Below are 144,179 nucleotides of genomic sequence, written 5' to 3'. Positions count from 1 at the left end.
AAATGTTGCGGTGCGTCAGTGAGAAAGCAGGATGAGCTGACGAGGTGAAGGTGCGACTCTCAGCTTCAATGTCACTGTGAAACTGGAAAATTACCACAAAGTCTGTGGCCTCCTGACGGCAGTGCTGTAATTTTTACACATGTTGAAATTCATAATATGACGCTTAGGACATGCATCACACATTATATTGACTACAAATCGGCTACAAATCGGATGTGTTAAAGATTCATTATTATATGTATTTATATATTAAAGTATTATATACATCTTTCAGCTCATTTAAAATTCACTATCACAAAAAGATATTTCCCATCTGCTGTGGGGCCTATACTGACACAATGGCTGCTGGAATTAATAATTCCTTTATTGTGTATGAAGTATAGTTTCTGCCAGACATGCATTTTTAGATTTGTAACACATCAGACGATTCAGCGAGCAATGAATAAACGCTGGCAATCAAGCAATTACTTTCCCGTCGTGTTTCATCTCCATTGCATTGATTTCATCCATACAGCAGACATAGCAGCACCATGACATGTTGAAGCAGCTTTCACCTTCAAAGCAGGTGTTTACGGGGTGTTTTCTTTCTTCTAATTATAATCATGCAGATATGAAGTGAAATGGATTGAATTAACAAAGCCTGGAGTCAAAGAGTGGATTCTATTTACAGTGGATAATTGGTATGGGTATGTCTAGACTCCAGCCTATTAGACACAGCTTAGCCGGCCCCTCCGCCGCTGATACCACTGCTCGTATTAATCTGAGCAAATAATGAAAAGGAGAATGAAAAATGCACCTGAGGCAAATCTGAGGATTCTCTGAGAATAATAAGTGAAAAACAAAGATGACAAGCACGCCGCAGCCATGCATCAAAAGGCGGCGCTTGGGTCAGGCACTGATATTCATCACATCTATTAAAGGATAGATGGATTTCTCATCTCTGTCTCTCAACTTCATCACTGCGGTTGTGTGGCGGGCATGCAGTGTGCGACATACATACGCAAGTGTTTGTGCAGCATTATGTAAGTCAGGCTTTGTGGTTCTGCGTCTATCCTGTTTATGCCCACATGATAATCTTCTCCATACGTTCCCCATAGTTGTATTTTTTAAAATATTTTTTTAGATAGACCTGAGCTGCTGTCAACTCAGATCATCATGGCTCCAGAATTAGTGATTGAATGACTTCTTTTTAATGACAATTATTTTCAGAAATGCATTTTCATAAACTCGCAAACACACGCTGATCATCCTGTCAGGTTATGGTTTCAAACTTTTGAAAAGCTTGCTTGGAGCTTTGCCTTGAGATGCATTTTATTAAAGCTGATAACTACAGAATCGTTTGGTGGATGTTTGGAGGGTGAAAAAAACATTGACGAGTTTATTTAAAATAAAAAGCGAAAATAGCCCCAGCACTTCTACCTATCTGCCATGAGTGTATACCACCCGTTTTACTGGGTGGAATAAATTAATTGAGGAGGGCAGAATTTGGTCACATGACCTACTACATCACATACTTCCATCTAAACAGAGAGCACAGGATGCTTTTCATTTTCTTTTTTTCTGCGTTGCTTCCAAGAGTCCACCAACACAGGCATTCAGTTGGAGGGAATGAAGAAGCTGATTTTAATGATCCCCAGTATATTTACCATAATCCCAAGCCTGAGGGAGCATCAACTTTTAATCACCTCAATCTCCCCTCCCAAACGCAGATAGAGATCAGTGCCCATTATAAACCTCATAAAGCAGCAGCTTTAAGATCTCTCTCTGCCTCCCTCCCTCTCCTGAATGGATTGCTCACCCTGTAACACTGCTTTATGGCACGGTGCATTTGATCAGTGTTTTCCACGCCATTTGTCAGAATGTGATGATAGTGATGTCGGAAAAAACGACTTCTACATGTTGCAACATCTGGCATTTAGCAAATATCACTGTCAAATTAAATGTAATTATCATAATAATCAGATGAAGCAATGCTTGAGAATGTCCGTTTGCCTTGGTGCTTCATGTTGAGGGCTGCTGCTTACTGCTGCTGCTTTATTTTCACGGTCCCGTCCTGTTGCGTTTCATTGATGAGTTGTGTTTCCACTGACATCACTTACAACTGCGATCAAGGCCAACGTCTAAATGCCTGGTTTAAACTGTTCCAGTGACAAATGCACAGAGATGGCCAACGCTGACTAGACCTATATGCTACATATGTGTGTTGTTGAAGTGTGCGCTTACTTTTCCACATATTTTTCCAAGGATTTTCTAAATGTGTTTCATTTGCAGAGAATGAGGAGTGAGGTTAGCTAACATCACCAAACATTAACACATCTATGGACAGTTCTGCCTGTTGTGTCAGGGACATTGAATGAAGGCCATGATCCAAGGAGGGTTGTTCAAATCATAAAATACAAACACTGCAGTATAGACAATAACCCAAATCTCAGACTTTAGATAGTCCATTAGAGGCATGTGGGGAACATCCTGGGTTCTCTTTGGAATTGTTCCCCTCAGAGCCAACAGCTGCTAAAGATGTAGCACTCCGCTGTGGTGTCATCTAATGCCTTCTCCACTCATCACTTTTAAATCAGGCATATAAGGAGGACTTACCTTTGGGTGCAGAAAATGGTAAATACTGATTCAAAAAAAAATACTTTTGATAAAACCACACTGCCTTGAACATTGGAGTAAGAAGTGAAAAGTGGGGTTTGCAAAGTTCACATTTTTGTATTGATCCTCTTTCTTTCTTTTCATTTGCATTTCTACATTTCAAAGTCTTCGTGTTTGGAGCTTCTCTTGTGGGATGACTCAATTCATCACTAGCATCTTTAGGCCATTTCCATCAGCAGGGAATGAATGCCAGCCATTTCCCTGATGGACTTGCTTGGAGATACTCATCTTTAGTTTTTGGCTCAATCATTGTGACCCCCCCTACATTCATGATTACACATCTGGGTATTTAACGTATGACACTGTTCATCGGCTGTTAGTTCATCGAGATAATCTTTTGTGACTTCCTGTACTTTTCATTCTTTGTGACTTACATATGTTTTGTGTACCATTTCACTCGAGCATTTTAGCATGTGGCAGCTAGTGTGAGGATGGGGTGGGATATACGGATCAGGGCCAGTTATCAATAAAGTATGACGCCAAATTATGCTTCTACAAACAGCAGTAATTGGGTTATAATTTTTACGCAGGCGGACATACGCAACGTAGCACTTCCTGGGGGTGTGGGGGGTTGTTGGTCCACCATATTGGCAGATCAAGTGAATTAATCCCTTCTTTATTCTTAATCCCTTCCCTTATCATAAGATTATGAAAATCCAGATCCCTCCTCCTCTCAGATATTAAATGGCAGCAATAATATAACACCTGGCTTAAAGAGAAAAAGAGGACACACAGAGAAAAGAAAGTCCTTGCAGATCATGGCTCAAGTGTTTGTTTTGAATTTCTTCCAGTCATTTCTAATGCTTCCACTCTCCGAGCCCAGCCCACCGCTCCATGAATAATGTCAGGGGCCAGCCAGGCGCTCTTAGCCAGGAGTTGACAATCTGCTTTTAAAAATGGGAGCAAATTGAGGAAAAAAAAATAGCTTTCACATGCACCGTCCTTCCTGTGGGGTAGAGGCTGAGACAGGATTATTTTCTCAGCCAAGTCTTTTTCTCTGACTCGCTTCTCTCATTCTAGCCAGTATGTGTGTTTAAGAACGAGTCATTGTAAATAATAGTTTGATTTCTGTGCTTGGCACTGTACAGTCCAAAGGCGATTGGACATATTAAAGGCTCCTTGCCCTTAATGAATAATACGTCGATGCCATATTTCATTGTACGAAAGAACACAACACTGATCGAGACAACACCATCATGTCATCACCAGCAGTCAGCCTGTTGGTTCCAGCAATGACAAGACAGACGGGCTTTCTGTCATATCATATAAGCACATCCCCCGCCAGCTAATGGTCTCAGGTTAAACTGAACATTAATTACGTTGACTCTTAACAAGGGGCAAACAGAAGGATACTGCAGGAGCTGCCACTGGTGGCAAGGGTCAGCTCTGTGGAAAAGACAGCATCATTAACAGATTACTAGAGTGTCAAAATGCCAGGTAGCTACAAAGTGGCCTTTGACCTCTCAAAAGGTCACACCGGAGATCACTATTAACCCTGCAGTGGGCAGCAGGAAGTTGAAGCTGCATGCTTCTGTGCAGGTGTGGTTTTGCCTGTTTTTCTATAATTTGTGCTACTCCAATTTGAGCAATGAGAAAGGTAGATGGGAGAGATGGGAACAGCCAGGTAGCGAAAGAGAAAGGGGTGTGGATGTATAAAGACATGGAGCACTCTCGTGAATCAAGTCAAGGTCCAGCCATTAGCCACTAGCCACTGCAATTTGCTTTTCTCCCTGTGTGTCCCAATATTTGACGGTTGCATCTCATCCCCTTTTAGTCTTGTCACCCTCAGAAACTAGAGAGAGCAGCCGTGCACCAATGAGGTCTATCAATAACGTTCCTCAAACAGAAGCTGATCAAAGGTCTGCCTGTGTCCATGCAGGCAGAAGGATGAAGCCACATCCTGCACATGGCTCCTTGAGAAAAAGCCGAACAGAGAGATTAGAATCAAGAATGAAAGAGGAATTGTTCTGCATCATGCACACTTGAAAAGATTGGTCTGAGCTCGATGCATTTGCAAGCCGTGCAGCATGTTGATTACAGTCTGGTACTTTTCTCATTGAAACTGCAATGAAATTACTTTGCTTGGTTTTCATCTCATTAGACCTGAGCGCCAAACTCGTTGAGCTTGTTTGCTGCTTGCTAAACAAAGTTTTCAAGGCTCACTGTGCCGTCTTCACATCCACTTTTTCAGAATAAAGGTACCCAATGCATATTAAAGTAAAACGTCTGTGTATAATCTGTGCCAACAGATTATATTAATAGAACCCACAAACACATTATTATTTCTAAAATCTAATATTTCTATTCTAAAATTGGTATTCATTCTTGAATCTCTTCCTTTACTGGCTGAAAGCGGCAGTTTCAAGTTAATGTAATCAAAGGTTATTGATCTTTGAAAAATTTAATGTAAATGATTGTGTTGTGACAACCGGCGGATCCCATCATCTATTTAATAATGTGCCCCCGCCAGAATGACGGGGAAAAAAAAAACCAGGATCAGAACTTTGTGCGCAGACGGAGCTCATTAGTCTGGAGGTGACTTTGAAGCAGGATCTCTTTGATACGGCTAAAATCAATAAAAAGCTAAAGGATGTTTGTTAAATTATGTAACAGTGAGAAGATCATTTTAATTCACCCGTTTTGGATGACACGATGGACACTGCCAGCTCCATTCAACTGATGAAATAAAAAATAACTGAATGCTACAGCTCTCAGACGTGTTTCACATTGATTTAGAAGATCTGCATTTATTCTGCATGATGTTCAGTATTAGGTCAAATTGGAAAACTGAGCACAACACGTCAAAAAATGACAACACATCTCCTGGAGCTCATTACAAACATGCAGGTACTGGGAAAAACATTATAAAATTCACATTTTTAAAAAGGACATTAAAAATAGTAGAGACATTATTACGTAACTTGTATTTAACCAGTGCCAATGAGATTTAAACTATTTTTTTACAGTCATTTTTAAATCCACCTGACAAGACTTTCTCATATGGAGTTCTCTTCCAGTCTAAACAGATTCCCTCCAAGCTCTTGACTTCTTTCCACCAACAAAAACATACATTAGAGGTAAAGTGGTTTTAATTGCTTATAGTTGTGAATTTAATTTGAATGGGTTGTATGGGCTTGTAGTGAATCTCCAACGTCTCTGACTTTGTTTCTCACCTGTTGCCCAGCGTCAGCAGGGATAGGCTCCAGGTCTGTATTGTATAAATACATTACAGGTCTCAACAAGGATTTAATCCAATCCAAACTAATCCAAATATGGCAATCCAAATATTTTACTCATGACACTCAAAGTAAGAATTTAGTTAAATAAAATCTCACATGGATCATAGAAAAGAATCAGTCCATGCTTTTAATTTTTCTGAGAAACTGGCTACAATCTGTAAAATCGGGACACTGAAATGTATTCAGATACTCTCACAGCAGCATTTGACAGTTTAATTTTTTTTTGTCTGATTTCATATTTTATCATTCATCTTTCTATTTTAGCCTTACCATGCAATTACACCACCCATTAATGTCTCCATTCTCTCCCCTGCCCCAAAAGGCCCCAGATCAGTGTCGAATGGGGACGAGGTTTAAAATAGTCTGTGACAAGCATGTAATATATAAGCCTTGGACGATTCAATATTTATTCTCGACTGTTGGAGAGCAGAGGACGTGAGGACCGGCAATGTTTCACATGTCCTCTTCAGTTACACACAGGCCAGGGTTAGCAGCGATGTAACCACTTTAGAAGATACAACACAGCAATCAACAGAAATCTGCAGCAGAATATCAGACAGACAGATACATTGTTTTGTCAATGCAGGCTCAAATAAATGTCTTGCATTCGTCCATTAGCAGCTACAAAGAGGACAGAACATATCAGGCGTAATCACTTTAGAATTCTAAAGTCCGCCTTGTATCTATGCTCTTTTCTCCCTGCATAATCATCAGATTTTGCTAATACGGTCATACAAAGGTGTGATAGCAATATTTAATGCTATAAATAATGGAAAAATTAAATCATTATGAACTTTGTAGGTTTATTATTCATCTTTGATAATCCAGAGTCAATAAATCAGCTCACCCAGAGGAGCTCCTGTTCATTATGACTGCCGGCCTGAACACCAGTCAAGCCTGTGTGATCAGTGACTGCTGGGATAAAAACACCAGGGAGAGAACGCATCAGCCTACAAGCTGCAGTAACTTCTGAAGCCACAGGACTAGAGATTATTAAACATAAAGATGACTGAGACATGCACAGCCATGGTTTACATGCTTGTCTCAGCGTGCGACTTCTATAGGCAATGTTTAAGCGCTGCCCCAGCTTGCTATCATCAACCTCGATTTAATTCGATTGAGCATTCCAGTGTTTCGTTTAATAAGGAGAAGCATGTTTTAGCCATTTGTGGCTGCTGCAGCGCTCTCAACTAAAAGCCCTAAATGTAACATTCATCAGGCTGTCAGATGACTTTTTTCTATTTTTATTTTTTTTCTGAATTAAAAGGGCTCATCATGTCCAATCTCTCTGAGGGAGGCTGACACTAATGAGTGATCATTCATCACCTCAACAAAACCAGCAGGAGGAATATTCCTGCAAGTTGATGCACCACGAGTGACTGATCGGCCGTCAGCGCCAGGTAGGAACGGGGCTCAGGTGGTGTCATGGGCTGCATGCACTCTTATAACTGGCATTTTAGGGTGAAATGTAGTAGCCACAGGTTTAACAAAAAATAGCTGTATTTGCAACCTTTCCACGTTTTACCAGTATGTTGTGGTGCTACATGGTTTCACCCCTGATTGTAACCTTGTGTTTTATGAATGTGCAATGTTAAATCCTGTTGTTTTCACGAAAGAAGAGATCACTCAAAAATTTTAATTATCTCCCCACACAATTAATTAAAAGCTAAAGGTTTAAGGGTATACACCCCAGACGGATTGCCAGGGTTTCATTCGTGGTTGGGCCAAAAATAATAATTTGGGGGTGCCTTCACATGGCAAAGATAACAGACATGACAATTATTGAAAGTGGTTGTAAGAGTTTCACGTTTTCATCTGGTTGAATTATTATGCTCTGAGGTGGATGGAGCGAGATCGACTGCTGGATGAACTACAACTTCCCTTAAAAAGAATGAAGAGCTTAGAATAAGATGATATGGAGCGGAGAGGTGGAGATTTTTTAGCTCTATCTCGCATCTTATTCTATGTTGTTATTTGGGTTTTTTTTGACGCATTATGAAATACTGACATGCACATTCCACACTGCTGATACGGACTTGATAGGTAATGTCCCGTTATAGTTAATTCATATTGCTTCACCACCATCACCAACAGATCCAGCGGCAGAAAGAGCAACGGTACAATCTAACCTAGAAATCCCGACTGTTTAAAGGTTGATTTAAACATTAATGCTTTTCAAAAGTGTAAATGTTATATTTTAATGTCAATTAATTTAAGGCTTCTGCAGAGTGGAGTTATGCCATTTCCTTTCTTGACCATCATTTTTGTTCAAGTTGTCTTAATTTCCCTGAGAAATAAATGCATGTATTTGCAATGAAACATTTTTGAATCAGATATGAAATCTACTTAATTGTTAAATATATTTCTTGATGTCTCTACACATAATTTTACCAAAAATATAACGTAACGATTAAAAAAATTCACTGGGGTTCCAGTGGTCTCTGAACCTTTGCACAGAGGAGGGAACGTTTCCTCATCAAACCTACTCCTCTCTCCACTTCTGTCAAGGAAGCCCAGTGGGATCCTGGGAAATAGCAATGGCAGTGCCGTGAAGGCCCACACTGCTGCATTGAAAAGTGTTAAGAATAAATTCTGGTCTGTGCTTTTTGGGCTCTTATATGGAAATGCTGTTTTGTTTCAACCTCTTTGTTTTGGATAAACATAAATACTAGAGGAAAATGATAGTTTAGGGTAAGTAATGGAACCTAGTCGTGATGCCTCAGGGAAGTTTTTCAAATGTAAACCCATTGAAATAAACTATGTCATTTTACTGCTTTTATGAGGCCATTAAAGTATGTATTTTCTCATGTGAAGTTAAACTTTTTTTTTTATCCTTTTCCCCATGCTGGCATTGATGAATATAATCCCTTATTTTTATAAGCATCTTTTTGTTCTTTTGTCTCTGCTCTCATTGTTCTTTTGAAGTTCAAAAACTCTGTTGTGAAGTGGGAACGATTTCTTAAATGATTTATTCCCCCCCCCCTGTAATAAATCCCATGGCTGCAGGGGTGCGGGTGGGCTTTTTCTTATTTCAATCTGCCTGCTGATCTTTTCTTTGTGTTGTTGTTGTCGTTGTTGCCTGGGCCGGTGAATGCAATCAGAATGCAACCCTTAAGCTCTTTGATTCTGCCAACAAGAGTTGATCATCTCCCAGCTTGTAAGGTGCCTATCAGATAATAAGGAGCTTGAACGCCAGCCAGTGCGCTGCAGTGAAGGTGGACCTGGTGTTTTCACCTTACGTCCAACGTGTCTTTCCTGGCCCTGTCTAGCTATTTACCCTGGGGAAATCTCCCGAGAGCAGCTGTCCTTATCAATGTGCTGTTTCCCTGCTCACTGCCTGCCTGGGCTGCATTCTCCATGACAGCAGCACCGAGGTAGCCGTATTCTGCCAACACTTCAAGAAAATTAAACCACCAAGCAAGGCCACCAGGGAGGCAATGGGAAAATAATTCCTGCTCACCGTGATATGGCAACAGAGGCCAAAGACATTCATGTGACTTTGCATCTGCAAGAAATGAGCACAGCGACAAATCTGGAGCCTTTAATGCTCCTACTGACAGATTCCTTAAAGGGTTAATTGACCCAAAATCAAATTAAACACCTTGTCATTTTTCTTTACTACGCTGTGTGCATCCAAATATCATTAATTCACTGGATCTGTCTTATGTGACCTTAGTAGCGCGGCCTGTATTGAAATTATCTGTGCTCAAAGTGAAAGGGTAATGTCGAAATAAGAACAGCTGTTAGCAGCTTGACTGAGGACTTTAGAGAGAGAGAGACCCTGTGCCATGTGTAGTAGTAGTAGTAGTAGTAGTAACTTCACCACATTAGTTAGTTGTATTTGTTTGTTTTGTTGGTTGTTTCTGTTGTGATACAAAAATCTACTGGATAATCTGAACAGTATTCAGGTCACGTTTTTTGTCAGTGTTTTGAGTGTATAGTTCCTATTTCTAAACTAAACTAGCATATTTTGGATTTAAATTTATCTGGCAACGTGACAGTTCATGTCCTTAAATTTAGGCCATTTTTCTTCTGCTCAAACTATTTATTTTTCATATTTTATTTTTCTTATTATTCTTTTTTTTGCACTTGATATTTTGCAGCACTGTTGGAACATATAATATTTTGTCTCACACAAACTGCAGATAATTGATTATTCTGGTATCGAAGCCTATGATTAAAGAAATTTCATTAATCAGTCTATATATATTTTTAAATTATCTAATTGAAAATAATGATATGAATTCCTTAGCGGGGCGGGTGGTGCGATGAGGGGGACAAATAGTGTCCAATGGGACATTAATAAAATACACAATATTTCCAAATACTAATGCTATCAATGACAGAGAAATAAGAATCATAAATTAGAATTAGTGATCGATGACATGTTAGGACATGCTGCACGGTTTGTCGTCACTGAAGCCCTGATGCCATTTTTGAAGCTTTTTACTAATGCATTTGTTTTTGTTATCGCGCTCCGATGATGTCGTTAAACCTCCCCACCACGCTGCCAACATCATGAAGTGGTTCAGTGTGGAAAAACAGTCAGTTGGTTGCTTATGAAACCAAATTCTCCTCCTCATTTGAAGTATCTTGGGAAAGCAGCACGGCTCATCGGGAGCTAAAACAAGGAGACAGAAGAGAAGCATGGGGATTAGATAAAGTCTGGCACGTATACCGAGATGATAATAAGCAAGGTGGCAAAGTGAGGTGGAAGAAGAGGAATGGAGAAAGGGAGGGATGCAGGGAGAAACACAAAACAAAAGAAAAGACAGAGGGGGTGGTTATAAAATGATTATGGTGCAGGCTCTATAGAATTTAATGATTTTCAAAACACCAAAAAGCCTGTCAGATGGCTGCGTCTCACCATCTGCTCTCTGCTGTCGAAATGTACGCAGGATTTAAAAACCAAACATAAATACTGAGCATTTATGAAATAATAACCCGACTTTACAAAGTCAAGTCCTGATCGCACATGCAGGAAATACAGTATACATCATGCAGGGGACACGGCTGTGAATAGTGCTGAACGCTTCAGTTTCAGCCCCCTTTGAATGAAGGGTTAACAGCGTGCATGCTGTAAATACCCTGCTGGTATTTTTGCTTCATGGAGAACCTGGCCCCTTCTTGTCCGGAGCCTCAGAGTCTGGACACACAGACCCGTGGGGGACAAAGTGCTTCTGACTCACTAATGCTGCGTGGACATACTCAAACACATACACACTAAAAGGGGAGGGACATTTCTTTAGCAAACCCCACCCCCCCCACCCCACCCCTGGCATGTAAAGGGCACTTGGTTTGATCACATGTACTGTATTTAGTACAAGAGGAGAACTCGATATCACCTCTGAGTATCATTCAAAACTATCGATTTTTGAACTTTTCATAAGAGGAAGGTGCATTATAGAAATATGATGCGTGCTCATCTCTGCACCATGATGAATGGCTGCGGGTAACTCCTCCATCATTTGAGCCTCTGCTGACTCTTAATGGGCACAGCTTCAAGGCTAATTATCTGAAAATCTCCTTATTTAAAAGCTTTAAATGCAGTATTTGAACGCGGATGAATAATTATCACAAGTAGCGCGATCCATCACGTTCATACAAGGGGACTGTGAATTGGACTCATTCTTCATTGTTTGGATTTAGAGGCAAATCTGCTCGGCAGCTTTGCAACCGAGCAAACAGGACAGGTCAGGATTCAGGTTTGCTGGCTCTGGAAATAAAGAGGTGAAATGCTGAAACATGCAAACATGCAATTCAAATATCGTACACCTAAATATTACTTTTTGGTGAACATAATTACACACGTACCCCGCGGAGCAATGTTTATTTGCATTGTTCTCTGTTTTGTTTCTGTTGTGCAGACACTTCATGAAGATTCGCATGAACAGATGTTAATGAATGCAAATACATAATTCAGACAGATAACGTTCTCTGAACAATCAACGTCTGATAATTGCTGCAATAAAGGATAAAGCTTAACATAAGCTAACACTTAACTTCCTATGATCCCCCCCCCTCAACAAAAGCAGACACACGTGAACGGATGAGTTGAAGTTAAAAGGCTGTTTCAAAGTGGTCAAGAGAGCTATTCTGACATTAGCCATTTTTTGTCACTTTAAATTTTGAGCCAAATGTTTTAGTTTTTTTCCCCCTCAGACACACAATAAATTAAAACTGCTCGAGTACAAAAAAAGTATAAACCTATAATCATTGATAAAAAGAAATACAGACAAATAGTGATATGAATCTGAAATAAAATAATTTGACACAAAAATCAGCATCGACATTATCGCACTATGAACGCCGAAGCGAAAGGCTCTGCTTCAGCAGTGTTAGTTTATAAGAAGTTCTAATGGCTGACATAAAACGAGAAGTCATATTACAAAGGCTATTCCGACGCCGTTTCGCCATCATAGTCCTCCTGGATGATTACAAAAGCATCACAGTGGGAGGTGAAATAAAGCTGTATGGCTGACTCTATAGCGAGAATCAGATGACTTAATCAGGCCATAAAGAAGGCCTTACTTACAGATGCCGCGTTGCCCCTGTGCGGCGCATTTCATCAGCCCCAGGGACGGATTGAAATATGCTCGCTCTGAAGGTAATGTGCCCTATCTCTGTCCAAGCAGTGACAAATTTATTGTGCCCTGGACTATTTACAATCCATCCGAGCCATGACAATCTGACTTGTGTTATTTAAGCTGCAGAGGCCACAGCCATGTTGATGATACAAAGAGAGGGGACCCTGCAAAAATGGGAGTGGGAGTGATGCAGGATAAGGCATGCCGGCAGTTTAAAGTGATTCAAGTTAACTGAAAATTCAAAGTTCTGGGTTCAAAGACATTTTGCAGCATTAATTAAATAATGAAGAAAAAACACAAGGTGGCTTAATGTTTGTAAATCCTAGTTGTGATCTTCTAGAAACAAAACTTCTGATTGAATTGAGAGGTGCCTTCTTTTGAAAACAATTTTCATTCATTCATTCATTATTTGCTGTAAAAATCTGCAACCTTAGCTTGATTTTATGCATCTCCTGATTGACGCTTTAAGGCTTCATTGCCTCTCAAACATCCTACATAGCCTATAGAGAATAGAGTCCTTTTAATGAATCATTGACGGCTCTTTTTTTCTGTTGTGCTGTCATTTGATCAATATTTATTTATTTACTTTACTTAGTTTGCAGTTTAAACTGTTCCCATTCATCTTAAAACCTCATTCTTTTAATGTAACAGAATGCCAGCTGGATGGCTGCCACAGGGTTATGCTGTTGACACACTTGAATGTGAGAACATTGCTTTGTTATTACAACCAGAAACAATAATTCTCTAAAAAGGACAACATAACCACTCGAGAACTTGCACCTTTATGATGTAAAACGCTCATGTCATCAGAAGGAAATGGGCATATGTCACTCCTGAGGCTGGTAACCAGGCAAACAACTGCAGCAAATGATGACGATCACTGGAACAACTGCATCAACACAGTGCTAATGCGAAAGCGTCACTAAATATTGGTATCTGATGAAAGTAAACTTGAAGCAGTTAGCCAATGCCCACAATCATCTCTCCGCACCTTTGCTGCGTAGACCTGATGCCTCGTCACTGTTTTTATTTGTGGATTGTAAAGCACAGGTGTGAATTTCACTGTAATCATCACAGAGTCCCAATTACCACTGATTAAAATAGATAAATGTGCTTTTATTTGAGACGATCTGCACAGCCATCCTCTGGATATTCAAGTGTGCAAACATTCCAAGTCTTGAGGGACTGAGCCCATTCCATGTTGTGATATTATTAAAGAACATTATTAAAATTGCTCAACTCTCTGTGTTGCTTTAAAAAAAAGAAATCAGAATAACTTAAGTCACTTAAGATTATCATTGCATTCAAATTCCCATCCAGGGCATATTTCATGAGCCATATTACAAGATCTAAGATTTAGTCAATACATGGAAAATGTATGTTTAAATATTGTACAGAAATCCATATTAAAGTTGTATTAATGCGTATTTTCCCTTGATTGCAACAATCTTCCACCTGAGAGGTATAGCATATTGAGAATCGGACTGAAAAGCATCATGCTGATCCAGAGCATCTCAAAGATTCTCCGTGGGTGACTGCGAGTGATTTTCTGGTGAGGATGCAGACTATGCAAGAACAGCACAGCCGACTACGCCACCGCACCTGTTATCAGTATACAGTCTGGCGCTGTTGCAATCAAGTGGTTTTTGATTACAGCACTTCCTGTAATACATTTGTTTAAGGTACATTCTACACCTTTTCCGAAGATGATGTTCGGAGGAAATTACTTCTCAAAGATTGACACAGATTTTTAATACCCAGCCTGTTGGAAAGGTAATAAGATATTTATTTAAGTTATTTACCACAACCTCCGCTAATTTATACAAACACAAATATGTAAGGAACTGTGAAGGAGATGTCCAAAATCAAAGAAATACATTTAACCAACACAGATTTTTAGAAAAGAGCAGCAGCACGCAAAAACGAAATAGAAATGTTATACTAATGCTGCTAAACTGGTAGAGATAACGGTGCTGATATCTGATTTCTAACACTAGTTTAACTTGTGGTTAGATGGATCTCAGTGGTATGTAATAAGTAATGATTTAGCATTGTGCTACCTCCAGTTCCAGTGCAAAGCGTTTGCACCTGTTGTTAATGGGATGCTGCAGTGTGAGGTCTTGTCCATGCCTGCAGCTTGGCCGAGGCAACTGCACATTAGGTGTGAAGAACTATGTGTCGCTCTAACAACAATGGCAAATGAAGAGGAGCAGCTTGAAATGCGTGTGATGGAGGAGGCCAATTGCTGTCTACACCCTCAGCTGTCGAGTTCGATGGGACAAGGACTTTGCAGAGCATTTCTAAATTGGTGACAAAGAGGAGAAATAAGCATGGCTATTGAAGTCACTGCAGGAAATCTGTTAGGTTCCACTACGGAACTTGCAGGAATGAGGACCACAGACAAAAACAAAATCACTCAGCAAAAGTACTGAGGAGGGACAGGCTGGACGTCCAATAATCAAAGAAAAAATCACAGCCGACAGAAAACCAAGGTACGATGGACTGGAAATACAAAATGCAGAATCAAAATCCAAAATTTTATTTTATTTAAAATACAATTTTAATAAAACAATTTTATTAAAAATACAATATGTCAAAGACATTTGACGCAACAATTTAATGTTGTAAAGCATACTTGGGTTTGGGAAAGTTGCTATAGAAACTTATTCTAATTGCTATTATTATCATTTTTTTTTATTTTGTATTATTTTATTTTTGCAAGTGAATGAATAAATAAATAAAAGCGGAAACGTTTTTGGTCTCTTTTCATCATATCCACTTGATCAAAATGGATCAGGGACGTTATGCACGTTACGCGCAAGAGAAGAAACCCTATTTCATTATCATTTATTCCTATCCATCCCACATGCCCAATGCGTTGATCAATGGATTTAATTTGTCCAGTAGCTTTTGCATAATCCTGCAAACACAAAGAGACAGACAAGTGAACAAACAATCACTCCTTGGAGGAGGTAATCAATGGCTGGATCAACCAGTGTTTGGCTTCCAGCATTCCTCTCCTCTTCCCTGGGACAATACAATTCCCTTCCACTTGTCCAGCTCGCCAGTTTCTTTCTGCGGTGACTTCTAAATTATGATTGCTTGTTGTACTGTGACTTTCCCATGCCACTGCCTCAGCCACCTGCTAACACTTTTTACTTCCTCTGCTGTAACCTTTGGTCCCTTGCCTTCACAGTCTTCATCTACCCCCCCCGGTTCTCTTCTTCTTCCTGCTCTTCCACTCCATCCTCCACTTTTTGTGATTGGAGTGACAGGCTTTACAATGTGTCGCATCAGATTTACCTCACCTTTAATATTTCAATAAAATGCCGGTGAAGGGTGCTTTAGGAATAACTGCCCTTTTTTTTTTCTTCTGCTCTAATCCACCAAGTTTAAGATTAAATAGCAGCAAAAGTCATTTGTAGGCTAATAAAACCTACTAAACTAACAGTGAGTAAATTGTAAACGCCTCCTACTAATTTGCTTGAGTGATGTCAGTGATGAATCATTAGCGAGAGTAGACTAACAACCTTTAATAACTTAATATAGATTGATCAACATGGTGTTGTTGGTGTTTCATTTACTGCAGTTTATATACTGTATATTATATTTAGATAGCAACAGGGAGTACTTCATCGCTTGTTCAAAAAATACAAAAAAATGCTGACGCAAAAGAGGAAGAAGTACTCATTGTGAAACACTCAGGCAAACCCTTAAAATAATACAATACTCGTCATTTTGGAAGTATCATACTTTAAAAGAGAACAATGCTCATTGTTAATATTGCAAAATACAGTTCAATAAAATATCAATGCACCACCTCAGAGATCAATACCAAGCAGGAGCAGCACACGCAGAAAGAAAGACACCATCTTACACAGTGTAAAAGAAAAGAAAAGAAAAACTCAGCTGCTAATAAAAACATTTCCACATTGCCTCTCTGAAAATGTTCACATTTAGATAAAGCCACTGCTGCACCATCAAACCTTTGGAGTTAGGCTAATGAGGCAGAATAAATATGCATTATATCAAACAAAATGCACAATAAAAAGAATCCAAATGGCACCATTTGCAAAGTTCATCATTTGTCATATATGCCCTCAAAAGACAACTTTCAGCAGCAGAGACTCTGCTTCCAACAAATAAAACCAAACCACCTCTCCAATTTGCACATCATGCCATTTATGCATATATTGGACAAATCTGTATATACTATTTATTTATTCTGTCTTTTTTAAGGCATCCCTTTGCTAAATGTGGTGACATAAAGATAAAGATGTTAACAGTAGATAACTAAAGACCAAAGGGCATAGATACTTCTCCCATCATTATTATCCATCACAATGTCTTATTGGATTACAGAAAAAATCCCTATTTATTTGCTTGACATCTAATTTTTAATTCAATTTAACATTGAAACATTCTTTTTTTGGGGGGGGGGGGGGCGCCAGAATTACAGAAGGATGATGCCTGATGCCTGACAGACATTCCAATAATCTGAATGGAAAGATTTATCTCCGTAACAACAGTGAACTATCTCTGGAGCAGTGTGAGCGGGGCAAAAGAAGAGAGACGGGATATCTCAGCGAGACGATACTCTGGTCTCCAATACGGGAACATGGCCTGGGGATAATGGTCAGCACCAGGGCCTCTGAATTCTTAATCCAGCAGACAAGGGCCAAGGATTAATCATGGAGCAGATTGGTTTTAGCCACAGGTCAAGTACAGCATGTTTGATGGGCTTCAGTGGGATACGCAAGTGTTAATACGCATGGTTGATGGACTGATGGACTGGTTTTCATCATGTATTTATTTCTTATTATGTTTTTCTAATTAAATATTTTAATGAATAAGGTCTTATTGTTTTCATCTTTTTTCCCTCATAATTCCTCTTTAAAACATATTTAATTGTTTTGTGCAGACTACATGCTTGTTCAATCTGTACAATTCAGCTGTTCCAAACCATTACGCCTCAATAAAAGTTTATACGCCTTAAAGATAGCGACATACGCTCCGGCTTGGCTGCCTTGCTACCTTCTACACTGTTCAAGGACACCCAAGGGACTTCCTCCCAGTGCATGGTGTCTTTTCCAAGAGACAGGCGGCAGCACATTTACATGACGACGGATATAAAACAAACAATAACAATTAGAGGGAACATGATGAACAAATTGCTGAGCGATAAAATAGACTCATCCATCAGCATTCAGACATCTACAGCCAGATGTCCTTTCTTCCAAACCATTTAGAATCATTCTGAATGCATCCGATGAGGCTGACTCCTAAATGTGTGTGTGTGCAATTTTGACAGCCATTCCAAGCGGGGGGAGTAGAATTTTTAAATCTCCCTTTTCCAAGTCCAGTGTGTGGCACTGGGACGCTAACTTCCTTCACTTCTATGAAGGATCTAAATGTGGCGGTAAGATGTGGGAAGACCTTCAGATTGTTCCCACTCTTGAATTACAAGGGACCCTCTTATCAACATTTATAGGATGCAAACAAGCCCATGAGCAGAATTAATAGTCAGCACAGGGTCTTCTGATCTGCAGTGGTAAATATGTAAATGAGATAAACCTTAACTTTTATGGATGCAAACTTTATCACCATGAAGGATAAACACTCAAGTACTTAATCTCTCATTTATGTACCTCAGTGTCATGTTACATTTTATTGTTGTAATAGTACAAGTACTGAAGTGTTTACTTTAATTAAATGTGTGCTTTCATGAATTTCTAGCCATGTGTTGCTATTAATCATGCCTGCATACTGTATTCTATTCAAAGTAAGTTTATTAAAGTCATCTTTAGCTCATCTTGCCTTTTGTATATCTCCATGGGGTTTCAAACCCTGACCTGAGAGAGTAATAGAACTACAAGGAGCAGCCACTGTGACCTGCTATATGAAGTGTTTCAGGGCAAAAGTCTCCAAACCTCTTCACGGTTTGTGCTTTGTGAAAAAAATATTTGTGCATCTGAGGATGAATTTAGACTGTTTGCTCATAGAATGATGGGAAAAGGCAGATTTCCATAATAAAACAGTGGGAGCTTGCTTATCTATATACCAATTGCTCTTTTGTTGAATTTTCTGACAGCTGAAGGTGTCGACTGCTTTGATATATTTGTTTCTGTGATCACCGCTATCCACAGGTATATCAAAATCCATCAGGACTGGTCTCCTATGCCGCTATGTTAACATTAATTGCCAAATGCATTGATTCAGGTTTGAGTTTGTTTCCTTAGATGTCATGTTTTTTTTGTGTGCATAAGAACAGAGTGATACCGAAATGGTCTGCACCTACACAAAAGTATACTGTTGGTTTATATTGGGTATACATACAGATAAAAAAAAAGCACTTATTCCAGTAAGTGCTTTTACATCAGGAAGAAGTTTCTGAGCGGTTTCTGAGCAGTTTCAATGACAGACAATACAATAAGCAGAACACTCACTAAACTTGAGGCAGCAAAAGGTTTGTTGAGTTCTTTTTATCATTTTTATTCCATATGTCTTGTTTCTTGAAAGATATTTTTATTTGAAGCTTTCTCAGTCATTGCTTTCACCAACAGGCTGCTAAGTCTAGTGTCTGCAGGAGAAAGGCGACACCTCTTGTCGTCTTTCCTTCAGTTCATTCAGATGCGAGCTTGATCAATGCCTTGGCTCTGTATGGACTGGGACCGGTGTTCCTAGGCGTCACTGCACTCATTTGTGTAGACTCCCCTGCTGTTCCTCTTACCCCACACCAACCAAATTGCACTTCAGAGACTTTCAAAAGGTGAAGAGAAAGTAGTTAAAAGACTCCCTGTTTCCCGAGAATGATATCCTACCCCATCTTAGTCTAATTTAGCTGCTTTCTGTATCCATTGTTCTTTCTTCTACACTCTTTCCCGGCTATATTGTATTCACATTACTCTGCGTGACTTCTACAAAAAGCAACAGAGAGTCTATGGTTTAATAATCAAGCGCCGAGATGGCATCACTGTGTGCTAAAAATAAATATCCAAACCATGACGCTATTTGCCCAGTATCCCATTCGTGTCACTTCTCGTAGGAAGTGCATATTCATTGATTGTGAGATCTCCGTGGCGTGCATGCAGTGGAATAAGTGGGATAACCTGGTGTGTTAATCAGAACCAGTGATGATCTGGGCCATATCATGGTCTTAGGGTGCAGAGCTGGGGGAACCATGGCTCAACTGGATGTGTGCATGCATGATTTATGTGGCTTATAGAAAGATGGGAGGGAGGAGGAGAGAGAGAGAGAGAGTGAGAGAGATGGCCTTCCTTCCCTATATGTTAGAATGCACTAGATTTCTATAGACATGATGAATCAGAGCGAGAAATGTCAGATTACTACATATAAGATGTGAGATGTTTGGATTCAGAGATGCAATCACAGTTTCCCCTTAAAGCTATACAATCCAGGATTTTATGTCTGTGCCTGAAAGTGGTTTTACGATAACAAAAGTTCTACAACTTTCTTTATTTGCAGAAATGTTCTTTTTGTTGCTGCTTGTCACTGATTGATACAACAGTAGTTTGGCTCTTTGCCAGTCAAAGAAAGGTTTGACTTTCATTCTTTCAAACTGCTGCAGCCAACAATGTCAGAGATATTGCAATTTTGGGAAAACTGAAACGAAATACCATGAATTAAAAGCTGCTGTTTCTTCATTAATTCATTATTTTTAACCATATATTCAAAAGCATAGCACCAGACCTTGAATAATTAGTGTTAACTTGGTTGAAAAGTTTTATTTAAGTCTCTGGAGGAGGCAATAGTCACATGCTTCGTAATTGCAATAGCAACAAATAGTTAGTAATAATACTGCATAAGATTTTTTTTTTCTTAATGGTAGATGTTGAAAGAAATAAAACGAATCAAATAACGCCACTCATTAGAACTGCATGATACTTTTTAATTTTGGCCCCGACTAGCTCTATAGTTGCTACATATATAACTAACATGTTGAAAATGTTGCATTCATTGGTTGTGGTCGGAAAAAAAAAAAAAAAGTTCAAGGTTGACAGCTGATTTCAAATACGACCTTGCATTGATTTGTGTTTCCAGTTGTATTTGATACACACATCAAATTTCTTGACTTGGATGTTCTTGATCATATGCAGTTTTTATGGGACAATCCTACCAGGGCTGTCACCCATAGGCCATGAAAAGCTCTGACAAAATGAAACTGCATACATGATTCTTTCAATGTAATTGCTTTGCAGAGGTGGTTGATCACATATCATCTGTCTGTAATATATTCATGAATTAGATGTCACACTTTAACTTGTGATGAAAACCACTGGGTGTATGTAGCGTAACACTGTTGTACTACATATGAAGAGTATAACACGAGTACTAGTATATGAAGTGTATATGGTTCACCTGGCTGTTGTAATTTTATTCACTAATATAACAAGAAGAAAATAGTGAAGAACGACAAAAGACAACTTTAGGACTATCCATGCAAGTTAATTAAAGAATAAACTAATGTGGGAGTAGTGTTGCACTGTTGAATGTTCATAAAAATCTACATCATTCATTGGCACATTTTAACATCAGAATTTGATATGATTCTAAGTCATGCCCACATACCATGTCATAATATAAGGACAGACAAACAGCCTGCTGTTATTCAGCAGGATGAGACTGACTTCATTTAGTGGGTTCAGGATTTATATTCCGTTGCACTCGAGTCCAATCGGCTTCTCGATCAGTTCTTCTGATTGATTGGTTTGGGAGGCTGTCGAGTAACTGAAGGGGGTGTGAACTATTGACTATTGGCTGTAGATGATTTTGCAATGAGTGTTTCTTCATGATTTTTCACGTTCAAAGAATAAATTGTCTAAAGTCCTCTTCATTAATATTTGTAGTGATCAATGACAAACAGGTAGTTTAGCTTTATTTTTTGGAGATTCATTGAGAAAAGAGGCGAGTTCATGCGAGTTTCTAAAGCGAAAGATGTGTTTTCTTACATGTACCTCTTCATTCTTTGCACCTGCAAGTTCATGCATGTGGGAAATAGGGAGCCTGCAAATGTGACTACAGCCTGCAGTGTCTGTTGAGTGTTTATTGTGATAGACAGATCTCTGTACATTATTTTCTCAGTGACTCATATACATCCGCAATGTGAGGCATTATTACACACCGATGACAGACGAAGCCCCATTCACAGACGATTGCTCACAGTTGTCTTTTTGTCTCAATTAAATGTATTAGATTTCAGACAAAGTCTGAACAAGAACTGTGTGATGTCAGACAAAAAAAGACAATTTGATATAAAAATATTACTTTACTAGAAAAGCACGCAGAGAGCGTAGACCTCCGCCAAGCAGCTCATTCCCCTCAGAACGTCTTCCTCTGACCTGACCATGGGAAGACCTTTGATCAATAGGGCTAAACAGCCTATGCAATATAATTGCTGAGACCAGCATGATCAAATGTGTAAATGTAGTGAGCGAGTGAATGTCGGTGGTGGTGGTCAGGAGGGCTGATGGCGCAAATTGGCAGCCGCGCTCCTGTCAGTCTGCCCCAGGGCAGCTGTGGCTAGTAGTAGCTTCACCACCACCAAGTATGGAGTGAATGAATAATTCACTCCATACTTGGAGTGAATTTAGCTCCAGGCCAGCTAAATTAGACTAAGATGGGGTAGGATATCATTCTCAAGGACAATGTAAAGCGTCTATGAGTTTCCAGAAAAGCGCTATATAAGACCAATGCATTATTATTATTAAATAATAACGGATCATGGTGCATCAGACAACTCATAAAGGTAACATCAACCAGTGATCACAGCTCTACCTGAGGGAGCGCAGACGTCCAATGCGCTAATAAGACAAACCAGAAACTCATCTTCATTATATTTCCTGACTTCATCTGGAGATCAACAACAAAATAAGAGCGTTTTCTCTCTGACTTTGGTCACAGCATGCTTCTGTCTCATGGGTGTTTTATTGTACATGTTTGTCAAGCACCACCAATGAATGACGCATTATTTAAAAATACATATTCACTATAACCCCAGCTATTTCTGTTTCCGATAGCCATGAATGTGCACACATGCCCTAGCAGCTCTGGATACAGGAATAAGAATGCTGTGAGGCCATGGATGCGTCCGAGTCGGAGCGGATTATTCACATGGACAAACTTTCTTCAGGCTATATTAAATCGCCTGTAGCCAGTGGTTGAAGCCGCCTATGATGCCATGGGCAACTCATAATGGCATATGCTCTCTCGCTGAAACTGCCAAAACTTTAATAAGCGGCAGACTGACACTTGGCTGAGACAGAAGGAGTCAGGAGCTGTCTTTGGGAGAACGGTTTCACTCTCCTTGATGAGGGAGGTGTTTGGCACAGATATGAAAATGGCTGCAGAAACATCCGAGCTCAGGTTGTTTGAAATCATACGATTTCATAAGAGATTTTAGAGATGAGATGCCAAGGTTCATGCCTGGGAATGACTGGGAAGTCTGTGGGATGGTAGTAATAGCAGTGCAATATGGGCATGTGATAAATCTTAATCTGCTTTACTTGGGTGAAGTAGCGCTTCAACTTTTCATGCAGCGATAGCCTGAAGCAAAAACAAATTCCACAATAAGAGAAAGATAAAACCATAAATCCACACTCAAGTCACCTGAAAGCATCAGAATGCCTTTTATTACTTAAATTGGAGTAATAAGAATCTGGATGAACAATAAAGGTGCCACGGCCAGCTCCAAAATTGAACAAATCAAAGTTGTCTTAGTTGCTTGTGGAGAAGCTGTCTGCCTCTTTAGGACAAATGAATACAAATCACGCAAGGCAATTGTGTGAATTTCTAATTCCTACTTGTTGAATTTATGAACATCTCCTGCTTAAAGAGGGAGTATTTAAATGATGTGAGGTGTATCAACAATGTGTCCATTCTATGTTGTTATGTTGGGGCTGAATCTCCTGCACAGGAAAAAGGTGATACAGAATAAAAGCAAGTCAAATATGCAAGTAAGCACTCTGACACAGAGTCTCCAGGTGAGCGGTGTCCCGAGACTTCCCGTACTGCTGTGGACTCTGACCTTTGCAATGCACATATATTATTTCCAGTTTGCCTTTCCTCACCGTTGTTTGAAAAAAAAAAAGAAGTTCCTCCCAAACAATCCCCTAAAATTGATTCACTTCCTCCGGTCGCTGCCTCTTTATCCTCTTCCAGATGAAAGAGTGTTGCAGCAGAGGCCAGCGGAGCTCAGGAATAAATGCCCCTCTTTAACGATTATCGTCATATCCTCATCCCATCAGGATCCCTGCATCGACTGAGCTCCTCGCCGTGTAAAAGAATGCCACTGCCTGTACCAGATTACTGTCCTATCACACCGCATTTCAATTGCATGGCAATAAAATGTAATCTACCTCGCCGTCACTCACAGGCTGCACCCTGCTAAGAGAATGCAAACCCTGCAGTCTAGAGTCTGGAAGATATAGAAATATTGCAGATCTAGTCCTATCAGTGATTGGGAAATGGGTGTCAAATCAGTCCCATGTACAAAAGTAATGTTTCTATCATTGTGCATGATTGAAATGGATCATACACTTCACTAAACGCCAGCCAGCTGTAAATTTTAACAGCTACTTTTAAAACCCGCAGGGGGCGATTACAAGAATCTAATTAAATAAATAAGTAATTAAAGGCTATAAAGGCACTGCTAGGGCAAACAAGTAAGAAGAAAGAGGCTGGTTGTAATAGCCTAAGGTTTATACAGAGTACAGTAATGAGAAATCACATGTTGTGAACTATAACACGAGTGTTGTGCTTGATTTTAGCTCAAGTTAGATCCCCTGCAATAAACAATGGTTTTCACCCATTTAGATACATTGCTGGCTTGGCTGAGTGTAGCTGCTCCACAATTAGCTAATTGTCTGATCAGGTAAATAGATTTGAAACAATTTATTCTCATAAAACGTACATTTTGCTTAATATAAAAATACGGCCCAGATAATTGGGTTTGGCTTGGGTTTTTGAGGGTTAATTGGTACATTAGGGCGGGTATATTCTCGTCCCCTCTAACTTGACGTACGTGATAATGCATACTTACTGAGTTTTGAGGTCCATCTTGCTTTTCTCTAAAATAATGACATGTCATTGCTTATGCCTGTTGAGTTTAGGGAACCAAGGTCTAATCTTGTCTGATAAACATGAGACGAGAAAGATTTGATAAATCTATCACAAGCAAAGAATGTAGGAAATGCAGTCATTTTTACATCATATTAAATCGAGTGTGTGTGATGTGTTCAGGATGCAGCTATGTGGACAACAGAGTTCTCTAAAAAAAAATAGACTGCAATTAGACTGACAAGTAAACTATTTTTCAACCTGTTAACTGCTTGTTATGACTTCCTGTTGTGTTGCCCTGTGCCTCAAACAATGATGTGCTGCCAGGAGACGCTCCAGCAGGGGAGGAGGAATACAAATGTAGACTTGTTGCAGAAAGAGAAAACCTTTCAGGAGACGTGGCTTCCCAGTCAGGAGCCAGACGCCCTGCACAGAGGGCTTACAGACCAACAATACCGCCCTCCATGATCCTGCACAAAGTCTAATTTGTAACATTAGTGTTATAGTTCCATCTGAGTGTGTAATCGCTCACCTTTTTCACACTTTGTGCACACTTCGATCACACTCGCATCTCTCGCTGTAAATGATGCACATACTGTAGACGAGACAGATTCTGGTCATGAGCTCCTTTTTTTCCAATCATACCGCAAGGAAATCAAATTTACACTTTAAAATAACGCATAATGTCATTAGACCATGTTATCTCTTAAACCGATAAACGCAGGCATGCACACTGCACTTCAGCGTATTGCGTCAAGATCTATTTTGCTGCCCTTTTTTTCTCCCGCCCTACATGGTGACCCTCAGTCACACACACACACACGAGGATCTCTTTACAGCTCACTTCACATTTCATCCGAGCGCTGGGAACAAAAACCAGACCGCTACACTTGCTCTGTTTACCGCAAAGGCTGAGGCAAAGGGACAGGAAATCATTGCCATCAAAACAACTCTGGCAAAGGTCAGTCAAATCAGGGAAATGAAATTAGTCACCCTGAAGAAAAGCGGACTAGTAGTAATAGACATGGAGGGCGGGACAAGAGGCAGGATGATGGGTTGGAGTAGTTCGCCTCTGTGTTGTTTGTGGGGTTATTTGCTAATTAGGATATGTAATCAGGCCATTTCCTCTTTTTTAATTAGGGTGACACTGAAATGACTGAATACAGTTGATTTCATAAATAGATTTAAAGAACAATATGGCTCGGTGGCACTACACTGTTGTAGGAATTTCCACAGCCATGTCATAATAAGCGAAGGCCCTGAGCAGCCACTCGCATTCGAGCATTAAAGACGTCCTCTTTCTCCTTTTCTTTCTCTCTCTTTTTTAAGGCATTTGGAGCTGAAGGCTGGGGGGGAATTAACATAAGGCTATTTTGCAATAATCCTTTTCCTTTTAATTTACAGGCAACGGCGCACAGTCTCTACACTACAGCAGCATTTATAGACAAGCAGCTTTTCATTTGTGCGCCATCGGTGGCACAATGTTATTCTCACTCTAGAATTCTATCATACACACAACAAGTACCATTGATTAAATTCTAACAGAGCCTGATGTTATTGAACATAATTAGTGTCGTACCCCTTGGAAAAAAGCGTGCAGCTTTGTTGAATACCACTCATGTAAAATACTTATACGGGATAACATAGGCTTATCACCGTGTTAGCTGTAATATTCTAACTCATTAGGAAAAACCAGCAACAAGGACATAAAGATTATATGACTGTATATATATGTTCATTTCTATTAGGCACCAGCAAATATTTTTCATTGTTTAATCTGATAGATTTTTATTTCAAACATGGTGGTGAAGAAGAAACATTTAGAAAACTAGAAAAGCACTCAGAGAGCCCAGACCTCCGCCGAGCAGCTCATTCCCCTCCTAATTAGATCTACACCGTCCACATGGTGATCTGGATCATCATCAAAAGGTTCTAGATTGTTCTTGGTGTCTTTATTCACCAACCATGAAAAGTAAAATCAGAGTTGTGTATTTTTAACAGATTTTTGAATCCGTAAATGGGGTTTTTCAATGTTAAAATTATATATATACTTTACCGACTCCATTCTGGATCCGATCCGGATTAAATTCGGTTGTAAAATAGAGGACCTCACCCTAGATTGACTGTGATAGAGTCCATAAACGTTGGTCAGTCATCAAGCAAGCAATGTTAACGAAAATTTCAAAGTGATCCAGAATCCAGGATCTCTTCTGGATCACCAAAATATAATCATCTGTTCTCTTAACATTCCCAACATTTGCTCCAGATCCGTCCAGAACGTTTTGAGTTATCTTGCTAAAAGTCAGACGGACAGACAGACAAACACCAGCAATTACATCACCTCCGCCTCGCCTTGGTAACTAGAGTGTGGTGCCTTTGGAGACAGAGACAGAGACATATAAGACACTTTGTTGTAGCTAAAATGTGATCTCCTGCTGCCCTCGTCCACAGCAGTACATTAATTGCTTAAATTTGTTCACAGGCTCTGTTGCTGCTTCTCCACAGAAAACCGTGGGTGTGCAGACTGCTGTCTACTGTGAGCTTTGATTGCTCTGCCTGCTCTCCTGATTTTACACCATATCATGTGAGATAACATTTTTCTGACTCACTGTTTTCTCCTCTAGTTTGTCCATCATCATCATCATCATCATCTCTTCTCTGTGTGTGTGTCACATTAAGCATGTTGAGTGAAGCCCAGATGCTTGTGTCTGTTGGCTTACAGAAAATTGTTCACACACACTGTAACAAACATTGCGCTGTACATCCTTCAGTACTCTGTAATACACGTAAGAGTATTTGGGATGAACTCTTATCTAGATACTCAGGGCTCAGAGACAAGCAGATATGTTGTACATTGTTTCCCCCCCCCCCCCCAAGCACAGAGCTATAGTCTTCTTTATCGCGGCTGGTTTGACTGACACAGCCGTGCAAAAATCGGTGAACATGGCATCATCCTTGGTGTCTTGCAATGTTCAAACACATTGTTTTAATATATTTGGTGTGTAAAACCATATGTTTTATTCCTGAGTCTGTGTCCAGAATTAAATTTGAAATAACATTTATATTTCGGTTTCAGCACTTCTGCAGTCGGCCCTTCATTTAGGAATGAATAATTCCTTGAGAAACAGCTCAAAGCCTTTGCTTATTCATCACTATGTATATGTAAACATTGTGGTCCTGTATGTTGTTATGAATGCTGACACTGAATATGAAATTTAATTCATTTGACTTGCACTAATTTTACATAACAATTCAAACATTGTAATTGTTATGTAAAATATGACCAGCTTGCTGTACGCTTTAAACTTAAGGAGCACATTTCCAGTATACCTAACATGTTTCTGCTTTCACATGGGTTTTCATTGATTTTCCAGCATCAGCTGTAAAGACACCAATTTCCGTGTTCATCAGTTTGGCACTAGGAAGGTATGTTTTTGTGATTTTTGTGCGGAGCAAGGAGTCTGTTGTCTTTAACGGATTGCTGAAAACAGCTGCTGAAAATTACTCTGACGGGAGAGCAAAGGGTTAAAAAATCCACATAAAGTTGTCATCTGAAATTCATTAAAAGTATTTTCCTTTTTCTTCTAGTCAAACTGTGATTCTGTTTCTCTGTAAAGAAACACTTTTATTGCGTTGTCGTGTCTACATTTGCTGTTAATCAGCATTGATAATTTTTATTATGTTGTTATTAAAATATAAGTATTAGCTTTAAACTGCTTCCTTTTTTTTCACCTCAATTTGTGGTGTTTTAAAACATAATTGGTAGTAGCTCTGTATGCTAATTTCACTGCAGCTCACTCTTTGAAATGTTAATGTTTTTACACATTTAGTGAACATTTTTCATCAATCTTGGGAGAATTTCACTGATGCAGATTTTAACTCAGTGTGACTGTGGTGCTTCAGAATATCAGAGTTAATTAGCTCTGTATGCTAATTTAGTTTTTAAATAATGAATGAACCATTTTCTTTAAAGTGGTCTTAACCCAATAGTGAGTACTGAAGCAAGGGACGAAAAACACAGGTTGTGTACATTTAATGATGTTAATGGTGTATTACTGCAGTATCTTTGATGAGTTAGTCTCAGCTAAAAGAGAGAGTACCAGTTCTTGCGGACGAGACGACAGAGGTTATTTCGTATTTTCGGTCTTGCGGATGTTGCTGGAGCCTATCCCAGCTTGCTATGGGGTTAGAGGCAGAGTACATACAGAGACTGCTCACACATACGCTTATACCTTCAAAACATTTGGAGTAACCAAATGCAGTTTACCCTGAAATTGGTCGTTTTTAATGTGCCATAATGTTTTCGGCACGATGCTCTACCATGGGCATTTTTAGCCTACCTTGCTTCGTTATGGCAGAAAAATAAATAAATAAAATGCACACGTAAAAATGGGGCTGAGTCCCCCCGCAAAGGTCTGACCCATAGCGGGTTCCATTCCCCACGTTGTTGATAAAAACTTGAATACTTTCTTGTTATGCCAGAAAGAATCCAGAGAAAAAAGAGGGGAGTGAAGGCCAGACGATCGTTTACAGCTTATTAGCCAGATGCAGTGGAGCATTACTTTGTTCCATACTATGCAGCCTGCCATCTTAACTACATCCAGGGACCTCACAGCACTACCTTGTCATCTACAGCACATTGTGTGTCTTGGCACTATGTCACCCAAGCAATGTGGTGAAATCCTTTACCGGCTCTCCAGAGGCGTGAAATGACCAACTTTAACTAAATGTCCTGTGCAGTGGCCCAGAATAGCCATTTAGGAATGCAGCGTAATGTTCCCTCTGGCACATACTGCCTCTCCAATTAGCGGTCAGAATGAAGGTACTTGTGCAGAGAACTACTTTAGATGGATGATGTCATTGTTGGGGCACGAAAACAAAGCAAAACAAAGAGTCATGGCTCGCTGGATTTGCAAGTGCAACTTTTTTCAGAAGCTCAAATTGAAGTCAGGGGCTTTTTTACAACACTTTTAGATAAGGGAGGCTTACACAGTTATCAGGCAGGTAGGGGCCAAAAAGACCCGGGGAGAAGGATCTGAACATTTCCTTTTCTGGTACACTGTCCGATTCATGCTTACACGCTACAAATAAATATATATATAGACAAATAACATTAGTATTTGGCTTTAAAGCATACAGACAGTTGTGATGTTAAAAACAAATGTTCTTTAGAATGAACTGTTGCACTTTGTTTATGCTGCCTGGAGACACTGGCCAATTGGGCCCGGGGATCCACGTAGTTGCCATGGCAGGTTAAAACAAAGAAGACATCAAAAGCACCCAAGGCAAGAGTGTACATTTTACTTTAGGTCAACTTTGTGCAAGATGCTCCATTAAAATAACACACAAGTACCCATGATAGTTCAGAACATGTTGGGAGGATTTAGTATTTATATCACAAACAACTTGGATTTATTTATTTATTTGTCTAAAATGTCATTAACTGAATGCTGCATTCTGAAGCTAGAACTCTGAGCTCACAACACTAGAAGAAATCTAGAATTCACTCTATGTGGCCAGCTTTCCCATTCATACCTGCTTTTGTGCTAACTGAACTGCTTGTTGCTAGCATTTAATAAATTAGTCTTTATATTTTTACTTTCTGTACACTGGCCAGAAAGTCTTTAGAATTTTATTTTATGGGATGGCAATAAAAAAAAGGTAATTAATGACCCTTCTCTGTCATTTTGGTGACTAAATAGCTTGGCTGCTTGAGTTTTAAGGTAAATGCAAGTAATTCAACAACAAATGAATTGGACATACTGATGGACAAGAGCTCCGTGTCATCTCTCGGTACAGAACCACATTAGTGTTGCACCATAAGCCTAAAGTGCGAAGGCAAAATGAGACGGGTGAGGCTGGATTAACACAATAGTTCCAGAGAATGTCTGCCTGCATGTGTAGAGAGGATTTCATTTCATTTACAATAAAGGTCAGGGAACAGGATGTCTGAGCAGGAATTATTTGATAATGCTGAGTTTTGCTGAGAGGCATCATCTGTGTCCTGAGACTTAAATTAAATTATTTATACAGAACCAAAGCTACAATTTTAGTCTAAGCTAAAGAGACTTGATGCTTCACCTGAATGATATTGTACTGGCACACAATGCAGGCTCTGTGGTGACGACTTTCTATTCATTATCAAATGAATCATGTGGCATAAAAATCCTTTGTCTGTCCACTTTCTTCAATTTCACAATTCCATTACAACCAGAGGGGTCCGTGGACGGATCGATGCCTGCAAGTAGATGCACAAAGCCTAACAATTAGCAGTTGTGCTAATGTGACAGAATGGATTTTTTTGGATTTGGTTGGAGGAAAGTGTACAGCTAAATCTCTCTCCACCTGTCCTCAAATCAGCATCTCGATGGTAGTGCCAGAGAGGCTGAAGCTCCTCCGCTTCATTCATAGAGCAGGATTATATATGTTAACTGTTGCATTTATCAATTTTTCACAAGTCATTTGCTCCACTAAGGTCTGAAAAATGCTGAATTGTGCAAAATGTCACAGATGAAGAATCCTAAATACAGATCAACTGTCTTTTTGTGCTATGTAAATATTTAATTCTGGTAGTTGCTGAAGCTGTGCAATAACAACTTGAGCAAACTGGCTTAAAATGACAAACAACATTAATATAAAATTTAGAGACAATAAAGTACAAATCACCAGTTTTTTTATTGGTTTCAATGTGTTTATTTCTTAATAAAGAATTTGTATTGTATAGATGCAATAATATAATTGAGTACTTGGTTGCATCACCATTTTGTTCTGTTTTGGTTTCCACTCATTCTTGATGAAAATGTCTCTTCAGCTGTTAAATGTTGCACGATGTTAAGAAGCTTGCGGCTGACTTTGTCAGCCGAGTAGGTGGGAGGTTAATAAGAGCCAAGATCTTTTTTTTCCTTCTGTGCACGCAGTACTGATGAGTGTGGTGAGAGTGGACCAAAACAGAGATTATGAGAGCCAAAACCAAAAGCCAAAAACAGTATAAAACTCAATAAAGCTAGAAGGTCAGAGTTCTAGTTCTAAGTGATTTTTACATTCATGCACATGTGGAAATACTGATCACAGCAGTTTCAAAGACATTGAAATCTGCTTCAGGGTTTTTTGTTTGCACCTCTTCAAAAGCCAGAGCCATATAGCTTTGATATGAGAGATCGTGCATTTTAAAGACATGTGGTATAGTCGAGCCCAAACCCCTTAATAAATATAATAAACCTGTGTATGTGTCAGTGTCTATCAGTTCAGATAAGCCATTCGCCTACATGCACAAACGGCACAGGTTTTCTCTTCCTCTGTCTTGCCTTCTGTCGGAGATGAACAATGCCTTTAAAGAAAGTGAATTCAGCTTTCTGTCCCTGTGAAAGCACATTGATGTTTTACTTTGCAGCACTCAAGGTCAGCGGGGAGGAACAAGCTGTGAGGATACTATCACCTCAGAAGTACGGGTCTTTTTCTCAGGCTTTTTATTGGAGGGAAAATAAACATGAATAATATCTTGACCTTTCACTGTAATAAAGGTCCAAATGAATAATGTTTAAAATCTGAAGTGCTTAGAATTAAAATAAAATTGGATATTAGGACACAATTCTTTTCTTTTTTTCCAGCTCCAGTTTAAATTTATGCACATCAGTCTGTGCCTATTTATACACTCCTCATCAGTTTCGATTTACCTCAGAGCCTCAGACTTATTTCCTTGGTTGTGTGATATCTCACTTTGACTGCAAAAGCCAACACACACACACACACACTGCCTCGAAGGCAGTGAAGATGTATTGGTCCTAATCAGGGCAGGTGACAGCATGTCCGGATGGATTCTTTCCCAGTGAACGACTTAAACCTGACCCAAAGAACATGAGCAGAAATTAAATCAGACAGCGGAACACAGTAGGAAGCAAATGTACCAAGTGCATGCAGGAGCGACCACCTCGCAGTGGCTTGCTTTTCTTCACTTGCTCATGATGAGCCTCACCAATTCAACTTGCCTTTGTTTTCATCAGTAGATCCCCCATTTTACTTCCAAGACCACTGCTGTATTGACAGACACATACACACACACACACACACACCTAATTCATTTCACAGCACAAACATCTTCCTTAAGCGTATGGTTTATAGTAATCCATCCATCATCTCTTCATTTTCTTCCACTTATCCAAGGTCAGGTCATGATGGCTGTACAGTAATCATATGCCAAAAATTTTAAACACCAAATGCATTAAACCACATCCCAAAATAGCTCATGTGTCACATACGAAACTCAGGTTTCAGGTCCGACTGCATGACTTTTTGGAGATGCTTCTTTCAGTATTTTTAAAAGTTCAATGTGTATTGTAGTGATATTGAGAAGTATTTATGCAAGGTAGAGAAACATTTTCTAAATGTTTTACCTCTGAAGGAGAGATGTTTACACAACTCTGATGGAGCTCAGATTTGACATATCTACAAGATACCGCTTATAAAAAAAAGAAGGGGATTTCCCCCCAAAATAAAGGGCTTTCAGATTGTCCTTTCATCACTTTGAAAGTGTCAAGAAGCTTCACACAAAACGCCATCCTCCTGGCCAAATTGATCGATTGTTTCATGGTAAACACCCCATGCATTTTAATAAATGTTTAGCTCACCTATTGCCCTTTGTGCCTGCTTTGCACCACAAGTTTGCCACGTGAGGCATGTTTGTCCTGTTCTCCTGTTTTTGCACGGCGTGCAACTGGTTCCTGAGATGGAACTGAAAACCTGAGTCTGCACACACATTGGAACCACCGTTCATTCCCCTATTATAATGATATTTAAAAATGTGCTGGAGTCCTGAAATATCTCATCACCTCTGGATGGTTGATTTGAAATATTTATTATTCATTCAAAATATAAAGCAGAGTGATTTTTGTCATCTTTGTCATTTTTTTTTTTTAAGTAAAGTCCAGTGTTCTCTGAATTGTTAACCTATGTTATTGCAGTAACACAGGACTCCCCCTTAGACCGATACAGAAATTGTTTTAAAATAACTACTGACAATGGAGCTTGCTTTATCACTCTAAGATAATGTAAAAACATTATGTCTAACATTAGATTTACCTCATACTTTGTAACTCTAATTTGTGGAATCCTGATGCTACCATCAAAGTATCTCCTCATTGTGCACTTATCAAATAACGTCCATTAACAAACATACAATATTTCCATTTCTACAAATTGCACAGTGGAGTCACGATAATATCTGCCCCTGATGCTGCTGCTACAGCTGCGACATGCACATAATAGTAAAGCAATCTAATTGCAGAATGTTGTAACTGATACTGCGACAGCTAAAGGGAAGTGAGTCTGCAGGGAAAAAGATGTAATTAATGAATTGATTGCAGGGCCTCTGGATTGACAGGCCAGGATTCTGTAAATTTATTGGTCGGGGCAATTGAAGAGAGGTAAGCTTTGCAGTAGTGTGCGTGTGTGTGTGTGTGTGTGTGATGGTTCGTCGACTGTACAAACAAGGGGAATGAAATTGCCTGGTGCAGAAAATCTTGTGTTCTATGCTGTGTCCATATAAGGAGATATCAAAGCAGGATACTAGATAACTCCCACTTGGAAAAGGCATCCGGATGCATCCATGCGGGAAAGTCTTTGTGATGCATTGAATGAAGTGTGTTGTAAGAAACTGATGGAATAAGGGGGTGAATAAGGGATGGAAAGCGTGTTATGACGCACCAGCTTTCACACATGTGGACTCTCTCGTTTGGAGTGAGATATCAAAGCAGCCTGCTATTGATCCAATCAATGCAAAACCATCGCACCTTTGTATTTGTTGTTCAGCAGTCTGCCTTCCTCTGAAACGGCTGATCACGACAGCAAATCTGCTGGCTGTGTGGCGATGGGTGCGGCCACTGCTCGCCTTTCTTCCGTACATTATGTACATATGTTTATCGGGTTATTAAAGGGGTATTGTGGCGGCTCCTGCATGTGGTTTGTGTTGGTTTCCGTGCACGCACGTATACATATCTGAGTAGGCAATATGGGTTATCGTGAGCATGTTTGTTGCAGCAGCTGACAGGTCCAGTAATACCGACAGGACGCAGGCAGTTCCCCTGAGGCCGTGCACGCCGACAGCAGCTGGCCGTGAAGAACAACAGCTGCTGACGGGTTCCTAGCACAAAGAGCCCACATAGCGCTTCCCCTTCATCTCTGTACCCTCTATAGACACACGTTCACTTATTGTTTATTTCAGTTTCCTTATTTTATTGCTGATAATGCCTCCCACTGTATCGCTCTCCGTCCGTGCAATATGAAAACATTCCTTTGCTCCATCTAAGACGCATGTACACACACACACACACATGCGTCCCCACTAACACAATTGTGCGAGTCAGTCTCCACGCACAGCTTTTAGATATTGCGAGACGAGAGGATGAGGGGAAAGCGGTTATCAAATTTTACACAACTTCCCTCAGCCACGCTCGGCCGACCCTCGCCTGCTCCTGCTTTGTCCTCTCCTGCCTTCATCATTAGTTTTTTTTTTATTTAGACAGCATGGCCAAGGCACACAGAGCACCACCGCACATAGCAGGACACACATGCTGCACATGATCAGGCGCTTCTCTACCTGCACTTAGACCAGAGCATATACCAATTCCCTTGTATGTGGGGCTGTGATTTAGATACGCAAACAGGCATTGGCCATGTTTAATCAAAAAGGATGAGCAGCATATTTATGTGCCAATAGAAGACTCATTTTAAATCCTGCATTCATTTGAGAGTGGAGAGGCATTCTGATTTTACATGCAGTTCTTGGAACCTGGTGGTGCCATAAACTGAGTGTGTGTGTGTGCGTGCATTTTTGTGTTTATACACAAGCACATTAAGGAACAGCACTGAGACATAAATTCCAGATTGTGCTTCTTATCATTTGTCTTTAGTGTACATGGTCTGCAAATGCAGAGCGTGGGGTGGTCTTTATGTATCGAGGCAGAATGTCTGCAGATTTGAGCGGTTTAGTTTGACCAGTCTTTCAGTAGCCAAGAGATAAAATCACCTTCAAATTCATGTTACTCATTATGAGCAATACAAAGATTGGTGGGCTTACTTACTCTGAATCTTCATCCACTGACTGTAACCATAACATATTATCTTTTATATGTGCAGATATTGTAGACGCTTTAAAATATACATATTGAGAATTTTAAAAGAATTCCATTGGGTTCATAGTTCTCCAGCACCATTGCTGTCTTATGTCCAGTGAAGACATACTATTCCCCTAAGAAATGCATGTACATGTCTTGATGGCTTGAATCAAAATAAAACTTTATTACAGTAATATCATGCTTTTTTTAATTCATTTTTTACCCATATAGTGTCTAGAATTCAGAATATTCTGTTTATCTAATAAATAAAATACTTAATTAAATAAAAGAAACCATCCATTTTCTTGTAGATGAGATGATCGTCTCCTCTACATTCGCTATTCCGCTTTGCAGGTCATGGGAGTTGCTGAGAAAACCCAAGCAGACACAGGGAGAACATACAAACTCCACAAGATTTGAACTCGGTACCTTCTCGCTGTGAGGCAATATGTCATTGCACTTAAAAGTAACATTCCCATGATAGTCTGATCCTCAGAACATCATAAAAACCTACCCCCACATTTTGAATCACATTATGATAATTATTGGTGTAAAAGTTATTTATTTGGGAAAACAATGCTTCACTAATGGTAGTTTTCTTCAAGATCTGCCTTTTGGCCCAATTTGATACTGAATCAGAACAATTTCAGCTTTAATTTAAACTTGATTATGTTGTGTTATTTTCAGTAACATTATTAAATATGTTAAAACCAGCAACACAGGCAAAAACATAAGATCATATATGAAACATAGTCTACAAAAGTGGCAAAAGTATTAGTTATCGGTTTGAAGGGGGATGCTAGTTAAATGCTCAAATTAAACAAAATAAATGCAATTAAAATCCTTTTAAAAATCCTAAATAATAACACAAAGTGAAACATTTACCAAGTTTAAGTGAAGGTATATTAGTATCAGTTTTTTCCACCTTTAACTCATTTGTGATTTTACCAAGATCTTCACGATACCAGAATTTGAAACTTTGATATAACACGAATATAAAAATGTATTTAAAGATGCAAATTAAAAAAAAGCTCATGTAAACAAGGATTTGTTTCTTCTTTTGAACGAATAACTTGCTCACGGTGCCGATACAGAGAATGGCATGCCAACACATTTCAAATAAAAGTAATATCGATGCAGCCTTGGATGAAAATCTGATTGGAAACCCATTTTCAAAACCTTTAGAATTTAGGCTATCAAAGCACAGACACATTTACTTAGTTTAAGGATGAAGTCAAACCATGCCAGGCGTCTCAGTGGGGGCTGGGTGTTGGCACTGTCTGGACCTGGCAGCAGTTCTACCTGAAGCTTGAGAGGACAACATGGCCAACAGCTGCTTGCCTGTCTGTTCGCTGTACCAGCTACAGTGTCTGCAAAGCCTTCTGCCAAATACATACAATCAGCAACTGAATTCAACCATCTCTATTACATGGTCCGTTAATCTTTCCTATTGTACACGTCCATGCGTTCATTGTACTTTGTCCATTTCTTTTTTCTTTGACCAGGTGGATGTGAGTTTCCAGCTTTGAAAGATTTCACTGTATCTTTATAATGTTTTATGTTTCTTATTTAAAATGAATCCAACGTATATTCAAAAGAGAAAACTTATTCAAAGTCAATGTCAGCAGTAAATGTATGGAATATTTCCCTTGATGGTTACTGTTCCCATGACTCAAAACATATGAGTTCATGCTTAATGATTTCCCCGTTTATTCTCCATACAGTTTTGAAAAGGCTGAATTATTAAATGGACTAATTTCCCCAGGAGTCACGATGCTTTAAAGGCAGCATCAGATACAAATTTAGAAGAGAAATGTAAATGTGAATGCGCCCACCTATCCATCCACCCACACAAGCAAAACAGCATACGTTCTTCTTATTTTTGAGATACCTGTATTTTACATCCCCTAAATAACACCATGCTGTGGTCTTGCTTTAAAATGCTGTCTTGGAAACAACAAAATGTAGCATCTTGCTGAATTCCTTTTTACAACCTACTTCCCCAGTCTCTTTCTTTCTTTTCATATTTATGAAATGGGATACAGCTCATGCTGGTTTGTCCAGCATCTTTTGCCAACAATCTCTGATTGGGGATGGTCCCACAGGACTGTCTAAAGACAACAGCTGTGTTCTGTCTACCATAACCTTGGGAAAGCTCAAAATTGGTTGTGGCCATGCTGTGTTTTGCAGCTTGATATGAGCTAGGCATCGTAGCGTATGCACTACAAGTGACTGCAACCCGTGTGATAATCGAAGAAGGTGGAGCGCTATTGATAATTCACTGTATGAGGTCATTTTTTTTTATGGATGCACTTTGAAATGCAAAATCCGCCACTCGATATGACAAGAAGACAGTGTACGAAGAATCTGAAAATGTGTCTGTCATTGAGCAGCGTGTGGTGCACAGGGCCTTGAAAATAAACAAGGCATGTGCAATCATATACATTTGGGTACACCCGAATGGACTCCTACTACTAACCTTTTGTGGTTATTGTGTACCGTATAAGGTGGGATATATATATATATATACACACACATTATTAGTCATTTCAGCATAGCTTTGAATCTCAGGAAATAAAGGTACTGAAAACATCTATCTTAAGTTAAGGACAATGTGAGATTTGTTTAATTCTGTTTAAAGATGCAGATGCACAACTTTCAGTTTGATTATAGTCCTTTCAAATGTTCATTACAGCAGTGAATCCTTAACCGAAGTGAATATTGTGTTCAACAAAGCCAAATAAATAAATAAGAAAATCCATAAATTGTGAACATACATGATACCTTTGAAATTGAGTTTCTGTTGGTTTTTCAACTAATAAAGTACAATAATTGTGTCAAAAAATAATAGTAGCATGAAAATGCGCAGAAAGAACAAAAAAATATATATATTACAGTGTAATTATTTATAATTCCAAGATAGAAGTTTAAAAAATGGTCATACGGAATTGCAAAGTACAAGATGCGACGCCACAATAAATGTGTTCCATTTTCCATCTGACCGTGAATGCAGCACGGGACGTCATTGTCCGCTCAGTTGTGGGAATTGTAGTGTACGTAACTATGGCTCTATTCATTGTGAGAGGCAAAAAAACTACAAGTTCCAGACAACATAATGCGGAAGTAGTGCAGAAACAGTCGGAGCGTTTTGCTGCACGAGAGTCGTCAAAATGTCTCGCGTCTCGAAGAGAAGAAAGCTGGATAAGACCCAGCAGGACCGGCTGTACTTCGACAGCTACACCGACGTGACTATTCACGAAGAGATGCTCGCCGACCACGTCCGCACCAACGCGTACCGCACCGCCATACTGCGCAACAGCGAGTCCTTGCGGGACAAAGTTGTCCTGGACGTCGGCGCGGGGACCGGCGTTTTAAGTATATTCTGTGTACAAGCCGGCGCCAGGAAGGTTTACGCCGTCGAAGCTTGTTCTATCGCGGAGCAAGCCGTGAAGATAATCAAACAGAACAACATGGAGGACAAAATCAAAGTCATCCGGGGCACCGTGGAAACGGTGGACCTGCCCGAGACGGTGGAGGTGATCGTGAGCGAGTGGATGGGCTACGCGCTGCTGCACGAGTCCATGCTCAACTCGGTCCTTTACGCCCGCGACAGATGGCTGAAGCCGGGCGGCATCATCCTGCCGAGCAAGGCCGAGCTCCACATCGCGCCCATGATCGAGCCCGTGGCGGAGGACCGCCTGCATTTCTGGTGCACCATGAAAGACGCCTACGGCGTGGACATGTCCAGCATGTCCGACTTCGCCCGGGGGTGCATCATGAATTCCGACATCGTGGTGAACGCCGTGAACGTCGAGGACGTCCTCTCGCATCCGGCGCGCTTCGCCGAGCTCGACCTGCATTCCGTCACCGCGGAGGAGCTGCGGTCGGTGAAGGGCCACTTCCGGTGCCTGTCGTTCGGCTCGTCGTCGGTGAACGCGTTCTGCGTCTACTTCACGGTGACGTTCCCCTGCCCGGACAAGCCGCTGGTGCTGTCCACGTCGCCGTTCAAGCCGGAGACGCACTGGAAGCAGGCCATACTTTACCTGGACGCTCCCGTGGAAGTGGTGCAAGACACGGAGGTCACCGGCGAGGTCAACATGTACCCGTCGGAAGAAAGCTCAAGACACGTCTGCATCCACGTGGAATACACGGTCGGGGGACACAGGAGACAGTCCAAGACGTTTTCCATTCCTGACTGGCGCAGTGACCCCGAGCCTTAACGCGAACGGTGCCAAGTCTCCATTTTAACCACAAAGAAACGCGTTGTTTTTACAAGCATGCCCAAGTTGAGTCTGTTCGGGGCCAATTGTTCAATGATAGTTGTTCCTGATCATGTCTGTGAACTATAAATATAAAACAAAAAGTATCTGGTCAAAACAATTACAGCGTTTAACCCGAGAAGCGGAAACGACGCAGAGCTATGACTTGCTTTAGGTTTCACCGGAGCACCGGCCGTCGGGCTGAATTCAACGGCGTTTTGCAGACATCTGAGATTCTATCTGATGCTATCGTGGATATTGTGTTCAAAAAGCTGCATTCAGAGGAGGACCCGACTGAAGTCAGGCTGGAGGAGTTTCACACTGGCTGGATTCCAGCTTTAATAACAAACCGAATAGGCGCGTCATTCTCATTTAGAACATGCAACACTGTTATCTTGGGTCTGTTAATTCGTTTGTTTCTTTGCTTTCTATAATAATGACATTCTAAAGACAGATCTGGCTTTTTGGCAGATTGTATTGCAGAGGGTTTACCTGCTATGTTTGTGGTTGAGCAAATGGAGTCTCGTCTGGAATAAAGTGTTGGTCAGCTTCAGTCTTTGTTCATTACTACTGTAGTTGTTATTTTTCTCCACAGCTCCTCTCATATAGCAATAAATTGCCGGAAGGAATCTTCAGTTTTAACATTCAGGAATTAAATTACTGTTCTGAGGGAGAACTGTGGGCCTGGGTTCCCTTTCTGGAGAGCTGCACTGCATTTTATCAGGTTAATCTATAGCCATGAAATAAGTGACTCCTGGTGAATAATATGTGACATCATATATATTGAACTGAATTCCATCAGCATGGAATAGATAATGACTGAGTTTGCCTTTTTGGTGAATTGGCCCATACATTATTTGCATGCATTGAATAATATAAGCCCTACTCTTAGGATAAAGCACATTTCTGACTTTATAACAGCAAATAAATAAACAGATCCTATAAAAACAGGAGCAATAATTGATCTTTTACATCCTATCGTGTGAAATATAGTGTTCATTTGCACACACACACACAGTCTCTAAATAAATATGTTTGTAAGCTGGAGTTATTAAAACCAATCCTCAGAATCTGCTCCAAATTTGAATTTACATTTCTTTAAAAGTCTAAACCGTAGACTTAATCATAGCTGTGGTGATTGGTGACTTTGACAGAATAATAACATTTGAATTTGAGCTTCTTTGATTACATCATACAAGCAGTATGGAGTCATATTTCCCCCTCGATTTAGTGGGTTAGAACGATCCTGTTTTTGGATGACAGAAAACCTGTCAACACAAACGACACAAGAATATCACCCAGAAGTCACGTCGCCGGTACCTTGAAGAAACCACCGGTGAAAAATATCTGATTTTATTTGTGCCGCTTACTTTTGCCTTTTGAGTCCCTTTCAATTTTGATGAAATCGGAATGCTTGAAAAGATGGATAAAAAAAAGGATTTCTGTCCACAGGTCCTCCAAAGTAAAACTAGTTCCTGAATTTCTCTCAACTTCGTCTCTAAAATGGACTTTAATGGACCCATCTGAATGTTCCATATTTTCCTCCCTCTGAGGTCTTGACTGTTTCTGTAGTCATTTAGCAGAATGTTAGTTTGGATCACCCCGTCCATTTAAAAGCAGGTGCCATAGAATTCAGTGTGATACTACTCATCATACAGATGACGCATCTCCAAGCAGCTGGAATGGCATTCAATAAAGAACTAGTAATTCAGTTTACCTGAACAAGTCTGTGACCTAGAGGCTTCTTCCGTTTTGAGTCCAGTGCTTCACATTTCAATTTCAAGGATTATGAAATGTATACATTTTGATCTGGTAATTTCACATGGAAATAATCCTCTTTTTTTTGTCTCTAACATAACTCTGATCATGCAAGAACAACAGCAACTAAATGCTTCAAACAACTTGAATGAAAATTATTCTTGCCAACTTCAGATTCTTGTTTTGAATTTCCAGCAGAGTACATTCTTCCTCCAACACAAAGGTTAGAGAAAGACAGAAATCAATTATTTTTTGCTTTTCACACAAATTGAATCCTACGCAGCCGTTGAGCCTAGATTCTCATTCTGCATGCACGGTCACTCTCAGCTCTTAAATGCTAAACTAATTGTCATCTGTACCTGCCTGAAATAATTTGGAAACCATTACAAGTGTTGGAACTTGAAATGGGATTATTTATCTTGTATTGCACAGCAATTTAGGAGCCAATCAATAGACAATGTGCTTAATCAAAGCCATTTCAAGATCTCATTGTTTGGTGCCGGACTGGGGAACGAGACCGAGAGACCGCAAAGTCGAGGAATCAGTGCTGGTGTTGCCATAAATGCAATTATCTTCCCAACCTATCTTTTAACTTTCTGACAACGGCGACTTTTCAGACAAACACGAGTAAGTGGGAGGGAACAAAGTGATCCCAGAGTCTGATCTGCTGCTCTGAAGATGTTCCTCTGAGGTTTCCATGTATCAGCCATTAGGACTGAGAGACCAGACAGTCAGATGTCTACGACTGTGACAGCAGGGTTGAGTCACTGCACACAAACTTTTCAGTACTTCCAGCAGTTTTCTTTTGTCACAATTTGCCACTGCTTTACAAAAATACCTCCAGCATGTATCACATATATGGCGTCTAAATGTTTTTCAGGACCGTGAAAAAGTTTACCTGTTAATAAATGTCTTCAACCGCCACCATTTTCTCAGGGATATACAAGTGAGTTTTTTGGATTTACCAGCCTGAGGTTGCATATTTTACCCCAGAAGTGGTGCTGCCCTGCAGGCAGAATAAAGGATTATCAGCCCAATGAAGTGGGTTCTTTTACCTCCGTTCATTTTTCTTGCCAAGTTCTCTTTTTTTGATAAGACCACAGCTGACGTCAAATCGAACTGAAAAAAAACATGATGCAAAACACACTTCAGACCGCCGACCGGTGGTCTGGGTTTGGTGAACGCATCTGCATTTCTTTTTGATGACAATAAATAGAGAGGATGATCAAAATGATGTAGCATCTCTGTGTGAGTCATACTGCCATCCGACTACTTATGTGTGAAATGTTGGAGGAAAGCAAGGGAAAGGTCAATTTTGGAAGAGGGAAAATACATCTCTCCTTTTATTTTAGAATTTTCCTGAGTCAGTGAACTTAAAATATACATTTTTCTTTTTTTAAAGAACTAGGTGTTTAAATATGCAACCAAAGTTTTGTTTTGCAATGTCTTAAGATAAGAAAAAAAAGGTTCATTGTTTGTTTCACTCCCATGATCCAGTGGTCATTGGAGTGATTTGAAGACACAGCAAGTATAAATCTCGATATCACGATTTAAAGAAAACACATGATGTGAAATTAAGAGATGCTTGTAACAGCGATGGTTTATCCTCGGGTTGTGAAGTCTTTAGAAAGATGGGAACACGGCGTGCATGTACCTACCCACGAGCACCCACAGACAAACACAGCACAACAAGCATTCAGTACGTGTGAGCATGCAAGTGTGTACAGGCATAAAACGCTAGTACAATAACTCAGCTTCAAAGCTGCAATTATAATTATTGTGGGCAGTGTTTTTACTTAGACGCTTTTGATTCTTAATTAATGAAAAATGCCATGCCATTTCTGTGTATGTTGTGGGTGACGACAAAGTTTTTGAACTTGAATGCTTCCCCCCCCCCCCCCCCCCACACACACATTCAACACCCCACAAAAACCTGTCCGCTTCTACCTTTATTACTTTTTTACTCATCTAATAATAAAGTAGTAAAAGTTTCTTCTTTAGTGGCCAGATTAATACGCCAGATTAATACACATCGCTTATTATAACACTTTCTGCGACCTTACTGGACATACTGGTAGCACGGTGCATGGCCACTTATATGATTTCATTCCACCAGTTGGATACAGTAACCAATATTTCTGTCAGCACTTCCTGTGAGTATATTTTAGGAACAATGCATCATATTGACCAAGCTTATTGGCGGACAACCCCCAGAGAGGAGGGCTTTATTTCTCTTGAGCACAGCAAGCCAGGCCATTTGTCTTGGTTCCCATTAGCAGCAGGAACTGACCCATGTCACTGCCGCTAAGCACCGAAATAACTCTGTCCAACTGAATGTTGCTAGATTCTTTTCCCCAAAAGTAATAAAACAGTACACTTATGCAAATGAGAAACAGCCTTTTTTTTTTCTTCCTTCACTCCCTCTCCTGAACGTCACCACCGTAAAAAGCCACCGACTATCACAAATGCATCCAGCCGGAAGCACTGAGGCGTGACTCCATGGACGGATGCATACACGGAACAAGGATCTGGATTGTGGCGTTAAGAAAGTAAATCCCAAATCACTCACATGGGCACGTAAATCTGAACAGGATGGCCCCAATTCACAATCAGGCAGAGGCAGCCGGCTCGCAGTCTGTAAGCAAAGAACAAATCCACCGAACTGTGGCTGTATCCTCCCCCCATCGTCCTCCCCTCTAATCCTTTTTCAATCATGCACTTTTTGGATTATGTCTCTATGTAATTCTTCTCAGGTATATTGTTTCAGAACTTAATATATTATTTCAATGTAAGCGAGTCGGGTTATGGGTTTAGGATGCCGTGCAGGATTGGATAAGCGGCGGAGGTCTGCAGGCGGCAGATTGGAGTGGAAGGTTTGTGCCAGGATAAAAGAAGTGTGATAAACCTTTGACACAAAGTCCAAATTGGAGCAGGTGGATAAAGGTGCTGAGACTGACCTGGTTTTGGTCTTTGGAAACCATTGCATGTATGGCAATGTGAACCTTGTATTTGTTCCAACTCTTACTCAGTGTTTCAACTTCTAATCATCATTGTGCAACAAGACGAATAAAAAGGGGGAACTTAAAGGATGGAGGTGAGATATTGGAACAGAGGCTCACGTAATGATCACATTATTATTGGTCTCTCGGCCCCGGGGTGCCGATAATAACGCTGGCGACGCGTCCAGGGTGGGATAGGCTTCAGGTAAACTGCTGTAGCCTGTAGATGAGCAGATTGAGGTCATCTTGTCTACAAGAAAATGGATGGATGGTTTAATGGGATTGAACCACTGATTAAAAACACTTGTTCTTGATGTGTGAGCCATCAGCGATATATTGTTAGACAGATGGATGACAGATATATATATATATAATAATCCCCTGTTCATTGATCAGAGGCTGCCCACCATAACATTTTAATAAACACAATCCCTATTGGTTTTTAAGTGCGTCAGTCTATTCCACATTTCTGCTTCGTGCTTTTAGGCTCTAACAGACAGAATAGAGTTTATCAGGCTTCAGGAGAGTTTCAGAAATGGATGGTGAGTGAACACATTGAAGGGTGTCATTGTAGTGACTTAATAAGAAGGAATTACGTGTACTCTTAGGCAGCTATCCTCTGTTCACTCATCTTTCTTGTCAGTGAGTGAAATAGAAAGTTATTTTTTCCCCACACACACACATTGCCTTTGGGTACACAGGGGAGAGAGACAGTGTGAAGAGCTGTCTCCATAGCTGGTGAAGTCACCACTCTTTCCTTCACCTTTCCTCAAATAAAGTTTATTAAGGTAATTTTACGAATATCTGAGGAGGCACATATAAAACACAAGTGCTCTGAGAGCGCAAACCTCCAAACGGAGGCTCTAACAGTTCATTTTGGCTCTATGTTATGAGCCAAAATGAAGAAAACTGCTCGATCTCCCAAATAGTCATTAAAAAAATAGATATGGATCCTGATCATTACTACAACTGAATTACCGGCCTTTAGGACATGCTAGGGTGTCACCATGGTGAAAATGTATTTCAATTAGTCAAAAAACAAACAGAACAAACCACATGACCGACTACAACTACTTTAGCCGCTCAGACGCATCCGTTTATTTCGATGCATGCCTCAATCCCCCACAAAATCCTGTAGTTTTTTCATAATTAGGGAAGCTTTCAAGAAAGTATTTATCTAAAGACATTCAAGAAAGTGAAAATCCTTACTCCATCTTTTTTATCCATTTGTTTTTCCTCACTCATCCTTCAGCCAAGTTTTGTGGAAATCTGTCTTGCAGTTTTTGCTTAACCCTGCTGACAAACAAGGCAATGGATAGACAGTGTCCTGCAGGTTTTTTTTTAGCCGAGCTCTCTACTTGTTATCTGGCTGTTGTCTGGTTTGTATTCATCTCGAGCAGTGATTCATTTTGTGTTTATTTTTTTGCAATTTCTGGCTTTCAGAACTTACAGACTTGGCTGTGTTTTGCTGCCATTTCTCCGCTTTAACTTCTCAAAATGGGGATAAGAGGAAAGTACATTTTTCTATTTAAAAAAAGAAACAAAAATTGAGAAACATTTTAGCTCAAAATGTTGTTTAGCTGCTTTTTTGATTCCATGCTACAATGTTGCATTGTCATCAATAAAAAAAAAAAAAAAAACATTCCTTTGAACATACTACGTGTAAAAATCAACTCTTTGACTTCTGATATCTCTCAATATGAAGAGGTGAGTGGTGGCGTTTATCTGGAAGCAGTTTAGAATGAGCTCTAAACTGTGTCTGCCTCCAGAGAGGTGCGCTTTGTGCGTTGGAAATGATTTCATCAATCGTCTGTCAAGTTTGTCTTATTTATTGAAGACCTTTCTTCGCCATGTAATAATTTCATTCACATAAATGCATAACGCCACTGCGTCCCATCCGCTTGTGGTTTCAGCAAATAGTCGCAAAGAAACTTGCGTCAAGGCGCGGGATAAAAAAAAAAAAAAAAAAAATCCAAACCCTGTATTTCTATAATGCAGTAACAGAGAGCGTTTCTGCTGCTCAGCTGCATCTCACGGCTTCAGAAGAGATTTAAACCTGAGGTAAAAGTCGCTTGTGAAAAGCGCACAGCCTCATTGTGTCTGAGAGCAGCGAGTCGGGTCACTCTCTGCGTCTCTATTTGGAATCTTTTTTACAACAACTTTATTAGAATCGTTCCCGTTTTGGCTTGGAGATATCTCCATTATTCCGTCTCTGAATGACGCTGGGCTGGTAACAGGAGCTCTCCTCCATTCCCAGGGAGCGGCAGAGACAAGTTGGTCGCGTCCGCGCGGAGAGCCCCCCCGCCTCCATTCCTGCGCCGCGCTAAGATGTCCCGTTTCAAATCGGATTTATTGGACTGCAGCGAGCTACCTGACTGGCTGTCATCGACGATATGATGCACTGAAGACGAAGGTGAGGGGGTGGGGGGTGATTTATTTAGATCGAAGTAATCCCCAAACGAAAACCGGGGCGCGTAAACTTTTGAAGCTTCGCCACGACGCGCACTGAGTGGGTGGCCAAAACTGCGCGTCGCGATTAGAGGAGGTTAGCCGACTATTATGGGACAGATGCTATTTTTGAGGTAACAATTATCTGCTTTCATTCATCACCCTGCCTTCACCATGTGTGGAAATTGAGGGGGGGGGGGGGGGGGGGGTGTAATCAGAAAGAAACCAGGTTCGTCTTCAGTATGGTCCCTTAACAATATAAATAAAAGCGTTGCTTTATTTATTTTGTTCATTCTGGGTTCTCACAATAAGCTCATAGCTCATCTGCCTGACGCTGTGAAGGACGCATGGACGCGCTCTGAGCGCACGGAGCCATGCAGGCTGACACATTTCTACATAAGTCTGATGGAACCGATAAGTCGCGCTCCGTTCACATTACAGTGAATGTTTCCTCTTAAGAAGAGAAAAAGATAAAATACGTATTGAATATCTCTTTGCTTTTTTCTTTATTTCGTCTTTTAAAGCCATATTTGTCTGTGAAGGAATACTTTGACCCCCCTCCCCCCCCCCCCTCTCTCTCTTAGTCCACTACCAAGTTTATTCTGAGAAACCAGCAGTTTAAAACCGAGGTTGAATATTAAATAAATATGACCCCTCTTCGATGTTTGCCTTGTTATATGATTTGTATACCAGTTTAGTATTTTAGTGCCACCTCCACGGACAGATAACAAAACTCCCTGAAGTCAGTCAATGATTCCCAGACTCTTTTGGAACAACTATAGGCCCCCTTGTTCTCACAGATCATCTAAAGTATTTACGCAGAATCGTAAGTATTAATAAAAAAACAAAACATTCAAAGCCCATCGATGTGACATTTCAGCCCCCCCCAAAAAATGCAGCACCTCCGGGGACAGAGACACAATTGCATGAGTGATCATCTCCAGATATGTTACATCATTGGCAGCCCATAATAATCCCCACATGGACCTCTAGTAAACCCGTTTGTAATCATTCCTTTGCAAGCAAGCACACGGTTGAACTCCACGAAAAAGATTTTCAACTCGTCGATCATCCTCCATCGCGAGTTTCTAACGGGTCCCGATCGAGGACGGTGTCTTTGGGTGTGTGTGTGTGCGTGTGTGTGTGTGTGTGTGTGTGTGTGTGTGTGTGTGTGTGCGTGCGTGCGTGTGTGTGTGTGTGTGTGTGTGTGTGCGTGTGTGTTGTGCGAGGTGGAGACAGGCTGGCGGGGTGGGGAGAGAAACCATAGGTGCGCGTGGGGGGGGGGGGGGGGAAACACGCTGAGTGCGCGTCTTATCCATAGAGCCTCGGGGCGCACTATCTTCCCCGTGATCCCGGTCTGGGCGCTGCTTGCTGCTGCGCCTTGCATGGGGGGGTCCGTCCTGAAGAAGACGCGTCGATGCCGCCGGATATTCTCTGACCTGACTAAATGGCGAGATTCATCCATGCGTCTGCTGGGTGGCTGAAACCTGCGATCCAGACCAGCTCTCAATAGAAGAACGCGCAGAGTGCATGGAAACGACTTACGCGCAGGAATATCTGTAAACAGGAGGAAACGGAGCAGAGACGCCCGTCAAAGTTTCTCTTCTAGGATAGTTTTTTTTTTTTTTTTGCGGACATCAGTGTGCTTCAGACCGACGCTGTGACGGAGTGACACTTGGTGAGAGGATGATGGACACTTTGGCACCGGAGCTCTTCCTTTCCGTTTTGCGCGAGGCGCGATGCTGACCGAGCCCCCCCCCCCCCCCCAGGACGGTGATTGAAGTGGCAGGAAAATCCTCCGCTCGATCGTTTCCTCCTCCCTCGGTCGCCAGAACAGGAGTTGGGAGATGATGCGCGCAGCGATTCCTCGGAGACTGACGTGCGTACTCATCACATTCCCGCTCAGGAGCGCGCCTTAAAGAGCCTCATTCCTCATTTATGTTCATTCTGCTGCTCTGAACTTGTTGAACGGCGTTAAAGAGGCGTTGACAGCGAGAGAGGGAGAACAAGCAGGAGAAGGGAGTCACGAAATGTAAGTTTCTCTTTATTGCTCGTTGGTAAATTTTGCGCGTGCACTTCCTGCACAACTTGCGTTAAATTATCATTGGAAGTTGTTTGTTTCTTATAGTAGATCATGAACAGAGTCAAACAATGGGGGGGATGCATTTATTATTTTCTCATAAAGTGCACAAACAGCTTTTAAAACTTTCTTGACCAGGAGAGGTGACATATTTACTATTTGTAAATAACGCGGCCGTGAATGCGTCCAGAACTGATCATCGTTTCTTCAGGTCATTTTCTTTAGAGGCGCCCCCTTGTGGGATTTGTGACCTAATCATCTCCTGTCACGCATAATTACGTCTGCGTTATAAAGCGGCCAGTTGGCCTGCCATTGTCACGTCATTATATGATCAGCCAATTACATTTGTTTTGCTCAGTTCCCAGTACTGCTCCTCTAACACTCGTATTTACATCTAATTTTATCCAAAGCAGCATTTGTGGTTAATAGTCCAGTGGTTTTTATGTATTTTACACATTATGTATGTATGTATATATATATCATATATTGGCTCTGACTAAGAATGAGTTAGAATATCCATCTGTCCAAGTTAAGGTTTATAGATAAGTTAAACCTCCCACTCAGTAAGTGGGCATTATTATGGGGTTGTGACTTGTGCTTACAGTTTTATGTCCCATGCATGCTTTGAAATGAAGACAGCAGTGAAATGTCATCATGTCATGGTCGTTAGCAGCCCTGCCAACGGTCCAGCTCACGTTTCCAGCATTCACTGGATGTGAACATTCTTTATGGCTGAAGTGGACATTCTGAGTATCCAGACATGGCACTGTGGTTGCAGAATAATGTACTGGCAGCCTTTTAGAAAGAGAGTCTTTACTAATGCATAAGGTGTTCCAGTGTCGCACAGAGAGACAGAGCGGCAGGGATGGAGAGGGGATCTCGTCTCACTGTCTCATTGGATGCCCGGCGCTGCGCCGCGTATCTTCCAGCGGAGTAACTGACGCTCGGGGGTGTTCAGCTCGACTTGGGGGCAGCGTCACCACAGTCACCCTGTCAAAAGTACTGCTCTCTCACACACACGGAGAGAGTGCATGTGGCAGCTTCGGCAGCTCAGAGGAGGGAGTGGGCGGGGTGGATGGAGATGAGAGAGACAGGAGGAGTGACGGAGCGTTGTAGCAGATGAAGCACATCTTCAGCTGTCAGCGACTCGGCTGCCTTCTGAGGCCTCACCTGTCTGGCTCCAGTGGATGCTGGATGAGAGGACAGGTTGCATCCTGTTCAAGGAATTGCTTCCTCAAGGATAAAGCCTGTCTTTAAAATAATAATAATAGTAATTATTTTTTGAACGATTCTTCTGAGTTTTTGTCTCATTTCGTCATTCTTGGAGAGAGTGGAAAGAAAAACTTACAAAACACACAAAACCAAAACTCTTAACCACTGAAATTCGGAATGAAGACGGTGGTTTATCATATCGGAGGTGGAAACGAGACTGAACAGACTATTAGTCAAACCCAAGAGCCGAGCGGCAGCTTTGATTCCTTGCGAGGCCACCCGTCCCCAGCACAGTCACCTAACCAGCCGGCGCCCCACCCATTTGCCACCTGTTGTCATTATTAAAAGATCATAAGCCTGCAGATTCAAGGTAAAGCCATGTTTTATGAGCGAGGGCAAAGTGGCAGGCTATCTTAGAGGCAAACTCCCAGGGAAGCTTTGTAGACATGCTCAGTGTTCCGCGGTATAGAACTGTCTGTCATGTTGTCATGACCATGCTCCTCTCGCTCCATGTTTATTCATGAGGACAGAGGCCCTATGTTAACTGGAAGGATTAGGCATCCTGGAAAGGCAGACAGAGAAATATGGTGAGTGGAGCTTTTTTTATTTTTATTTTTTATGATGCCAGACCAGCTTCTATCTTTATCTATCATTCATTTTCAGACCGTCTGCCCTCCTGTCTTTCTGCTCCTTGTTTCTCTTTTGGAAAGGCACTGTTCAGGAATATGAAATGTGTGGAGTCAGAAAAGATGAAAGTATAGGGAGAGACATTACAGAGGATGGGTCAGAAATTGTCCTTGAAAGTGCATAAAATGCGTGAAATTAAAAATGAAAGAAGGGCCAAATAGTCCAGACGTCAGTGGTAACCTTGCCATTATTTCATTTTATTCTAGGCTGGGCACATCCTTCAGAGCTAAAGGGGACACATTTTTTAAATATTTTGTGACATTGTTAAACAGTCAGGCAGTGGAGTGCAAAAGGTTATCATAGCATATTCCTTTTGGCAATTATGACCTGACGATTCCTTCCAGGATGAATTTGAAAGAAATAGGTATTTTGTGATCAAAGTATGACAACAGTGTCATAGTCTGATGCAGAGTCACACAATCAGGAGCTGGAGAAACTGCACAGTTCAACAATAAATAAAATGCTAAATATGAGCAGAACTACTAACAGAGTGCAATTTGAAAGAGATAAAAGTACATTTGGTATTTTGTGTAAGTCGATCTGGCTGGAATGAAGCATTGGTGTCGTTCAAGTTTAGAAAGCAAAGCTAGGAAAGGTTACAGATATGAGGTTTCTTCATTTACGCTGCTGACATGCATGATTTACGAGTGATTCCTGCTGGTACGACAGTAAGAAGCAGCTCTGGGGACATGCGTGTAATATTTTCCTTGTGATGTGGAAAAACACTCAGTGATGCTCGGGTGGCCTCGGGGACGAAAGAGAAGTGGACACCAGTGGATGTTTCTAAGCCCCAGAGACAAGGGCAGCATGGGCGGCTGCTTGGGTGGGTGTGGCGACCTCACCAGCACCTTGTGAAAGATTCATGCGTTTAAAATGAAAAGGGAACTTGCTGTTTGCAGTGGTGTTCGGCTGGTAGCCCTCGTTTTAGTCAGACTGAGTGAATGCCTTGTCGACCGGACAACCATGTGGTTGAGATTGTATTTTCTGAAGGATTATGTTCATATTTTTGATTTATAAGGCTTTAATTTTTTTGTGTGCGTCATTAATGCACCTTAAGTCTGTACGTTTATATGTAACTTTGTATTTGTGTATCTTTGAAAATGGAAACTGCTTCTCAAACATTTCAGTTGGTAAAGTAAGGGTTAAATAAATAAATGAATTTTAGTCTCACATGCCATCATTTTGTTTACTTACTATTTACCATTACTTTTTATACATTAAAATAGTATATATATTTTTTTACCACTGCTAGTTTAGGGTTAGGGTTAGGGTTACGACTTCTACACACATTAGAATTTTTAACGCTACTGTAGACCTCCCTTGTTATTATATGCAATTATATTCAGATATTCACCCCCTTTGTCCTTGATCGATGATTGGAGGAAATAATCCACCATAAAAGAATCCTTTTTCCCCCCCCTCACTTAAAATGCACGTCCACATTCCGCCCATCTGCTCTGCTATTGTCTCCCTCATCTCATCTTCTCGGGGCAACGGTGGGTTATAAGCGTGGAGTAATGAGAGGAAGGGGCTGCAGTGTCCGGGACCCTGGAGCGATATTGACCCCATTTTTTGTTGATTCCATCTCTCGTGTTAAATCCTCACCAGTGCTCATTGTCTCTACCCATGAGACGAACCTCTCTTTCACCAGAGGTTGGACCAGAAGCTGGCTCCCATCGTCATACATTTGCAGACACCCATCTAGTCCCGTCCTTAACATGGTAATATTATGTCTCTTAATTGGAACAGGGAGCTTGGTGCAAAGAGTCTCTCTGGATAATTGGCCGCTTCCTCACCTGCTGACATCTCACACGTTGACATTCTTACATTTTACATTGAAGGGGCCTCTTTTCTTTCACTTCTTTTCCTCTCCCCTCTTCCTCTATCCTCTGATTTGTGTTACTTGCTCTTGTGGTTTTTATTTCATTTTATTATTATTGATTGATTTTACATCATCTTCATCCATCTATTAACCCGTGTAAAATGTCTAACTCTACTCCATCACCAAAAAAAGATCTCTAATTTGCTCTAGAATTATTTTTAAAAAAAAGGAGCCTATTGGGAGCAGAATTCAATATGTTTTATTTGGTATAAATCCAGTAATCAAGAATATTTTTTTTTTATCATGTCATGTTTGAATGCCGACTACCTATTTCACCTCTTTTCCACCATATTTTTTTATGTTTAGATGTGTGTGCTGCATTCTAGAGGACATACTAGTGTGCTTGCAGTTGTGCACTGTATAAACTTAAATCTTAAAAGGGGAGAATAGTGATAATGCAATTCTAATGTAAAACTTCCGACTCAATGTGAATGTGTATGGTTTTTGAAAGCCCAGATGTCATGTAGATTATTATTATAATGCTAATATACAATCCATTATTTTTCATGTACTCACATTACACATGTCAACAGGCTCTTCTAAGAGTGCTGCTTTTTACACATTATTTCATGCTAAAACACAGATTTTTTTACATCTCTGTGTGTAAATCTAATGTACTCTCAAAACCCTGCATTTACGTTTCATTTTTACGTAAAGATGCTATTATTCAATCTATATAAACAATCAGAACCTTTGGTGTACACTGCAGCTCTTGATTTTTTTCCATTCAAATTCTGTTCTTGGCATTTTTACTCATTCACTAAAGAAAAAAAAACAATCAAATAAGGCCTCGATCAGACAATCAGACCAAAACTCATCTCTCACGCCGCTTCAAAAATGTCTTGGACACGAACAGCTGGCCTCTCAGCATGGTCAGATAGTGGCGACATAATGGGAGAAATTATACATTTTGAGACCGTTTAAACTTTTAAGCATCTAAAAACTGAGAATAATTCATTTAAAAACAAACAAAAATGATTTGTGCCGAAAATGAATGGATGTCATGCCATTGGAAAACAACGGACGGTGGCAACACATCTGTGTGATTAGCCGTTAAAGTTCCTCCAATCATTCTTTGATTAACTTGCCTAACATTAGATTAAATTATTGGATTCAACTTCATTGTCACTGCACAAGCAATACCACTGGTGTGTAATGATGGCTTCTCGGCCTCTGGGTGGAACTCATTTGTAAATTTGATCAAATCGCACAGCAGAAAAATATCTTGTTATTTCCACTGTTTAATGATAACGCTCATCATTTCATCACACCAATTATTCCACTGTAACAGGTTGCATTTATACTGAGTCGTTGCCATTAACATGCTCGCTGATGACAACACAGCCATAAAAACCCTGCATGGGTCCCTGGTGGATCGTTGACTCGATGCTCTGCGAAAGCGTTTAAACATTTTGAGCGATGGTAAGAGCAGGCATTTAGAGAATTACTCTTTGTACGTGCTTTTATTATTATTTAATGCAGCTGATGGCTTTAATTGTATGAACTATTTCAGATGCAGAAATATTCACTCTGATACGGTCTCTTTATCCTACAATCCCTCATAGACTGTTATTTATATGATAGCTGAGACAATGGTAATTGTATTTAACAGTAATTTGCTCCAGATATATTTTAGTCTAATATTTCTCATGGACCTACTACATGGAAAGGCAAATTTTAATTCAATTTAATTGAATCATTCATAATAGCTGGGACACCATTAAATCAAGTAGAATTGTCTAATGAAAACATTTTATGCGCAACATCATCCTAATTGAATATAATATGGTGTTTCCTAGTCGTGATTAATTGTACTTTGACTCCTCATTCCATCTGTCTCGCCAGCTCTTCCTGGGAGGGGTGTGAACGGGGTGAGGACGTGATAGGCCTGAACCCACCGAGGGCAAAGAGGGTTTGGTGTGAAAGCAGCGGGATCCGACTTCCTTTGGTGGCAACACGCCCTGTTTATTCTGTTTTAATGGGCAACGATCACAAACATTGCTCTCCTATCCAGCACCAGTCAGAACTTTTATTCACACGTACACCTTTCGCTGAGCTATGGCACCAGCTAATGTCCACACACTGTCAAATTCCAGGGCGGTGTATTCACCCCCCTTCTTATTTCCCTTGTTTATCTGCAGTGCTGGATCGCCACAGAGGACAAAGACCATGACTGACAGCCAGGCAAGCTGAAGAGGCCCATCACTCATCTTCCTATCAGGACTATCTCCTCACTTATTCCCTCTTCTTCTTCCTCCTTCTCCTACAACATTCTGCTCCCTCCCTCAACCCACTCACTCCTCTTATTTCTTTCAATGGGAAGGTAATCTCGCCACTCCTTTGCAGTTACCACTCCAGAAAGCTAAAAGTGACAAATACCAAAGACAGACCCTCACTCCACCTGAGGGGAGCTTGGCATGCCTCCACACTCCAGCTGAGTGAGGTGTAATAAGTGGAATTAAAAGAGGGATCCCCTGTTTGCACACCTCCCCTGAGAAGGAACCGAAAGAAGAGCAGTCATGCATTTCCACGTTGCATTGACGCTGCAGGCGCTGTGGAGCGGTGTTTGTCAGGCGGCCATGCAACACTACCCTGCAGCATGGGGCCACTACGATGTGTGCAAATCCCAGATCTACTCGGACGAAGGCTTAACCTGGGACTACATGGCCTGCCAGCCAGAGGCGGCAGACATGACCCAGTACCTGAAAGTCACCCTGGATCCCCCCAACATCACCTGTGGAGACCCTCCAGAGACGTACTGCGCCCTGGTGAGTATGCGCAAAAAGTGAAGTGGTGTGGAAAAACTGCACGTTTATTAAAACCACTTCTGCACCTAGTTTCCATATCTGATTGTGTATCATGTGCACACTCAACTTGTTCTCACCACACAGCCGTGACAGACATTTTCAAAGCCTGCGTGACTCAGATATGATTCTGTGGATGAAAGCACGCAGGCTTTTGCCCATTGACGTCACGCTCTGCTGTTCAGAGATCTGCTTCTCAGTGTGCACGGCAAACACAGTCTGATGCGCTGTTTACTTGCAGAAAACACTAACTGGCGTCATGCGACTTTAACAATGAAAACAGACAGAAGCAGCACAGCGGCCATCACACACACACACAGAGGATAACACAGTTCACAATGTTGGAGAGGCCGCCATGCACAGCTCTTCTGTTGCGTCACTGAGTTTTTAGCAGAATTGGCTAAGAGATCTGGAATCTTCACTCTGGCTGAAGTTTGCAGGTGGGCTAAAAATATAACAGCAAGCATGAGACCTTAAGTAGACCGCTATTCTAAGCACTGATGCAGAAGGTTGTTTTTGCTCTGCATCATACAGCATATGCCCATTCTGTACTTTTATTATTGTGGGCACATTGTTCATCCTCAAGGGTAAACAAGCGATATTTTTTTTTTGCCGTGGAGACTATTATTCATCATGATAACATGTAGTGTCTTTTCTATATTTAGAGCAAAATTCCAACCTCTTGCTCACTCCTCTTATTTGATGCGTCTCCTGTCCATGCGTGAGTCTGCAGCGTCTTGTCCTCGTTAAGTCAAAGTCCTGATCAGAGCCACTGTAAACCACGTCAGGAATTCCATCTTCAAACTGCCCCCCCCCCCCCCCCCCCCCCCACTGACAGACACGGAGACTTCAGAGGTTAATATCCGTAGCAGCCTTGAATTGAAGTATGCAAAGGTCAGTTTTTTGTATGAAATGTAATTTTAGATATTGAATTGCTTTAAAAATAATTACGGAAAAAGATTAGTTAGGTCTGATTTGTGCCAGTGTTCTTCACTGGGTTCAGATGCTCGATACAAAGGGAGCTCAACAAAGAAGCTGATAGTTAGCCACCTGAGTTAGCAGCAGTTAGATGCTGTTCTGGTAATATTCTATTCCAATCTGTTTGTTTGGAATCTGAAATTAACATGAAACCAATTTTGGCATTGGCTACTGTAGCTTCTGATGATTTAATTTCATGAAAATAGAATTTAATATTTTTTTTTGAATCACTGGAAAAATCTGCCACCATGAAGTTGTTGATCAGAAATTCTGAATTGTTGCACACCAGTAAATTGTGATGACCTGAAAGCTGTTATTTTGTGTGACAAGAGGCACTTGAGTGGAATGATTGGTGGATTGTTTTAGCCTTTGATGATCACTTGATGTAGTTCATTCTGCAAATTACACTGCAATCAAGAAAATCACCGACAGAGCTGAAAATAAAATGAGATGCATATTAGGTCAAGTATTTAATTAGCAACCCGCCCTCCTCCTTTTTCCAGCTCATTTTCGCTTTCAAACTCACAGCTGGTCGCCTCAGATTAACACTAAATGCTGAATCCGTTTGGGCTGTCGCACGTTAGCAAGTCATCAAAGATTCTCTCAGAACAAATGTACTCCTCAGCAGCTTCAAGAGCTCTTTTGATAAACGGCGAGATCTTCCAGGAAACGTAGTAACTTTGGGAGTATAAATAGACAGTTGCCATAAGCAGAAAGGCATCTGAGACAAAGACGCAGAGGAACAGAGAGGGATTAACAAAATACAGACGACAAAGAGAGTGCGAATGATCAAGAGAGAAGTAAGAGGCAGCGAACACAGGGGAGATGGAGACTCGGAGGACTGTGTGTAAAGCATACGGTGACTGAGGAAATAATATCTACCGCGTGTGGTTGGAGCCTCTGAAATGTGAATAATTCAACATGTTTTCTAGCTAATGTGTTTTATTCATAGGACATATTATTCAGCCCAACATCTCTCAGGCACTTTTGAAAAATGCTGACTCCCCTGATTGGACAAGGTTGGTTGAAAGCAAAGAGGACATGTGGGGAAATCGGGGCGGGCTGTTTGTCGAGGAAGTAACATGGCGCATCAGAGAGGCCGCCGTCAAAATGGGGTCGCCCTCCCATCTTGGCTCTGTGACCTCTGATTGATCCACATTTAAGCCTGGTGCTTGTTTATGCAAGGATTATGGATGAATCCTGGGCGAACGGTGTTCACACACGTGTCTAGCGGAGCCGCTCTATTTCTGGATGCACGGTTGAAAGTGAGTTTATCACCATTATTGCCAGCCTGTTTGCAGTCTGATGATTGCTAATTGAATCAGGGAGAGTTTGCTCTACGCTGGTCGCCCTCGCGTCTCCGGCGCTCGCTGTGGTCGGAGTGCTTCAATTAAACAAGCAGCGGTCAGTTCCCACGTCACCATTTCCTCTCTCTGCTGTACTGTACTCATCACAAATCACACAAACATCAGTGAAATATGACCCGCGCCGCTTACCATCCAGTCCAATTCCAATTGGTTTACGTTCAGCCCAAGGCAGCACCGTGGCTCCAAATCAGCATTGGAACAATCATTATTGATATTTCAGCTACTCTAGATGCCAATACCCCGCTGCAGTGCCAATAGTGGTTTGTATCATAAGGCAGATCATTGCAGATTTGAGGCAATTAGCATTAGGCGGTGTTATTGGAGAATTTCATCTCTCTGGTGATTGATTTTGTGCTTGTGGATGCTGGTTTATTTTAAAGCCTTGCGTCTGCTTCCTGCAGTGGTAAAGGTAACGGACACCACACAGAGATGGAGAGAGACGCCGGCGCTCCAAGGCATGGTGCTTTTGAGTGTGGTTCTCAGGTTGCGGCCCCATCGCACACACACACACACACACACACACACAAAGAGAGAGAGAGACATGCATACACGCTCACACTCCCTCCCCAGTGAAGGCTTTTGTTATTCCCCTTCTGGCCCAGTGACCTTTTCAGCAGCACTAAGATGCCATTCACTGAACTCTGTCACAGAAATCCACCTTCATATGAGATGACACCTTTGCCTCCAGTTAGACTCGGTCCAGCCTTTAAAAGCCAGGACAGGTCGCCAAGCTTGAATCAGTCGATGATTGAGTATGTGCAAAAATATAAAAGTTGAAAATGTCTGCCTTATTGTGGAGGAAGCTGGTTCTGTTTACCAACTGAAAGTTGCCTGGAAACATCAGCCTTGAGTAGATAAACGACAGTAAGCGTACATAATTGTGCTGCATTTAGAGGTTGATGTTGGCTGGCAAAGGTAGACTTAATTGAGTTGTGGCCGTCCTCTCTCAAGGGAAGTATCTGTATATCATCTAATGCAGAGGTTCAAACTGCAGTCACTAAGTGTCTCCAACGTGCACACTCAGCCTAAAAACCAAAATAACCTTGCATATGTTGATAGGTCCTTTGATGCACATGTGGTTAAATATAGAAGAAACATTTCGAGGTGTAACGTCAGCATTCACACCACGAAACACCATGCTTGTGTGTAAACTGGTAAAGGTAAACAGGAAATAGCGAATCCTGAGACTGGCCAGGGTTTGGTTTACAGCCAATCAAATCAGAGGAAACGGAAGGGATGAAAACGCTAACTGCAATTGATTTAGGAAGATTTAAGGAATATGAATGATACTATGAATAATATTTGCTCATTGAATTTTCTACACACAGTGCAGTATAGCTGGGAGCTAGGTTTCCTCACAGTGCTCTCTCCTGCGGTTGCTGGATGAACAATTAATGGGAACAAAAAGAGGACAACCTCGTTTCTGTGGTGAACATAAGGAAGGAGGTGTCATCTTCGTCCTGCAGGTTGCGTTGTTCTTCAAAAAGTGTTGCAAAAAAAAAGCTGCATTTATTTGAAATGGTTGCACGAATGCCTTCCTGCGTCAAGACTTTTTAAATGGAACACGTCGCTGCTTTCCGCAATATTTTGCAGAAGCCACGTTTGTAACGAAAAAGAAATTAGTGATCATAATCAGAGAACTGTCAGGTCAAGGAAAGATGAAATTATTAAATGTAACACTCGTGTGCCATTATAGCTAAATTTATGTAAACTTTTATTTTCAGTTTTGAATGCTTGTGCACTCATTTGTTCTCACCTGAGCAGATAGTAAACCACGCCCCCTTTTATTATGTCAGCCCAAACCCCAGCCTCTCTGGTTAGAGCCACACATTCGTTTGCCGTCTCCATGGATGTGCCTAATGACAAAAACAAACACTTTTTTCTGAGTTCATTCTCCATCTGTTAGGCCCTTAAAACAAATGAAAGACAGCTGAGGATTCCGGTGGATGTACTTTGGGATATACAGTAAAAACCAGACCGTTTCCCAGCCTGATTAGAGGCTTCAGCCGGACAACGCGCTTTATACCACCTGCCTCTCGCTCACACAGTGTGTCGACTCTCCACAGGCTCCACGCTGACATTTCCTTGAGAAACGAGCGCGCCGTCAGCAGCAATATGTCTCATTTCATATTGTAACCGTCAGTGCAGGGGTTAGAGGCGGATGAGCGTGAGAGGAAGAGACAGCAGCTCTTTCACAGGGCCAGACTGTCACGTGTGACAGTTTGTCATGTGAACTTGTTTATGTGGGCGTCTTTTGCGAAGGGACAAGGTTGCAAAAACAAGCAGCTCTTCAGAGCCACGGAGTGACTTTAATGAAAGATGCCGCTATCCAGCACGGAACAGCTCATTAATTATTCAGCAAGAGCTGCTGAATATTAGAGGGCCGAGTCAACCTGATCCGTGTAAGTGTCTTCATCAAAATAAATTCAAGGTCTATTGACACGGGATGCAGGATTATTTGTCCCTTTGGGATTTAATTGGTCTAATTAATGCTCAATAAAAAGTTTACATTTTCCCCTCACCTTTCATCAACATATAGAACCCATGGAAAAAACACTACTGTTTTTCATTAAGATTAAGACTATGGCTGCAGGCACGATAACCTTCATCCAATCTCGCTGTAATGCTTCATCACGGTACAAGAAAATACACACCAATGATCACACACCACCAGGCCTGACCTCATCTACCAAACAGAGACGGGAACGCAGCACACAAAATGAATGTACCGATACAACCCCTCAAGCGGGTTTGAATTTTTTTATTGTAAGTAATGTCTTGATTTGTGATCGACAGTTCAGGATGTCTCTGTCCAACCGTGTCATGTGACCTGTAATCCAGTGGCAGGGCAGCATGCAGGTGATTAAACCAACTATAGAATAACGATTATACTATGGTAGAATACTTCTTCATATGTAGACATCCCCCAAAATCACTGTCATTATTGATTGAACAAAACAAAAACCATGAACAACCCCAACCAGTCAGATTGACCCGCCCTGCCATCACACAAGCAAAAATAAAGCCATCAGGATAGAGCAGGAATGACACAACATCACTCCCACCAGCAGCGACCATCTGAAGCATTATAATCATAGTCATAATAATCATAGTGTACAGCTAGTAACAGGTGGCATCAGCTCCACTTCAGTGCAGCATCCGCACACACAACAAACAGAACCGTCTAAAGCCTAAAGCTCAAACAGAGGGAGCAAAAAAATACAACTAAATACAAAAACACTAAACCCCTTAAGATCCTTGGTGATGCCAGACTGGATGGCAACGTTCCATAAAAATCCATCAAACCCACCAAAGCTGCTCATCGTTTGAAGATAAGGCCTTTATTTATTTAGAGTTCAATCACACTGGCTTCAGTTCCAGCAAAAGCTTATTGATTTTATCCTCCTTCAAGCCATTGTGCGTTACAGGCTAGTTAGCTTTAGTTCAATTAGCTATATTAGAGCGATTTCTGATCACACCACAAATGCTGGGACAAACAATCAATGCACTAAGGTAAGCTAGAAGGCCCTGGCGTATTGAGGTACACGCCCAACATGCCGAAATGCCAATCTGATTGGTAAAAAAAACATGAAGGTAAACAAACAACCCAGTTCGCTCCAACAACAGAGAGCATTCAGTTGAAATTCTGCAGGCCTCAGGGCAGATATTTCAAGTGAATATAAATTTGAGAGGCTGTTGTTGCACCATTACCATGATGCAATACCTTCCAGTCTTATTTTTAATTAAATGAATATAAAAATGTAACATTTTGAAGCCAGTAACGCCACACGGTTTCAGTTACTTATTTACGCTGTTGCACATGTAACATTATAATGTTTTTACAACAGTGTTCATCACTCAATGGCAGCACAGTACGAGGTCACAAAACTAATCAGTATAACAGTCACAGCACAGCGTTGTCCCTCATATCGGAAGCACTTTTTTATGTGCTTCCATAGGGTGAAAGCTGCGTTTGAACTCTATTTTATTCATGCTGGAGAGACTGTCTGAATGCGGTCCAAACCTTTCAGGCACAACACATCAGTAGGCTCGCACATTCAGCTTTCAAGTAATAATGGATCGTCCCACCCAAAAATTAAGCCAGAAAAAGTGTCAATGGCCCCCTGCTGTAACTTAAATCGTTTTTAAAAAGAAACTCCCTTTTTGTCCTGACAGATGGGACATAGGCCAAAAAAAATTATTCGAATGGAAAAAAAAAAGAAAAAAAATCTGAAAGCTACATTTCAAATGTTTTATGCTATTGTAGCACAAAAAAATTGAAGGTTGATGAACGAAGTGCATTCAGATGAGGACACAGATTCAGAGTCAAGGATTTATTCCCCCCCCCCCCCCCCAAGCCTTTGCAGAATTAATGCCTTTCTCATTGGTTATTTGATGCCACAAAAGGGGTTTAAAATATATGATTGACAGTTGAATCCTGCATATGATTGTCTGGCGGCTTTATGGCCGGGAACTCAATACCATGCCTGCTGCTCGATCACCGCGACACACATTCTGACCCCAAATTACAACATCGGTCCATCATTGTACTGCTTACATCCTCGACTTTGGCAGAAATGTCACCACTGACAAGGTCCGGGGGAAGTGTGACAGGAAAAAAATCCTCATCCTTGCATCTTTAGCATTCCACCTTTCTGTGAGGAGGGCATGTGTGTGTGTGTGTGTGTGTGTGCGCGTGTAGAATCTTCTGTGTCTGTCACGATGACTCATCAAATGTTATTTATTGAAAACTTCATAACCTCTTTCTTGAAATCAATTTAGCTCTCACTTACTGGGTTTCCTGAAACGGAATGCTGAATTTACCAGCTTTCATTCTGTAGCTCGATTCATTCAACTGAAACGCGACCAGAAGGCGAGAATAGGATGAATATCGTCTAACACAGCACAGAACTGTCAGGTGGTATCGATCTGTCCAATGTGAAATTTATACACATCATGTTCACAGGAGGATCTCATCATGTTCTCGCACAACCACCCTGAGTCATAAACATTGCATGAGCGTTGGACACAGTCAGAATGTTTTTTTTTTTAAATCAATTTCCTATTTTTCCTAAACACAAATTGTCCTTTCAGAATTGTCAACATGTTCGTGCCAGACTCAAGAGAAGTTCATTCAAAACATGTTGGTACAAAATCCCACCCACACTACATCTAAATTTGTTTCTGGTTTCCTAAATTTCCCAGAGCATCTTACAAAACCCACAAAAAAGCAACGAAAATTGATCACGTTGAAATGGCTCATTTACAGCGATTACAACTTATTTGCAGCAAAAATGAATTGTGGAAAACATAAAACAACTTTAGTCCAAGAGCGATCATCAGTTTGCATGTGTGCGTAGTTGACTAACCAACAGATTACATATAAAATAAGTGCAGCATTGAATAAATAGCGTCCTTCTCTATAACACACGAGTCATCTCTTAGCAGCCTGCAGGATAAATCTGGAGCATTGACATAAAATGAACAGAGAATTTCCCTGCTTTTACCTTTTTCATCAAATGGATTTGGAACAAGCGTTGTAGAAACCCTTCACTCCTGGGGCGTAACACCGCAGTGCTCAGCTCTGTCCCAGCAGAGAGTCCTCACTCGGTAGGCCGACAACCTGGCAGAGAGGAGACAGAGTGACTTGTCCCATATGATGTCAGCAGACAGCAAAACCAACAGAGAGCAGTTGTGTTTTTAGCACTACACTATATCATCAGCCAGAAATTAATTTTCGAATAGACTCTTTCAAAAATTCTCAGTGCATCCTCATCTCTTCAGCATCACCGTCTTTCTAGGATTCAGAATCAGATTAAAATGACTTACTTATAGCGCAGAATTCGATGGCAAAGTGCAAAGTGTTGACACACTTTTGTGTAATTGGAAATGAACTAAAAATGTACAGAGGAATCTTAAGGCCAGGCAGTTTGGAAGATGAGAGATGAGAGGGAAGCGGACCTTCTTGGTCTCTCCTCAGTTAAATTACTACAACATCTCTATGCATGATTTGTAGTTGGATATGTTTCATTTCAATCTCACATGTCCCAGCAATGAAACACATTTAGGGTGGGAGAGATTTTTTTGGGAAGGAGAGACAGTGTGCGAATGCACATGCAAGATTGGAGAGCGTGGATGCAATTTGTGATATTTGATGCCTTTTTTTAAAAGACAAAACTAATATACAAGTGAAAACTACAGCCAGCTGTAAATGCCTGGCACATGGTTTAGCCCATGGTATATATTGTATGAGAAATATATCACAGGAATGATTATTTAGTAAATGACCTTGGCTGCCCTCTTCAACATTTTCCATTATTATTTTCTAGCATTATCATCGCGTTTTACCATTAACCCTACCTTTTTTATGGTAATGTTATGATGTGATTTTGTGCTTCAAGTATGCATGGACATAAGAGGGCATTGCTAAAGGAAGTGCAAACAATCGAGAATGTTTACTCAAGGAGAAAACTTTGTGAAAGTGAAAGTTGGTATGGAACATCAGGTGTTCCTGTGATGCGTTGTTGTGTGTCGTCTATCTGGGCTCTATCAAGGCGTTCGGTGCCTCTTCACCGCCAACACTGCCATAATAAAGATAACTTCCTTGACTCCAGCTCCCCACAGAGTTTCTGTTGACTTCTTTGTTTTTCAAAGTTCGCAGCACGACATTTCCTCCTTTGCCACAAAGCATACGAGGGGAAAGTTTGGAGAAGCTGAGGAATGAAAATGTCTATTTTTCCCTGCCCGTATTTATATGTAAAACCACGCAATGCTGTGCTATAGTGTCACTTGAAAAATATGCTCTTGCAAGATGAAGTCCCTATAGGAAAAGGACTAAAGTTTAAGTTTGGGAAACAAACATGTTTCACTCTCATTCTGCATTGGTTTCCATTTAATGACAAATTGCCAGAAGAGTTCTACTGAATACAAGTCAAGGGAGGAATGGTCTCTCACAGCTCAGCATCAGCTTCCGAGCATCTTTAAGGCTGCTGTTGAATACTAGTCACCCAGAAACATCACATTGTGTAACTGCACACAGTGGATTTGAAGACCATGCCTAATATGAGCAAGCATACGGGCCTTCAAGTCTTTCTATGACATGTTTTTTTTTTCTCTCTCTTGTATTTTATTTCATGGATGCCTCTTCTACCCAATTTTCACTCCTATTGCTCCGAGGGCTCTAAATCCCACTCGTGGCAGTCGGACTTTTGTTGCATTTCACTGTTCATCACTCATTGAAATTAGGCGTTGGAACCTATCCCATCGTCCTCTGTGCTTGATCCAGCTCCGAGTATGAGGCTCCAGTAATAGACGGAGATATAGCAGCGGGCAGCCGGAAGATCTGTTTAATTGCTCTGCGAACCTCTGGGGGAGATTTCCCCGCAGAGCTCTTTGCTTGAACACTGATTTTTACAATATTGGCATTTCTCTTTGGGACATAGATACAATATGTCTGGAACGCAGACAGAGTCTCCTGCTTCACGTAGCTCCGCCATCGCGCTCTACTCTCGCTACACTGCCCAAAACACCCGTCATCAGCTCATCCACATCACCTGTGCCGCTCTGTACACCTGCTGCTCATCTCCTCATCAGCCCCACTGCATTTATAGTTTGCTCAGTCCTCTGCCAGATTGTCAGTGACATGTTCCTACCCTGCTTGTTTTTTTGTATTTTTGTCTGTTTGCCTGCTCCTCTGGATTTGTCTGCCTGATTGATCTGATCACCTGTTTTGTGAGCTCTGCCTGTCTCCTGGAACTCGTCTACTGCCTGCCCACTTCTGAATTGTCTGCTGGAATCATTAAATTTAAGTTTCTGGATTCCCTTTTCCTGTCGTGCTTTTGGGTTCTCCCCGCCACTGCCTGACGCAATAGCAATTACGTACACATAAATACAGTGACGGTTTTACATATAGAAGTAGATATTTTAGTCTTGGGGCATCTTTGATGTTAAGCGGGAGTCTTCGAGAGGAATCAACGATGCAATGTGAAGTTGTCATCCATGGCGGGAGGTCGGATGATGCCGTGGCAGACGCTTTCCCTCCTTTACTCAGCATTTCAAAGCAGCACATCCTCCCGTCATTTAACGACACACCGACTATCTGTGCATCTGTAGCTACATCCACGTTGCACGCTTTCAAACATCCTGAGCCACATCGCTCTCCTTAGCCCTTCAGATGGCTGTTCACATCTATTTTAGGATATGTCGTGCCAAGGGGAACTGCAGTGATGAAGAAACATCCTGGGATGTTCAGGAAAACAACATGAGACGGTGCACTTTCAAAATGCAGAGAGTTGTTTCCAACCATGCGATGTGAGGTTGGGGTTCAGCCTCAGTGCAATGCGTCCGTTTTACTATTTATGAACATGAGGTGAGCAACATGTTCATTGTGTCATGGAAACAACCAGCTATTCATACAAATGTCGTCTAAATGTCCTGGGATCACTTTTGTGAGACGAATCCATGACATCCTGATTGGAAGTGAAAAAATGCCATTGCAGCTAATTGGATTCTATATAACCGGGAGTTATCAGGTCGGCATTGGATGAAAGGGTGACATTAGGAGGGATATACAGGGTAGCAAATGGAACGCAAGTGCTACATTCTATATATTTGCAACCAAATTAGAAAAGATCCTGCTGAGGAAGCATCAAATACTTTATTTTAACAGTTAAATTAAGGACGACCTAGAGAATACTTATTTTTTTGCTCATTGCGATGGAGAGTTCTGATCCAGAAGAAGAGGAAAATATTTGATGTCTCTGCTTCTCTCTGAGGAGCATTCCTCTCCTCTCCACAGCTCTTTGGCCCATCCTGTCTTCCTCCTTGTTTGAGGGAAATGTGAGCCTGCACACTTCACCCTGACAGGATTTGAAAGAGACTCCTGTATCGCCTTGACTGACAGCTCCCAAACCTTATGATCTGTTGTGTCTGGCACGAGCACAAAGCACGCTCTGAATCAATATCAATGCTATCAGCGATGGAAATTGAATGCTGAACCTGGAAAGCGATTACCCCTCATGAACTGCGTGACAGCATTTTACCGACTGTTAGCTTTAGATTTTCTCCTTTTGTGGCAGTACAACCGCAGCGGAGAGACGCTGTGAAGTTTGCTGGGACATGCACCTTTTTTAGAGCATCAGAAATAGAACTCAAAGAGATGAGCGGCCGCGGACGGGATTGTCTTCAAAGCACAGCGTCGACAGTCTCTTAAACCTGCATTACACTCCCGGAGAACATTTAATTTTCTTGTGCGCTTACAGCTTGATCTCACTCGGAGAAGTAATACGTCTGCTGCCATGAATCATTTTGGATTACAAGTCATTGAACCTGCAGAGCCGAGTCTGTAAAATGAATTCTGCTCAAACTCATTGATAACAAAATTTAAGACTAAAGAAGGAAGTTGTTTTTTTTAAAGCTTTCAGAGAGCACTAAAGTGTCTCCTGTGCACTGTCCTACTCTGGGCTCAGTTGCTCAGTTACTCAGTTGCTTTGTAAGCTTGCATCTGCCCAGCAGAGGGGACCAGAACAGCCAGCAAGTACTTGACGTCGGCCTGGAAAATGTGCCTGCTTAATTAAAGCGAGGGAATAACCAATGCAGCTATTTGCACCTAATTCTGACATAAATCTGCAGTTATTGCCATGGTGAGACTGTCCTCTCCCCCAATTTAGGAAGCAGCTGAGAGCTTTTCCTTAATAAGCAATCCCCTTGATTAAGCCACAACAGAAGAAAACAGTCTCTCTTCTGAGGGAGAGAAAAAGGAAAGGAAGGGTCGAATAGAGGCAGAGGGGAAGTCGTTACCAAAGGCCATCATGGTCATTGAGATGGTTAGTGTTTAATCACCCCGAAGTCAGGACAGAGAGCGTAATTGGTAAAGTGGGTAGATATGCAGTGCCTGCAGGACTTTGGCCTAAGGATACTGGGACATGGACACTAGGCATTTCAACCTGTCCATCTCCCAAGGTGTGGACTCAAGCAATGCTGTCTACCTCAGTCCATCACGCTCTGATGATCAAGTTTCTTTATTCTCTGTAATCCAGTTATCTCACTGTCTGGAATGTGATGGCGAGCATTAACTTCGTCTCCCGCAAGGTGCCAGGCACTTGTCAAGGAATCATCATGTGACAAGGGGGCAAATGGTAATCTGTTCATTATTTCCATAAGGGCAGCTAGTCATTGAGAGGCTTGGCATGAAAATGTGCGTTACACATCAGAGGTCCTAAATGAAATGATTTAGTTCGAGGTGCCAGGCTTTAGCTCCTGCTCTGGGACACAGATTGTTGTAATGTTGAAGGCTCTCTTTCAACAGCATTCAGCATGAGTTCAGTCTATTCCCTGGCCGTGAGCAGGAAGATATGCCAGGCTGCAGATATTGTGGCAGAAAGCGTTGGCGTTTGATATGCGTCTGCTAAACTGGTCCCTTGGAACTCATCAAGGGCTTTTTCCCCCGCCGACTTGGATTATTAACTGGCTCGCTGTCCTGCAATCACCCAGAGTGCTGAAGAGAATTAGAGAGAATGACTGTGATTTTTACACGCATGATAGATTTCGCTTTTTACCTGCTGAATATTGTTGTAACGTACCTTGGTTATTTGTTGTTGTTGTTGTTACCTGTTACCCTGACCGCCACCCAGAGTCAGCTGGGTGTCTTTCCATCCTCCTCATGACCCTGGAAAAGAGAAACTGATGGATGGATGGGAGCTCATAACATCATTTATCAGTGCTTGTGGACAGAGAACTGATAGCATTTTTGCAGTGTTTCTTTCTCCTATGTGTCTCATTGTATTATAATATTCATTTAGGAAATCAACAGCAGCAGCACTGATAACACAGTGAGCTGTCTGTCAGTAATTCTGCGCTTCACTTCTGCTCACATGTGACTTGTCAACCTGAAGATAAAATACACCATACTAATAATTCCAATCAGCTCAGCTAATGTGGATCCGCCTCCTCCTCTAAATACCTGGACGAGCTGGAAGCCATTCAGCCCATCTACTTCATCTCAGCTGCCTGCATGACTGATGACACGAATTACAATGGCTGAGAATGGACAGTCAGCAAAGCAGTCCACTTAAACAATGATGCATTTCTACCTCGTGGCTTTAGTTATTATAGGAATCATCTTAATTAGTCAAATTTAGGGACAAGCAAATTAAACTTTTGTCTCTCCGACCTGTAACTGCATCTTACTTATGAATATTTGAAGGGGCAGACTAAATATTTCACTTGTGAATCCTCTGAATTTAATCTGCCTATCAATGCAAATGTTTTAATGTGATAAATATATACTAAAAACTTGATGGTATTTGCCATCATATAATCTGACAATTTCAAACAGTGATTCTGCTTTTACTGATTCTTGGGATGAATCAATCTGCTCCAGAGCAGATATTAATTACAGCGAAGGTATTTAACGAATAAAATAAAATAAAAAATGACCCATTCATGTTAAAACCACCTGTGCTATTATTAACACGGATTTCCTTATAGTTTATAATAATAGACAAAAGGGCTTTTGTCAACATGGCACAGATTATCCTTAAGAGGAAACTGCCTCATTTCACTTTTTACATTTCTGTCATTAAAATAAGGGAGCAGAGCCTGGCTTGAGACCCAGCTTCATTGCTACTCATGTGAACCTGAGGTTCATTTGAGGAACACTTTGTTAGGAGCCATGCATGTGTGTGTTGGTGTGTGTGTGTGACTCGCTGTGTATCCTCGTGCCATGTGGCTCTGAGCAACTCGGCTTTGCTCTGCCAACAGATAAGAACTGAGGGTAAGCTGCTCACTGCGCCAGCCTAGTGGATTTCACCTCGGAATGTTCTTTGTTGTAAGTTGTTGTGCTGCTCTATTTCAAAACTGAGAACTCTTGCAGAGAACCACATCGAATACATGCATGTTGCACACGCACGCTGCACATGTATGTTGCACATGCTCCATACGAGGATGCATTTGGAGTAGATCCTCACTGGTGAGACAGGTAAAGAGGTTAAATCGTGCAGATAAAGGCACATCTCATAGAGGACTTTAACAGTGAATTTTGGAATTTAAGCAGGTGAATGCGCTGATGTAATTGTTTGGGTTAGGTAAGTGCTTCATATTAAATTCATGAAAATGGCTGCATAGTCAAATGCAGGTGGTTCAGGTCCTGAAGTAAAGGTGTTTTTTTTTTTGGCGCTGAATGGCAGATTTCTGTCGGTGAATTTGTTGGCAGCACGGAGAAGAAACAGTCTACAACAAGATGGCAGTGCCTGCTGGGAAGTGTAGGCGGAGGTGCATATGGTTGAGGGTGCTGACAGGCTTCTGCCTCACTGACGCTTACACTTGTTGGTCCGCCTTCATAGCTTGATTAAAGCCTTTGTATTGTCACTATCAACCCTTTCAATTACAATACACAGCTAATTAATTATACTCTCAGCAAATATTGCGCCGCCAATGTACAAACAATTATTGTTTAACATTTTGGCCTACTTGTAGTCAAGCAGGAAAAATGTACTTTAATTTCAGTTTATAACAAAACACACTCTTGTTTTGAAGGTAAAATGTATAAGAACATCTGCATTGGCGCATTGTTCGCTCTCCCATGTCTCGGCAACACGCATATTGTGGGTGAGATGATTGGATAATTAAAATCATCTGTTAGACAGTGCTTTTCTTTCAGATTCAGTTGCTGTCTGGATGAATTACTGCGGTTGGAGAAGCACAAATTGAGGCCACAAACAAACAAGGTTTTGACATCTTGTTTCTCTGATACGGCTCATTTACCCGACTGCGTGAACTCCTCAGTTTGATTCTGCAACTTCCTGTGGGATCAAATGCAGGTTACATTTAAATGTGGCAAATGTTGCTGTTCTTTTTCTCGACTGTAAACTGAAACGGAGTTGACCTCTGTTATAATTGCTTGCAACATACTTCTTGTATTTACTTTTTTAGGGTCGTGAATATTCAAATACGGTAGTTAGAAATGCAATATGCGCTTGAGTGACAGCCACTGAACACCCCCCTCCTCCTCCTCCTCCTCTCCAAACTCTTGCCTTTTCAAATCCCTTTTGGACTCCGCCTGCCTCCAGCACAACAGGATAAATCCCACCTGGTAATACCTCTTGTCACACTGACAGCTGTCATGAAATCAGCCGTGTTCACTGTTTAGTTTGCTTTTCAAATTAGCGAGCGGATATTCTGCCGATGGTCTTTGTTTATCTTCCTCTGAAAAGGATAAATGCACCCTCAGGGAACGCGAGCAGGCAGAGAGATACTTTTGTTCGTGTTGCTGAGAACTGACAGACAGTTTGGTTTGTCATTTGCTGCATTTTGTTTGCCGCAAGTTCTGAGTGTTTCAGTTTGGATTTGTGCGGTAACGACGCTCATGGTTTCCAATCACTTGCTGTAAACGGCACAAACTGCCTGCTGCCGGGATGAATTTAAAAAGCTTTCAATGTCTGGATTGCTGTTCTGGTAAAGACTTAAGCTAATGAAGCCAGAATTGTATTTTGTCTAAAAAAAAGGTTGAACTTGAAGACTTATTTCATATTAGTAAAGGCAAAAGTATTTTTTTAGGAGATAGTGGGTTGTTGGATAAGTTGTTTAAAATTATAACAGGGCCCCAATATCCTGGTTTTGAAGTATTTGATCAATCAGGAAGCAACATTTCATAATGATTTATTGGATACCGATAACCAGAAACACATCAGTATGACATCAATCCGAGCTTCCTGCTGTGGGTATATAGCGTCAGAGAAAAATGGCCACCCTGTGAATACAACTGATGGCACAGGTTGTTCAGCATCAACTCACAGGGAAACATCAGCTGCAAATGAAATTACAGAACAATCACCACATTGAATTACACCATCATTATGGCAATCATTTAGGCTTATTGTCGGTCATAAAGTTCCGTGTGAGTGGGGCTTGTGGAGTAATCAGCTAATGCTCTGAAAGCAGCAAAGCATAATACTCAGCTGCCTGACGGAGACGGAGACGGAGCCACGGCGATATCTCTCCCATCTGAGTCATGCCTCGTGACTCGCTGTTCATGTGCACAGGCGTGTTCAAAAAGGCCAACTGGATATCCAGTATGTCACCTGGTGTCACTGAATGAAGTGATGCGGCTGACGCACGTAACTCTGAGGCATACATCTCAGCCTCTGCTTCGCTCGTTCCCACCTTTTATGTTTTTTGCGTCACATCTGAATTCCTCCCGAGCACAAACAGGCATGCATTTCCTTACTTCTTTGAGCCACACAACCTCTCGCTGGAGAGCTATAAGCCTTCAGAATCCAACCAGATCATTCCCTCAACCTGCGTTCACGACGACAAGGCAAATTGCAAGAGAGAAAAGGGAGAAAGTAGCAAAGGCTGAAGATGTTAATGAATGTAGAACCAACTGTTAGGTTGGCACTTCCAGTCTCCATTCATATTAAATGTCCGCACGGCACCGCAGCATGCTTTCAGGGGGTTATTGATATTTAGGAGGTTTATTAATTCAGGTAGATTGGCCGTCATTTTCTCATTAACAGCTAAAACTGGCAGAGCTGCTGTGTATCCCTGCCAACTGGATGTCTCCAAGGTTTTAGGTCTGGAGCTGGAAGCACACACACACACACACTCACGCCTACCTACACACACACACACCTCCACAACATCAGGGTAGTGAAGTGAGACTGGATTGGACTAATATTACAACACATCATTAATGGTGACTCATCAAATAATCCATCAAGCTAACTATCACAACTTGGTTAGAGAAGAATACAAATATTGGTAACATTTATTGATGCACGTTTGCACATTTATTGATAATTTTTTTTCATTCAGTAATTTCTTTTGACTATTGAAATAAATGATATATTGACATTACCAACACATTCCAAAAATACCAGTGTAAGTATGCGGTCAAAGTATCTCACTGTATTTGTTTGGTGAACAAAAACACACATTGATATTCTATATATTCATCTCTACTCTCCTCTCTGCTCTGCGAAGGACTTCCTCCAGTTTTGGAACTGGCTGCAGAGATTTCCTTCCCTTCTATTCTGTCTCATTCTCAATGAGACAGGAAGTAACTAAAGCCAGCTATACTAAGGGGTTCAGCTTTTTTGAATACACTGCATTAAAAGACGCCAAGCTATTGACTGCGTAGAGCGAGTGTGTCATGACCTACTTCAGCTGTGATAAGTAAAAACACAACTCGGCCTCAGGAATGAAATCAATGAGTTTACAGAATCACTCTCCAAAAATAATAACCAGGCAAATATTTGGACAGAATCTGTAAACCTGTGTTGTATCCGGTTTATGTGCAAAGGAAACCTGTGCAAAAGTGTCAGTTAATCCAAAACACATGCAATAGTTATTTTTTATACATGCCGACAGCATCTTTGGTGTGATTCAGACTCTGCAAATAGTTGACTTTTATTTAGCTCAATTGATGCTGCATGAAAGGTGATTTTCAAGCCTGAATTCAGGCCTGGTTTTCTTGTTTTGCAGAAATCTCCAGCAGACTCAAAGGTCAGAGTCAGTCTTGGCTCAGCGATGCAATTTCTGATTGCACTGATCAATTTTCACAATTAGACCTAGTGTGCTGTTGCAGTGTACATGTGTATGCATGTCATCATGCATGGCCTCTTTTTGGCTGCCTGAGAAGCACAGTTATTGAATGCGAGATAATGGATGAAGTCACATAAGAAGAGCATTTCCGATTTCTCAAGCGGTATCCTAGAGTGGTTGAGGCATTCGTTCCCGTCCATGTGGGGAGCGGAGACGGCGCATTTATAAGACCTCCGCCCATGACTTCCATAACTCTGTCACGTCAACTAAAATTAGGGGTTGAATAGAAGTATGCGATTTTGTTATAGTGCACAAAAGGTACTGTGCACAGGTTTCACTCTGCAATATATTATTGCCAGTCAGAAGAAACTGAGGTCACGTCTGAGAATGAACGGAGGAAGGTTCTTCAAATTGCAAACCTGGAAGCTCACTTCTGATTCAGTGCTCAGACCCGCCTGTCAGCTGTTCACATTACCTTGTGAAAAAGCACATTGAGTTGCAGTTGCAGATTTGCGTCAAAGCTTTTCTTCTAGCTCCTCGTGGAAACACGTTTCACCAGAGTTCGCTGGTGGGCACCGTCAGGGGTGAAATCAATGAATTATAATGTGTGAACAGAAATAATTTCAAGGAATCAAGGATTCAATTGCACACCTTTGATAAATAAGGCCTCAACTACCTTTGTTGAAGATAATGTGGTGACACGTTCATTTAATTTCATTTTCAGTGTTCCATAATTACATACTGATCCTTTAGCAACTCGAAAGTCAGGTTGAAATTTGAAATATGTAACTATATATAAACTTTATTACAGGCTCTAGACCCAATAGTAAAAAACATACAACACAAAAACACAGCAAAACATCATCTTATTTAGGAGAGTCTTAACAGACACCAATACCAATGTTTCCATAGATATAGTTGCACAAATGTAATTTTGATTGCACACATCTCTGTAGGAGTTCATAAATAGTCAAGCACAAAAATAGGACATGAGAACCTGCAGTCAGCACTGTTCTTTTTTATTATAGGAACCCAGTCTAAAAAACTCACTTCTAACACCTCTGCAAACACACACAGGTAGATCCAGATAGGCTGTGTCCCAGATGACGCAGTTACAGTATGCATATTAAAGGCTGGGAAAAAATGCATTCCCACCACAGCTGTCTTTATAAGAAGGGGATCTTTAAATGTGAACATTCTTCATGTTCTTGATGATTTTACTGCCTTTAACTGTGAAAAAACAAAACAAAACATGTTTGTCATTCCCTGTCCCTAGAGTCCCTGACTATTAAACCATTGAAATATTCTGGTTTCATTCTAGTATCTGTGAAAATGTTAGACGCGTCTGCAAACAGCGGCGTGACATTTCAGGATGTAGATTCACCAACATGCAAACAAAATGGGCTAAAGCAGTCTAAAAATAAACGCATTTGTTGTTCTGTATTTACACACCTAATGAGATCCATCAGCCATAACTAACACATCATCCGTTTGCACCATGTTTGTTGGGCATTGCAGGATAATGTTGACTGTTGTGGCACAAATAACAGCTGTTCTGTATCTGAAGTTAGGGAGCGTCCTTAAATGTCCTGCAAAACGGACAACTGAGCTTTTTTGGGATCTTATTATTCAAGATTTTCTCGTCTTCATCAACTTTCAAAATGCAAAATAAAATGTATACATTGTAACCCAACTAAGATCTAATCTGCACTTTCCACTGTTCAGACGTACTACATGAAATCTCTCGCTCCTTATACTCTTCTTCTTCCAGTATGAAAATCGAACCCACCATCACGACTTGAATCGCTCGCTCTTCACAGCTGAAATAATGTAGCTGTATGTGAAATATTTTGTGTGGTTTCATTTCTAAATATGTCCTGTATCCTATAGTTCAGAATCAGATCATATATCCTTGTTTAAAACCCATCCTATTTCTCTAATGAGCAGAGTCGGTGTTTAGTGATCATTAGTGATTAGTGATCTACCGCCGTATCTTTTATCTGAGGATTTCTTCTGCGTTTAGAGTGAAATGCAAAGAAGACATTTTACAGTCTGCACAATATAATGCTCACACACACACACGTTGCTCTTTGAGGTCTCATTAGTTTGGATCTCATGGTTTAATTAATCACTAACGGAGTGCTTAATTCATCCATAATTTCAGAGGAGCCGAGTTGATAAGTGTAGTATTTCCCTCTGGCCCCGTTAAAGTTTTTGATTTCCGTTTGGCTTCTTTTTTCACCTTTTCTTTTTCCAGTCCCAACACTTGCTCTTCTCTCATCTTTAATAATGGCGGCTCATCAAGAGCAGACAGACAATCAGATGGCAGAGCACCCTTGACTCCCTTTGTGGAGGATTCTGATTATGATGCCGGCGGATGCTTGAAGTTATTTTTGCGGAATCAAGTGGATCCACTTGTGTTTCATTGTTGCTGCCTGCGTGTTATCTTCAGTTTTTATTTCCTAGACTGCAGGCTTTTTTTTCTAGCCTGACATGATGAAGCAGAAGAGAGGGTGGATTATTTTTAAAGACTCGTCGTATCAAGTGTATTGATTTGCTGCGTTGCTGTGTTGTTGGTTGTACAAAAGAATACATTTTACTAATGATTATTTCCTGATATCCAATCAGAGGAAAAAGACCTGACAAGTTAATTATTGGCCATATTTGGATTTCAAACATTACAAAATATTGCCAAGTCAGTGTGTGTATTTGTCTGTATTTTTCCTCTGTGTGAAATGAAAATAAAATGAAAATAATAGAATAAGAAATGTGGCGTGACTCTCAGTTTAAAGAGAGGAGAAGGCCCCAGCTCTTTTCCCAAGAGTCAACTGTCAATCATTTTTTTTAAATTCAATGGTTAAAAACAAAGAGGAGGGAAGCAGACAGAAGAAAAGAAAGGAGGGGAAAAAAGATGAAAGTCTCCCTGCAGAATAACTAAACAGACCTTCAGTGATCTGACAGAGAGGCCTCGAGCTGAATCTCAACCAGACTCTGCTCAGTTAAATCTCTGTGCTGTGTAGACTGAGGTTTACCACAATATTGATTTTAATCATAGCGTAAAGGCTCAGAGATTAAGAAACAAATGAAATATTGAAAGTGAATTAATCAGCCTTCTCTCCGCTGCACCAACGGAGCATTATATAGCCGGGTCCTTGTTAGCGCTCAATGATTGGTCAGCAATGCCAGGAGGGTTTCAGTCTCCTGTGTGCAAATTGTGGCCCAAGAGGACAACCGTTAAGTATGGGTTACTTAGCATCCAGAACATTGAGCGGAGAACGCAGTCAAATTTATATAGCAATAAAGTAGTGATCGTCACACAAGGCCTTGCCAGTAGGTGGCGCAATCTCTGTACCTTAGTTCCACAGAAGATGAAAAAATTAAACGTCAAAGAATACTGAGAAAGTAGAGACAAAGTATGGATTTAGAAAACAGGAAGAGCTCTTAATGCGCTGCCAGATTGTTCTTTTTTTCATGTTGAGTTTTTTTTGTGAAGTTGTTAAAGCCGAAGAGCACATTTGTCAGTGGCTGCAGGTCATAGTTTATAGGTTAGCCATGGCCACATGAGAGCGGGAACGACAATGTTTTACAAGTGCCAAATAAGGAGTCCAAGTCGACGCTCATGCCTCCATCTATGTGCTCTTAATTAAGAAATCTGTGAGCTGTTTTCTATTATTCTCAAAAACGTTGCAATATAGCAACACACTCTAACACACGCAGAACAAAAACCTCGTCCTACAGACCCTCTCCCTGTAAGATAATTAGAAGGTACGAAAACTGCCCCCCCCACACACACACACACAGTCTGGCCACCGCTAATCCAGTCACAGAAGTGCCTATTAATAGGAAAGGATCCTTCATCTACTCCATCCGTCTGCCGAGACACTGATGGAGGGAGACGCTTGATTGAAAAGACATTGCTAAGAGTTGCACGTGATGACACCTCCTGTACAAGAGCTCTCAGCGAGCATGGAATGGTGTCAGGAATGATTAACCTATATGGGTAGGAGCAGCAATTTGCTGAGAAGTGAAATATTGTTTAAAATGAATACTGAACCAGGCTTATTTTTATTTCCTTTTTTACAGTAACTAATAGTAACCCTGATAAGATGATTTTTTTATCGTCGCCTCTTCTTTGCCAGATTGAGGGATTCACTGGGCTCTTGCAAGTTCAAAGATTTTAATGCCCAACATCACAATGTGTTTTTTAAAGAGATTTTTTTTATGATAAAATTACACTAACAAACATAACAAAACCAACAGAATATGCCACAGCTGAAGCATTTTATAACATAGTTATATAAAATGTATATATATATATATATTTGTCTGAATTAATTATACATATTATAAATATATTTTTTTTTTATTTAACTGTTACATTTGTGATGTCTCCTAACAACATCAAAAATACTCAGGTTCATGCTTTACAATCGCTGTATTTATTTCCCCTTTTTTGCACAAATACACCTCCGTGTTTTCGTCTTTCCCTGCAGGCATCAAGGAAGCAAATTCTCTAGCGCTAATTTGTAAGGTAGCCTTATTGTTGCAGCAGGTTGGGATTTTTTATCCATGGGGAACAAGCTGGGGCAGCTCCCTGCACCGGTGTTAGCCTCTTGGTCAAGGTGACAGTGATCCATGTGTCTCTGGAGGGCCTCCACGCAGGCTATGTAGAGTTATTATAGCATTAAAAATAGCCACAGTTGGAGAAATGGTGAGAGGAAGGGAAGGGAGATGGGGGGATGGAGTGGCAGTGGGAGTGCAATGTTGCCTCTGCTTCATGATGTCACCTCCTGGGGTAGTTTTCAGCTAAAAGATAAGGGCTGATCATGGATCCAGGCTTGTCTTCTTTTTCAACTCATAATGTGTAGAGAAAGACTGCAAAGTGTTTGCCTAATCTGACAGTATGTTCTGATTGAGAGATGCTGGAGCCGCCAGCAGATCGATTACACCCTGGTGTCCTGCTCACAACAAAAATGTAACCTAATTAAAAGATGAATGACACTAAAAAATATGGGTGATCCATCCATGGTTTGAACAGCAAGTATCAAGATGTCAAATATCTGTTTTTATTTATTCAAAGCTGTCCATCAGTTTTTGCTCTAATGCTTCATGTGCAGAAACAACAAAAAAAGTTTTCACTAAGTTGCTGGTTAATTAAAAATGACCCAGTCTTTATTTTTAGATTTAAATAGGGGGGGGGGGGGGTAAAGGCTGACATTCTACTTTTTCTCTCTTACTTTTAAATCACTACCACTGGCTGTTCTTTAAAAATTCATCACAGATATAATTCATTATTATTCATCGTGGATTTAATCTATTGGGATCTTCTGATTCCAACACGAAACAAAACACTTTTGCAATTATCAATGGGTGACAAGATCAGAGCTGCACGAAAGGTTTGGAAAAATACAAAAGGACAAGATATTTATATTATAATATCATAAATTATAGGCTGCAACAATTTAAGACTACATGCTGCTATTGACAACATGTAGAAAATAATCAGAAAGCACCATGAGAATTGTTACAAGGAATAAATAGTCAAACTACTCGGCTAAGAGCAGGCAAAATACTTAGATTTTATTTGTTAATTTCACCTATCACAGATGGAACAAGAGGAATATTGCTCAAACTGTGTGAAAAATAGAAAACACACTCATTGCCTTTTTATTGATGTGAATTGTATTAAAATGAATCCATTCATTTAAAACACTGGGGTTTGTATTTTAAGTTATAATGGCCGGAAATGCCATCTTGTTTGGATGATCCAGAGATAGAGAGATAGAGAGGATGAAAAGACGTGCCCTCCTCTGAATGCTAACTGCAGATACACACTTGTCCAAGGGTCTGAGCCCAGGCTCATTCAGCATCCGCCTCTGTACTTGACAGTTGCACAAATAAAGATTTGACCAATCTGAACTTACAATTCATTGATTGTACATGCCTGAATTTTTATGTAAGTGCTTGTTTTCAACTGCAGGATATTTAATTCCAGTTATTTGTACATTTGTTTGGAGCAAACGCTGTTTAGAGCTGATCTAAATTCTTATCTGTAGCTTTATAATTTGGCTTTATAATTTGTGTCATATTTTCCAAGCTCTCACCACTATATACAAACAAGTTATTTAAATGTAAATTCATATTGAACATTTTAATTGTCAGGGACTGCACTGCATGTGCTCCAGGAAGCAAGACACAATGAAACGTTTCCAACTAAGGCTTGTGATGATAAGAATTTAGTAAATTGTTCTTGTTCTGCTTGAACACTATGCTGGAGGAGGTGACCGAGTCAGAGTTCTTTACTGTACCATTTAACGTGCCGAGTTAACAGCCTGAGTTAAAGCTCTACTTGCAGCCGTCTAACAACTCTCGATGCTCTAAATGCCTCTGCTCGCCTTGCTGTCAGAAGTAAACCATTTTATAGGAGGGGATCCTGTCCAAACCAGTGGCACCCGGTGGGGGATTGCTCTGCCATATAAAAGAATATGGAGTATACAATTGTTTGTTTTTTTACGTCCTCTGAATGTGCTGAAGGCTTTCCATGCTATTGTTGCATTTTAGGCTCACGAATTGTCTAAACTCAGTATGAGAACATTTGCATGTGATCGCCCGTCGTAATCTCCCCTGAGCTGATTGGACAGTTCTCACCGTGGCGCTTGATGTGGTTGAATTGTGCAGCCGCTTTTAGATCACCAGTGAATTTCTCCCTTTGGCACCACAAAACAGAAATTTATCCACTGAGCACTTGGAAAAGTTGGTTCTACCTTCCGTTTCATTATTGCACCGGCGCCTTGCCAGTGAGACTTCGGCTCATTCATTTGTTCTCTCAATTGATTACCTCTGCCTTCGTTAGCAGGATCTCACAAAGATCACCAGGGATTTCAAACATCCTGATGTACCAACAGATTCAGGAACTTTCTGCATCTTAACACTGTGATGAGATATTTTGCAAAGTGATGTGTAATTTATTGGAAACTATTACTGAAAACAGTTTCGGCAAAATATACCACAGTATAAGTTGAGTGTGAAAAGGCTGAACAATCCTACAGATGTAATATTACTGTAGTCTGTCATGCTGTCTCATTTAAAAGATAAGATCCCTCTTTATAAGCTATAATGATAAGCTTATGTTTGCAAAAATGTTTTAATTCCCTAATTACAGTTTAATCTTCAACCAATACCCTAAGATCAGTTAGTGATATGTATTCATGTGAAGGTTATCAAATATCTTTTGACAAATGTCTGCCAATGTGTGTGTGTGTGTGAATCCCGTTCCCCCTCACCTTGTCGACCAGGGTCTGGGACGGTCGGCCTCCAGCCGACCCCGAGCCATTTGAAAATATGAATGTAATCCTTGTGAGGATTTGGCCTGGGTGTCTATTACCACTGTAATCTGTCACACTGGCATCCAATATTCATTTCACGTCCAGGTTAAGCCCCTCTTTCTGTCTGCATCCCCCACCACCATAGGAAAGAGAGAGAGACGCTTCAATCAAGCCTGTGGGTCGGGGATGAAGAAATCTATCGTGGAACACAAGGTCTCATTAATGCAGCAGGGATAGCTTTAACCCCCCACCCCTCGTCCTACACACGTGCACACACATCCACACACACCTTGCTGAGTAGACAGAGAGGTAAAAACGCAGAGGAGAATTGGATATGTGTTAGAAAGGAGGTAATGCATTCCCGAGGAGACGGTGGGAAAAATTCTGGAATGCAGCAAAATGTTCACACACACGGAAAAGGTTTTCATAGAATACAATAGAATACAGTATACATTTGTATACTGGTACTGCTTTTCTGAGGCCTCTTTTAATGGAAAACTTGTTATTTGCACGCGCTTCCCTTTTTTTGTCATTATCCATTTTTGAGAGTCCTTTAAATGAATGCCATGATGCCTCACCGACAGCATGGAGTCCTTTATCTTAATGTCTTTTTAAACCCTTTACCAATAAAGATTACTTCCCAAATAGAATTCATTGTTTAAAGCCGGCAGTCGAAGATGCACATCGAAGGATAAGACTTGGCGAGGGACTCAGATGTATTTAGAAAAGCGCTATATAAAATCAAGCATTATTATTATTATTATTATTATTATTTATTAAATGTTGGCATCTCTCATTAGCATCACCGGGGGTTCTCATATTGAAAGGCACGTATCAATCTCCGTCTATCGCTGTCTCTGTCTCGGTGTCACGGACAGCAAAGACAGGGTTTTAAGTCTGTGCATCATTGTGAGAGTTCATATTGCATCCAAAGGAAAAGATAATGCCGCCCGTATGTGAGACATTATGTAAATATAATCTTTTTTCTTTTTCTTTTTGGCCAGATGGAAGAAAATATTCTTAGCAGTCATCATTTATTCATTTGGACTTTGACATAGTTCTTATGTGAATAAAGCAGAGATAAATGGCACTCATGTTGTATTTAACTATATTAATGTCAGTGTGATGAACTTGTGCTCAGTGCATGATTGGATTTGTATCTGGAAGCCTGGAAACAGCTTGTTGTTTTTTATTTTTTAAGTATAGAGTAAAAATAAAAATAAAAGATCTGAAATGGAAGTTGTGCTTTCATAAAAAAACAAACATCTGATTTACATGAAATGTTGTAGGAGGAGAGATTTTGGTTGCGTCAAGACACCATATTACATATAGTTTGGATTTTATTCACTTCCTTAAATATATTGATATATGTTTTTTTCGTACATTTTATATGGTTTCTCAAGGAATACTTCCTGGAAACATTTCAACACTTTGCTCTTGTAGATTTGGATATTCTATATGGATTGTAGGTCACAGCATGACTACTTGAAAAATGTCAAATTACATGTTTAGTCTGATTATTGATCCCAGACTGGGAATGATGATTACTTCTGGATATCATTGTTAGAGCATGTCAAAAAGGAGAAAGATACGAAGGGACAGTACAATCTGTCACACCCACCCTGATTTGTTTGATTGGTGGGAGCTTGTCAGCAGTGAGTAAATTTATATTCCCACAAGTCCCATCCGCCATTAACGACTATATTCTTGTAGCTGGGCCACCAAAGTCGGATCACATATCAAACTGTGATTGATAGGTGATGGATCACTTGGGACTGAATCAGTTCACAATTGCATGTTGGCCAGGAACGAAGATTATCTGCACGAATTCAAATGAAGAAATATAAGATGAATATGTGGGAATGTAAGAATTTCTTCTTGAGAAGCTCCAGATTTGAAAGCGGCTTGATCATTTGCTCGTTAAACTGGGGCAGTTACAGAGCCGCAATAAAAATAAAAAATAAATCCCAGAACTGAAAAACGCAGCCAAAAATGCTTTGATTTAATTTTCAAGTCACTTCAGAAATAAGATATGAAACGCATCCAAACGCCTCACTTGGCATAAGAAAAGAAAACGTTTCTTTGTGAGCTAAACTGTCTAAATTCCTCTGGACTGTTTAGTGGAGCAGAATTAGTCTAATTCACTATTCTGTATGTTACCGCGGTGCTGATTTCCGCTCCTCTACTCATTTGGTCAAATTACCCTGAACAGTTTGGCAATAACGTGGAAAACAGCAAATGAATTTAGAGCAGCTTCCTGATGATTTGTAAAAATCTGCTCACATGTTGCCACATCAAAACCCACCGCCACACACACTCCCACTATCTCACCATATCACAATGCTAATAATGGGATTAAGCCGCTGTGTCTTGGGTGGGTCCACGGCATCTCTATTAGCGCCAATTTACTGTGATTTACTCGCTCCAGCGAACTTGAGCGATGGTTTTGTAATCTGCAGTAGCTGTCCCCCATCCTGCCCACTTATCATCTCGCTGAGATTAGTAGAAGCAGCTCATGCAATTAGAAAAATGCTGCGGCTCCTGGCCCTGTCAATTATTTCAATGTGCGTCAAACAATTAATCGGCTAACAGAGAACTCTATTGGACCTCCAGTAGAACACAGAAACCCACCATTGATTTTCCTAAGGCCATACGCTCAGCATTTTATCTCCTTGCTCGACTCCGGGATGACCGGTGAGGTTATTGATCTTCATAAAGGCAGTATTTTGTCATTAGTCGATGAGCGGAGGAGGCTGTAATGAAAGGTTTTTGACCCGTGTGTTCGGGAGGGGCGCTGGACGACTGGCCGGGGTTAAACGCAGCAGATTTTCAGCTGCTCAGCCACAGGGATCAATACGGATACATCTCTGTCTGATCACAGACGATGCTCCGGTGAGGATTGCAGTTTGTGTAACAGTCTGTGCTACAGCAATGGCCGACCGCTGGAGCATCCTGATTTAATCACACTGAAATAAAAAACCTTTATTTCTCACATAATTGCTCACACTTTTGGCATTTGGCGCAGTGTTTTAAATTTTATTGGATTATGACTGCTCAGTCTCTAAAGTGCCTCGTAATTGCACTTGAGTATATAAATGGCATGCTATTTCAGACTTTCACCAATTCTGTGGTGATATATATTTATAATGTCCCATTCACCAGATCCACACCTGCGCTCCACTGTTACTGAACATCAGTTTTAGCCCCCCCTTAATGAATTCCAACCAATTACAGCAACATACAGCCATCCCGCATGCCAAGTGGGTTTTTAGAGACTGTCCACTGCCCCTAAGCAGGCATAAATGTCACCTAGGACATATTACACATCTGTCTGTGGATCATTGGTGCACCAGATGCTGCAGTTAATGGCACACCTAACCTCCCATCATGAAATGCTACACTAAAGCCCAAGTGGAATTTCCCACTGCCAGCCGGCCCTCGTCCTTCTTGCTCCTTCCAGCCACCGCTGTCCAGCGCTGGGAGAAGTCAGAAGGGGATCGTCCAGACAGAATATTAATGGGACCTCCCAACAGTCAGAAGGCCTGGCAGAGCCCCGTTTAATTGTCACCTTGCCTTGGAGGATGAGGAAAAGCTTGCAAAGAGTATTAGCTGAATGGAGCTATGTCCCCCTCTTACTTACTCAATCTCTGCCTCGGTCTTACATCAGAGGCCTGCTCCTCTCTACGTTACCTCTCTCTCTCACACATACACACGCACGCACAGAGTGACATCTCCTACCTAATCAAGTAGTGGATTATCTTGTTCTGATAAATTGGAGCTTGTAGCACTTGAAAGGTCCTCTTGGAGGAGTGCCTCCTCCCGCCTGACAGCGAGATGGAGACCCCCAGGGAACAAGGAGCGAACATCACCCAGTAATGATTTGTGGTAAATCGGACAAATGTTTTTGGAAAATACCTCTTTCAAGTAAGGGGTGTGATGAATGTAAAGCTTGTAAAGAAACTGAGAGTCAAAAGCCACATTATGAGGATGAGGAATCAAAGTTTAATATATTGCTTTATGAATGAAGTTATGATGGAATAATTTAAATTGATACATTTGAATTAGTTTTGCAAGATATTTAAAAGATTGAGAGTCACTGTAAATGAGTCAGGGTGAATAAAACCAAACGAGGTAAAAGAGAAACTCAACATTGATCCCATTACATAAATCATCTTAAAAGCTATACACTGTGCTTTAAAAGACACATAACCTGCTGCCCTTTCTATAATCAGCTGTCAAAATGAATATGTGTTCTTGAATGCCTCTTGTTGGAACCACAGGTCTCAGCTGGCAGGGTACACTCCAATAGGGTACATACCAGCTCATGGCGGGACCTAATAATAATATTAATAATAAGCAGAAGAAGAAGAAATTATTATCCAAGAAGTGGCCTTTGACAAACCACACTATAACGTAGGCGTAGGAGGACAGGGAATTATTTCCTGGAAACAGAGGGGATGAGAATCAGATTAATGCCATACCACAAGTACCGGTAATCACCCAGTGCTTTAATCAACCATTTCAAAAGATGCACCAAAGTCCTGCAGCCCAAGAAGTGCATGTTCAGTATCTCCGCTTTTCAACTGTTACAGTGTTTGTTGTGTTGATTTTCCATGAACAATAAAAGTCACCATTTTTACATTGCAAACATTCTCATAACTTTTATACTTTAGTTATAGCATTGTACTACGCTCTTGTTATGTATGACTGCTTCTTTATTTTATTTTTGTCTGTGTATGTTGTGATTTTGTTGGAGAAAAACTACAGCTACATTTTGTTGGCGTACACATTGTATGTAAAAATGGCAAACAGATTTGAACTAATTCTTCTCTCAAGCTAACTGTTCGTTATTTGACCCACTTTTTCTTCTGTCTCTGTTTACAGGAGAACCCATACATGTGTAATAATGAATGTGACGCCAGCACAGAGGAACTCGCTCACCCTCCGCAGCTCATGTTTGACATCGAAGGCCGTAACCCCACGACCTTCTGGCAATCGACTTCTTGGAAGAAGTACCCAAAGGCCCTCCTGGTCAACATCACGCTATCTTGGAACAAGACCATCGAGCTAACTGATGACATCGTGCTCACATTTGAGTCAGGCCGCCCTGAACAGATGGCGCTAGAAAAGTCACTGGATTATGGGAGAACCTGGCAGCCCTATCAGTTCTACGCCACTGACTGTCTGGATGCCTTCACCATGGAGCCCAAAACGGTGCAGGACCTGACTCAGCATACCCTCCTGGACATCATCTGCACTGAGGACTACTCACGAGGTTATGTGTGGAAGTATGATAAAACAGTCCGCTTTGAGATCAAGGACCGCTTTGCACTGTTTGCCGGGCCCAGGCTGCATAACATGGCTTCACTTTACGGCCAACTGGACACGACCAAGAACCTGAGGGACTTCTTCACCATCACAGACCTGAGAGTCCGGCTGCTCCGGCCTGCTACTGGAGCAACAATGGTGGATGAGAATAACCTTTCCAGATACTTCTATGCTATCTCCGATATCAAAGTCCAGGGCAGGTAAGACCTCACACATACGATCACTACTGATTAGATTTAGAGCAGTCACACACACCACAATCTAATGATAACTACTGGATGAATTTTTTTTGCAATTTTATAACAGCATCAGTAATGGTACCCAGTAGGGAAGAAAGTTTTGTTTACCATAACCATTCTTTCCAATTAGGCAGCAGATCCATAATAATGTGCAGAGTTCACGAGCTGTCAGCATGTCTTAATTAACAAAGCTGCTCGCAGCTTGTTAAAGCATTTTGGACACCAGATTCACTCAGCTGCCTATTAGCCCATGGCAGATGCTGGAGGTAGTAGCATTTCAGCTGTCGGGTCAACGCATGTTGTAATTAGTGATTGATTTACACAATCCACAGAGGGTCATATAACATGAAGACATGCAGGCATTGCACTATTATCAGAAATGCCAGGAAAGCTCCACCTTCCTGACGTTATACTACAAAAGTCATTTGGACATAGACTTCACTGAATATGCTTTGCACAGAATGTCTTTTCAATTTAACAGCTGTGAATGCAGCTTGGGAGGATTGAGGAATGAGGATTTAATTAATCTTGCGTCGCCTTCAACGTACGGATGCCTCAGAGTGCACACGCGTTAGAGTCGCTGAATGTCACAACTATTCAAAGACCTAGGCAGTGATGTTGAAATTAGACTTCAAGCGTACGGCTCACAACAGTGTCACGGTAGGTCTCATTTTTAAGGTAGGCTATATCACATACTGAAGCCTGAGCAGCATCCTGCTGTCTCAGCACAGACGGGATACAGCGCAATAGTTTAAATGATAAATACGATAATTACTAGCCATCAATTGTCTTTCTCAAGCTAAACTTGTTACGAGAGTATTGGTCCTGTAGTGATGCTACTTGCTATGATATTAACCGTGCCCATGCTATGCAATGCTGTAATGCCCTGTGACTATGCAGGTACCCCAGATGACTAGAGGCCGTTTCAGAAATTGAATTTATTTTTGTCTTCTGTGATTGAGAAGGTCATTCAGCCAAAATAACTGGAGGGAATTTAACAGCACACGAGACTTGGATGGGGCATCCTTTCAACAGCCGCTGTCTTGTGTGCAGATTATTCATTCTATCTGACTAATCATGACCGAACCAGTGCATCCCTGTGGGCCTGTAGATTTGAGCAATGGCTCTGTGCCACCATTGGGCCGCTGTCATTTACCATCCCACTGCTTTTGCAGTGGCGCTCGCCTGAGAGACGTCTCCTACTGTTTGCCAGAGGTAACACACAGTTCAGCCATAATGAGATACACTCAACACAGAGAGGTTGCATTCTCTCTGCCCCCCCCCCCCCCCCCCCCGGGAAAATCACTGCTCAGCGCCTTTTTCCATGCATCGTATGCCAGGCATAATCTCCTTAATACAGTTCTGTGAGACTCGGCGGGAGCAATTTTGCAGGGGCAGCGAGGTTGAATCTGGCATATTTCACTTTGGTCTACTCATTTGCCATCTGCCCGGATAAGGAGAGAGAGAGAGGAGATATAGAGGGAAGTACAGTAGTAAGAGCCTGCAAGATTTCCTGGCGTTGCCACAACAATGTAAGAAACAAAGAAGGGAACCTAAGCGATTTGCCAAAGTAGGTCAACCTGGAAACGATGTGGAAAGAAAGGAAGCAGCATAACTTTGCAGAAGTAGATCACCGTGCATCAGTAACATGCCACTGGAGATGTCACAGGGAAGCCAGAGATGTCAGCCATGACCATTCTAATATGGTTGATTACATTGAAGGACCAGAGGAAAGAGAGTGGGAAGAAAGAAAATAAGAAATCAATGCCAATAATTTCAAATAAACCAAGCGTGGCACTGAGAGATGGATTTGAACAGCGCATACAGCCCTGTGACTTAAATTCATGTGACACCTTCACTGTTTCATTGTATCAGCATTACTTAAAGGGCGTGGAGACGGAGTGTGTGGAGGGTCTGAAGGATTTTCTCATTAGCTACTGGATGACTTTGGTATAATTGTACTGGCTCCCCTTTTACATGCTTTATAGTAACTATGGGCTGCAATTTTGCCAACTGTCTCTTCCTCCTCACTCAATCTCCCATGCTCTTCCTCCCTCCCTCCTGTAATCAATAAAGTGTAATTAATGCTGTAGAGAATTCAGGGTACATATTATCACCCACCACAAAGCAGACCCTACATATTAACATTTGTGGCTGGGGCCAGTGTGATAGCATTTAACTGAACAAAGAAAAGTATTTTTATTGGCTTGTGTTTTACATAATGTCCAATTCTATCATCATGCTAGTCTAGTCTTTTCGAACGTTTCTTTCCATGCTGGGGTTCCTGCCTCGTTTCCACCCTACGGGACACAGAGGAAAGAAAATCCATTGAACCAATTTAGTCTTAAACCTGTGGGAGTTTTGACTGCGTGTGAAGCATATATCTGCTGCAGAACATTAGCAAAGATGGTCAGAAAGAATCTCAAGGGTTCATGGTCCCATTTACTGCAGGGAACCTATTTCTAAAGTGGAACCTCATAGTTCCACAAGCTCATTTGATTAGCAAATAGTGCCCTTGCTAGATGTTATTGTGCATTATACCTTCATAAGCTTCTGAACAGATGCATGCTGAGCAATTAAAGTATAGAGAAATTCTGGTAGACAGATTCTTGTTTGTTTGTAACTTAACCAATTGGTCGTTTCATTTTCACATTTAGAATCCAAATAAGCAAAAAGAAATGCTGGGGGGGGGTTCCGTTTTTTTAAAACAATTACTAAAAATGAGCTTTATTTGAAATACATTCGAAATCATGTACCAAAGATAAAAGATTAGATGGGATGGCTCACTGCATGGGTCAAATTGTTGGTGCTTTCTGATTGTGTTTTTAATGTGTGTGCGTTAGATTCATCTGTTCATACATCAGCGATTTGGTGACTGATGGCTCTATTGGATCTCCCCTGAGGAAAGAACAACAAGAAGTCAATCTGTTTTTTTTCCCTGCCTCTCCACTCCAGTGCTTGCCTTATTCTTAGGCATGTCTGATGCTGACAGATAATCTATTAGTACTAATTTGGTGTTTCTTTTCTGCCCATTGCCTGGCCAGCCATCTGTAATCTTTTTTTTCCAGAGCATATCTTGCAAACAATAAATTGGCTTCACTGAACCTGACACATTTATGAACAAAATTCTGTAATTGTGCCTGAATTTCATAATTTTTTTATTTTAGGAGGTACAACATGCTATTTTAGGGCAATCAATTTGTCTGGAGCATAACTTATATAAGTTATTTGTCCTAGCTTCACCAAACGTCAAATATACTTTAATCATGTGCCTTTTAACACTAATTTCTTTATAGAAATAATATTTTTTGCGGTTTCCACGAAAATATGATTTTGATATGACTCTTAAAGTTGGTCATCCACACTACTCTTGGCTTATCAAAGGGATGGAGTCAGTTCAGATTTGATTTACTGGGATTAAAGTCAAAACGGCGCCTAAAGCATCAAGAATCAATGAATCAAACAACAACAGTGAATAAATCAAAAGAAGAAATATACGTATTATTGCATTTAGCTCCTACTGTTGAGCAAATGATAATGATAATAGTTGGCAGGTAATGTGTACATCTCTCTATATTTCTCCACTCTGTCTCTTTTTCGCTTTCTCTATGCACTAACATAAACATCAGCTCATCGCTTTTCTATGTTTGAATATATCTGCTTTGCATTAGTCACTGTGTGGAAAAAAAATCTGTCTTTGTGAGCAGGCCACATAATTAGTCCAGGTGACTCGTAGCGTCTGTTCACATCCGATCCCCTCGTCAGTTTTACAGCTGCAATCAAATGACCCACAAGCCTTTTGTTAGTCCAGTAGAGAGGAGTTGCGTGAATTATGTGCGTCAAGCACCGATGAGGTTGTAAGTCAAATGTCTAATGCACGTCTTTGTCATATTTAGTGTTCGTTAGTTAGAGTGATGTAGTGGCAGCGGAGCATCCAGGCATGACTCATCAAAGCCCTGGTCATGTGCGTGAAACTCAAAGGCACTAAAGTGGTTGTAATGATGCACCCGCTTAATTCTGCTCCCATTTATCAGTCTGTCACTTCGCTGTCCATAGAGTCACCTCTTCCATATTCTGCTCCCAACCCAGCTGAGATGATACGGGCCACATGTCTGAGATCACTGTGTGCAGTGAAGCACTGCAGTGAAACGAGCCTGTTAGCAGGGATGGAAGACGTGCTAACAGCTTTATGACTCACAATAATAATATCACAACGAAGGTGCCATATTCTAAGTGAGGTTTACCAGCAAGATTTTATTAAAATATACATACAATTAAAGGTTCTGCCTATTTCTAATTGATCACTGATGCTTACCACCACAGCTTTTTTACTTCATGTCACAGTTGTTGAACCAAAGCTGCAATATTTTAATATTTTAGCCTCTGATCAACACTATTTTGCAGCAATTTGTTTATTAATGCTGTGATTAGATAAGAGACACTTTCTGAGATGAAATTGTTCCTCTGTCCTAACCCATCCATGCTGCTCCTGCTTCAGTCGCCCTCTCTCCTCAAACTCTTTCTTTTATTAATTTCTGCTGGGTTTTGAGTCAGCTTGGTTTGAAGCTGCGGTCTACCTTCCTACATGTGTGGGTCCGCTGGGAGATGAGGCATAGGATGGTTTATTAAATCCTGACCTCTAGTTTGTAACTCACATGTCATGGCGGTCTTCTCCTTTGGAAGTTTGCAGTTACCTGCCGTGATTTTCTGTCTTTGCTTTTAACAATTCATTTGCCTCGGGTTAATGAGTAATTTACTCCTGGTGAGGACCGAGCAAGCCAGCGGCTCCGCTCGGCATCTGAAGGAAGACATTTGTGTTTTATGAGGTTTTATTTATGATAATTGACCTCACTTCATGTCCTTATGTCCCACCAGCAGAACTCAATTAACATGATTGCTGCCCCAAACCAAACTACCAAATAGCCTCAGCTGCCTCTGTTCCCTTTAGTTCTACCTTCATCTATCTACTCCTGCATCGCGTCATTCCTCACTTCTGTCCACACCATTTCCCCACCTATCTCCCTTTGATCTTCTTTCCTTGGTTTGTCTCTATCTTACGCCGTCCTCGCTGGAGTCTGCCAGCTGAGCAGCTCAAAAGAAATATTTATCAGTTAGGGCAGACCCACCCGGTTAGTATGCTGCTGAGGTTTCTGGTTGGTAAAGCTTTGAAGGATGCATAAGCAAGGACTTTAGGATGACACAGCCACTGAAAGTTTTTCTTTTTTTTGAGCCCAACTTTCAGTTACAGAGAAGCCAGCAGAAAACCAAGAAAAAGAAAATATGAAATAAATCAAATTCTGATCTTTGCATAGTTTTAACTAGCCTGAATATAACTTCTTCATTTGTAAAAGCTTGTTTGTCTCATGGGAACAATGATGTAGAATTTGTCTCCAGTTCTGTGTTGACTATTTACCAGCTGAAATAATTGACACTGGTGTGTTTCTGTATGAGCCTGTATTAATATATAGCTGGTCTCCTTGTGCAATTAATTTAATGTTCCTCACTGAAAAATCTTCCTGGAGCAATGCATGTGTGAACCGTGAAGGTAAAATAAAAAGAATAGAAAGAGATTTACAAAATGCAGTTGGTGAAAGCCCAAATGAGGTGCATCGCTCCAGCAGCAGCAGTGCGTAGTACGTCGTATCTAGAGGCCACAGCTGCTTATACACATTCATCTGAACATGGCTGGAAGCAACATCAGCCCACCCTTGCCACGCCCGTGTCCTTTAACAGGACGGTGGGGCGAGAATATTCTGCATGTTTTTCCCGTCAATCAAGCTGTGGTTCAGATGCTTGATAAGGTCTCATCAAGGAGAGCAGGAACATTTTTAGCCATGCCAGCAGCATGTTTCTGCAGATTGTAGTCCCTCAGCTCGTGGTCACTTTTAAATTGATTGTCAAGAAATGTGATATTCACGGGTGGGGTGACATTTTTTGCTTTGAGCTAGAATAAAAAAAAAAAAAAACTTTAGATTGATAGTTTTCTTAAGTCTTTCACCTTGGCTTTACACCCGTTGCCTATCAGGACAATATTTTTTTTCCCATCAACTCAAAGTTTATTAGCATGTAAACATTACCATCCATTCTAGCTGCATTTTTTTTCAATACCAGACAACTTTTTGCAATGCATAAAAGGTAAAGGCAAAATACTTGGCATTGTAAAAACAGTACAAACATTAGCATCATTCCACTGATATGGGTCGTTAGCATGACAATGATTCTTTGACCTAAATACAAAGCACAGCCCCAGAGATGTGCTAGCGGGACTTTAATACTAAAGATGAACACGTAGTATATTACTTCCATTCTTAAGACTCATAAAAAGATTTTAAGCTATTGTGCGGCGATCCTGTGGCAGGATTATCCACTTAAAAATTAACTTTAATTTCACATTGGCTGCAATAAATGTAGTACTTCTTCCAGAAAATACTATTTATTTAATAAATATTATCATTCTGGCCATTTTGGTTTTCATTTCTAGTAATTTAACTTGTCGTTGCTGTTCAACTGTTCGATCCGCACAGGGTCCCGGTGATTAGTTTCATTAAAAGAGAAACCGGTAATGTGATGAAACATCTCTTTATACTTCTTACATGTTTGTTAAAACATTTGATTTAATTGAATGTCACTGTGGAGTACGGTACACCTTGTGTTGTAAAATATCCAGTGAAAATTAAGCTTCAAAGGTAAATCTCATATAATCGAAGGCATGAGCAGCTGATAATGAAGTTATTCTCATTTTCTTCACCAACATATTTGTATGCGTCACAGAAAGTATATTCCTTTAAATGAATGCTATCATTTAATCAGTGACTTCCAGATCACATGAACATAAACACATTTATTTTTTTTTTTATGGGAGTTGATATATTTATGAGAAAAACATGTGAATTTATGCAGCGTTTTCTCATCACTTAGTGTCACGTGAGAGAAGCACACCTGATTTAATCCTCTGTGTGAATATGAGAGGGGATTTTTACATCTCAGACTATCTCCATGCACAAATGATCTTTCTTCAAGCCCAGAGATTCTTCCTTTAAACCCCCTTATTCATCCCCCCTCCACTGGCTACCATTCTCACATACAAATAGTGGGATGAAAGAAGGATGGATGATTGTTTAGTCTCTGTTTGCTGAATTGCCCCTTTCTAGAGACAATCCAGCTTAGACTCATTGTACTGTAATGGGTACTGTGAGGAAATGTGTCACAGATTCTGACATGAATTTTGAGATACACAAATTAGCATTTTTGTAAAATACATTAAAAAAGCCTCAATTGTTTCTCTTAGCAGAAAATGTAGCACATCTAAAAATTACCATTACATTTTGATGTAGCTCTGCATTAAGAGGAGAAGCCAGTAATTATTTTCTCCCACAATCTTTAACGTTAGTTTGCTTTTACATTAATTTAACAATTGCACAAAAAAAATATTTATAATTTTCATGAACCTTACAGAAGGGTGGGCGAAGAGCCGGGGAAGCTGAAAGTATACAATTTCCTGGTGGATATATTTTCTCTACTGCGTGCTGTTCTGGTTTTAATTACCTCCAGTTCCATGGAAGCCATGTGATTATTCCTCTTTGTGTGTGTAACATATCTAAAAAAAGAAATTGATTGATTTCATCAAGTTTTATGGACAGATGAGTCAAGCGCCGGAGGAGACTACATTTGATTTAAATACAAATGCTGATTCGGGTGCAGATCCAATTGATACATTTATTGTGTTTACACTGCGGGACAGGTTCTATTTCTAAATTTCTCAATTTAAAAAAATGTGAATTGATTGACTACAGATGGTCCTCACTTAAGAACGTACTCATTTAACTACGACTCGGACTTATGACGGGCTTTCTGAAATTTAAATGTATGACCAGGAATCACCGTTACGACGAGCGGAATGGAGGGAGGAGTGTGTCATCGGAGGTCACGCCAATAGACTTGGCCTATGACAGCATATTGATATGGACTAACTATAAGCTTTGTTAAAAAGGAAAATCTTTGCCCCCCCCCCCCACTGTTTTCATAATGCTAGGGAAGTGTAGACAGAACAGAACAGCTCAGGTGTGTGATAAAAATCCAACGCTTTGAAAGCTTTATGTGCAAATAAACTGCAGCGATAAGCCAGCATGTCGCTGACACCGAACTCACAGAGAGCGTACGAGCCAATCCCTTACTCTTTATCACAGGCTAGAAGAATCGACCGAGTCGAGAGATATGAGAAGCAAAGCTACAAGTGACATGAAGATTTTATCGGCAGAGAGGACAAGCGGAGCGTTGCCTCCCCAGAATCTCCTCCCTGTTCCCAGGCATGAGGCCACATTCATTTTTCACTTCAGAAGCTCAAGTTTACATTTCGACGTGATGCACAGATTTTCTCATTGGATGATACGTTGCTGATAATGCTTAGATTTTGTCCATTGATTTCTCTCTAAACAGTTTTACTATTATTAGCAGCCAGCAATGAGAGCAAATTGAATTTATGTCTTGGATTGAAAGACTGCGCTGCTGGCGGGGCCCATATATGAGACGACTGGTTCTTCACTGGTGTAGATGTGGTCGCATTATAAACAGTGTTTTTAATATTTTTGTGTGTGACTATCCTCCAGGCAGTCGCTATCGCATATCCTATATCTGTCCCTCTCTATTCCATGAATCCAAATCTAGTTAGGAGAGAATTCGATCTATAATTACACCCCCCACCCCCCCCACACAAACACATTTTTTTTTGAAGTCATGATCCTCAGTAAAAAACATATGATCGATTACTGACTGTTTACCATGAATTTACATTACATTTTTGAATCTCAAAGAGAATGAACCATTTTCTAATTTCATGTTGGAATCAGATTTGTTAGTTTTCTTCTATTCTAACAAAAAAAAAAAGGTATTGGTCGCAGAATCCAGTGATTTCGAAAGCATTTATCAAGTCCTCACTTTTGATGGGGCACATTCAACATTCATGCAGTGACCTATTTTATTAATGGAGAGCCCTTTTTGGCGAATCACCCCTCCCCCCAAGTCTTTGGGGGGAGGGATGATTATAGTGCTGTTATAACAGTCCCTCCTGTCATGTCTTCTTGACTAATCTCCTCATTGACCTCTCCTCCACTTGGAGCCCCCCCACCGGCACACTGAGCATTCTTTCAGCAGTCCAGATTGAGGAAGACGTTCACAGCCCTTTCGTAGTCTCCGACGTAAACAGAGACATCTACTTAAAACAAATTAAAACATATCCCCATGATCTTTATATATATATTTAACATGTGCTAGGAGCGTTTAAATAACATTTACGAAAATCCATTAAGTGTAGCAATTACAAAACAATATATAGCTTTCAGATTTAATTGTGATCATCTAAAAAAAATCACATCACAGAGAATCAAAGACTCTGTGCCCTTTATGCAGTGAGGAAGAGGCTTTGAGGCTATAATGAGCTCTCCCGTCCAAGACCTGCAATTAGCATTCACCTCTATATATTAACTGAAGAATCATCCGTCCGTAACCTTAAAAACTCCATAACATATCCTTCAGTCAGAGGTCAGTTGTAGTGATAGAACATTAATCTATCTGATTTCGCAGTTCCCCTCAGTCCTATCAAGCATTTTAGCCCCTTTAAGTATTTCGATTTGGTTTTTAGCACATATTCTCATTTACCTTATTTTTTTTAAAGCAAAGTAAGCAGTTACCGCCAGAGGAACATTGTGTGTTCTCCACATCGACCACCAAACAATCAAAGTTATGTATCAGAATTCAATGATATTGTGATAAGTGGGAGGAGGCCATAATTGAGCTAAATCATGTAGCGAGGGAGAGAGAGAGAGAGAGAGAGAGAGCAATGAATATCAGATATATTATTATTATAACAGAATGTAATACTAAAATAGAATATGTTAAACCAAACCGTGCACGAGCCAAGAAGCTTAAAACTTTAAGTGTAGCTATAGGAGTCATCTTTTATGGACTGTACTAAGGAGCTCTAGAGGGACGGTCCATCGTCCACTTATTGGGTTGGTGGTTTGACCCCTGACCCCTGTACTCTTCATGTCCAAGTGTCCTTGAGCAAGAAATTAATCCCCACATTGCTTCCAAAGATGGCTCTATTGGTGTATGAATGATTGGTAGCAGCTGGTGCTGTGTGTTGTTTGATGCTGTGTGTGTGTGTGTGTGTGTGTGTGTGTGTGTGTGTGTGTGTGTGTGAATGGATAAATGCTTGCATTGTGAAGCACTCCGAGTGTTCAGGACTGGAATGGGAAAAGAAGTCCATTTCACTTACACAAGTGAAGTTATGAAAGTGGCATTAACTTGTGAAGTAGTAAAAATTCGGAAATACCACAGGGTTTTCCACCCTTTCATCAGACAGAAATCCCTCAAAGCAAGGCGTATCAGCATGGGCGACATGAGACAAGGGCTTTGTCAGTGACAAAAAACAACATATGGTCATTTATTTCATTCATGAGCTGAGGCAGATACATTATTTCTACCTGAGAGAGCGAAATGTTGACGCTGTCGTTCTACTGTTTGTCTAATTCACCTGTGTGCACGCACAAAAGTGGAACCAAAGCGACAGCACCGATGCAGTAACCTCCCCGAGCAAGATATTCCATTCTGATCGGAAGATGACGGGGAAAGATGAATAAAAAAAATGCTGGATAATGGGATCACTGATTCATGAAAAGCGGTTCTGAACAAGTCTTCTTGTGGGGAGGACAATGAATGTAGGCGCTCATTGTGCGTGGCTATGCTACGGTGCTTTAGCCTTCAAGCAAAACAGCAGCATACAATAGAGCTGCAGCTGACAAAAGAGGAGGAGAATCACAATCAAACAAAGAAAAGGCACTATTAAATTTTACAACAATCGCATGATGATGATGAGATGGTCCAGATGAAGTTTGCTACCTTTTGATTTCACGAAGTCCCAGAAGAGTGCAATTATAGAGCGTATTAGTTGTAGGAGAAAAATAAATATATTACATGTATTGTAACTTTAAAGTTTGTTATTTTATTTTTAATATTTCAAATAATTTAAGAAATGTAAAAATTTAATTCTGAAATTAAATTACATTTGCTCGTTACGAGTAGCTAGGATGTGTGGATTATTCAAGTTCTGATCTGTGCTCATCAGAAAAAGAGTCAGTATTTTTAGCGTATCATTTAAAAAAAAACATAATAATCTGTAAAAACTTCATGATTCCTGCAGATCAGACTGTTGTTATTGCTTTTCTAGTCTGCGGGTTTGTTTTTGTGGTCCTAAAAAGGCAATGCCTGTAAATTACACTCCATTTAAGCTTCATTTCTGACACTCAAAATCTTAGAAATAACTGCTAATCTGTCTGTTACTCATATTGTTCCACTGTCAAGTTTGGTTTGGCTCAGAATGACTACATTAAACAACATACTCATGAGAGCATTCATTGTGGTCTGTCTTTAAACAAGGTGGTGTGTCTCAGGGGTCTTTTTTGGCAAACTAAAGAATGAAAATCATAAAAAAAAGATACCAATTGACTCTAAAGGCACAGTTTTTCAGTCGGTTTGAGCTTTGGTTTGTGGTGCTGAATGGACAGTTCCCCAGAAGTGCAATAAGTACAGTATACAACCCTTCCATTGTTAATGCTAAGATATTTTGCAATGCAAGATCTAAACCCCAGTTACTTTACATCATGTGAATCTTCATTGTGGGGGTCTTAGAGTTCCCGTGTGACCCTCAAGCTGTGACAGGCAGGTACATATTTAGCTACTACAGGAGCTACTCTCCCCACACCTGGGACAACCGCTGGATGGATGCCATAATGTCCCTGAAGTGCAGATGTCTTCCTGACGAGAACTCACAGAGTGCAGGAAGTGGATACCAGGTGAAGAAGTCAATTTACCGAACAAACACTCCTCTGTGTGTAACCGGGTCTTTTTGTTCCTTCCTGCGTCTACCACCAGCTGGAGGTCACAATCCTGTACAGAATTTGCTCTCTATTCTCTATTCTATCTTTCTCTTGCATCTTTCTTTCTCTGTCGTTGCTTTGTAAAATGCCCCAGATGTTACAACATAAATGCACACTCTGCTGCAGCGTTTCACTCTTTTCTTCATCAACTCTTAATTTCTTAGTTTATTTTTCATGTATATATACCAATAAAATACAGCAGAAATATTTGCCCAATTCTGACCTAAAATGTGTCTATGAAGGGCATAAATTGAAAACCTATGGCCCAGATCCACACAGACAAACCACATTTTTATTTTCCTCTTAATCATTATTGGCCTCACATACACCTGCATCCTCTCGAAAAACTATTGTTTGACATCCTCATTAATCACACAGAAGCGTGTGCAGCCTCCCGTTTACTTCCATGTACACATTGTCTCCCTGGCCTATCAGGAGCTCACATTTCCAGTGCACCAAACCGAGCTATTAATGACCCTCGCCCCGGGGTTTAGACGTTAACCCCTCTGGACACTGGAAACAGCTTTCTGTAATTATATCTGCTGTTTGGGTCACACCGTAGCGTCGCATTCTTGGCCCCTGGTGGGAGTAGTCAAGGGAGACATTTGCTCCAGACATCCGGATTATTCAAGGAGGGCTGCCAAAGTTTAATGGCCAGTGGCATTAGCAAGGAGCAACACGACAACAAAGTACCATTTAGAAATAATGACTTTTATTTTTCCCATGCTTCCTGCTAGTTAGTTAATGCTGCACTGTTATTTTTCAATTCTCTTTTCTGAGATAGCTGGTCAGTCAAATAGTGACATGTTAATCTACGCTTTTATTCTATGCTTAAATTTAAAAAAACACGTACAGGCAAACAATAAAAACAACACTGCAGCTGTGAATGAAATGTGCATGCACCTTCATGCACAGGCTCATAGTCTCTTTTTTTCCAGTTCTCTCTCCCTTTTACACCCACAGAGAAATCAAACACAGAATAACTCTGTGTACGAGCTGCCGACCCAAACCAATAAATGCGGCGGGATTTTTGTGGGCTTCTTTTTTCAAGGATTACAATCAGCGATATCGCTTATGAAATGACAGGAGCATTTGATATCACCTCCCCACCTGGGCTTGCCTTGAATGCAGGTGACACCGTCCTCCCTCTGATGGAGCTGTCTCACTTCCCCGCAGTGGCACTCTCTGTCCTGGCTCGAGGACCAATACTCTTCTGCTGCGAACAGTATCCCCGAGGCCCAGCATGTCGATTCTATCGAACTGGCTTGGCATGTCGCAGGCAGCAAAGACCTCTTGATTGACTCCTGCTTGGATAGCATGTCCAACTCTATACATAAGTAATGCTGAGGATTCAATAGATGGATGACCTGGACCAATTGGTGCAGGCAAGCAGAATATTTCCCTCAATGCAGTGCAATGACACATCAGAAAATATATTGCACCATTATCTTGCCACTGGAGAGCAGAAAGGCTAAGATAGATGATTACTGACAAGTTAACTTGTTGTTGTGTTTTGGGTTCTATAATGAGTCATTTTAGGGAACAAGAAAAACTAGAATCGATTCATTGGCTCACAAAAACAATCATTAAAATAATTTTGAGTCTTGTACTTTTCAAGTAAGCTGGCCTAGTTTGACAGCTGGGTCACCAGTGACTGTGCCACTGAAAAGCTTAATTGGCTGCTTAAACGCGTCACTAGCCCAATATGTGTTGTTGAGCAATTTGTTCATGTCTGTACAAAACAGTTACTTGCCTACGCTGCCCCTTCTGGCCTCAATCCACATCCGGAAACATCTTTCACCCCCGTGTTTCCCCAGCTGCACAAATAAATAAATCATTACAGAATGTGACAAGACTGACCTCGCACCTTTACAAAAAATACATCTCAATAAAAATATAGACATCTACACAGCCAGGCTGCATTCAGGGATACTTTTATTTGTCTCTATCATTTCTCTTTTTGTCTGATTGTGACAATGACAATTTTCATTTATTATGTGCATATTTTCTTTTTTCCACTTAGATTTTATTTCAATTTTTTAACAGCAACAGAGCATTTAATATCAGTATTCTTGTCCACATGATACATAATATAACATAGTACTAAGACAACATATCCACATTAAGATTTTTAGGTTAAATTTTCCTATATAATGAAAAAATAAATCTTAATTACAGTGGCGGCACACCCAGGTATACATGACCCCTTATCCTTTTGGACAATTTTCATCTATTATGTGCATATTTTCTTATTGTATATGATGTATCATAGATATATGTAGAGTAGGTAATGAATGGAGACAGTGTAGCAACACCCATAGGTTTCTGATCACTCCTTGTGATGCTCACTGTGGTCATCCCTGGCCATCATCATTGCTGGTTACAGAAACAGGGCCAAGTAATCAGATTACCCCTGGTGCACTCTCTCCCCCAGAGCACCCCTGGTGCACTCTCTCCCCCAGAGCGCCCCCATTCACTCACAATGTGTTATGCTGCTCTGGTTTGCAAGAATAAATATGGACACAAGAAATTACATTATTTGTCTGACATTTATTTGAAAAGTTCAACATCAACACTTCAGACACAGATGTGAGGTCAAGACATTTCACTGACTTAAATTGGGTAGAACAGAGAGTTTATGGCTCCCCCAGCCTCCTATCTAAATGTCCATAAGGTTCAACTTTAATATTTAAACGTGTGTGTTTGTGTGCCTGATGTTTAAATCAATGATCAGAACACATTGAGACCAGATCAGTTTTTGCTTTTCAGGCACTTTTTGACTTTGTGACTCAAGTGGCCGCTGGAGGAACTGCATTTTTCACACCTCTATATTTGATTTTTATTTTCAAAATAAAGCCAAGTACATTTCTATGATGACTAAAAAAATAGTCTGAACATTCACAGTGGAGATGGGACTAATGGAGAAATTGCCATGATTTTCCCACAGCCTCCACTTTTCTCTAACTGCCCATTTTCTAGTGAGAGAAGGGGGATTAGTGAGGAAGGCTATAATTAGAGGGAAGTCGGGGACTGTGGCTCACACTCCTTCCAGATCCACAAAGCACTGCAGACACGGTGGGGGTGGGAGGGGTGTCAATTAGCAGGTATCTCGTTAGCAGTTGTTTCAAGGCAGGGCAGCTGCAACCTACATGTCAATGGGGAGAATAACAGTGCTGTATGTACGTGTGTGTATTTACGTTTACATGCACCTTCAGGTCTTTTAATCAGCCACTCTATGTTTCATTTCATTTTCATCACACATAATTAAGCCGGGGGTGTTCTTTGATCCCCCCCCCCCCCCCCCACACACACACCTCGCGCCGCTTCCCCCACCCTGCTGCCCACCCCATGCAACCCCCTGGCGTGTTGTCGGTCATTTACAACAGACACTGAATGCAGGCAAGACAAGGCAAAAAAGTTTTATTAACCGTGTTTGACCCAATTGGCTTGCACACGAAAACACCTGGGCCTTAGATTGAAATGTAATTGCTTCACTTCGTTAACCCACTTAATGACCATGTTGAGTATAGTATTCTCATTTTGTTGTGATCAGCAGCGATGCGGCTGGGATGTTGTAGGTTTGGATTATGGCTAATTGTCATTAATTACTGGCTGATACTTTTGGGTTTGAAGCAGAGCAGCAGTGAGCAACGTCAGGGAACAAACGTGGCTGAATGGAGAACGGAGATGTCGGGAGTGATGGGAAGAAAGAGGGTGCTTTCTGGAAGAACTGCATTGGGTTGCTTTGTTTGTGTTTGTTGTTGCTGGCATCATCAGTGTGAAGGTGCAATATGTTGTCTGCACTCATTGTGTCAATCAGAATCCCATTACTGCAGAGGTCATAGACGCGCTGCATCAAGTCTCAACAGGCTGCGCTGCTTGCATTTCCTCCAGGATAAAGACAAATAATAAACTTGTACTCATTCCAACCTGCGACGACCAATACCTTCTATCGCCCACATTTAAAGGAAAACTTTAAACTCTTGTCAGATATAAGAATGTTTTCTGCTTTTTAATGAAACAAAATTGAATGAAAAACTTCAGCCGAGAGGGTCCCCCCCCCCCCTAAGTTCTCCTCCTGGTCTATCAATTTGAGCTCATGGGCAATTTCATGAATACATATCAGGACCTTTAGCTCACAGGTGGTGGCTGGCACACTCAGTAATGCCTCGAGCGATATCACTTTGAGGGAACCATACAAAAACAAAGATGCCTTAGCTCCATGAATATTTATTAATAGGCAATACAGGAGTAGAATTGTGGAGGAATCGGTGGCTGGAGAGGACAGATGAGGAATGAATGATGATTCAAACTCTGGATGAGACAGCCTGGAAGGCTTTCAAAGTGAGGCAGAGCCGGCAGACGATGAGCACACAGCAACGTGCACGCGAAGAGCCCTGGAGGACCTCCGCTGTTAAAATGCTCGTTTAATGCACTTTTACTTGGCTTCATCTTTAAAGCAGTTGTCGCCGGTGCAGCAGTGAGGTAGCTCCCCCCCCCCTGGCATCAGCATTCAGGAGTCACTGCTGATTGGCAGTAAAACAACACTGGTGGGTACAAGACCCTCAGGGCATCGCTGGCAGTCTCCACCACGATGCCGTTATAGTGTTTGTCATTTTCTGGATGCTGATTAAAATGTTTGCAAGGTTAAAGGAAGCTGAAGGTTGAACCACAAAGGGCTCCACGTGAAGTCGTTTCACAGCATGCCCCCCCCCCCCCCCCTCCACACACACAAACACACACACACACACACTAAGAACATAAAGGGAAATAAAGAACAACGTATTAAAGAAACTTGGCTAGATTATTTCCCAACCAATCCGAGTAGCTGTCAGTGTTTGAGGATGTGACCTAAAGCACAGCTGAATTTAAATTTACACCGGATGAGCAGCAAAAGATGATTCAACATCTTCCAGGTCGGAGTTTCAGGCCACTGATATCTTTTTTCTCAATGACTATGTCCTCAATGCTACTTTCATCTAGACTCCAGTCTGTAAATGGCTGTAGGTGCATAATCTTCAAAACCATCATCATTCACAGGCAAACTGCACTCAACACCCCGTGTGACCAGCAAAAAGATAGTGGAGATCACAAAAACCAACCATACCCCGCTAGGTCCGAGTGGGTTTACCCAGGGGTCTCCTTCCAATTAGGTATACCTAGCAAAACTTTAGGGAGGTGGGAGGTGGCTAGAAACATTCTAACAGATGCTGGAATAACCTCCAACAGCAGCGGCATTCCATTAGGCTCCCATGGGATGTCAAAGCTCCCCACTCTGTCTCTAAGGATCAGTCCAGAAGGGTCTCATCTTGGATGCGTGTATCCATGATGGCTTCCTTTCAGTCACTTTATACCATGAGTTCAATCATGGTATAAGAGGATTTGGAATTTTTACAGTACCCAAGTTTTGAACCACCAGGAAGAGTTTTTGTCTGACAGTATGTTGGGTGAAATTGTGGAATAGCTTGAATGTTGATCACAAGCAATGCCAAAATATTCAAAAGTTTAAATCAATTTATAAACATGTGGTCTTGTCTCAGTACAGAGAGGGCGGGGCTTAATGTTAATCCTGGCCCATTATATAATATAAATGGCTCCTTACCATTGTTGGTATTCAATTATTGAAATATATTATATTGTATATATTAAATATAGCTTATTAAATATTTAGTAATCTATCCTATATATAAATGTTCCTTAATTGTTTTGTTTGTTTGTTTTGATTGTTTTTTTCCATCATTAGTATTCCAACAGATATGACATTTTAGTTGTATTATGGGGGTGGGATTTAATAAATTGTCTTCTTCCCACTCCTTTTCAAGCACTATATAATGTGTTATTTGCCAATTTTGTGTACATGACCTTTGGTCTTTGTTTTGGGCATATTTATTGGGTTTTTGTTTCTTTGGTCGAAATATGGTTTCTTGTACACAAAAAGGTATTATTTATCTTATTTCTATTCTGCTTGAAACAAACAAATAAACTAAACTAAACTTCACCCTAAAAGTAAACTTATATGTGATTCAGCATCAATAACATGGATGGTTATATTGAAGAAGAAATCCAGTCAGGACTGTGTTGTATTATAGCATCTCAAAGTGACGCAGATGTGTGTGTCCATTGGTGCTTCACAATAAAGCCTGCTGTGTCTCCTCAAGATGCAGAAGGTATAATTTTGTGTCTAACGCAAGAAGTCAAGGGATGCATCAAAATGGCAAATCCATAAAAACTTAAACACGATTAGAAATGGGAGACTTTGTACAAACGCGATCCAGAAAAAGTGAAAATGCAGCAGTTCTCTTGGTAAACGATTTGCCACGACGAAGATTCACTCAGACAGGTTTTTCTCGGTGAGTTATTCAAAAAGCAGACCGGCAATCCAAAGTTCCCGGTGCCCCTCTGAGAACTTAGTGCTGCATGGGGATCATAAATTAATTTAACAGGTAGATATCCCCTCAATGCTCATCGAGTCACCGTAGAAAATGATTTTGCTGAGTTTATTGTTCAATGGAGCTTCTGGTGAGCAGGATGTGAGAGAGGATTTAGTACACCTTAAGGGACTCCCTCTTTCCTAACCGAAATATGCTTCTGAGATCTCATCTTAAATTAATTTGTCATAGCGGAATGCAGCCGTGCCATCGCTCCATGCTTCCCTCTGGCTACCTCTGAGCCATTCATCGCCTTGCGGAGCCGCAAACCTCCATTCCTTCATTCTCCCAGTGCTTGTTCCACAGTTTAACTTGTTTTCCTCAGCCTCCCTTTGCACCTCTTTGTCCTTCTCTCCCTCCTGATCTTCCCTCGCCCATCGACTGTGACCTTACCACGATTACGCCTCTAGTGGGACAATTAAAACTGAGCTTTCTTCCCGAGTAGTAGGGGAGGGAAGAAAAGGAAGAAAAATAATGACGCCAGATTTGTTCATGGAATCTCCTGCCTCTTTTCAACTAGCTCCTCTTGCAGTTGAAGAAGCAGCTGTTTTAGATCATTCTGGCTGTGTTCCAACTAGTCAAGGACACGCTGCCCTTCGCTCGCAATGTCCAACGAAATAGAAGCGGTTTCTCATTCAGCGCTGGGAAATCCTCTCATATTGATGCGGCTGTTTGTTTCTCTTTGATAGGTGCAAGTGCAACCTTCACGCCAACAGCTGCGTGTACGACAAAGAGAAGCTGAGCTGCGAGTGCGAGCACAACACCACCGGGCCAGACTGTGGCCGCTGCAAGAGGAACTACCAGGGGCGAGCATGGAGTGCCGGCTCCTACCTACCCATCCCCAAGGGCACGGCTAATATCTGTGAGTATACGCACACACACACACAAACGCAGCATAGACACGTTCAGTAATTAACAGTTCGGGTACCTGGTGGAGCAGGTATTTTTAAAGGCTGCCAAACTAATCAGAATGTTCCATCAAAGTTTGATTCCAAACAACAAAAGCTTCCACACAGACAAACGATGAAAGCTGAATCCCAATTAGGGGAATCCTGAGTGTCGTCGAGTTCTGACAGTCGCCATGTAAACAGTGAGATTGGGAAGTTTCAAAGTAAAGTTAAGCAATTAAAGGTGGATTAAGAGAGATAAAAGGAAGAGCAGGAAAGACAGTCTGACCAACGACCTGAATGTAACTTAACAAAATGAGGTGACTGTAAAACATCTGAGACTGTCTACTTTAAATTGCATAATGTTCTTGGTGGTGAGAGGAAGCCAAATAACCCGGAGAAAACCCACAGAGACACGGGGGAGAGCATACAAACTCAGAAGAACCCAGGTGGAATCGAACCTGGGACCTTCTTGCTCTCAGGAAGCGCGACCGACTGTGCCTCAGTGATGCCACTAATACTGTTTCATTAAAAAAATATTTTGGATGTCAGATGTTCAGATGAAAAAAATATTCACTTTCACGTCTTTTTATGAAATGATTGCATAATAACTGGATTCTACATTTAGCACCGTATCAACTTCCTAAATGTCATCGAGAAAACGAAATACCTGCTCATCCATATGTAGCTCCACTGGCCAGTTGTCATGGCGCTATAATCCATGCTTTAACTAACAGCAGTCAGCATCATGTTCTATCTGTAATGTTCTGCATGTTTGTTTATGTAAGGACAATAAATGTATTAGAGGTACTAAATCAGGTTCTCCAGCTGCAGCTGCTATCCTAACGCAAGATGGAATGAATTAGACCACTGCTGGTGCTGAAGAAAGTGGGCCAGCTCCTGTTTCCTCTTGCACTGTTGTGCTATTACTCCATGTGATGATGTTCCAGTTGCTTTTTTCTAAACCTGCAGGAAGTTAAACAGTGGGTTTGAAAGGGGCAAGACTTTTCAGGTTAAAACTCAGGAAATCAGAAACATTTAGGTCGACTTTATTCTGATAGGAGACTTTCATCTGAATCTGGACATGAGCAATCTTCATTAGAAAAAAATCCAGCATTGGGACAGACAGCATGAAAATGTCCTTGCAAACCTTTTTGAACTTGCTTTGACAAGAAGGAGGCATAGAAAGCTTCTTCTTTTTTTTTTGGCGAGCCATGCACACAATAAACTCTTGCTGTTTTTATATTTATTTGTATCCCCAGCAAACAAAAGTAACAGCTGCTCCTCCTGATGTACGATCAAAAGAAGAAAACAGTGTCACACGCTGCTTTCTGTGTATTTCATTTTAGCAGTTGAGCTGTGATCCAGGTTCAATGCCTCATGTGTAAAATGTTCAATGACTTTAACTGGACGCTAGAGGACAGATACACCGCAGGAAATAGATTAATGGATTAAATAATAGATGATGGACCAGAGAGTAGATGAAGAATTTCATATTTAACGCAGGGGCCAGTTTCCTGTTCACATGAGCACAGTTCATATGTAGCAGCCTGGATTATCTGCCATGCATCAGTCAAGAGCAGAGAGACGAAAAGCAGCATTATAATATCGAGTGGGCCGCGATTAATCTGAAATCCTAAATTGCTTCCTGTCCTGTAGCTTTATTGCATCCACTGTGGCTTCTGCCTCTCTCTCTCCGGCATTCGAGGACTCTTGGTCTCTGGCTCATGATTTACTCTGCCTCCCAATCTCAGATTGACAGCACATTATTAAAAAAGGTGCCTTACACACACACACTCGCCAAGGATTACTCATTCAGACCTCTGTGCACCCTACTCAAAGCATTCACACACATTCATAACCAATAGAAAATGACACACAAACACCCTTTGCCTTGCATGTGATGAAAAACAGCGTTAGTATAAAGTGCATTATTATACTATGTCTTGGAGGAGGAAAATCCATAATGTAATAATGCTGTGAAAAATCTATAGAAATACTGCCCCTCCTGAAGAGAGTTAAAATGCACAAGGCTGCTGGAAAAAAATGCACCTTGTGCTGTTTCCAACACCAAAAGTTTATTTCCATCCCTCTTTCCCTACGAGCATGTGGCAGCTCTTTGGAGACAAATGTGTCAAAGATGAAAATTGAATTAAGATTTAATTTCTCTTTACTATGCCCATCAAGTCGTGCGATGTGATAACAGGATAGATGAATCATCATCCAAAGTCGGGCGCGGCGTTGGGGAACGGATGCTGATATTTCTTCTTACAATGGCACAAGGAAAAGATCTGGATTTAAAAAGTGACGATGAAAGAAGACGATGGCAGAGATAGAAGGAAGGGAAGTGGGCATCACTCTCTGTCACAGATAGCTCAGCTTTCTGGGGTGGCTGCGTCTGTCTCTCACTCTCTCTCTCCATCTATCCACACCTCCTCCCCCCCTCAACTATCTCTCAGCCTTACTCATTGTTGTTCCCTCCCTCTTTGGGGACAGAAGGAGAGGGATCAGTTGGATAATTAGCCATGGCAGTTAATTTCACTGTAGGGCAGAGGATAGTCAGGGAGACGGGAGGGCAGTGGTGAAGGGACACCGAAAAGTTGATAACGAATAGTCAAAATGTGTTCTGACTGTCGACTTAAAATGGATTTGAAATCTATAAAATTCACTGAAATGGAATTGAGAGTTGTTTTTTTACTTTGTTGGGGGCGGGTGCATCCTTTATATTTTTCTATATATCATTATATAGAAAAATGGAACAGGACTTTAAAGTTTCTTTGAAAATATATATATTTTTTAATCAATTTATGCAAAGTACTAACATTAAAACACCATCTGCCCACAGTGAGAGGAAACTCCCGTTAAACCACACCATTTTAAATGGAGGATTTTTTTGATCGACATATATTTTTACTCCAATCAGACTCCAGATACTATCTGAAAAACTCTAGTAATAATGCAAGATACATGTCTATATTTCTTAGGATTAATAATAATAATAAAAAAAGTGTCTCGTTAATTTTGAGCACAAATTGAAACTAGTGGGAAACAGCAGACCGGAACATCTGCCATTGTCCCGTTAAAGCTCAGTAATTAACAAAGCCATGTGTTATCCATCCACATGATAGTCACACATGTTACGATTTAGTTCGGTTAGTTTGTTTCACCAATAGTGCATGTTTCTATATGATGTTTTATTTCCTTAGCCTTTAAATAAACTGTGACATTAAGACTTAATTTTTTACAAGAGGCTACACTGCCCCCTAACAATTACCTATGGTGCTGCTCCATTACGTCTTTGTGTCCAAAATCGTTTTGGGAAAAAATAAATAAAATACAAATATTAACACATTATCTGCACAAAGTAGATTCACAGTTTCCTGGACAGCAAAATCCCTGTAAAGAAAAAATAGATTTTGAGAGCAGTTTTTCCATTGAAATAATGTCAAAATGATTGTGATGATGGAAATTGGGACAGTGTTTACATTTGGGTCCATCATACACCATCAAGAATCACCAATGTATAGCTAACGCTGCATGCAATTGACCAACTGAGTAGTTACTCACTTGTTATTTTTCAGGAGTTCATTGATGCGTGACGCTTTAAGGTGCCAGTGCCAATAAATTCCTCTATTTCAACAGATCATACATAAATGCACCTCTACTGCAGGGTCAATAAATGTTTCCATGGGGGGGGGGCTACATGAGAAGTGAGAGTTTGATTTAATTCTGCTCAATGTTTATTTACTTGTCTTGACAACTGCATCTCTGGATGTGTGAAGTCTAATAAGAAGTCCTCGTTGGTTATGCAGCTTAGCGAGTAAAGACCCTTCATCAGACAAGTTGTTGTATACTTCTCACCATATTTGGTCAAATTCAAATTACAATCCCTCCAGTGCCCACATTTGTGAGGGATAGCCAGTAATCAATGTACATATACATGTAACTTAAAAAGAAAAAGATGCATCCTTTAAAAAATGAAGGCAGCATGATAGTATTACATGCATGGTGGAATTAGTTTCTCATCTACGTTCGAAATTGACAATGACAATCATTACAAATGACATGTCTGAGGTCTGCTACCGTGAGTGAAATGTCATTTTACCCAGTTTCGATATGCTTACACATCTGATTTCTGCGTGCGGTTTGATTTTGCTCTCATGGCAGGATTAAGAGGCACTTGTTCAGATTTCGCTGAAGCCTCTTAAGTGTATGGATTGCCTTTGATCAAAGCAGTAAGAGGCATGGACATGTAGTGGGTTTAGCCGTAATGATCATTCCACGCCTGGGAAGAGTTTCTTCATCAGGCCTTGAGTGAAAACCCTCCTTCATGGTCCCACAAGAAGATGAAAAGAAGCTTTTCATATCTGCAAGTGACGGTCACAGCAACTGATAGTGTATATGACTTACATTCATTAGAGAGCAACAGCAGATTTGTATGTTAATGCAGAGCCGACAGATGCGACACAGTTATTATTAGTCCTCCAGCCCAGCTGGGAGGTGCTGATCATAGAAATAGTGACTACAAACAAACACACACATATTTCTATTTCTCTGATTCATCTTCTTGTGCAGAAGGAGTAAGCTCCTTTAGATATGGTGTATCAATGGCGACAGCAAATCTCTCAGGAGCCAATAATGCTATTGTAAAATAAACACAAGCTGGTTTTACCACAGTTTTATGTTAGAGTTGTGTTTTCTGTAATCATATCATCCTTCTGTCCATTTTCTTGTAGATGAGACGATGGCATTTGTCTCATTTATAGCCGATTTTCTGCCAGCTCGCTGCGGGCGAGAGGTACACCCCGGATGAGGCGCCAGCTCATCGCAGTGCCTATAATATCATCAATGAAAATGATTGTATTTCTCTGAAAGCTGTTTAATTTGCTCAAACGTATAATAATGTATTTGAATGTTAATTATTGTCTTTAAATGGTCTGATCAGTGTCATTTGACAAGGAAGAACACATTTAGTGTGAGTCTGATTCAAATGTGAAAACAGTGGGGGCTGAGACATACTGCTCTCTGTAAAATGCATCCGATTCAGGCTGAATGTTTATTCTGCGCACACATGGTTTCAAATCCAACCCCCCCCACCACGCCCCGTTACCCACTCATTTATGCTTTGTCATTCTTTATGGCCATTTGAATTTCCCTTTTATCCTCATTCTCCTTTTTCTCCATTGCCTGCTGTTCTTCCCCTCCACCTTTTTATTCCCCGTCTTCCTCCACCTCTAGCTCTTCTTGCTGTATCTCTTGGTTTTGTTTCATGCTTGCATCCCCCCCCCCCCCCACCACCACCCCCAGAGACCAAGCTTGTTTACTCTTCCACACCTTGGCTCTGTGCAGCTGTGACGGTAATCTTTCTTTCAAATATTTGTTTCTTCCATCTCGAGAATCTTTTGCATTTCTTTTTTAACCGCTTCCCACATTGCCGCTGCCGCTATCCCCACCCTGAAATCTTAAACTGTGCTTCTTCCACCTTGGCTCCTGGGCACTTTAAGATGTGCCACCTTCAATTCACATCTACACATTGTGAGCGCGGGAGCAAGCGAGCCCAGAACTCCAGCAAGGCAGGCCATAATTTTTCTCCTGAGGAATTCAATCAAGGCTCCGTGCTTGTGTTTTTGGACTGCCAACCAGTTAGCAATACCTGTCAACATCACTGGATTCCATGCAGGCAAAGAGCGCCAGATAATGATGGATTGCTATAGAATGGTGGCAGCCAGGGAAAGTAATTACCAACTTTGCCTGCAGTGGAAATCCAGCAGATAAGCCCCTTTCCTTAGCAGTCCAGGTAGCGCCAAAGTAAACAGGTGAGACACACTGAGGGTCGAAGCAGAATGGATACTGACAGAAACAATGTAATGACACCCACAGTCCTACATACAAACACACACGACCCAACTCCACACTAAACAACAGAAATGTGCTCGCGGCAGCAAATTCTAGAAACCATGAGGCCAATTTGATGTCCTTTTTTTCCAGTATGTATGCCAAAGATTCAAAGCCAGCAATGTGACAACACTGTGTTGTTGTTTTATGATAATCCATTAGCAAGGTTGCAGTTACGGTCTTGGATGGGTGACAACATAACTGGAACCGAACCAATGGATGAACAGCAAGCACTGGGATTTGTAACCAAACAGCCCTGCGAAATGAGAGTTATTATAAATCAGTTGATGCCCCGCATGAGTTTGCATATTTGTGTGTGTTAGTGTGTTTGTCCTCTCACACGTGCTGACCACACAGATCATGTTCAGTGAATCGCACACACCTCCGAGATCATGTTCCTCACCCAGCGACTCGCAAACGACGATCCCTGCACAGCTCATAAAAATCAATGGAGCACACCGTCAACATAAGCAGCTCCTAATGCTCTTCCTGTGCGATAGGACAGAACTAGATTGCAGTAGTGATCTGTGATGGCGGGGCCAGCCAGGTTAAGGGGATTGGAAATGTTGGTGATTGGAAATTAATTGAATGACCTGACATAGGATCCTGGACATCTGCTGGAAACCCACAGGTTGTTCATGAAGCGACGAATAATTACAGAGGTAGGCCAACGGTGTTCCAAGGCCTGTGCTGCCGGAAAAGGTTGTTGGGCCTCAAACTAGACAAATTAAGAGTTTGAAGTAATTTCACCTTAAATTATGCTATATTAAAGGGAACATGAATATGTTATAAACAGAGGGAGTGTATTAGAGATAATAAACCAAATAATGTTTATGTAAATGCTACTTCATGGGCAATGCCTTGTTATAAGCCATAATATAAGTCTACTTTTTTGTAATATACATAGCTTTGAATGAAAGGAGAGCACTCCACTGACACAGCATTACTGCTGTCTGTATTAATCCTAGAATAAATAATGCATTTATAATGTTATTTTAACATTTATGCTCGTCATCTGGAACAGTTTATGATCTCACCTCATATTAGAACTTTGCTTCTACTTTAGAATAGGTAATTTTGCTGTAGAAATCATGAGCATCAGCATAGGGTTGATACCTTAGCAATTTAATCAATTTACACATTTATCGACACAAAAAGAAATCCTGGCTCATTCTACAGTTATGTAAAGGGTTTTTCTTTCTCCTTTTTCCTGACAAAAGCCAAATTCTCTTCTGAAGGAGGTGGAGGTAAAGGTAAAGTGTGTCTCCAGTCACAAAAATACGTATTGCAATGTCACACTCTGCCGGTACTGCTGAATCAAACTGCCCTTTGTGAATTATGATTCTGAATGCCCTTGCACTTGTACTTCGGTCTCCTGGTTAGCATCTGCCCAGCCTCTCGAGGTTTGACATCCATTACCGTCTGCCTCCATATGCCAGCACAGCCTCCTGCACTTCACAGCTCCCAGACAGGTCACAGATTTTGGCTTCTAAATACAGCTTCTAGGCAAGGATCAGAGGGAAAGTGATTGAATGACGGGAGTTTGATCAAAGTCCAGGTACACAAACACGCGCGGACACAGTCAGGAAATCCTCATGTCTCCCCAGAGTGCTTTGAGATATTTCGTGACGCGGCTCCATTAGATGAAAGGTCCAGACCGAAAATCCTGCACAGATGCCTCCTTGGCTCCTGAGCTTCGTTCGATGTAGGTGATCGTGGCAGTAAAGATTTGAGCGAGCGAGGAAGAAGGCATGGTTTTTGTTTTACTTCTCTTGTTGACGTGGGCTCATTTCGACTGTTGCCCAGCATGCATCCTCTCCCCACGGCAAGGGTGTTTTTTTTCGATTTTGTGGGCCGACTGCCTTATTGAGGTCAGGGGGTAGAGAGAAAGGGAGTGTGGGCCTCTGTTCAAGTGGAAGAATAGAAGAAGTGTTGCCCTGAAAGCAAATTACTCTAGAAATGATTGCCAACAAAAATATTATAATAAATAAAAAATAGTTTGTTTTCCTTTGAAGATTTTTTTTCAATATATTTTTAATGTGTTTGACATTCATAGTCCTAATTAAGAACAGAAAGTGTGTGATTAGCTGGGATGTCAAAATGATCTTCTGTGCGAACCGATGGGCGTCTCCATGTCCTCGGATTGATAGTATCCTAGTGTGGCAGAGATCTGGTCACCATGGGAATGAGACAGGATGAATGATCTGCTCAGTTGCTGTCTGGCACAAGGAATGCATGATGGAGGGATGGACAGGAAGGCAGCAGGATAAGACATGTCCTCTGATGTTAGAGGCAGAGTTTGCTATCTATGGAGTCCTTTGATATTGTGTGTATGTGTGTGCGTGCGTGTGCGTGTGTGCATGAGAATTCTGTCTTGTGTCTTTGGCAAACACATTTGAAAGACTGACATGCAGAGAAGCATCTGCAACTTTTAAAACTTTAAAATAATAAAAATAGACGAGTGTCTAACCGTCATGTCTGCTGAGAGTGTTCACGGTGATTTTCTGCAGAGGGCAAAAGTGACGTTTTCTACCACTACCAACAAAAAAACAGACAACAAAAGCAAAATGAATGAATGCAGCAAAGAAATCCAAGAAATGTGAGGCGAAACATATCGCAGACCACACTTTAAAGCCATGATAAAGACATTGTGCATCAGTGTAAATGCCAAAGTATCTGAATATGTGTCAGGTGTGTCTCAATATAGTGAATCGCGATTGCTTGGGTATGAACTCTGTCAACTAACAATACTCTGCCAGCTCCAGGAAGAAATGCTGTCCCATGAAATTCTCTGCTTCATTTCAAGATGTCTTTTCTTTCCTTCTTGCAGGTATTCCTAGTAACATTGGTCCTGTTAGTAAGTAAACCTTTACAAAATAACTAAATGTTTGATGCATTGCTTTGCCTATCCTGTCGCCCCTTCACCATGCAACCCCAACCTTGGTGCCAAGTGTTCATTTCTGATCCAAAATGTGCCATGAATGATAGCTCAACCACCAACCATTTGTTGGCGGGAATGTTGGCAGACGCATTATCGATTACTTTATCGACTCAACCAAATAACACTTGCCTGGTTCTGCATAGAATGCCATTTGTTTTCCTCTCTGTATATCTCACACACGCTCTCTCTCTCACTCTGTCCTATGCATTATAAATAAATGGCATCTAGACTTTATTAAAGTGCCAAGACCTCTCTGGCAGTATAAAGTCACAGGAGGTCATTTTAATATAAGGCGCATGCACCTCAGCTGGTATTATCTTCGTCAACCAGTAGCGCCTCAGGAGGGGGGGAAGAAAAGAGGTGCCATGTCTCAAGTTACTGCTGGCTGGAAGGCTGTTTGATGCAGGAACCATAAGACTGGTGCTGAACAAGCCAAAGCGCATTCACAGCCTGGTTCAGTCCATCTGTTTTCTCATTGCCCCCCCGCTCACACTGAGTATCCTCTATTCCTCTATTCCAGCATTAATGATCAAATTCTCCCTTCCTGTGTTATTCTGGACCCAGGAAGGTTGGCGTGCATGTTTTTGACAAACAAAATGATGGACTTAAGTAAATAAAGAAAACAGCATAAATTAAAACTGTGATCTGCAGCTGTAATGCTATTGGCTCTCTTGTTAGATGAAGATGCTGGACCTCCGGTATGTGCTAAGGTAAGACATCGGACCCAAAGTAATAAAATATGTCACTTCATATTCTTTTAATACACAAGTGTCATGAAAACAAATTATTCACACTACGGGGAACGTAGCTAAGTGGCACACAGCTACCATTTATTCATAAAATAGTAAAATAAATACAGGCATTGCCAAAGTATTTATTCCATTCAGGCTGAAATGAGTCAGGGCACTGCTATTTTGCATGTTGGCCCATTTGAAAGGCTCTGGTTCAGAAAATGGTTGGATCACCGACCACTCATTATAATGTCACTGTGACATGAAAAAGCGTCTGTTCTTCCCAAATTTCACTCAGAGCACTGAGTGAACAATATCTGAACTATTCTGAGAGGCGCTAGGGCCGTCACTGTGGCTCTTTTGAGTGGGTCACCCATCGCCCCTATAAATGAAAGAGTTGCTTGTTTTAGCTGTGTCCATCTGTCTTCATCATAACAGAAACAGAAGGACCATTTGTGGAAGGGGACTGGCCAGAAAAACGAGCTGTTCCTTTAGCTTTTCAGTTAATGTCAGTCTCTCACAATGTCACCGCCACCCTGCCAAAAGCCAGAGAAAAGCCTCCATGTGGACATGAAAAGTAAGGGACACGTGGGTGACACATGCACACTTACCATCATGAAAGAACTAAAACAATAATTTGAAATCCTCCAAATCATGTAGTGAGACACGGGGCAGATTTTCCTCGGGTGGTTTTCAATCAGAAGTAGCTCATCGCTGCTTGCAAAGTCCGATGCTACGAGTCAGAAATGGACATGTGGCTCCAAACCAACCCCTCCCTCTGACTAATCCTGTCTTATTTACCTCCTTTATTCCCTAGAAATGATGCTTCCTTTCCATGCATGGCCTGAAGAGAGCAAGTGTGTGCTTGCATGCTCTTTGTACACGCTGTATGTACATGCAAACATATTTACACCAGAGCTCTCCGCCCCATCCTAATGCTAGGCCAGAGCATGTCCAAAGGCTGTCCTCAATCTTTTGGGGAGAGAGTGTGCATGCTGACGAGTGTGCGGATAAGTGTGCGTGAGTGTGTGCGAAGGGCTAGGTGATGTAGAAAGCACGCTCTGACAAACTAAAGGCTTTACTTCTCACACACACATTGACTCACAGGTACTTGGAGTTCTTGCGAATGCCGGTCTCGTCACAGCAGCACCCCCACAGAACCCAACGCAGAGCTTAGAGCCAAAGACCGAGAGGATAAGGTTCTGCTCAGCGCTAAACTAATTCCATGTCTGCGTGATTTATACAGTAGAAATAGAGTAGATAAAAATGGTTAGGCCGTACTTTAGCTTACTAAATGGACTAGAAGGAAAATGATTGGCGAGGGGGGGGGGCAGCACACTTTTCATGTTGTTGTTTGAAGGTAATTGAATTCCTTATTGACTTTTTCACAATTCAATTTCAAGTCTATTAAGCCAGGCAGCGCTGCCTAATGTGGACCATTAAAATGAAATTAATATTTTAAAAACAATTCCGGCTGTGCAAGAATGGATCTCATTATGCCTATGGCATTGATTAAAATCCGTCACCACTCATTTAGCTCGCTTTACCTGAATATTCCCCATAACAAAGTAATTAATGGAACCCAGATGTGTGCTACGGGCTGTCTGTTGCCAATGCAGCGTAATTAAAATTAAAGTTACTAACAATTTGTCATTTAAGATCTGGACAATGATCTTTGCTGATAGTTTTATTTTGTGGTAGAATATTTTATATTGTAAGTCATGTTGTCTCTTCAGCTTCACCAGATATTCAATGGATATAAACTCCAAAAAATAAAACACCACTTTGGAATTTCTAAGATATTAAAACCTGCATTTGAGTGTTGTGCCCTATTTGTTAAGCGCTTTATTTGATTTAATCTGTCAGATTCAAAAAGAGTCTCTCATCGAGTGACTCAAACTCCCCTCGGATGCGTTCCTCTCATCACTGATGCCAGGAAATCAATTGTGAAACATTTTTTTTCTGGGACATTACAAAGAGAAGGTTGAGATAAGCGATACTGAATGAGAGTCTTTTGTCAAGCGGTTTTCAAACTAATAACTGATCATGATAAGGGGGTTCAAAGTAATCGTCACGCACAGAGCTAATGGAATATTTAAAGGTTTGAAATAATCATCGCATCATAGAAAAAGTCAACACGCCCTATCCTCTATTCACACATGGTTAGGGTAAAGGGCTTCTCGCCAAGACACCGCTGGACGCTAATTATTCAACATCGCATGATTCATGACGGCTCTAACCAAAGGACAGGAAGATCAGGTGAAGAGATGAAGGAAAGATATCCGTGTTCCTCCCTTCACTTGAGTCTTCTCCATTTTCAACCGCAAATATTTATCTGACGCGGAAATGCCGACTTGCGTGTAATTATGAGGTTATGCTGCCCGCGACAGTCCGTCACTCCCAACAAGGCCCAACACCTGCCATTATTTATTCATTGTTATTCTTCCTCCGGAAATACACTGTAATTAGATATCGATTGCATAGTCGATGTGATGAATCGAAGTACGGTACCCCCACCCCCCCCCACTTCTTTTAATTTGATATATGCAGTTTAGACTTGCTTGTATTGATCATGACGTTAATACTAACCTTGAGATGCTTTTATGTTTTGGTTTCTTCAATTTTCCACTCATTGCCATAAACATACACATGATGGTAGTCACACAAAAACAAATACGTACAACATCTCTAATGTCCCCAATGGGTCCGTGGATGCATCCTCTTTGCTCATCCATGTCAGGCCTGCCCGATTGTACTTGCTGTTTTTTGGTTTTTTACAGATTTAAGTCAAACTGGACATGTTTGTGTCTCCAGCTTTGTGTGTACAATACCACAAAGTTCACCCGTCCACCCCCCCCCCCCCTAGATTATCTGTAAAGTGCATCACACAACTGCACATGAATAACTCCTGGTTTCTCTCAATTGCACGCAGTTCGGCAGAATGTCTCGTCCCTAGGTGTCGCTAACCGAAAAGAAGGTAGGCATCTAAGAATACACAATTTAACCTTTTTTTTTTTTTTTGCAAATTTATTTTTCCTTGAGGTGTTTATAAAATGAGAAAAATGATTATTTGGTAGCCAAGGGTTTACGGGTAGTTTCTCCCACTTTTTCCAAATCCCAGCTCTGCTTGTCTTGCTAATGATAAAGGGTTTTGGCTCTTTCACTGGAGGCTTGTGTATTCATGAGACACTCTCATGTTGCAGCACATTATCCTTTCAAACACCCAATGTGTACGCTGCACATTTATACATACACTTGATTTTAATTTGACGCAGAGCTTTCAGGGATTCTCGGTCCCATCTTAGCACATCAGAAGCAAAAAAAGCAGAATATGTTTCGTGGTGGTTTTTATATGCAGATTGGCATTAGGCTCATCTCTGCTTAATCCGTGGCGCAGCCACCTCGCAAGCATCTAGCATTCAACCATTCAGCTCTGTGTTTCTATGGCTGCAGCCAAGCGCGCAGAGTGTACGGATCAGAGGCTTATGTCACCTAGCACAATAGCAGTTGGTTGGGCGTCTTATTTCTTCTCCCATTTTTTTTTGTTTTATGAGTGGAAACGAGTCACATGATTGATGTGTTTATTGCTGGCCACAGACGCTTAGAAATTTAGAAGGTGAAAAGTGTTGACAGGGCTCCATTGAGGTGAAGAGTAGTTTGTGAGGGGATAGCTTCTGTCTGCGGAAACACACACACAATGAAGCAAAGCGCTTGGTAGTGAAATGAAGCATGAAAGACAGACCATAATATTAGGATTGTTAACCATCTCAGGCACGTGGAACAGATGCTGCTACATGCAGCCAACCTCACTCCTTATGTCACTCCTTATTTCCCAGTGCCATCATTCATTATTATTGCATTTGTTTTGTTCCTTTTTTCTGCTACATTTGTTATCATGCATGCTTTTATTGTTTGATATCACACCTTTATTTATTTATTTTTATCTCAATATCATGTTTTTGTGTCATATGTTTCTTCTAATTTGTATGTAGTAGCTCCTCAGGTTGCATTGTCCACTTGCCCTTCTGTCCACGTTACAAACAGCAAGTGACTGTTTGTAACAGTCGCTTGCTGTTTGTACAGTGAAACTCTGACGGGTTTCACTGTAAAAAACACGCAGAAGATTTCTTTGTCTATGGAACTGTTTCCAAAACGCTGTAAATGTCCCTTGGAATCAAATCTTTTAAGTGCAAATAAAGTGGGTGTTTGAGACAACAACTATTTTTAGAGATCATGTTTCCAAGACGAGAGACTTTTTATTCCCCATTCGTGCATGATTTATGACCTTAGCCTATTTCTGAAAAGAGGAGATTATTTGTCTTCTGAGACTACGTCTGCAAGTCTGAGGTATATAATATAAAATAACTCACTGCATGCTTAGACAAGATTTTCCACTATAGGTGAAAGGCAGGGTGGACAAAACTTGCTGCTCCTTCATTGTCAAACCTCGTCGGGTTGTTAGTGGCGGAAGAGAAAGACCCCAATAGAGATCTTTAATAACTACTTTCCCTTGGACTAAAGCCCCTCCACCACCAGTCTGGATCAGTAAGTGGGTTTTCTGCCCGAGCACCTGCTGTTGAGTCTGAAGTGTCACATCTGTCTATACCGTGGCGCGTGATGTTGGTGGGTGTTTGGAGTGGGAGCCCAGAGCCACCAGCCCCACCCCATGAGTCTTGTTTAGTGGACATAATAACTTGCTTTATTAACTGTATCAGTAAGGTATTAATCAGCGCCATTACAAATATTATTGATTGTATTATCTACAGCAAATCGGTGTTTGGGTAGTCTGTTAGAAAATCAGTTTTAAATTGTAAAACTACAACTGAAAATAAATATAAAATAATTATTTGTATGTTAAAATCTGTCACCAGCTGCCCTGAAATCCAAAGGTTATTTGAAAGACATTACTCACACCATGGAAGCTGAAATCTGTACTGTAGCCTCTAAGATATAGAGAGTTGGGGTGCGCTGCCGCCACCTGAGGAAGTCTTCACAATCTCAAATGCCCTTTAATGGATACGTGGACACGCTCTATGAGATGTAGCCGGGTCATTTGTGGTTGCTTTGTTTTTTTTTTATTAAACCAATCTCCATCTTATTGTTCGTGGACGAAGAAACATCAGGCGCGATGGGGCGACAGTGATCATTTTCTTTTGAAGGATTCTTGTACTTAGGGCTCATCGTGTATTTCTTTAGAAAAGGCTGTGATACGAAGTATCATTAAAGGTTCCATCCCATCACCTCAAACCAGATTGACCATGACATTTAAGAGATTCAAATGACAAAACAACCCCCTCAGACACATTTGCCTGCTTTACGCTGTGTGGTGATTGTGTCTCTGTGCCATCATCTTGGAGTCTTCCTCACCTCATGTTCTGGTGTGCTTGAAGTGATCTCTTTGACGCCGTGCTTTTTATGTGTGGTGTTTTGTTTTTCCTTTCTTTTTATCCTAACTCTGGCTGTGCCCACGCCAGACTAATACAGATTTAGCCTCCTTTTAATGACCTCCCCATCCACCTCCCTCTCCCCCCTCACAACGCAGTCTCCTTGTTTAATCTCGCATGCCGTGGCGCTTCGCTCAAATTCTTGCTAACCTGTCCGCCGTAGCACTCACAGCAAGTAACAATTCCAATACTCCCTACGGCGTCGCTCTCTCTCTCTCTCTCTTTCTACCTCTCTCTTTCTCTGCTGTCCTCCCCTGACACTTCCTCTTTTATTGCAAGACTGCGAATGCTTCGGCCACTCCAACCGATGCAGCTACATCGAGCTGCTAAACACCGTCATTTGCGTGAGCTGTAAGCACAACACTAGAGGCCAGCACTGCCAACTATGCAAGCTGGGCTACTACCGCAATGCCTCGGCAGAACTGGACGATGAAAATGTGTGCATAGGTTAGTCCCCCCCCACCCCACCCTGCTTCCACCCAAACACCTCACTTCATCTAAATGTCACCAGGGAACGGGTCACCTTTCACTCCCCTACTCCGTTTCATCTTCTGAACACCTTCCTGCCGCCATGTCTTTTTGTAATCTCCAAATCTTCCTGTTTGTTTCTCCTGCTTTCACACAACCTTTCCTGTCAGAATGAATGGCTCATGGAGGATAATAGTCACTAACTTCTATGACTTTTAACGTCTGCAGGCAGGCTTTTGTTGAGCCCGTACAGGTAGATTCCAGCTGCAAGCTTGTGTTTATTGATGTAGAGAGTTATAGTTGTTTGTAGCCGCAGCCTTGTATCTGAGGACTAAACTGCTCCAAGCATTAATTTATAGAATTATCTAATATGCATGAGCGCATACTAATCGAACACCTGAAATGTGAAAATGAATAGTCTGATAAATGAGCAAAAGCTTTGATTTTCGCCTATTTGTTGTTGTGATGCTCAGTGCCAGGTTTTCTGCTCCCTTGCCATACTGAAAAGTCTTGTTCAACATTTTCAGAATTCTACTCAGAGGAAGGCGAGAAAATATCCTACCTCTGTAGGGTAAAGAAGGTATAAGGGCTGGAAGTAGAGGGAACAGCTGACCTGGCAACCTTTACAAAGTCTGCACTAGCACCTCTCATAGATCTCTAATTAAAAAGTGAGATTTGATTTTGAGTAAAAATACAAATGTTTTCATGAGGTTATGTGCAGGACCATTTTATTGGATTATTGTTGTCCCCTCAATGTTGCCATGGAGTCAGGCAAGCTGTTTACAGATGTTTACAATCTTAATGCTCTGCAAAGCTGTCTTCTAGCTCAAGCTACCTAAAAATGTCAAACTTATCCAAATCTTGGCAAGAAAGTTAATTCCTTTTACGAATATCAATCTTTAAATGTCCACATCACGTGTAAGAAACTCATGTTTTGGTTTTCTATTTACTACTGTACGAATTTTTAAATCACGTTTCTTGCAGCACTTTGATAGTTAAAACTAAATGGACATAAAAAATTTAATGTAGGGCTTTGGCTGTTTTGTCTGTGACCTTTACGCAAGACATTCACATTCTGTGTAAAAGTGTGTGAAAACTGCATTTCACATGGTTCCTAAAGGCGGCCGTTTGGCTCCCTATTGGATTGTTTAGCTCGCATGTGTGACTTCACAGCACTCAGTGGCAGGTGCATTCGTGAGTCCTGAGGCGGGGAGTCTGACAAGCAACACGAGTTCCTTGAGAAATGTCGCATTGGAGTCACACTGCCAGCCGGAAGTGCCACGCAAATGCATATGTCTTATACATGAAATGGCCTCGGGAGTAGCAGCTGAAAACCGTCAAAAGGAGTTAAGAGTCACTGAGGCGTTGGTTTCTGCAAAGCCCAACGTCAAGCTGCCTCTCTCTTACTGACCAACCCCCCGCCGTTTGTCACTTGCCGTCACCTCTCGCCTCCTGCCTGACCCCCGGATGTCACTGGAGTGCAGCCGCGTGCAGCGAGCACGTGCCACAGAAGGTGCAACGTGATGGTCAGTTGCTGTCAAAATAAGTGTCACTTTGACTGCAGAGCCGCTGTGGAAAGCTGGAAGGTCATTTAAGCACAGGACAGCGGGAGCTTGCAGATTGCTTTACGCAGAGAGGGCAGCATATTTCGACTCCAAGTGTGGCCGATGATGTAATCTGCTAATGATAAAGAGGCATCTAAATATTGGGTCCAAATTCTAAGGCATTAGAAAGTGCTTGGTACATCATGAGAAAGGCAGAGAGCATTAGAAAGCACATTACAGCAATGCCCATTTCAATGTACTCTGTAATGCCATTCCTCGAAAACCTTAACTCACTCTTTGTCTTTACGCCGTTTCCCATCCGATACCTGCTCATCCCATTTCTTCATTTTCCATCCTCTGTCGCTACTTGAATGAATGACTCAAAAAACAAACAAACGCATGTGCAGAGTCGATTCAACTTTAACCAGTGCTACCGATAATGCTTGGCCTATCTGCTCATTGCATGTTATGTATCGCAGTAAAAAAAATAAATGTTATAGTATTTACAAATATATGCTATAAGGAATACAATGTCTTCATGCATCAATGATCAACTTCACTCTCTTCTCATTCTCTCTCCATTACAGTTGAAATGGCTGCATTTCTATTCACATTTTAGTTTTTACTTGTAAAAAGTAATCAGGCTATTATATGAGCTTAAGGAGTGTGGTCCTCGCCACGCCAGGAAGTCAAAGCACCACTCTGTCTCCAGCCTGTGTGTGTTTTTGTGTCTTGTTTTTTTCCAGACTGTTATTGTAATCCCTTTGGCTCAGTCAGTGATCGCTGTAATGGCACAGGATTTTGTATTTGTAAGGAGGGCACTACGGGGCCTAAGTGTCAGGAGTGTCTACCCGGCTATTTGTGGGACAATGGCTGCAAATGTAAGTAGAACCGCGAACCTCTTCCACAGCTTCCGTCTGCCGCCCCCTCCCCGTTCCTCTTCGCAGTCTTTTCTGATTCGTTTCTTTCTGTGTGATTTCTGAGCTCTGGCTGGAGGAATGGGATGCACAGACGCAGAGCTGCTCAGCTGCCTTAACAAATGAGAGAACCTGAGCTAACCCGATACATTTGATTCACCAGCTTAACCTGCATTTCACGCTTGAAGCTGTAATGTAAACTATGTAATTTCAGCGGGTTCTCCCCACACGGCTCAAATAGAGAAAGGGCAACGGCATGGCAGGATGCAGCAACTGCTCAGTAACTCGGTTATCCAGTCATGTTGCACAGCAACAAAACAACAGCTGAGCCAATATTGACTGTTTGACAGGCCGCCTGTGAACTGTTTGAATTGCCATCACCCCTCTCACAAGTCAACAGCAGGACAATGTCATCTAAAGAGAACATAGGTCATTTTTATTTCCAGACTATTTATTACATTCAGATGTTAGTGTATGTTTAGCATTTTTTAAACTTATAATATGTAGATGATTTGTCTGCTTTTATTTGACTTTCTTGCTTATAGGTCCTGCATGCATAACCTATAACCGTAAAAAACAGAGCTGAAAAACTATGACCCGTCTTTGTAGAAAACATTTTTCTTTATTTATATAGTGCCTTTGAAAACAAAAACAATGGTTCACAAAGTCGTTTGACAGAAAAGGCAGGAAATGTGACAATTGTGACAAAAAAAAAGCGAAGCCATACAACCAAACAATATTTGAAACTGAAGAATTAAAATAAAAAAACACAGCGGGTGTTATAAGATCAAGATAATGGTCAATGAATAGAGAAGAGAATGGATATGGTGACAAAATAAAAGCAAATCAATGCAACAAAGTAATAAATAATAGACAAAGTGAAGACAGCCAAAGGTAATAAAAAAGATAATAAAAAAAAGGATGACACCACATCCCGAGGGGTAAAATCACAGAACACCACCGACACAAAGCGGTAAAAGGATTTTTATTTTTTTTAGCTTTATGAGAATCAGGCAGAATCAAAGAACAATTAAAAGAGAATGAAGAAGCAATTAAAAATAAAATTATACCTTAGTCTGACAACAAGCTTATAAACAAACAAATTCAAGATATAAAGCATAGCATCCCACAGGCTAGTTAAAAAGAAATGGGGAAATTAATACAATAAATAAATACTTACTACATCACGCGTGCAATTTTCTGACTACCACTAATCAGCATCAGTCATCTCAATTGAATGATTCATTTCCAGTCCTCTCTTTCCTCCTTTGGTGTCAGGTGTTATCCATTGTTATATTTGTTAGAACGTCGACAATTACTGTAAAACTGTGATGTGTGAAGAATAACTGATCCTGAAATATTCTCTGTTCGACTCATGATGCCTGTGAAGGGGACCAGTCATACAAAAACAACCAAATTACATTTGTGATCAATGTAAGAAACATACGTCTAAACAAGTGTCAGCACATAATTATAGTGTAACATAGAAAGAAAAATACAACATCATGAAGGTATCATTTAAGGAAATTATAAAGAACATTTTTGATTCATCTTTAATTTGGGCAAATTAGAGGTTGTGTTAACTCTAAAATAACAGGTGCTGCTGTTTGACATAGGTTCAATGACAGTCAGAATTTCACCATCACAGGGGTTAAAGAGACCCAGGAGCATCAACAATAGTCAGAATGCACTGCAGCCAAACACCTTGCTGTGCTTTCTCTGTTGCTGTTGTTTTGTAGACTGTGGTTTAATGGGCTTTAATGAAATTTAAATGAGCACATGCTGGAATAAATATCTAGAACGGTCGAATCTGACTTCACAACATCCTGAAAGCAAAGTTCACAGTACTGTATATGAAACCATCCAACCTAGTTATGTTAGAAATAATAATAAACAATGTAAATTATTTGAAACATATTGTTAAAAATATAGTCATACTTAAAAGCATTACCATCTGAATGAGAATATAATAAAGAGAAATTATTTCAGTGGGAACTCACACAGAAGTTCATTATCCTGAATGCACTTTGTCAGCATGCATGCATGTTTCTACACCAAAGGTATGGATGAAGCCAGATGTTGGTGGGACACTCATCCATTGATCTTATCATTGCATGTAGAAAATCTGCAGCATTAGGGTACCTGCTGAAATAGTGTGTATGTTGAGATGCAATTAAATGGAAATAAGTAATAAGATTTAAAAAATGAGTGGAAAAAAAAAGATTTTTTGGTGAAAGAGCTATGCAACATTGAAATATTCTAAGGGGAAAAGCACTGAACGTGAGAAGAATATGGCTTAACACTTAATCGGTGCTTCAGTCCATAAATAAGCATGTAACAACATTTAAAACATAAATAACATGTTTCCAGATCTAAGTTTTTTTTGGTTACAAAATAATTTGAAATGTATGAAGTAGTGATTAGAAAGAAAAGACAATCAAACATTCTGTGAAATGATTTATATTTTCTGAAATCCCATGAATTGCATAAGTGAGTGTTTAATTCTCACATTTCAGCAAAACGTTTCTCACAAAATCCTGAAAATTGACACAAATCTGAAATAATGGCTGCTGAAGGCGCTTCTCCTCCCCAGCTTTTCCTCTATAGCGTTAATTCTAGAACTTTTGAGTCCTGACCTTCCCTTTCTTCATCGCTGCTGCGGTATTTATGTGCATGGACCAGAGTCTATCTGCATGCAGACAGAGAATGCAATTAAAACTCAAATCTCTTGTCAAACACAGCTCAGTGCCAGAACGGCACACCTAGTTCATCCATCCCCTCTCTAAATATTATCATTCATATCAAAAGCAAACGCTACAAATCTTGTCATTTACTGCCAGCGCTGGCTGTGTTTACACGCTGGAAAATAGTTAGCGGGAGAGATTGAAGACAGATGAAGGTGCAGAGCTCTCTGAACAATTGAGCCGACCCTGATTGAGTATAAAGGCTTTCGTCGCTCATCTTTACAACGCTCATCTTTAGTGCATTAAACACATAGCACTATTACAGTTGTTTTAGAGCGACCCTGTCCCTGGAACACAAAGCAAGCAAACACAATGAAGTTTAGAGCCCTTTAATTGATGTGCCTATCTCCCCTCTCATGCGTTATAATAGCTTTAATCTCAGTGTCTCAACCCTAAATCTTTAACAAACTTCTTATTGATGCTCTTTTTAAATATCAATACTTCCGTTTCATTACGGCAGTCATTAGCATCGCCTACTTGATAGCTAAGCCTTATGCCTGCAGGGATTGGCCATTACCTGAACTTCCCTTTGAGGTCAACAAATTGCTATGCAGCACTGGACATCAAGCAGAATACATTTCCAGGCGAAGGCTAGCGATTCACCTTAATGATAAAATTTGCTTTCAGTATCTCACCCTAAATGTCCACAAGTTAACAATGTATGCTTTCCATTTCAGAAAGTGCTGAGAGGTGACTTTGCGACCAATGCCTTGGCTGTAAAAATGTTTCCTGGCTACGGGTTCAAGCTACTTTGTGGTCATGCTCTAACCATGCTTTTGGGCTGATTTTAGTTTGAAAATAAATGCTCACATAATAATCTCACATACCGGTACATTTAGAGTAACTTTAAAAGAAAAGAAATCCCTAGAATTAGACCAAAAGACATTTTTTACCTTGTAAGAAAAGTGGATGACGGTGGAATAGATGTACAAAAAGCCCCTATTATCTAGATCTCATCAAAACATCATGGAGTATTTTACTTTTTTACACATTTTGTTTGCCTAAAGACTGTTTTTCTAGCACTGGTTGTAAATTCATATATTAATGCAACATTTTAGATTATTTTTAAGTAGTTGAACTGGTCATGGAATTTATTTCAGAACTGGTATAAGAAATCGAGATTTAAACAAAGATGGAGCACAGCTGTCTCATTTGGATGTAGTTGTGCATGGTAATTGACGAGCTGTGGCCTGCAGCAAGAAACTCACTGAGCCAAACAGCAGCTCCCTCCTCTCCAACAGAACAGACGTGGCACAAATAGGACTCACTGAGTCAATGTTTCTTAACAAGCCTCCCATCAAAGACTTAGTTGGCTATTCCTGCGAGGCAGCCTGCCTTAAATCCTCGGCATTTGGAGAGAGGTCTGATATTTGTTTGCGTGATATTTACGTCCCATAGACTTCACATTTGCTCACCACGTAGATTTCAACTCCCGTAAAGGACTGAAACGGGCAGAAGTGGGCCTTGTGTTTTTCACTATTTATTTGTCTCTGTTGGTTTATTAGTTTGTGCAGCGCTACTTTGTTTGCCTCTAGCTCGCCTGACAGCTTGCCTCCGCTGGGAATAGAGTGGCCTCCGTGCCTCAGCTCTAAATATACGCCAATTTTCACCTGACGTTCAGTTGGTATAAAGTCAGTGCTCTGTGGGGAAAGCCTTTCAGGCTTCGAGGAAACTGAACATTTCTGTGCAATGATATAGCTGAAAGGACGGTGCTTCAGTCAACTAAATGGAGTGTTTAAAATGGAATGTGCTCACACTATAGGTGGATTTGTGTGTGTGTGTGTGTGTGTATTGATAAGATGTTATTTTTACACCTTCACAGTATATATGAAGCTGGTGGCCACAGTGTATAAAATGACCATTAGCAGTTAAGTAACTGTTTATTTGTTATTACTTTTTTCTTGGTGAGGAGAAATTATGAACACACCAGGAAAAAAAAAAAGTCACTGAAGTCTGCCAGAAAAAAGGTGTGGCTAAAGACACCCATGAGAGTGGTATTGATGTTCTCATCCAACTTGCGGGAAGAAAGCAAATAAGTGTGTTTCCCAAAATAGCAAAGTGTGCCTAGCATAGGAAATATCTGGAATAAAATACCACTGCCCTTGAAGGAAATCAACGATTTCTTTGATTTTGTGTATAACAAAAATGATATAGATGCATGGCAATGCACTTTAAGCAAAGTGTAAATCCTCTTGCATGTTGTATTCTCACTCCTTTCTCCTGTCTTTACATCCCATCACAGCCCGGGTGTGTGACAACGAGCTCCTGCGTTGCCAAAATGGCGGTATCTGTGTCAACAACATCCGCTGCAACTGTCCCTCGGCCTACACAGGTCTGCAGTGTGAGAAACACCGCTGCGAGTCAGAGCTAGGGGGCTGCAGGGAACCGAATTCAGGCCAGGCCCCCCTGACGCCCTCTCCCTTCACCATGCTGCTGCTACTGCTGGCCTCTGCATTGCTGAGAGAGGCCTTCTGCTGGCCCGCCGTGCTCTAGAAAGACCCATGATGTAGTGGGAGGGATAGACGTCCCACTGCCTACACCGTTACCTTCCCTTCCGCCTTTTCAAGTAATCAACCATTAAACTGAAGAACCATTATGAGCTTTCTGGAGTGTACTGTACTGAGCTTTTTCGCCACCAGACTCAATGGACTCTCGCACTGACAATAAAGGGAATGTGCCAGATCAATGAGTGCAAAACCTTTATTTAATTTCAAAGAATATATATAGAGATGATAAAAACATATATGTCTAAAAAAAAGGCCGATATTATTCACAAACCATGAACTGATCATTTGCTGAATAAGAGTAAAAGGAAAGAACAGATAGCCCCTGCCCCTTGAAGCCATACCAGGTACTCGAGCTCCTTCCCGTGTGAAAGGGGATAACTGAAGGTGCAAGACTTTTCCCCTCCCTCTCTTATTGCCACGGCAACAGCAGCTGCAACCATTCAGTTCTTGCACGAGCCAACAGTGGCCACCTATCCCCTATGGGATGCTTCTGTGAGCTAATGTTGGCCGGGTGGACTCTGAAGCAATCTCGTAGAATCTGTCCTCGCTAAGTGGCAAAGACTGGCGTTTGAAACACAACTGCTCAACAAAGCGACAGACAAAATGAGGACGAAATAGGACGCATTCTTGGCTGTCAGTGCAATGTGGATAGAAGGAAATCTTTCTGGACTGCCACTTTGCGACACATAAACCTTGCCCATGTCAATTCTCTCCCCAGCTTTCTGTCTTTCCTTCAAGCTCTATCTCTTCCTCCCTCTTGTTCATCCTTCATCCCCGTTTCATCCTCCAGCCACCGATCCCCTCGCAATGCTACCACAGACCTGTGCTTTTGTGAACGTTACTCTGTAAACCATTGTTGGTTGAAAGATTCTTTTGTCCAATGTTAGTGATGCACACGTGTAAGAAAACCTTCTCCTGTTCTCCTTTTCTCTCTTCCAAAAAGATTCTCCAATAAAGCTGTTCTATTCTTTTATCTTAGAGCCACCACGCTCGCTACAGTCTTGGTCAGAGAGTAGTTTTCACCAGAGCAGACGAGACATGAATAGAAACCATCAGTGTACTCTTTTTCTGGACAAAGCAAATGAAAAAAGATTCATGTAGGCCTTTTTTATCTTTGCCGAACTGTGACTAAAAAAAGGCAACCTTTAATGTAACTATTAATGACATCCGAATGCAAAAGCAATTGTTTGTTTCCTTTTTTTTTTTTTATTATTCACTTACTTTAATTTCATAATATTCCTTTTAGTGCAGGTAATTTTCCTTTGTATTGGCAACGTGCTGGCATCAAAGAATATCAGTTTACATATACAGTATTAATAATGTGTAATAAAATCCCACCAAAGGACATTCTAAATGTTTTGTTTTTGCTTTAACACTTGAGAATTTAAGCGAATAAAAGTTTAAAAATCGGACTGTTCATTTGTTAATCACCGGTAGGTAAATAATTTTTGAGTGCTTGAACCTTAGGTAAAACTATTAAGAAACACAGCATACATTTTCACTGCTATGCAGATGACGCACAATTATACCTGTTTATGTGCCAGGGATTTAATAATCAAATACCGTCTTTGCTTTGAACACATCAGAACAGATTCTGCTTATGTAGATTTTTCTGTCTGATTCTAAAGTCAGTGATTTAGAAATTTTACACAATTACTTGCATCTGATCCAGAGCTATCTAATCTAAATTAAATCCCCACAAGAAATACAATGTATGTTTCATTAATCTTTAGTGTATATATAATCACTATATCACTTTTAGTTACAGAAAGATAATAACCAACTTAAACAAAACCCTGTTCTCAGCTGTTGTGATTCCAACCTGGTACATTCAGTCAAAGTCACTTGTTTGTCAAGGTCCCCTACAGTGGCCCTAATTTTAACCGTGTACAGCCCAGGTGTTAATGCACCATGCTGTGTGGAGAATTAAAGCAGACTTGATGCCGCTTTGGGACAGCGCTTCATCCCAGATATCTCACCTCCAGCAGCTGTTGACTGACCCAACCAGGTAGCTTTGCTGGAAATCCTCGGAGCAACCATCGGATTCTCTACCCAGTGAAGTGCTTTGTGGTAAGACTGGTAAAGAGTGTTTAAAGGTGTGATGAGTGTGTTATGGTTTACCTCTGAATCAAATCCCAAAGGCATTTAAAAAGACAAAAAATGCCTCCGTGCATCAATGTTGTAGTTAGTCTTCATCTGTGAATTAAGGAATATGTCTGGCGTCAGATTTATAAAGGTGTGGGGGCGAAGAAAATACACCTCTGAAGCAATGATTTTTTTAGAGCTTTATCCCAGAATAATTTATGCTTTGCCCTGAATGCCAGTGAATGCATAACGTCATTGAATTCACTTCTTGTGGTCTGCGTATGAATTGATCATTGTCTACCTGTAAGCACAAATATCAATCAACCATCCAATATATCAGGATTTCAATCCACGTGTTTGTTGGTGAGCCAAAACGCCCCCCGATGTGTCTGTACACAATCCATCCATTGTTTTGTTTTGGAGTCATACTGTAGCTACTGGAAACACACTGAGATGCAAATGAGCCCACAATTCAGGGTGAGCCACTAAATCACACGGCAATCCAGACAAAAGTGTCACTTCAAAGCAGAACATGGACAATTGGAGAAGCAGTGATGGTACGGTTCAGGAATTAAATATGAATAAGTCCAATGAACAGGGAAAGGTCAAAAACATAAAGAAGTCCAAATACAGCCAAACAGTACTCACAGGGCAGCAAGTCCGAAACACAGGAAGTATAGGTTCGGTTTAAGGTGTCAGGCCACAAACACAAATATCCAATCAGAGGCTGAATTAAAGAGATCATAGTCAACAACCAAGAAACAAACGAAGGACACTGACAACACAAAAGAACACAAAACATGAACAGGAGATTTGAAGTTGCACAACAAACTGACAACCGATGGCTGGGAACTCGGAATACACAAGGAGAAGAGGCTGAGGGCACACAGGGGAAATCAATCAGGATGGGGCTGACGAGAAAGTGCAGAAATCTACAAGGAGAAAAGTGGTGAGAGACACAAGAGCAACAGAGACGACTTATCCAGGACAGGAGAAATAACCTGGTGAAACAGGTAATATTTAAAGTATGAAAAGATAAACACAACAGGGAGAAGAAATACACAACAACCTAAAGCCAAATCCACAACAAGAGGACAAATCAAAAAGAAGAGTACCACATTTATTATTTTTTGGAACAATAACCTCATTTGGTGACAATATTGTGACTTCATACAATATTTTCAAGGCTGCTGATGTCCGCCCTGCTGTCACAATAAATGACAGTTGAATCATTGGAAGAAAGGCCAAAGTCTTGGCGAGTTTAATTTTGTGTCTGTGGAGTCTGGATCATTGTATAATGGAGTGTTGATATAAAAAGCACTTGGGAATTCTTTATACTTTATTCTTGATACCTTAATACCTTCAGATCCATAAATAGAGTATTTTGGCTGTGAAATCCTTTAGTGGATGTACTTTGCAGATACAAGCAAGATAAGTTACCCACAAAGATTACAGGTTACAGCCCATCAATCATTCTCTAACCTCAAACTGTAAACACAGGGCCTAAATCAAAGCAATCATCCATTTCTTTCCATCAAAACAAAAGGGAAATAAGCTGTATTATAGAGTGGAACACACAATACAAATCAAAGACTTATTCTTCTCAGTTGTATTGACTTGTGTCTCTAAGAAATATGAAGAGTTGGTAACTGAGGACAGGCATCAATCAAATCAGTGAATTTGCATTCCTCTAAAGTCTTTTACTTGAAAAATCTGCCATCATTGTAGAATATTACAGGCATTGTTCAGATATCTTTGAACAAAAAAGATCTCTGAACATTAAATTGTTCAGATATTGTGCAATTTAATTTGTTCCCATTTTTAGGGTCAGTGATGTGTTTGTTTGATCAATACACTCATTGAACCAATAACAGACCTCATTGATCAGTTTTTTCTTCAGTAAGCACTGAGTGGCACCTCCACACTGAGACCCAACATACCATATGTTACTTAAAGGACGTTGTTGCTGCTCAGCAAGAAGTCGTCACTGAACTTGATGGAGAAAGTCTTTCCCCTTGGAAATGATCTCTTTGAGGAGGTAGGTTTTTTTTTATTCAAATACACTCTGACCCAATCCTTCTCTGTAAAGTACATTAGCAGGGTAATCGCAACTCTTAGCTAACTAATGAATGCATCCAAGGCTCCATTTTTCAAAGGGGCAGATTCCTTTGGAGACCTGGACACCTGAGAGTTTATCCTGGTGATGCGTCTTCATGGTGGTAATTAACTGTCATGCATCAAAGGTTCTTACCAAGCTGGAACGCGCGTTGTATCATTCTTTTCATGGCCAAACAGTCACTGTAGGATCACAATTTATTCTTAAAGCTATAGGTTCCTTCATTCCCATGAATACACCGATGCAACGCAAACACAAAATTACTTTGTAGGGGTTCTATTTTGATGATACTTTCACACAATATTTTTTTACGTGTCATTTTAAGTCAGCGGCCTGTAATTCAAGCATTTAAAGTACATTCAGTTTGATTTCAATTAAATGTAATAAGTTGAAATAATAAAAAATAAATATTCTATCTGTGCTCAAACTTTGCATCGGTGGTTTCGGAATGAATCGGGCATGAAAAAATGTAAATATTTATTATAGTGGCGATTTTTGAGATATTACCCTTTGTACGACAAATGATGCGGTGCACCACGATTAAGATAGCTAATTAAAGGAAACAGTTATGTATCAGTATCAGATGATCAGAGCAACTGTACATGACGTTCTAATTTTGTAAACTTAGTAAGTTAGAATTTCAAGACCAAGGAGTGGCAAAGCATTCAACCTGGACTAAGGTCTTCCTTCATCTATAAAAGTTAAAACTCCCAACTTTTCAGCACACAGCAGATGAGTTATTTAATTACGTTTGATTGCCCACTTACACAACCAGTTCCCCTCCAGAGGGGCACCATGCAGTTTTGCTTCTTCAAGGCAATGATGAAGTATGTATTCACGAGTCTGTGTGAGATCAGGACCAAACTGTCAGTATGCTGCTGCACAGCTTACGTGTCTGTTCTGTACTAAACAGAAAAATGTATGATTTTGTATTAATTACACCTGGGACTACCTGCTATTTTACATCGACATGGCTACCATTATAAAAGGTTTATGTACAGTGAGCTCATGCCCACACAGTCTTGGGAAATGGTCTCACAAAGCGAAAGTGGAGTCACCTGTGTGGGCAGAGCTCAGCAGAGCTGCATCTTTATAAAAGCTCAGATGTCATTGAACACTGACCTTATCACATTCAGCAGCACTCCAGTCTGCTTTTTACTTATTTTTATTTTTTATTGGAGCTTGATCTGAGTTTCTTCGTGTGTCTATATTCTGTGTCTAAGTGTTTTATTTGATATACTTTAATAGTTGTTACCTGAGAAATCGTTGTCATTGGAAATAGTACGACTGCTCTATATTTCCATCCTGGGGCTGCTGCCTAAGAAGCAAGTTCAGCAAACCTGGGATGCCTTCCAGTTACCTGGATTCTCTTAATCACGCTCATCCCAAAACGGTCACATAAAAGGGAAGTTGTTTCCCAGCAGTCTACGGGTGAGAGGCAGGGTACACCCTGGACAAGCTGCCAGTCCATCACAGGGCCACACCAATTAAGAATAATAATACATTGGTTTTATGTAACGTTTTTCTGGACACTCAAAGACACTTTACGTTGTGCATTATTCATTCATGGTGGTGAAGCTACTGTTGTAGCCACAGCTGCCCTGGGGCAGACTGACAGGAGCGAGGCTGCCAATTTGCGCCATCGGCCCTCCTGACCACCACCGGCATTCACACAGCCAATGTGGATGAAGTGTCTTGACCATTTTTCTCCGTCTAGATTTCTGCACTTTCTCGTCAGCCCCACCCCGATTGAGTTCACCTGTGTGCCCTTAGACTCTTCTCCTTGAAGCCCAGCCATTGTTTGTCAGTTTGCTGTGCATCTTCAAATCTCCTCCACTGCTGATTAAATTAAGATTAATTAATTAAGATTAGGATGCCGTAATTGTTAGGGTGGTGATATATAGGCTACAATGTTTTAACGTGACTAATGTTATGATAGAGGCTGAACGTGGACCCCAGAATGCAGAAACGGAGACTCAGAGAAAAGTTAAAACTGCGTTAGTGAGGAGAAATAATCCAGACAGCAGATACAGGAGCAGCAAGTATGATCAAACAAGGAGCTCTGGGAGAGCAGAGTATATGAAGGGTGTGGGTTTATTGAGGGACGAGGATCAGGTGTGTCTCGTTGTGTTCTGGCAGCTCCGTCTTAGCCGCGCCGACGCTGAAAAATCAAAGGCAAAAAATAAAGTCAAAATAACAGAAACACAGGTCCAAAACGTACAACCATGACTGCTAATTTACTCGGAAGGCATATGCAGCGGAGGCTACTTCAGATTTAGATCTTTATGTCATTATTAAGTGTCGTGTTGCAATAATAAGAACAGAGACTGACATGTTTGGGTTTTTTCTTGTTTTTTTTTTTGCTTTCATGCCCTGCCTTCGTGTGTTGCATTATTTCCTGTGTTCTGTGTCTGACCTCGTTTCCCTCTCGTTGTCACACCTGCTCTGATTGTCCCTCATTCCCTTCGTCACCCGGCCTTCTCATCCCTCCCTCTGTCTTCAGTGTGCATTCTTGACAGAGACAGCGCAGCAATATAATTGAGTGTCACGCCTATACCTAAACAATTGGCATGCAAAAATGCATTTTTATTGTTCCATGGATCTCCCATGTGGGGCCAAAATCCCCTTCTTCCGAATCACAAATTATATTTCAAGACAATTCTTGGTTTATTTTATTTTTTCCTTATGGTATGCTTCAAAGCATGTTACACATAAATTAATATTACACTGTTCACATCCACTTTTTATTTCCTTCCTGACACCCCCCTTTGAACACTGTCAGTTCGAGGCCAGCTGGAGGAGGGATGGCCTCGGGTCATGTCCATCATTGCTGGAAACCGTTTTCACAGTAAATGTTTTATATGAAGGAAACGTGGCCATCCTCTTATCCTGTTTGCTGTGCCTGGAGAAGGATTAGGGAGGATACAGTTAAAGGGAAGGAGGTTAGAGGTTAGGGAACAAGTATTCAATGCATTGTTCACCTTCAAAGAAATGGGCTAATTCCTCTCATCTGTGATGATTCTGCAGGTACATCGTGTTCTCGGAGATAGAAGTGAAAAGCTGTTTGTCTAAGGGAGCCTGGGAGTGATGCTTTGAGCTGCTACTAGCAACAACTAAGAGCCAATATGGTCGCCGGTGCCGTCATTAGCCGACATTCCTATTTCTCTTCTTTTATTGGAGGAACAAAAGAGAATCTCTGGTGTGGTGAACACAGTTTCCTCCACTATTGGCATCCCTGCGGCTTTAATAAGGATGGAATAATCAGCTGTATTATGGTCCATCCCTACTAATGGGAATGTATCCGCACAGGCTTGGCAGTGAGTCAAACAACAGGCGTTTGTTGGAAGATAAAGAGACAAATATGGCTAAACGTACTTCGGCCTGGCAACTGGGCTACTGGGCAACCGCCAGGAATTGGATAGCACAGCGTGTTGGCGGCAGCCAGGGAAAGTAAATGAGAATTTATATCTTCATTCTCGTTTTTTTTTTTTATCCAATGGAATTCTAATGCAAACCATGTCAGCGCTAACATGACTATCATGAGAAATGTGGGGCAAGGTTGAATAGAAAGCACGACTAAAATGAATCCACGTATGAATATTTTAAACTGAGACTTAGGCACAGTGCAGCCAGTATTGATACCAGAGAGGCGCGACAAGCTTTGACAAGCTATGGTGGTGGGAGTAAAAGAGGATAATGAGAGGGTACGCAGAAAAAAAGGTTTCCTGGTACTTGTGTTCAACAATGAGGTATCTCTGTACTCTTGTTTGTACTAATGGGAAAAACGGTGATTGTTGCCGAGGTATGCCTCATTAAGGAGCTGAATCAGAGCTCGTGAAATACCTTTTTGCATTCACTTTATCTCCAGGGACACAAACAGGTGTGTGAGAGAAATAATTATGCATGTCGCGTTCACTGGAATGTCTTCTGCATACTGTTGGTGTGCTGAGGGCTCAGATGAAGACATCTGTGTCAAACTAAAGCACAGTAACAATCCGCTGTTGTTGTAGGGTGAACATTGTCAAATTTTGATTAAAGACGGTTGGTTGAAATTGTACAGATTATAGCCAGATAATCTGCCATAAGAAAACATGTCTTTGTAATATTGGTGGAAAGATGCTTCCACCAATTATGCTTTTACTGAGATTAAATTAGTCTGGTTTTTTTTTTTCAATTGACAAATAAATTCCAAACTCAATTTTAAAGTCCCCTGGATTAGAAGTAGAACCTTTGCAAGCATCCTGTTGTGACCTATAGTTGGGATGTATTTTTGATTTGTTTATGAACCTCATATGAATGCATCTTGATTCAAACTTAACAAACAAAGCTGTTTACAGTTGCTTTTCATTCTAGAACCACCATCAGGTCAGAAGATACAGTATTATAATTATTTTATTTATATGCTTTCAAAATCAGTGATGCTCCTCTCTGGCTGTACTTTGCATCCATTCTCGTTGTTATCATAGCATATCGGCTATGTGGCCGAAAGCAATATTAATAAACACACAAGTTTGACATGACGGTAAATTCCCAGAAGGATTTGACTCATTTAATCAAATTAAATAAATACAGCACACATTCTTACATGGCATCTTACACCCGGCTACATGGAAATGACCACTATCTAGTAATTATTAACCGCTGCACATTTCGCCGTGCATTTCTCCCTCCCACGCGACATGAAATACAAAATAAGGGTTCAGGTACTTTGAGGCTCTCGAGTCCAGCCAGCAGGAGTCATATAAAAAGTACGTTTGATCTGGGAGAATGAAATGCTGAGAACACGGACATGCTAGAGCTAGACCATAAAAGAAACCTCTACAGACAATGACGGCAGCACTGAGACAATATTCTGAGGACAACAATCAATGTGCAGCATTTAGCTCTATAATGTTGCTCCAATGATTTGTAGATTTCTACAACGAAACAAACTACGGTTCCAATCCTTCTCAATAACCTTGGAATGGAGTGCAATTAATGTCGCTAATTAAAATACGTTATGCTGCTGTTCTTTAGGAACTACAGGGAAAACAGAACAGTGGACGATGCAGCATCAAGGATAAAAGACAAACTGATATAGAAACAATTTAAAGGAAAGGAAGAAATAGATTAAAGGTGTGTCCGACCCCCTGTTGCATTTGTATTAATCCTTTTAGCTTTCATTTAGGAGGATACTGAGATATAGGATGTGGAAAGAGAAATAAGCTTTTCTTTCCACATCCTATATTTTTATTAATTCACGCATAGAAAGAACGAGACATGTCTGGATGTCATTGCTGAATTGGTGTTGAATTGGCTAAAGTTTTCCCATTTCCCTTTTTGTCACTTAAACACCAGATCAACTCACGGGTTTATACAACATCGGCAAATGGACGTGCCTTTCTGTCCTCACTTGAGATTCCGCTCACTCACTCAGTCACTCCTTTCTTTTTTCCTCATTTTCTCCCAGTGTCGCCACCACCCAGCTGGTATTTGCCGTTTTTCACGCCCGTTTTCCATCTTTAGTCGTTTGGCTCAAGTTCATCTTGTCAGAGATTCCTCAGCAAAGTGAAAAATGACAGTTTGGGTCAGGGAATTCAAGGATGGTCAAGTTAATGAATGGCCACCAGATGGTCCTTATTAGGCTAATGCGTTCCCCTCTCTGCAGCTCTGGCTCGCGCCTGGGGACTTAACACGCTGGTAGGCAGTGTGTATATGTGTGTGCATGTGCTGTATATGTATCTGCCTTTGTGAGTGTTTGTACTCATATGATGTGTGGAAAGGTGCGGTTCTCTCTGTATATATTTAGATATGTGTGTGTGTGTGTGTGTGTGTGTGTTATTTTTGAGTTAAAGAAGGTTAACATGAGAGGATGGAAGGACACAGCATATCCAGTTAAACTCAGCCGCTGTGTTTTTTGATGGGGTCAACTGTCCGCTGATGTCCTAGTCACTCCGGGTGCCCAACTGACCCTCGACCCCATTTGACAGCCTGACACCAGGCAACCCCGCCGCACTCAAGTCTGAAGTTTACCTGCAGATCGGGAGAATGAGCTGTGAGGCTGTTTCCCTGCCAATCTGACAGTGTGGTAATTGCCTCATTTATAATCCCTGCTCGTCAAAATGACTAATTATTGGAATGAATACATCAACCACAAAGACCTTCGTTAAACTCTGGAGTTATGCTAAACATGGTAATTAATTGACTCTAATTTATGAGATTGTCATCAGTGTATGTGACTGCTGGGCCTTCGTGTTTCCGTAGCTGCGAGAGGCGCTGTCAACACCGTCTCAAACGAGCTGCTCAACAGGTTCTTAAAGGCCTCCACTATCTTCTCTCAATGGCTGGTGGGATTCCTTGTCTGGAAAAACAACAATTGAATCAGCTAAGCATCGGGTTTTCTGTGTTTCGGTGAGAAAAACAGTTTTTGTTCTATAGTATTTCTGCCACTGTCGTTGCAGCTACGTCACACAGCAGATCGCCAGGGATCATTGGTAGCAGCGGCTGACGACAGCTGCACAGAAACAACCAATCCCCAGCAGCTTTTACACAACCAGAGCCAAGACCTTCCCTATGTCCAGTATCTGCACGAGGCTGGCCACAGGCCAGAGGGTACCGGCCTGGTCAGCAATGTGGCCCGCTAAAGCCCTCTTTGTCCATTGGCCGTTCCACACTCGCCAGGTAGCCGTCCTCCATTGCAGTGTGTCCACTGTGTCACCTGCCAGTTCCTGCTAGCCGGTGTTATACTAAAGGGTAGTCGAGTTCATCCACGACTCAGGTAGGACAGGCCCCCCTTGGAGGTTTCAAAACGCTGCACCATCATTAAATCCAGTCCAGACTTTGCTTTATAATCAGCTGTATCACACCTGGACGGCCCAGAAGGGGTTAACGAATGCTGCTATTGTTCCCTACATCAGTACCAGGTGGTTCAGAGGAGCGTGTTCACCCCAGGCCTCTTTCCTACCACTGGCCACGGTTACTGTGGCTATGGACAGCTTCAATGTGTGGCCTTATAAATCCACTACAAAGGAGAGAGACATCGATTCCTGGTGCTGTGGACAAATCATACGGTCATGATAGGCAACACAGCAATTAGCCAAAGGTCGGGGCTAACAATAGTTTAAACTAAAATGGACTCAGCGAATTGCCCCCTGCACGGTGTAGAAGCTGTCTAAGTCGGCCGTCGTTCCCGACACATGTCCAAACAGAAGCAGACATGGGCTTCTCAAAACAAGAAGAACTTTTGGGCAACTTTTGGGACAGAATTTATACTCTCAATGTCATTCTGTTAAGACACAAATGGTGGTTAGGAAAGGAATTTTTCAGTAAATGAAATACACAATTTAATCCATATGATTTATTTTAGGGGAAGGTTGTGAGGTTTATATCTTATGTTAGCGATAAATCAGCTGCCGGAGAGATTTAATCTTTACGAGCCATGTACGTAGAGACAAATTCTTCATTTTTAACTTTTGCTGACTGTCACTATTATGGCCAATCCATGGCCACATAAACTTAAATGTTAAATTTTCTTGCTATTTCACTGTAGTGAGAGAATTTTGTTTGGTGAATTCATTCATGTGGATTGCCTGCTGCATTCAATTTAGCCAACAGATCTATAGCAAGCATATAAATGAAAGGCAACTGAATGAGCAATTGATGCATGGACATGGTTGCCACGGCAGACTAAATAGGGCAACAACATCATTATCCATCACGCTGAAAGTATAAAGCTGTAATAAGGGGAGTATAGGGTGACCTCGGGCAGGGCCGAGGTGGCGGTGTGGTGCCATCAGCGGAGGTTGAGACATAACTGCTGACGCGACCACATTCCCAGGAATGACAAATGGAAGCTGAATACATCTGGAGGCGCTTCAGGGGACACTGGGGAACGGGCACACAGCAAATGGCAGGATTGCCAGTTGAGGTTAGGAGGGAAGGAGTGAGTCAAGCTCACTCTCTGCTTTGCCTCCAAGACCCCGAAATAGAAGCTCTGCCTCCCACATCTCCATCATCCCTCTGCCACCTAGGAGGAAAGGGGGCTCTGCATACGTAATATACAGAGCTACGGGTGTGTGTTATTAACTAAACTACCCCTCACCACAAATATGCTTGGAGCTACAGTATGGTAATAAACTGTAATCAAATGTGGCTGCAGCTGTGTCACATAAGACCAAACAATTTATAGAGTGAATTTAGCTGACCTTGTCTGGGAGATAATCAGAGCATGACATCATTACTGCCTTTTGCATTCATATTTAAAGGCTTTCACACAGTATTACTAAGATATGAAGAAAAACGAAACCATTAAATACACAGAATGAAATAATTACCTTACATTCATGAAACAGCAGGAAATGTTACCTCTGCAGCCTCTGATCAAACAGATTCTTGTCTTTTTTGGTGTGGTCCTTTTTTTAAATCACATACATGAATGTTTACATTTAAAATTAATTAATTTTACAAGATAATTCCTAAAAATAAATAAATAAGAGCACATCATTCTCCCATTGAACTTTACAATATAATTTCATGTTATTTCATGCTTGAAATCGACCCGCGAAGAAACTGTTTGTGTCAGACCAAAATTTATTTTCCGATTTGGATGATAAAGTAATATTTTTTTGGAATGTATTAAATTAAATGTATCTGAGGGTTTAGGGCTGTTACCAGATTAGAAATGCGGTTGTCACACTTAACTGGGATTGAATTTGTGTCAGCAGTGACAGAGATCTTCTTAACACGAGGTTGATGTTGCTGAGGAATTCTCTCTGTCCCATTTCAATCATACGGGACGCGATGAGCGAATGAAAAGAGGAGCAAATGGTATGTAGCCGAAACAGCGCCGTAGCATGCAAAGCGATTCTCTCATCCCCACCGCCAAATTGGAGTGGATCGGTTTGAGCCGCAGCCTCCTTTTGGAAGCCGCAGGGGAGGCGAGAATTCAGGACCTCGTGGACGTGACTCCTGAGCACAAGACTGTTTTAATCTACTGCAGGAGAAGTGGAGTTGGCGTTCATCTATCCAATTGAAAGCCATTTTTTTATTCATTAAATATCGCTCACCTTCAAGGTAACACATATTTTACACTGTTAACTAATTGTCTGTTACTTTCAGGAAAGTATTCAAATCCAGCTCCGCATCTGCACCTCTGTGCACAATTTCGCAATAATTCATCACAACATAGTCGGTACAAAATGATGAATTAAAACAATTAATCTGAAACAATGACAGAATATGTCGATCAATATTTTTCTTAAGTCACTGCAACAGGATGATCGGAAAAAAAGAAAAATAAATGCTGGGTTGCGCTGTAGAACTGTGATTTCGGATAATCCATGGAAACTTGAAGGTGATATCTTTCCTTTGAGGTAAAGCTGATGTAACTCCGAAGTCAAACGTGTGATGCTAACAGAATTCCGATGATAATTTCACTATAAGATGTCGGCTACTTAGATGTAACATCTTAACCCGTCCTGTTTGCCCCCCCACCCCCACACCCGGCCGGTAGGGGCAAGAGGAGGCATTATTGCAGCTTTTGTTGTATTATTAGGCCCATTATTATTTGTTTTTGATATCCTTGTTAATTGTTCAAACCAAATTTCCATATATAACATTCTCATTAAAAATATACTGTGGTACACCTTGTGTTGCATTGCACATTGCTGTGTCATTTGCATTAAAGGCATTTGGGGAGTAAGTTTGGTTGTACAGAGCTCACCTGTTCAAAAAGCGTGTTACATGACACAGGCGCATGCATTTCTCAGCATAGCATAGCATAATTGTCCATTGCCAAGGTTACTTATGTGTCAAATCACTGGAATAATACAATTCAAGATACTTTATTATCATTATGCGAACATAATAAAATTATGTGATTCAAAGTGGTAAATAATTCTGCATTAGCGACACAGGTATAACTTTGCATAACTTCAGTATTACTGCAGACTCCTGACATATTCCTTCCAGTTACTAGTTAGAGCATTATGTTTTTTTTTTTATCTGAAGTGATGCATTTCCAAGAATGCCAGTGCATAGTCAATAAGGTGTTATTACACCCAAAGTGTTTGTTTAACAGCTGATCTGAAAATAACTCCTGCAGATATTCGCCATAGACTAAATGAGACATCTGTTGCAATGATTTTCTCTGAGCCCTTTTTGTGTTTCATTGTATTTCTTGTTTTTCTGTGTATGTATAGGTTCTGAGCGGCCTCCACTTCAGATGTTGGTACTTGTTGACCTTGACAGGAGACAGCAATGTAAAGGAATGATTCTGTATGCACTCTTTCAAGAAGTTAGGAGGTGAATGTGTTAAATATTATAAGAATAATTCAGCTGATAAACAAATAGAGTAAACCTTGCAGTAAAAACGATTCATTTTCAACTGTTTTGTGATGGTGATTATTATTATAGGAGACAATGTTTGTGCCACCATCGGTTACATGTTTGTGAGACACAATGCTGAATACTTAATGTGTGAGAGTAAAGGCCAGAGGAGCATTGCTGCAACCTGTAAAGAAAGATTCCTGCTCCAGCTTATGCAGGTGTGTGTGTGGTGGGGGTTCTGAATGGCAATGTGTGTGTTTTTATGGTGATGAGTTGTCTGAGTGCGTTCCATATATGCCATCTCAGTGTTTATGCCACGCTGATATTCTCCGGGAAAACGGGGAAAGAGTGCTGCTTAATATTTACACACAGCAGCCGTGCCATCTGGCAATGATGATGTCTCCCTCATGGCCTCAAAAGACAGCAATAAGTCCAGACATCACGAACGCAACAGAGTGAGAAAAAGACTGGTGTGTAGAGCAGTGTGCATAGACATGCACGTTTTGTGTGTTTGTATGTGTAAATAACTCAGTGTGCATAGACATGCACGCTTTGTGTGTTTGTATGTGTAAATAACTCAGTGTGCATAGACATGCACGTTTTGTGTGTTTGTATGTGTAAATAACTCAGTGTGCAGTCAGGGGAGACAGGTGAGGCCGTGCCT

At 41.0% G+C, this 144,179-nt stretch overlaps 2 protein-coding genes across 2 annotated transcripts; both read left to right on the top strand.

Moving 5' to 3' along the window:
- Positions 1-38,772: 38,772 nt before the first annotated feature.
- On the top strand, positions 38,773-40,467 carry prmt6 (protein arginine methyltransferase 6). Its single transcript, XM_068747997.1, has one exon. It carries the CDS (start codon positions 38,835-38,837, stop codon positions 39,882-39,884), a length of 1,050 nt encoding a protein of 349 aa, XP_068604098.1. The 5' UTR covers positions 38,773-38,834; the 3' UTR covers positions 39,885-40,467.
- Positions 40,468-55,508: 15,041 nt separating this feature from the next.
- On the top strand, positions 55,509-128,995 carry ntng1a (netrin g1a). The gene is made up of 10 exons (XM_068748075.1): positions 55,509-55,757; positions 85,888-86,531; positions 105,621-105,793; positions 114,544-114,570; positions 118,318-118,362; positions 119,378-119,432; positions 119,793-119,797; positions 121,109-121,276; positions 123,588-123,722; positions 128,745-128,995. Exons 1-10 carry the CDS (start codon positions 55,509-55,511, stop codon positions 128,993-128,995), a joined length of 1,752 nt encoding a protein of 583 aa, XP_068604176.1.
- Positions 128,996-144,179: the final 15,184 nt, after the last annotated feature.

This window comes from Brachionichthys hirsutus, chromosome 14 (assembly GCF_040956055.1).
Source record: "Brachionichthys hirsutus isolate HB-005 chromosome 14, CSIRO-AGI_Bhir_v1, whole genome shotgun sequence".
Lineage (NCBI taxonomy): Eukaryota > Metazoa > Chordata > Actinopteri > Lophiiformes > Brachionichthyidae > Brachionichthys > Brachionichthys hirsutus.
The sequence above is the reverse complement of the archived record's forward strand: the minus strand, read 5'-3'. Positions and strand labels throughout refer to the sequence as shown.

Bases quoted from the DNA above. Each gene is read 5' to 3' on its own strand.
- prmt6 (XM_068747997.1), top strand. From the start codon at position 38,835: ATGTCTCGCGTCTCGAAGAGAAGAAAGCTGGATAAGACCCAGCAGGAC.
- ntng1a (XM_068748075.1), top strand. From the start codon at position 55,509: ATGCATTTCCACGTTGCATTGACGCTGCAGGCGCTGTGGAGCGGTGTT. The intron at 118,363-119,377 runs GTAGGCATCTAA...ATTTGTATGTAG, and splicing joins TGTCGCTAACCGAAAAGAAG to TAGCTCCTCAGGTTGCATTG. The intron at 121,277-123,587 runs GTTAGTCCCCCC...GTTTTTTTCCAG, and splicing joins CGATGAAAATGTGTGCATAG to ACTGTTATTGTAATCCCTTT.